This window comes from Vombatus ursinus, unplaced genomic scaffold (assembly GCF_900497805.2).
Source record: "Vombatus ursinus unplaced genomic scaffold, bare-nosed wombat genome assembly UNPS02014779.1, whole genome shotgun sequence".
NCBI lineage: Eukaryota > Metazoa > Chordata > Mammalia > Diprotodontia > Vombatidae > Vombatus > Vombatus ursinus.
In genome coordinates, this window is record NW_020954557.1 from 12,738,696 (window position 1) to 12,882,874 (window position 144,179).

Below are 144,179 nucleotides of genomic sequence, written 5' to 3' on the forward strand. Positions count from 1 at the left end.
CAGAGAACAATTTATACAATTACCACGATAATGTAAGGGAAAATAACATTTAATAATATCAGAATTCTGATCATGACAGTGATCCACATGGGTGGAGAATAAAGCTTCTATAATTAAATATGGTCTATGTGTGTATTTGTTTTGCTTACTGTAATTATTTGTTATAAAGAAGAGTCTTATTGGAGAGAGGGAGGTAGGAATCATTGGGAAATAACAGCAAAATTTTTAAAAGAGCTTTAATAAAACAATTTTTAGGAGTAAGACATGAAGGGATGCCCATCACTTCAGGAATGGCTGAACAAATTGTTTTATATGATTGTGATAGAATACAATTGTGCTATAAGAAATGATGAGCAGAATGCTCTCAGAAAAATCTGAAAAGACTTACATGAACTGATGCAAAGTGAAATGAGTAAATCCAGGAGAACATTGTACACACTAACAGCAATATTGTAAAATGATCAAATGTGAATAACTTAGCTATTCTCAACAATACAATGATCCAAGATAATTCTGAAGGACTTATGATGAAAAATGATATCTATCCCCAGAGAAAGAACTGATAGAGTTTGAATACAGATTGAAGCATACTTTTAAATTTTATTTTTCTTGGGGTTTTTTTTTTGGTCTATATTTTCTTTTACAACTTGACTAATATGGAAATATGTTTTGCATGACCACATGTATAACCTATATCAAATTGCTTGCCTTCTCAATGAGGGGAGTGGGGAAGGTGGGAGCGAATTTGGAACTAAAAAATTTTTAAATGAATGCTAAAAAATGTTTTACATGTAATTGGGAAAAAATTAAATACTAAATAAACCACAAAAAAATTTTTAAAAGAAGTAAGACATGATTTCAAGGCCATTTGCCATCTTTGATGAGTTCCTCTGGATTCTCTCCAACTTATAATATCCTTCATAAAATATGGTACCCATAACAGGATACAATACTCCAGATGTCATATGACCAGGGAAGAAAACAGCAGAACTCTCACCTCCCTAGTCATGGACATCAATCATGCTTCTTCTTCTTCTTTTTTTTTTTAAGGCAATTGGGGTTAAGTGACTTGCCCAGGGTCACACAGCTAGTAAATGTCAAGTGTTTGGTCTGAGATGGTATTTGAGCTCAGGTCCTCCTGACTTTAGGGCTGGTGCTTTATCCACTACGCCACCTAGCTGCCCCTTTTTTTTCACTCGTGCTTCTTTTAACAAAGCCTAAGATTACGTTGGGTTTTTTTGAATGCCATATCACACTGTTGACTCCTCACAGTGCACTTGCAGTCCAATAAAACACTGAGATCTTTACAGGTAAACTGCTCTCTAACTGTACCTTCTCAATCATATACTTGAGGTTGATTTTTTTAAACTCTAGTTTAAGGCTGTACAATTTCCCTATTAAATTTCATCTAATAGACTTCTGGGTCAAATGATCAAGATGAAAGACTAAACATTTTCTCTGGTCACCCCTTTCCAAAAAAAAAAAAAAGAATTATGCAGTGTAGATAGAATAATTACAACTGTGGCAGGTGAAAGATGAAATGATGGAGGAAAACAACAACTTCTGAGCACATTAATTTATTAAACAATGCATGCCAATTGCTTAACAAACTGGAATCAGGCCCTTTCCTCAGCTTAGACCTGGATCTCAAATACAGGGGGAGACAGACTGCTATATATTAAAAACAATTCCTCAAATAAGGCCAATTAATTAAAAGGAAACAATACAACATTAGGTAATCTGATTTCTAATTGGAGGAAAGATTAGCTACTTTCAAAGGTAAGAGGGGAGAGTGAACAGGTGAAATTCCCTAAAATCAGAAAAGGAGTGTCCTATTCCCCAAAGTGTTTACAAACAATCAAAGATCATGGGAACAATAACTGATTGATGAGTAGGGGGCCAATTTTCAGATAAGACATATGGGTTGCTTGAGATATACAATTGTGAAAAACTCCTTGCATCAATATTTAGATTTGACTAAGTTTCTGGTCAGCAAAACCAAGGTCTTTGGTTAAGGGTCTTTAAACAGCAGGTAGAGGCGACCCAGTTTCCCAGCCATGCAGGGATAGGTTCAAACAATGTAATAAGATTTCTCCCAAATCCCACAATTGAATAAAGTTTTCTCACAAGACAGAATTTTGATTAAACTCATGATTTAATAGAAAGGAAACTGAGCTAGCTCCAGAATTGAATCACAAGATGGAGTCAGTGTGGTTCACTCAATTCCCACAATTGATGACTTTCTGTCCTAATACCCTCAATTCCCTCACTCCACAAGCCAAGAAATAAAAAGGGCTAATGAGGTAACCACTTTTTGAATTGACAATGGAGAAACATAATCCCTAGCACTCACTCAGCACCCCTATCCTACCATCCTCCACATCCAGCAGAGAGCACCACCCTACCCCACTATCTTATGCTCTGAGACCTACTCAGCAAAGACCTACTGCAGCTGTAGGCACATGCTGCTTCTCCCAACATTAGTTGCAGCAAGCAGTAAACTTCAGTTCTACCTAGCCATCTGTGGAAGAGAGAGAGATATAGAAGAGCAGTCCTGTGCTCTTCTTGGAGTGGCCAACCTCAGCCTAGAGCAGTCCTAGTTCAGGAAACTCGAAGGTGGAAGAAATTCTATCCAGGATACCTTCCCCCAACCCTGCAAAAAGTGGAAGACACTACTAACTCAGTCCAGGCAGAAAACTAAAGAATGAAGGGTACTAGGGCAGGAAGCTAGCATAAGGCTGCATCAGAGTGGAAGGAAAGGGGACTGGCATACATCTGAGGCCAGGGTTGTCCCCCTAGAAGTTTCCTATAGTGGGAGCCAAGGCCAGTGAAAAGTAAATTCCCCAATGTGGGAAGAGGCTGAGACAATTATATCCAGTCTGGGAGAAAACACACCATCAAAGAGGAAGGAGTATGAAAGTAAATGATGAGAGACTACAAGGGGAAGAAAAAAAAAACAAAGCCACCAAAGATTGCATAAAGAAGAAAACTTCATTAAAAACCTAGAGAACAGAGATAAATATATAGGAGAGATACTGAAATCTGAAGGGAAGATGAATACCAACATATCTAAAAGACCAAAAATATTTCTAAATAGATATTTCAATACAAAGGCAAATAAACCAAACACTGGATGAAACACAGAACCCTGTAGATTCACAAGAGAGAATGGAACCATAGCACAATGTTCAAGAAAAAAATCAGAACCTTAAGAGAAAAATTTAGACTAGAACAAGTCTACCCAGGGCAGATCCTGGCAGGAAACCTATACACTGAAAAATGTTTCCCATAACACTTTAGCAATAGTAGATGCTTTCTGGTTTCTGGTTGAGTGTGTTTGTACATACCTGGTAAAACATTAGGTCACCACTAAGATATAACATATTTTTGCTAATTCTTTCCAGAAATAGATAGTCAGTACAAATAAATTTCAAGGACTTGCTGGTACTTATATTCTCAAGTTGGTAATCATTTTCTTAAAATACCGTTGGCACAAATTTCATACTTCTTGGTAACATCTCCAGCCATTTTGGGCCCATGAAATCTATTACTTACCAGATCTAGGGTCCTTTCTTGACCCATATGTCCTAAGTCATTATGTAAGCTGTAATTATGTAAACTCAGATAGAAATGGATCCCAGGGGCACATATTGATTTAGAAAACCACAAATTGACATTATCTATGTTGTACTGTGCTTTTGTTTATTCTGTTAAATGTTTCCCAATTACATTTTAATCTTATTTGGGCTGCACTTGGGAATTCTGCTGGGTATGGGCTTAAAATCTGACACTCTTGATATAAAGTATTCACAGCTGTTGGGGCAGCGTACTCTGGATAACATTAGCTGGGCAAATCACTTAACCTCTTCTCTATCCTTCCCTCTGCCTACTGACCTCCCTGACTTCCTTTAAGTCCCAGCTAAAACCTTATCTTTAATAGGAAGTTTTTCCTCCATCCCTCTTAATTCTAGTGCCTTCCTTCTGTTAATTATTTTCTATTTACCTTTTCTATAGCTTGCTTTGTATATATGTGTTTGCATGTTGTCTCCTGCATTAGAATGTAAGGTTCTTGAGGGTAGGGACTGTCTTTTGCTTCTTTTTGTATCCCCAGTGCTTAGCACAGTGCTTGGCAAATAGTAGGCACTTAATAAATATTTACTGATTGACTAATTGTCTGAGTTTCTTCAACTGTAAAATGGGGATAATATAATAAGGATTCAGTTAGTAGAAAGTGGCTGGTGTCCTTGAAATGCCTTGGGAGCATACACTCAAGATGGAGAGATCAGAGTAGTTTTTCCTTGTTTTCCTCAGACATTGGAATCTGGTATCCACTAAGCAAGTCCAAGACTAAAAACCACAAGCTAAATAACAGATAATACAGAGTATCTTAAACTCGTGGCATAGTATACTGGTCCATGTTAGTTCTTTTGTTCAAAGTTCAGTAATCTACACACATCCATGTCTTTCCATTCTTTTTAGATCCACCAAAGAGGTTGCTGGATTCTATGAAGATGCCTTTAACCAGCATTTCTTTGAGATGGTTTCTCACACCTTCCCTTATATACAGAGAAATGTTCCTAGATCTTTCTTTGAATGGTTAGTAATCATTGAATTAGATTCTGTGAGTTAAACCCCAAGCACATCCCATAATCCATTCGTTCAGTGAAAACATGCCTATGCTCTTTCTGAGCTTCAACTACAGCTTACCCTTTCACTCTTCTGATACTAGGCAATTCCCAAAATCCAAAGGTTGACTAGTCAGTGATTCTGTGGTGTTCACTTGCCTGTCTTATCTCGTGTCTCTTATGGATAGAGTCTCGAGTTTGTATGGATAGTCAAAGTGTGCAGATACTGAGGGAGAACCAGCTTGTAGCAGGAACCGTAATTATGACAGATGACAACTGCTATTCTGGTGATAATTCAATGAGGTTGTTCTTATGTTTGGTCTTTATCCCTTCCATTCCTTGATCCTCTGCTTCTCCAAGAGAATAGTTTTATACTGTTCCCTCTCTCATCTGACTGCCTCTGGGCTTATGACTCTGCACTGGTGTTGTTTCCTTGTTTTGCTTGTTTTCCACATGCAAGAAAGAGACTTGGAGCCTGCCGAGACTTTGGAGGTAGATTGACCTTTTAAGTTCAGGAGTACCTGTCTCACCTATGGTATTGTTGGCAATGGTTCCTATGTCTGTATAACTACCACAACATTGGATACATGAGACTATGCCCTGGCTTAATTGTTGTCATTCATTTTTATCTGTACAGGTTCTCAGGATCCACTGGACCTATTTGTATCAGTCTCTGCAAACATTGTTACACCCTAAAGAAGAACTCAGCAAGCTTTTTTTTTTTAGGCTACACAGTATTAAAGACAAAATTAGCATAAACTTCAGGTGATCCACCTTCCTCAAGCATATAATCATGCAGGTGACATCTGGTCATGCTCCATGATGGTTATTCATGATCACTGAGGTTGTCTTTCTTAGAATTCATCAGCCTCATCACTTTGGGACTCAAATGCTTTCCAGTGTCTAATGCTCACTGTTGTCTGTCCAACCCAACCTTCCCAGCTCTACCTTCCATGTACAGTGATCCCTCTTCCCTTTTTCCTCTATGTCACACTCTTCTACCTTCTAACATCTTCACATAGATCGGTTTCCCTCTCCCTCTTTAGATTCTTTTGATTATTTTTTCTCATATTGAAGCCATTCCTTTTTGTTCTTGGTTTGTTTGGGGTTTTTTGTTTGTTTGTTTTTATTTTTTGAACAACATAATTTTCCACAATAGAGAGAGTAAAAAGTTGCTCCATTAACCCATTAACCTTCTCTCCTAGGAGGAAGACCCCTCTGAACTTTGAACATAGATAACAGTCATTTGGTCTTGGTGGAAATACAAACATCACACACTCTATGCAGATTGCCCTGCAAGAATTATCCTGCTTTCTATGCTTGCTACTGATGAGGTTTTCAATCCTCTGTTATTCTTTCTAGTGGCTCCCCTGTAAGATGAAACTTGTAAGTTTTTAACTCTGTCACTAGCATCTTCTCACCTTAGTTAGCAATAGATCTTTATTAGCACAGTCACAGAATACCCAACTCCTTTCTCTGGTCTCCCTTATCCTGTATTACTTTCTTCTCTCCAATCCCTTTTCTTCCTTATGTAGTCCTTTTTCCTCTTCCTGGAGTAATCCTCTTCTGCCTCCTCATTCTTATTATTCTTATTCTGCTCCTCCTTCTCCTGTCCTTCTGCTTGATTTCTTTTCTTCAAATTCTTTTTCTTCAAAGCCCTTTGTAACCTGACCCCTTCTATACTTCCAGTGTCCCCACCACATACCCTACAATCCAGTGAAAGTAGCCTCCTGACTATTCTTCACACGAGACATTCCATCTTCTGACTCAGTGCTTTTCCACTGGTGGTCCTCTATGCCTAAAATTTTTTTTTCTTTTTTTAGGCAATTGGGGTTAAGTGACTTGCCCACAGTCACACAGCTAGTAAGTGTTAAGTGTTTGGTCTGAAGCCAGATTTGAACTCAGGTCATCCTTACTTCAGAGCTGGTACTCCATCCACTGCGCTACCTAGCTGCCCCCCTAAAAACTCTTTTTGTCCTCTTCTCTACCTCCTCATTTTGCTGGCTTCCTTCAAGTCTTAACTAAAACATTACCTTATGAAAGAAGCTTTTCCCAGTCTTGCTTAATGCTAGTCCCTTTTCTCAGAAATTACCTCTAGTTTATCTTGTATGTATAATGCTTGTACATAATTGTTTGCATTTTGTCTCCCCCATTAGAATGTTTGGGGCAGGGACTTTTTTTGCCTTTCTTTGTATCCTCAACACACAGCACAATACCTGACACATAGTGGGCCCTTAATAAATGCTTGTTGATTGAGAGACTTTCTTTCATTTTTAGTAATTTTCCTTTTTTTACACTTTATTTTTAAAACCTCCATAATTAATCTGTGGTCTTCTTCACAACTTCCAAACTTTCCAAATCTTCACAATTCCTTCTTCTTCAGTTTGAGTCCTTCTTCCATTATGTTCTTCCATTCAACTTTCTTGTGCTATTTTGGAAACTACATCATGGAATACTGCCCTAACCTGGAAAGACTCAACGAGTCAGCTCTCAGTTAGCTAAGTTGGGGTCTACTCTCTGTTGAACTACTATTTATATCCATATCTTTTCCCTTCCATTCTTCTAGATATGAATGCTGATTCATCTATATTCGAATGTCTAAAAGAGGAAGCAGGGTCACTCTCACACAGTAAGAAAGTGCTAACGATATTACAACATCAGGGAATCAAAACATTCTGATATAATTTTATCTGTGTTTACATCACTGAGTAATAAGTCTTCTCTTATGCATGCTCATGGCATAGATGTGACCCTGGCTTATTGAAGGCTATGCTAATGAAGGGCAAATTTTGGCAGGTCCTTCTTTGCTGAAAAGGCTTCAATTTTTGAGTATCAATTGTCTGAATGGATGTCTGTTTTCTAAAGTCCAACCTAGCAGGGGCAGCTAGGTGGCACAGTGGCCAACCTCAGACCAAATACTAGACACTTACTAGCTGTGTGACCCTGGGCAAATCACTTAATCCCAACCACCTAAAAATAAAAAAATAAAAATAAAAAAAATAAAGACCAACCTAGCCACATGCAGAGAGGCTCATCACTAAAAGATTGGCCAACAGGGGATTTTTTATTTTTTTTTTGGTCCAGAGTAGCTCATAAAGACCATCTACCAAAGTGAAGAACATTTTCAAACTGTGTGGATGATGCTAGAACCCAAACCTATGAAGTAATAAATCCATAATAACCATTATAAGAGGTACTGTAGCATAGTAGGAATTGGCCTCTGAATCAAGGAAACCTAGATTCCTGACTGAGATCTCATACATAATAATTGAGAGGCTCTGGGCAATCACTTAACCTCTCAGTGCTCTAAACATCTCCTTAAAACTGTAAGTCACAGAGAAAATGTTGACCTCCACTGGTAGAGGGCATTTCCTTCCTCAAGAGTTCTTTACATATTGGGGCAGCTAGGTGGTGCAGTGGATAGAGCACCAGCCCTGAAGTCAGGAGGACCTGAGTTCAACTCCAGCCTCAGACACTTGACACTTACTAACTGTGTGACCCTGGGCAAGTCACTTAACCCTAAAAGAAAAAATTGCCTAAAAGAAAAAAATTAAAAAAGAGTTTTTTATATATCAAAGAAATCACTGGTTCAAACTCTACCTTATTACTACACATGTGCCCTTTGTAACATCCCAAATTTAAATACTAAATAGAATCATTGGTTTTGGGGGTGAGAGTGTGCTTATTTAAACTTAATATATGTGATATTTAGGATAAAAATCTCATGTTTGTCTATCCAGCATAATGCAAACATTGATCTATTGTATGTTTCAGATGAAGTCTAGAATTGGTTTCATGACAGTTCCTATTAACTTGTACCCGTAGTTAAAACAAATCAGAGTGAAGATAATGGAAACGATAAACTCATAAAAACTCAGAATTGGAAAGCCATTTAGTCCAACTCTTATCAGAAATACAAATCTTTTCTACAACATACAAATAGTGGTTAGACAATGGCAATCAAAGAAATTTAATAAAATCTTATCTCTTTAATGATTTTTATATAAATTTGTTAAAAGTAGGCTTGTTTAGGGGGCAGCTAGGTGGCGCAGTGGATAAAGCACCAGCCCTGAAGTCAGGAGGACCTGAGTTCAAATTTGACCTCAGACCAAACACTTGACACTTACTAGCTGTATGACCCTAGGCAAGTCACTTAACTCCAATTGCCTTACCAAAAACAAAAAAAAAGTAGGCTTGTTTACTCTGAGCTTACCAAATTTAAATAAGGATGATACACACAACATTGATAATTTATTTTTGCAACCCTAAATATTTTTAATTTATTTGCAAGATTTCCATAAATACTTTTTAATTAAATTTTATTTTTCGAATAACAAGCATTAATTTTTCTCTCCCCTTCTACTCTCCTCCTCCATTGAAATAGAAAAAAGAAAAACAAAAGCTTTATGATTAATATGCATAGTAAGCAAAACAAATTCTCACATTGTTCATGTCGAAAAGTGTGTGTCTCATGTCTACCTATTTAGTCTATCACTTAATCTCTCTATCAGGAATTAGATAGCATTTTTCATCATTAGTCCCCTAGAATCATAGTTGATTATTGACTTCATCAGAGCTCTTAAGCCTTTCAAAGTTATTAGTCCAAATTGTTCTCCTGGTTATGCTCATTTCACTCTGCATTAGTTTGTAAAAGTCTTCCCAGGTTTCTCTGAAACCATCCTCTTCATCATTACTTATGGTGAGACAATATTTCATTACATTCATATATAATAATTTGTTTTGATAGATAGAGTCATTCATCTAAATGATGGATGCTCCCATAGTTTCAAGTTCTTTGCTGCTACAAAAATCAATCAATAAAATTTATCAAGTGCCTACTATGTGCCAGTCACTGTGCTAAGTGTTGGAAAGAATTGTTACAAATATTTTTTTTACATATTTGTCCTTTTCCTCTTTCTTTGATCTCTTTGAGGTACAGGCCTAGTAGCAGAATCATTGAATCCAAAGATATGGAAAATTTAGTAACTTTTGGGGCACAGTTCCAAATTGCTTTCCAAAACGATTATACTGATTGAAAACTCCACCAACAATGTGTTCTTGTGCTTGTTTTCCTGCAGCTCTTCTAATGTTTGTCATTTTTCTTTTTTGTCAACTTTACCAATCTGATAGGTTTGAGGCTGAATGTCAGAATTGCTTTAATTTGCATTTTTCAAATTATTAGTGACTTGGAGCATTATTTTATATGGCTACTGATAGCTTCATAATTACTCAAAAACAGCTTTCAAAGGTAATGACCCACCCACCTATTGATTAAAGACTTTTTTCCTTTAAACTCCTCATGAAGTTGTGATCTCACCCTACTGGACCATCTGTCAGAGACACCATAGAGGAGGTTCCTGTATTGTTGGAGTGCTTAGATCTTTAAGATCCTTTCTGATCCTAAGAGTCCATGAGTCTAAGATTCTAAATAAATTTTCTCATTATTTTGAATTCTAGTCATGCTAGTGCTCCTCCAATTACACCAAACTAATTCTCTTGTTGAAGGATGGGGAAAAAATAAGATTAATTAAGCTAAAGGAACTAGAATTCTTTGCCAAAGGGAAAAGAAGGCTACATGATTAACACTTTAAAGTTCATTAATTAAATTAAATTAAACAACCATTTATTAAGTACCTACTAAGTACATTGCTATGAACTTTCCTATAAATCTAGATAAAAAGACAAAAATGAAACAATCCCTCCCCTCAAGGAGGGTAATTTATATTTGACTGGAAGAAAATAACATGAATATATAAATATAAGTAAACAGAAAACACGCATGAAATAAATACAAAGTGATTTTGGTGGGGACACTAATAATTGAAGAAATCAAGAAAGACCTCTCATAGGAGTTGAGGAAAGAAAACATTTCAAGAATGGGGAACAGCCTGAACAAAGGCTTTGGTTTGGGGATATATTAAGTTTGAGGTGCCTATGAGCAAGAATATGCTGGTAACTAACTTTCTGGAAAACACACATACACACTGACCTTTGGCACACTTTTAAATTTAATCTGCATTATTAATATTTTCCCACCACTTTCTAAAGTACAGACAATCAGCACAACAAAAATCAAGTCCTGATTTATAGTATTTGCTCACACTAAAAATTTAACAATTTCTAGAGGTGGTCCAGTGCATCTCTGTCCCTGAAACATCTACGTGGAGAGATCCAACAGACAACTGGAAATATATGACTAGAGTTCAAGAGACAGATATGGTTTGGCTATGTCCAAAAAGGCAAAACATAGATAAGAGACCAACATTTAATCCCTACCATGTATTGTTGATAAGTGGTGACCTTGGTATAATTCCCTGTGTCATCAATTTAGCCTCTTCAAACAACCCATCACATCTCCCTCAGAGTAACAGGACTTGAGAGATCCCTGAGATAGCTGGTCCTTTTAATAATTTCCTGTGACATTTCATGTCAAGGCTGGGACTGAAAGCCCTGTAATTTATAGGTGCCTGCCCAGTCCTTGCAAATAAGTGGAACCATCCCTAGAGCTGTTGGGTAACTTGGTCCCTTTTGGGGGGACCCTTAATGAAGAAGATGGTGTTTACTTACCTATCTTCTTTAAGGAAAGCAAATGAGGGAATTTCAGTTGGATAAAAAAAATGATTATTCTATAAAAAACAATTTCTTTGTAGCTCTTTAATTACAAATAAATGTCCAGCTATTTGAAATGTTTTAGGTATGATGTTACCTGAATGCAAAGTGATAGAATAGGTGACCTTAAGGTCCCTTTTAGGTTTCTTATTCTATGGAGTTATTGTTTCAATGTATTTAAGAATTTGAAAAAATTCTTACAACTTGAGTGTTCCTTATAACCCAAGCATGCCCTTGACTAATTTTTGAGTATAAGGGAGAAAAGCAGTTTGAGTTTTTGTGGTGGTGGAAAGGTCCAGAAGAAAGACTATAGTATTTGAAGTCAAAAGATCAAAGTTCCTGCTTTGTAGCTCTGCTACTTACCAGCTGGGCAGACTTGGTAATCCTGACACAAAGACAGCTGATTGATTTGACTAGATTAATTACATTGGGTTAATAATGGTTAATATTTAAATTAATGGTAGACCAAACAAATGTTGTAGGAGTTACGTTGAACTAATTTGAATTTAATTAATATCTGGGGAGGGAAGGATTGCAATTCATCAGAGTGATCCCAGAAAGCTTCATAGAAAAGAAAGGATTTGAGGTCATTCCTTGAAGGCATCTAAGGGATGTTGTTGAAGAAAGATCATAGGGCTGTCTTAATCACTAAAGCCCAGCCAGATTCAACCTCTTAGGTTGCTGTCCAGTTGTTTAGTTGTGTCTGACTCTTCCTGACCCCAGGGACTTTTGGCAGAAATGCTGGAGTGGTTTGCCATTTCCTTTTCCTGTGTGTCCCTATTTTACAGATGAGGAACTGAAGCAAATGGGAGTTAAGTGACTTGCCCAGAGTCACAAAGTTAGCAAGGTCACATTTGAACTCAGATCTTCCTGACTCCTGTAAATAAAGTATTTTGCAAGCCTTGAAGGGATTCTGCAGAATTATATTACAAGTTTTGTTTTTTTAACTTTCTGATAGGATTTTGGTATAATAAAGCAATGATATTATTAGGAAGGTAGGGAGCATGGGGACATAGATAGAGTCCTGACCTTAGACTCAAGATGGGTCTCACCTTTAACACATACTGAGTGTATCACCTTGGGCAAATAATTTAACATCTCAGTGCCCCCAAATAAATTTCCAACGCTATAAATCACAGAGCAGTCAAGGCTGTATTGGTAGATGGACTTTTCTCATCTGAGCTTTCCTTATACTAATAAAATCACAAGTCCAGTCCCTATCCTATGGGGAAAAACAAACTCCATTAATACAACTTAAGGTTGTAAGCAAATGATTAGACTTAAATGAATCATTCATTTGACAAATATTTATGTACACAGAGTTGTCCTAGATACTGGAAAATAAAAATAAGACACATAGTCTCAGTTCAGAAGGAACTCACATGCATAAAAAGTTAAATAATACCTGATGAACAATACAAAGAATATTATGAGAGGCAGTGTGGTATATTGAAAATGGAAGAAAACAAGTATTTATTAAGCACCTAAGTACTTAATTAAGTGCCAGGCACTGTGCTAAGTGCTTTACAAACATTTTCTCATTTGATCCTCACAGTAACCCTATGAAGTAGGTGCTAATATGATCCCCCATGTTATTTATAGCTAAAGAACCTGAGGCAGAGTTATTAGTGACTTGCCCAGGGTCACACATCTAATAAGAGTCTGAAGCCTCATTTGGATTCAGGTCTTCCTGATTCCAGGCCCAGTGTTCCACCTAGCTGTACCAAAATGCTATCAGAGGATCCAGATTCAAATCTCATCTCTATATGCCTGTTTGATTTTAGGCAAGTATATCACCACTATGGGTCCCAGTTCCCCTAATTTGTAAAAGAAGGGGGCTAAATCAGATGGGCAGCTAAGTGATGAAGTAGATAGAGCGCCAGGCCTGGAGTCAGGAAACTCATCTTCCTGAGTTCAAATCTCAGCTTTAGACACTTACTAGCTGTATGACCCTGGGCAAGTGGCTTAGCCCTGTTTACCTCAGTTTCCTCATCTGTAAAATGAGCTGGAGAAGGAAATAGTAAACTACTCTAATATCTTTGCCAAAAAAAAAAACCCAAATGGAGTCACAAAGAGTCAAACACAACTGAAACAACTGAACAACTAACCAGATGATGTCAGAGGTCCCTTCCAGTTCTAACTCCTATGAGCCTATGATTAAATATACAAACAATAAGCCCAACAGTTCAGGGGAAAGGAAGATCACTGTAGACTGAAAAGTGCTGTACAAGAAGATTCACAGAATAGCTGAGCCTAGAGAGTGGGTGAGATTTAGATGGGCAAGGGAAGGCATGAAGGTGGGGGAATACAAGTAGCAAAGATTTGAGGAGGAAAATGAATGCAATGAATACAGTCTTGATGAAACAAAGGATTAGCCATTCATAGAATGTTAGAGCTAAGTGGAATGTTGGGAATTATGTAGTCCATCTCCAATTATAGAAGAAATTGAGAACCATAAAGGTTCAGTTTATGCTATAAACTTTAGAGGGTAACAGGATTTGGAGCTAAAAAGGGAGCTTAGAAAGTGATTAGTCCAATCCCCTTTTTTTCCATATAACTGAGGCCCATATAAGTAAAGTGACTCATCCAGGTATGCAAAGCAAATTAGTGGTAGAATTTGGGCAAATTCAGGTCTCTTGACCAGCAATCCAAGTTGTGTTAGGGAATGGTAGAAGGTAAAGTTATTAAGCTAGGATGGGGTCAGAAAATCACCCCAAGGTCTTGAATTCCAGGCCAAGGAATCTGGCCTTAATTCTCTAGTTAACATCATGCCATTGAAGGCTTTCCGACAAGGGAGAAACAGGATAAAAACAGATGAGAGTTGAATACAGGCACTGAACTAATTCAAGATCATTTCCTAATTTTTCCTCTGAGGGGGCTGGATAATTACATTGATATAGGAAGCTCCTGTGAAGAAATTCCCTCCATCATTGAAGAATAGCAATTTATATAACTTGGGACATTGGGAAGTTAAGTGACTTGCCCAAGACCCCATAAGTATCAGAGTTGCCCAAGACCCCATCAGTGTCAGAGTTGAGATTTGAACACAATTCTTCCTGATTCTAAGGCTAGCTCTCTATCCACTACTCATGCTCCCTCTCTTTCCGATAATACCCTTACCATATTATACTGAAATCCTACTACAAAGTCATAAAACCCGGTTATATTTAGATCATGATCACCCATTTATAATGTTGTTCCAGTGGAATTAACTATCTCCTTTGGTATTATTTTGCCCTAGCATTTCAGAAATTAATGACATTAGGTGAGATGTGCTTGTACTCGTAAACAGTTTAGTGTTTATTTTAGGAAAGCTAAAATAGATATCTAAAGAACAGTGATGGATATAAAGGTCGAAGGAATTGGAATTATTCACCTGTAAGAGAGGGAGTATAGGAGTAGATGATAACAAGAATGTAAAGCTACAATCGGTGAATTTGATTGCACATAATGCATTTCTAATACGCTCGTGTCCTCCATCTCTCTGCCAGGCATGGCATCATCTGTTCTTTGCCAGGCACTGTATTTCTGACTAACTTTGGTGAGAGTAGTCTTGTGAATATGTGTGCTTAGTGGAAAGTGTGAACAAGGCAAGAAAGATTTGGTAATTCAATACAAGTTCATCACCTCTCCTGGATAAACAATTAAAAGTACAGTAGAGATACTGGAAGTCTGAAACAGAATTACTCAATTCTAGAATGTGGCTTTTAAGATTAAAAGAATAACATTCTCCTTTAGAGCAAAGACAAAACAAGAAAATTTGGGTTTAAAAAGAGGGAAATCTAGAAAAGATGTTAATACATCAGAAGGATAAAATGCATGCTTCCCATTATATTTATAATTAATAACATTAAGATTACCTTAATGGTAATCTTTGAATGGGTTAAAATTAATATAGGCACTTTCATTGGTTTTATTTTAATCCTCTGCCTTAGAAGTAAAACCCATTTTAGTAGTGGTCATCTGGCAAGGCTATGGAGAAAAATACTTTTTCTCTATTCCTGTTCCTGGTTGAAAGCTGCTTCTTCTTGATTTGTGATTTTTTTTTTAATTTTTAAAAATTTTTCTCTAAGTATGAGCCTCAGCCTACCTCTTGAACAAACTACACAAAGTTTTCCTTCCCAATGAGACCTCGAGTAATGTTTCCTAGGGAAAGAACTCTCTCCAAAAACATGAAATAATGCTTATTATAGGGAATAGATTAATAGGGATACTATTCCTGGAGGTTTGTGTCTAAGCCAGGCTAGGATCAGCAGAGTTATGGGCTTGCCGGTGAACTGATACCACAGTACAGTAGTAGAGAGAAGGATTGTCAGGACCTGGGCACAGCAGAGGCTCAGAGGGGAGATCGGAGCCCTGAGGTCCAGAGGCCAAGAACTTGGAGACCGTCCTTTCTAGGAAGGTGGAGTTTGCAATAACCTCCCCCTGCTAAAGTGGTCATTTCGGGACTCTTCCCGAGACAAACGGTGAGTGACCCAAAACCTCCTTTCTTCTGAGTGGCTCCTATGCCACGTCTGGGGGTGAGCAGCGGGGCATGCAGGGCTCTCTGTTCCCAGAGCCTGCCCTCTGCTCTCCTTCCCAGGGATGAGTGACAGCGACAACAGGCGGAGGGTGGGGTGGGGGAGCTGTCCATGGAGTCTCAGGAATCCCCACTCTTCACCTTCCACCGGTCTCTCCCCAATTGGTCCTGTTTTAAAGAGTCCTCCCTTTAAAAAAAAAAATCCTTGAAACAGCGAGGAAGCAATATTTCTGAACTAATGAGAGACCTTCCTTTAAACCTCTAAAAAGAGGGAGAAAGGAAAGGGAAGAAAGTCACCAGCGGAGAGTCAAAGTCTCCTAATTCGCTCCCTTTGCTCCCAACCCTCTGAAACAAGGATAAAGTAAGCGGCTACGGCCCTAGGCTAGACGCCCGGGACCCCACCCCCGACCCCCGCCCCGAAAATTTCAGCCGCTTTAGCCACTTCTAAACAAAAGAGTAGTAACAACGGGTATTTACATATCGCTTTAAAGTTTGCCGTGTCCTTTACATATACTGTTTCACCTCAGCTTTAAAGTGGGGCCCCCTCCCTCTTCCTCGCCACCTTCCTCACCCTTCCACCTGACCCCCTTCGGATTACTGGTAATTTGCCCGCCCGCGCCTGCCGCGCAGCACCGCACCTCGGAGAGGTCCCAGGAGTCGCCCGCAGCGCCCCCTCCCTCGGTTAAAGGGCCCGCCCGCACCACCTCCCCCTCCCCCGGCAGCGAGAGGGGACTTGGGCTTGTTCCTGTGTGTGGCAGGTTCACGCCCCCGCGTCGGAGCCGCCGCCGCGAGCGGGGCGGGGGTGGGGGGGTGGGAAGGAGAGGAGAAAGTTCCTCTCGTCGGGAAACGTGGTTCTGCTTCATTTATTTGAAGGTTTCGAGGTCCGGTATTTTTTTAGTTGTTGTTTTTTTTTTACACTTTAAAACTTTTTTTTTCCCCCCGAAGGGAACCCAGGGAAGATGGAGACGGATTCGGGAGCGGTGAGTAAGGGGGACGAGGGATGGGATCCCAGGGCGGGCCGGGCAGCCTCAGACGCCGCCTTCCCCCTCTACCCTTCTTGGGTGCGCGGAGGGCTGGGGCTTCCGTTTTGGGGTTGGGGAGCCGGGCTGGGTTAACAGCTCCCCCGAGGAAGGGGCCCCCGCCCCGCCCGGCCCTCCGGACGCCCGGCTACGGCCTCTAACGCCGCCACCACGGGCCAGTCGTCGGGGCGCGGATGGGAAGCCCTGAGAGCCCGGCTTGGGCGGGGAAAGAGGGCGGCCCGGCGTAGGTGGCGCCTGCGGAAGGGGCCGAGCGGCGGCCCCGGCCATGTGCCTCGGGAGGGAGATGGGAAGGCGACTGAGGCTAGACGATGACGACACCGCTTCTCGCAAGCCGGGGGCCGTGAGCTCTCCTTTCCCGCCGAAATCACGGCCTCGAAGACCACGCACCCTCCCGGCGCCCACCCAGCCTCCCAGGAAAGGGGAATTTTTCTGGCTCAGTCGTGGCCAATTCAGGCCTCGAGGAAGCCCCTCGTGAGGCTGCGGAGTCGCCCCCGCCCCTGCAGAAAATGACGGGCGGTGCCCCGGGGCTGGGGTCAGGGCCTGTCTGAGGCTTGGCTCCGCTTCCCTGGTGGAGCCAGGAGACCGGCGGGGGGAGGGGAGGGGCCGGCCTACAGCCCTGAGGCAACGTGTCCGGCCGGTTCTGCCCCGCCCCCTCGCCTGCGGGAGGGCCAATGAGCGCGTCCGTGCGCCGAAGGGAGGCCAGGGCCAGCACGCGCGCTTGGAGGGCCAGCGCGAGGCGGGAACGAGGCCGTTGCGGTTTCCTCTGGCTGGGTACGGGTTTCGTGCAGCAGTGGGGCGCGTTGAGCCTGGAGGCTGGGCCAAACTTTATTGGCCGTAATTTCCCGCTGGGAAATTTTGGTTTGCCTTCATTTCCCTCCCGCGCCCAGCTGGGGTGCCGGGGTGGCCCCTCGAGACCCTGCCGGCCCTGGTGATGCTCCCAGGCTCCCGGAGGCAGTGCTTGCCGCGCCCGTCTCCCCGCTTGCCGGCCCCGGAGGGGACCCGGCTCGGAGGTGGGGACCGCGACGGTTAGCGCGCCCTCTTTCTTCCAGCCCCGTCTGCAAACCTTGTCCCGTTTTACAGTTAAACTGAGCCGTGGCATTTAATTCTTAAAGAAAAAAGTCACTAAATGGCCATTACTGTGGGAAAGAATTTTACTGATAGGAGTATTTTTGCCGAACTGCTTCTACTTAATAAGGTGTGCAGTATGGAATGGAGTTTTCGTCTTTAGTAAGTGATGGATCCATTTTTCTGAATGCTGCTGTAATGCTACTTAGGATGCTGTCATGGAAGCACAAAGTTACCCACAGAATTAAATGATGGAAATATATTTTTGTTGTTCGGTTGTGGCCAACTCTTCCTTAACCTCTTTGGAGTTTTCTTGGCAAAGACACTGGAAGTGGCTTGACATTTTCTTCTCCAGCTCATTTTACAAATGGGAACCTGAGGCAAACAGTTAAATGACTTGCCCAGCTAGTGGGTGTCTGAGCCTAGATTTGAACGTAGGAAGATAGTCTTCCTGACTGCAGGCCCAGCACTTTCTCCATTGTGCCACCTAGCTGCCTTTTCTTCTTTTTTTAATCGCCAGATTGCCTCAGTGATAACTTCTACAGTGGAAATAAGAGAATCTCTGTCTTGACATTAATTACAGAGACAGATTCATAGGTTTTGTTTTACAAATGGACGTTTTCTTTCAGTCCCAAACACATCCTTTGTGATCTAATCATCATTTTACAAACTGTATGACACAATTTCTATTTTCCTTTTCACAAATAATAAAGCCTCCCTTCTTAACTTTCCCTCCACTCAGGAATAGGAATTGAATGATCAAACACCATTTCCATTACTTTTTTCCCTTCTCTCAAAAAGCATTACCTTTTTCTCCATTCTCAAACTTGGGGGAAAATCGTTGGCTGTATTCTAAACCATTAATGTCAGTAATATCTTTTTTAAGGCAGACAGATGTACTGGGGAGTGTATTAGAAATCAAGAACCTTGGGTTTTACTCCAGGTGAGACATTTACTAGATGTGTTACCTTTGGCAAGTTAGATAACTTCACTGAGCCTCAGTTTCTTCATCTGTAAAATGGACATAAAGGCACTGTCTCCTTCAGAATTGTGAAGAAAACCTTTGTGGAACTATACAGTACTATACAAAGGTTAGTCATTTTCAGTTTTCAGTTATCTTTGTTAGAAGAAAATCTTAGCCAGCAATGGAGTTTTTGTTGTACAGATAGCCACCTATGTGGACCATACATGCATATTGTTCTCTGCAGTTCTTCGTATTATTTTTTTTTAATTCTGTGTGCATAACTTTTGCATTGAATTAATTATTTTAGTTGGAAGTCAATAAGTTTCCTGTTTTTATGGGAAGTGATCTAGAGTATGCCATTTAAAGTTTGTTATATATCTGAGAAATATTTGATAATTATAACATTTCTTGTAAAAGGAATGAGTAGTTAAATAATATTGAAAAGGGGTTTATTCTATTCAAGCCTCTCTTCCCTTTAAAAAAAAAAGTCTAGCCAGAGACAAGTTTGCCATAGGTAATCCATGCAGATAATTCAGAGTTGACTTAAGTACAGTAAAATCTCAATAAATCAAATCCCTACATACATTTCAACCAGGTACATGAATGTTAGTCAAAAGGTTAAATTTCTGCCAGATTACAAGGAGAAAAATTTCTGTATAAACAAAAGTTAGTGTTTAACCACCTTGATAAAAATGGATTCTCAAAACAAACTTTCTGCAATTCTTTTCATATACATACAGTTTTAAACTTTTCATTAATGTTATCTCCTAAAAGAATCCTGATAAAGCTGGGGTGATGAAAAAGCATTCCTTGTAAAATATTGTATATAGACCTTTCTAATTCAGGTTGGTCTTCCTCTCAGTTTGAAGTGGTGAGATTTTAATGTACTACATACAGATTCTATAGATATTCTAGATAGGAAGGTGTTAAAGCTTAGCCCAGAAATTTAGTTGATATCAAGGAAGATAATTACTAAATTATCTCTTTAAAGCTTTTTGTTCTTCAGCAGTTAAGAATTAACCTTGACATCAATACTTCAAATTCCTCCTTCCCCCAAAATGTGCTACATAGTACTTGCTCTGTTCTTGCTTTTTAAGGTCTTAGTCTTTTTCTTCCAAATTTCAGCAGCATATGAAATAAAATAAGTTTTCTTGTGCTTTATTCAGTGTGTTAAAAATGTCATTTAGGACAGTTATCAGGTTCTCTACATTTCTTTTACCCTAATGTAAATTTGGCTACAGGGCCAACTAAGTGACACAATGTAGAGTCAGGAAGACCTGAGTTCAAATTCAACCTCAGACACTTACTAGCTCTGTGACCCAGGGCAAATCACTTAACCCTGTTTGCCTCAGTTTCCTCATCTGTAAAATGAGCTGGAGAAGAAAATAGCCAACCACTCCAGTATCTTTGCCACGAAAAACCCAAATGGGGTCATAGAGTCAGACATGACTGAAAACAACCAAACAAAAAATTTGGCTATAGGTATTCAATTTATTTTTTCATGATTTTGTTAATGAATTTTCTTCAGATTGGTCCAGTTTTTGAAAGTAGTTCAAACAATCTACTACTGAATTTCTTTGAATGTTTTAATGAAAGTTTACTTTATTTATTCTTTAGAATGGCTTTTGTGAAATGGTTATTGCCATTTTGAGATTTTCACATCATTATTAAATTTTAGAAGGCAGTTTAGAAGTAATCTAGAAAAAAATTAATCTAGTTCAGCTTTTCTCCCTGAATAAGAAAGAATATTGTCTATAATATTCCTACTAAACCACCATCCAGCCTCTGTTTTAAACATTTCCAATAACAATATAGTGTTTGCTACTCTTTGGTTACTGACCACCTCTAATTGTTAGGAAATTCTTTGTATTGAACCCAGAGTAGCCTCCCTAATTACTTTTACTTGTTGGTCTTCCTTGAGCTCTTGTAAAACAAATTAAAATAAATCTGCTTCTTCCATAAGGAATTTTCTCCAAATACTTAAAAACAGCCATTTGTACGTACCTGTATTTCCATTTTGGGCCTCTTTCAGAACAAAACTTTCCAGTTCCCCCAATAATTCCTTATATGACATTGTTTCAAGATTTCACATCACGATAGGCATAATAGTTTTGTTAGGCACCATACATAATTTGTTGATATTAAAATGTTATTAAACCAGACAAAATATAGCGACCAGACAACATTTGTAATCTGTAATAGAATACTGTTGTGAGATTATTAACCTTCTTTGGTATGGCCACTATACTTCTGTAATTGTAGCCTAAAATTTTATTTATGTGGGTAGCAAATCTGTCCCTTTTTTACTCATATTCAGCTGAAAGTCAACTAAGCCCTAAGGTTCTCAGGGGATTTTTTTATTTACCAAGCCATCTATATCTTATATTATCTTACTTTATATTTCTGCAGTTGATTTTGTTTTGTTTTTTAATCTTAAATTCAGGTCTTTAGCTACTGCTGAAATTTAATCCTGTTGATTTCAGACCTTATGCAACCACTTACTAGCCATGTGCTTTTGGGCAAATCATTTTATTTTTCTGAGTCAGTTTCCTAATCTGCAAAGTGAGATAATACCTGCCATGCCTAACACATAGTTGGTATGAGAACCAAGTGAAATTTTATGTATAAGCATAAAATACAATTTTATGTGTAAGACTAAAACACTATTATTAAAATTCATTAAATTAAGCACAAGTATGACATGGTAGACTGCTAAATACTTTGAAATCAGTATCATTGTACCTATAGCAATTAGCACAATATTATCTGCAAAATAGCACCTCTGGATCACTTTGCCTTCTATATAATCAATCACCTTGCACAAGACCACCTCCATGATAATGGTGAACACTTTTGTCAAGCATATATTCTTCCTTTTTTTTAAAGGCTACCAGGGTTGAGTTGCCCAATGTCACACACTTAGTAAGTGTCTGAGGTCTGTATTTGAACTCAAGTCCTCCTAACTCCAGGGCCAGTGCTCAATCCACTGTACCACCTAGCTCACCCTATTTTCCTCTTAGCAAAGAGTCTTTCTGAGCGTAATACAGACTTGAAAGACTACTTATTTGAGGAGAGCCATTAATGCAGTGTTTTCTTCCACATAGTGAAATGGGTTAGGATTTGGGGTGTGGAGAAGAGAAAAAAAGTGGATAATCAACAAAATAAGATTTTAGGTTCTTGGTACCTTTCAGTCAAACAGCAAGCATTTATGAGGTGCAATGGTGCTGGGCAATGTGTTAGGTGCTGGAGACACAAATATAAATTATAACAATCCTTACTCTAAATGACCTTACATTAATTATGTAAATGTGGGGTCTGCTGTAGAAAATGGTTTGCCAAAAATCTCCCCAGACCCATCTGAAGTTTTCATCAGCTATCCTAGATATGTTTGTAACATAAAATATAGTATAAAATCTCATTAATTTTTTTAAACTGAGAAAATGACATATGGTTTAGTAGTTACTAATATCTTCTCAAGTTGTCTATTAAAATTACCCATGATTTTTACCATTCTCTTGACTCATCCTCATTGAAATACCTTTGTAGATTAATCCTTCAATGATTTCAAGACTGTTTTGTTTCTAGCATGTATTTCCTTGGTGGGTACTTGATTTAGTCCAGGTGTCCTTCCTGAATTTCATTTTCTCTTAAGTAGTATTTCAGACATATTTGGGAATATGGCATTGTAGTCCAAATGTGGTTCTGTTGTCATTGATTGTAAAACTGATTTATAGAGATGTAGGTATATCTGTTCCATTTTTCATCAGTTTGTTGTTCTGTTAGTTTCATCTTGGGTTAATAATGGCTTAGTTGAGTCCAAGTTCTGTATAGACATATTTTCATTGCCTTTCTCTGTTTTATGAGAGAATGTTTCTAATTTTCCCCAGTCACGTAATTATTATTACAAATGTTTACGTTCTCAATTAGTGTTGCTCCTAGTTCTTTTAGGAGTTCAGTTATTTGTTGGTTAAGTTACTTGCTCTTTTGACCTCCATATTGTGATTATTTTACTTATAATATGTAAGTTTTTACAGCAAATGGTGATCATCAAGATCAATATAATTGACTCTTTCCATTGCTAATTTTGGGGGCATTAGTATTTGAATAGATTGGGTTGAAATTATTGCATTGTACATACTGTCTTATCTGTGTCCTTTGTTCTTATAACTTTGATTTTGACTTTTGCTCCAATGAGTCAACTGCCTGAATACACTAATTCTGATATGACTCCATCATCAATCAGTCACTTAATTCTTTTAAGATAGTCATTTTCAGGGGGGCGGAGCCAAGATGGCAGAGTAAAAGCAGTGACTTGCTTGAGCTCTCCCCCAAACCCCTCCAAATACCTATGCAAAATGACTCTAAACAAGCTCTAAAGCAGCAGAACCCACAAAAAGATAGAGGGAAACAAATTTCCAGCCCAAGACAACCTGGATGGTTGATCGGAAAGGTCTGTGGCGCACTGGGCTGGGAGAGGAGCGCAGTTCGGCATGGGCGTGCAGGCCGCAGCGAACCTGGAGCAGGCCTCAAAGGACTGAATCACGGGCAGCTATGGCAGATTCCAGACTTCTCAACCCATGTACACCAAAGACAACTTAGAAGATCAGTAGGAAAATTTCTGCGGTGGTAAGAAAGAAGCACAGTGGGGTTCCAGCCCCAGTCTCCAAGCGCAACCCTGGGGCGGCTGCCTCCAGAACTTCTGGACCACAGACGGAGGGGGAATCAAGTGACTGATCAGAGGGGGATTGCAGGGATCTCTTTGCCAGTGCTGAGGCAGGAATCTCTTGCTTTGCCTGTGCTTGGATCTGGGTCACAGTTCTGGGTGGTGGTCCTGGGGTGTGGAGGAGTGCTGGCATGGTGGAGTTTGTAGTAGTGGTGGAGAGGAAATCCTCCTTACAGTTCCAAGACAAAAAAAGAGTGCTTATAGACCAGAGCACAGGCCAGGAAAGGAGTAAATACCTCGCCTTTGATCATACCACCTTAGAAGAACTGAAAATTTTCAGGTCACTAGAAGTATCTCTGAGAACAGCTGCACAAAACCCCTGAAGCTTGGGACAGATCATACTCCACAGTGGAAGCAGACTCCTACCTTAACAAAGAGTTTATAAACTCAAGTAATTTGCTGGGATCATGAGCAAGCAGCGCAAAAAGAGTCAGACTATAGAATCTTACTTTGGTGACAAAGAAGATCAAAACATACAACCAGAAGAAGACAACAAAGCCAAAGCTCCTACATCCAAAGCCTCCACGAAAAATATGAATTGGTCCCAGACCATGGAAGAGCTCAAAAAGGATTTTGAGAAGCAAGTAAGAGAAGCAGAGGAAAAACTGAGAGTGATGCTAAAGGTGACCCAAAAAAATACTGAAGAAAATAACACCTTAAAAAATAACCTAACCCAAATGGCAAAAGAGGTCCAAAAAGCCAATGAGGAGAAGGATGCCTTAAAAAGCAAAATTGGCCAAATGGAAAAGGAAGTCCAAAAGCTGACTGAAGAAAATACTTCCTTAAAAATTAGAGTAGAGCAATTGGAAGCTAGTGATAATTTGAGAAATCAAGGCACTGTAAAACTAATCCAAAAGAATGAAAAAAATAGAAGAGAATGTGAAATATCTCATTGGAAAAACAACTGACCTGGAAAATAGATCCAGGAGAGAGAACTTAAAAATTATTGTACTATCTGAAAGCCATAATCAAAAAAAGAACCTAGACATCATCTTTCAAGAAATTATCAGCTCTGATTCTTAAAATCAGGCTACTGCTGATATTCTTACAATCTAGCCACTGGTCAGATTCTTATAATCTAGCCAATAGCTTACTAATGTTCAGACCCCTTAAGAGTCTGCCCAGTATGACTAATAAGGTTCTAATAAACCTTGTCTTTGGCTGAAAGAAGGCTTGGGTCGAATTCTTTTGGGCAGGACCCGTGTGTTGTGATTTTGGGGTCCCAGCACCCCTGAATCCCTAAACTGTGTCATTTTGGTGGCCCGTACGGGGAAACTGCCTAACCCCAAGTTCTTCTCCAGCCAAGACTGGAAGTTATGTAAGCCTCCTCCCTCCCCTCCTTTCTTACTGTACAGCTGGGGTCACTCTCCAAGCACCAAGGCTTGGAGGTGCTTTTCTGGCAGACAGTTATGAGGTTGTCTAACACTGGGCCTGACACTCTCAGGCTCTCGGTCCACTGGGTCAGTTCAAGGCCGTGGACCTGGGTATACCTTCCCCAGCATAGAGGGCAAGGATGGACACCCTATCCGGAAGTGTATCTGTTAATTCCCTTGGCGCTAGGGAATTGGGTTAAACTGCAATTGCTTTTTGGTTCCCTGAGGCTTACTTACTCCCTTCCCTCTGCACCTCTGAATTCTCCTTCATGGAGGTTACAGGGAAAGTTAGAACAGCTAAAAATATCTTGGCATACTCTGGAGGTTTTGTGATTGATCATTAGGGAGTTTTGAAACACCTTTGATTTCATCCTCCCCCACCTGGGAAAGGAAGGAGGGGGGAGGGGCAGCAGCTACAGCATGGGCCTCACTGGCAAAGGCCATGTGTTCTGGGGCAACCTTTGCCTGGAAACATCACCCAGGTTCAGCACATCCTGCTCAAGGTAAAGAAGCTGGCCTCTGAACTTGGGTAAGCAAGCTCTTTTAAATTTGTAGTTTTAACTGTTAACGATGAGATGTTGATTCTCTGTGTAAAGTAATTTGGAAGTGCATTTAACAAAACTAAAGTCACCTGATTGGTAATGGGTTTGCTTCAAGTTTCAAATTGGTGAACTTTCTGTATCAGTTATGTCAAGTAATTTTTTGTAATTTGGCTACCACTAAATTAATTTAGCTATTGTTGGTTATTGTTTTAATGTGTGAACTAGCCATAAAGTTTGTTTGGGTTATGTATGGCTTGCTGAGAATTTGCAAGTATATAGAAATCTCTAATGATTGACTTTTTGTACCAGGACAAATTTAAGTTTGAGATATAAATCTTGGGAAAGTTTTTCCTAAGCTGTGATTAGTAAAACTTGTTGTTTGAGGTAAAAACTCATAGGGTTTTATTTTGAGTTGTCTGATGGGTCATAATCCATCGATAATCAATAATCTACCATCTGAGAGAAATGCCACAAGCTACTCAGAGAAGGTGATACTGGTGGGAAGTCAGCATCGGGGAAAAGCTGAGAGGATAATTTTAGCCTCAGTCTAAGATGGGATCCTCCTGGCTCAGTTTCCCCATTATATTCCTTTGAAAGGGAATGTTACCCACCTGGCTATTCCTGAGTCTGGTTATGAGGTGAATTTGATACTTCATGGTTGGAAAACTGAATTATCTGAATCCAAATAGAGCTAAGGATGTTTTATTCTCTCATTTGGGCCCTAAATTTAGTCCCTGTTTTATATCTGGGACCTGCAGTCTTTTTTGTTAGATTTGTGTCTCCCAGACTACAGGCCAATTCACCTACAATTGGTAGCAAACAGCGAGTACCAGCCAATGTCCCCCATTGTTCCCTGGGTGCCGCCTGTACTTGGTTCTAGTCAACCTCCTCTTTGGGACCCCCTGGAGGCAGGGACAGCTCTACGCCCCTTGCCAGCAGGAAACAGTTTCAGAAGCCAAGACCTTTGCCCCTTACTCCAAAAGAATTTGGGTCCCATTGTTTGAGGGGGGGATGATGGGGTTGGGATCTGGGCCCCAGAAAGGAAAAACCCTGGACTTTCCTACATGGCCAAAACTCTGCCATTTTCCTGAGGCTATAATCCCATCAACTGGCCTTTCATTGTGGACCTCCCTATGGCCCCAAGCCATTTCTCCATTCTCCCTTGGCCATGTAGTCTAGGTCCCTGAAATTCTATTACCTCATAGACTACTTGACTACTCCTAGGTCCCTCCCACAGTCTTTCTGTATATAAGGTCCATCTTGTCTCCATTAAGATGCTCTGATTCTTAAAATCAGGCCACTGCTGAGATTCTTATAATCTAGCCACTGGTCAGATTCTTATAATCTAGCCAATAGCTTACTAATGTTCAGACCCCTTAAGAGTCTGCCCAGTATGACAGATGTTCTAATAAACCTTGTCTTTGGCTGGAAAAAAAAAAGAAATTATCAAGGAAAACTTCCCTGATATTTTAGAACCAGAGGGCAAAATAAAAATGGAAAGAATCCACCGAACACCTCCTGAAAGAGATCCCCAGAGGAAAGCTCCTAGGAATATTGTAGCCAAATTCTAGAGTTCCCAGGTCAAGGAGAAAATACGGCAAGCAGCCAGAAAGAAACAATTCAAGTATTGTGGAAACACAATCAGGATAACACAAGATTTAGCAGCTTCTACATTAAGGGACCACAGGACTTGGAATATAATATTCCAGAGGGCAAAAGAGCTAGGATTACAGCCAAGAATCACCTAGCCAGCAAAACTGAGTATGATCCTTCAGGGGGAACAATGGATATTCAATGAAATAGAGGACCTTCAAGCATTCTTGATGAAAAGACCAGAGCTGAATAGAAAATTTGACTTTCAAATACAAGACTCGAGGGGAACATGAAGAGGTAAACAGGAAAGAGAAATCATAAGAGACTTATTAAGGTTGAACTGTTTACATTCCTTCATGGAAAGATGATATTTGTAACTCATGAGACCTTTGTCAGTATTAGGGTAGTTGGAGGGGGAAAAAATTATATGTGTAGATAGATAGATAGATAGATAGATAGAGGGCACAAGGTGAATTGAAGATGAAGGGGTGATATGTAGAGAATAAAATTAAGGGGTGAGAGAATTATACTGGAAGAAGGAGAAAGGGAGAGGAAGAATGGGGTAAATTATCTGACATAAACAAGAAAAGGCTTTTACAGTGGAGGGGAAATGGGGGGAAGGTGAGAGGGAATGAGTGAATCTTATTCTCATTGGATTTGGCTTAAGGAGAGAATAACATTCAAACTCAATTGTATATGGAAATCTTTCTTACTCTATAGAAAATGGGGTGGGGAGAACAAGGGAGCAGGAGGATAGAGGGGAGGGCAGATTGGGGGAGGGGGTAATCAGAAGCAAACACTTTTAGAGAGGGACAGGGTCAAAAGAGAGAATAGTATAAATCAGGGGCGGGATAGGATGAGGGGAAATATACTTAGTTTTTCACAACGTGACTGCTGTAGAAGTGTTTTGCATGACTACACATGTGTAACCTGTATCAAGTTGCTTGCCTTCTCTATGAGGGTGCGTGGGGAGGAAGGAAGGAAGAAAATTTGGAGCCCAACATTTTAAAAACAAAAGATAAAAAAAAATTTGTTTTCACAAGCAACTGGGAAATAAGATATACAGGAAATGGGGTATAGAAATCTATCCTACCCTACAGGAAAATTGAAGGGGAAGGGGATAAAAGAAGGGGGGGAGAGATAGAAGGGAGGGCAGATTAGGGGTATTCAGAATGCATGCCATTTTGGAATGGGCAGAGGGACGAGATGGGGAGAAGATTTGGAACTCAAAATCTTGTGGAAGTGAATGTTGAAAACTAAAAATAAATAAATTTAAAAAAAAAAGATAGTCATTTTCATTTTGAGGGTGCTGGGCCAGCACTTTCTGAGTATTAAACTTATGGAAGAACATTTTGATAAACTTGAGACTTCTGAGGAGTATACAAGTCTTTGAAATGTGCATTTCTGAAATCTAATGCGTACTTTAAAATTCCTCCATTTTGCTCCATGCCCACCTTCACATGAAGTAACTGAATATCAAAGTATAAGTTGAATTGGTTTGGAGGTTCTTGATAGATTTGCTCCACCTACTCATCCCATGCAACTTACATTAGTACTTGAACTGCAATTATCTTCATGACAATCCTTCTGGTTATGCTCATCATGAGCACTTCAAGAGATGATCTAGTGTCCCTTGAAATATTTTTTGTTACCTCTGGGAACCTGATGAAAGCAATTTCGCCTTGCTGTTGCCTTTCTTCCCAATACTGTACCACTCTTGCTATAGAAAGAGGTTGTACAGAACTGAAGTCAATTTTATTTTTATTTCTTTAATAAATTGCCATGGTCTTGAAAGTTTTTTAAGAGTTATTAAGTTAGTATGTAACCCATCAGGAAAGGAAAATAAGTTTAGTTGGGCTTGATTTGTTTTTCCTCATTCCAGGTTGGCTTTTAGGGATTATTGAATTCTTTTAAAAATGCTTATCCATCTTTTCTTGAGTTCTTCTTCCCAAATCCTACCTCCCCAAAATGGGAAGGATATTTGATCCTCATTTTCTTAGACTGGTCTAACACCAACAATCTGCTGCTATTGATTTACCCTTTTGACTGAAAATATTTTAGAAAAAAGGGCTTGAATTTCCAAATAGACTTTAAGAGTGACATTAGTTGAGGCCTATTGCCTGTCTCTAAAAACTGTTAACAGTTGTTCTCTGATAATAAAAATCCACAGTTTGAGAATCAAAACTAATGCTGCTTCATTTCTATTAGTGGGCAGTGTAATGGTGTTTGTGTTTGAGTGAAATATCGTTAGTGTTTCTAAATAATTTATAGATGAACTTCTTCAAACCTTATAACATGAAAATCCTGTGTGTGTATGTGTGTTTGTACCTGTTCTTTCCAGCATTAAAACATAAGGTCCTTGAGAATAGTTGTATTTGCACATATTAGGTGCTTAATAGATTCATTCTGATATTATTTGTGACCTGATATGACTTATTTACAAAATTTTTCTGCTGTTTCATGAATACATTGTTTTAAATATGGTATAATTAGCCAAGGAACTCTAACATGGTGACTTGTACTTGTGTAAGTTACTTTTTTTCTTTGTATATCTTAATCACAGAAGGAAGAAAAACCCATCTTTCCCTCCTCCCTTATGTATTGCTGTTCATTTTCCTATACTTGACCTTGGGAGCTTTAGCTTGTGACCCTTTATATGACTGACTTAGCTGCTTTTCTGTAGCATAAATATAACAAGAATGAGGAGGGACTGTTGCTGTGTATCCCCCTAAAAGTATAAGACTTCAACAAATGTGCAACCAACTTTGCATTTACCTCCTAAGAGAATGAAAATCTCTTCCTTTTCTTTATCCATATGAATGAATGAATGTAGCAAGCTGAATGATTTCTATAAAGCCTATTTTTCTAACCAGGAAAAATAATTTGGCTTCAGAAGACTTTTAGTCTTGACATATTGATAGAGTAATAAATTCTAGTCACCAGGAATGTGAAGGCAACAAGAGGACAGTCATAGTGGAATAGGAGTGGAGGGAAGCCTCATAGAGAATCTCACCTGTGGTGCTAGGATTTCCACGTTGATGACTTAAGTAGAGTCCTATCCCTCTGCAGGGTGGTTAGGAGCCACACTCACACTGCCACTGATCAAATTAACAAACATTATCTTTGCTGTCCCTGATATCAGCACCATCTCCTTCCTTCTACTCTTCTCCCCACCCATTCCTGATGAACACTAGATTAGTTGGCTCTTGCCAATGCTTCTTCTCCAGGAGGAGGCTAAAAGTTGTCTGGTGTATCAGTGATTAATCAGTGCATTAAAATTTTCTTTTTTTTTTTGTCTGTAGTTATTTTATTTTTATTAATTTATTTTATCAAAAATCACTTCCATAAGCATTTGAGTTTTAAATTTTTCCCCCCTCCTTCCCCACCTCCCTGCCCAAGACAGCACACAATCTGATATAGGCTCTACATATACATTCCTATTAAATATATTTTCACATTAGTGATGTTGTAAGGAAGAATTAGAACCAATAGGAGGAACCACAAGAAAGAGAAAACAAAACAAAATAAAAGAAAAAGAGAGCATATAGTAAGCTTTGATCTGTATTCAAACTCCATAGTTCTTTCTTTGGATATGGATAGCATTTTCCATCATGAGACCTTTGGAGATGTCTTAGATCCTTGCATTGCTGAGAAGGGCTAACTCTGTCAAAGATAGTCATCACACAATGTGTCTATTACCGGGCACAAAGTTCTCCTGGTTCTGCTCACTTTACTCGGCATCAATCCATACAAGTCTTTCCAGGTTTTTCTGAAGTCACCCTGCTCATCATTTCTTATAGCACAGTAGTATTCCATTACATTCATATACCCCAACTTGTTTAGCCATTCCCGAATTGATAGGCATTCCCTCAGTTTCCAATTCTTTGCCACCACAAAAAGAGCTGCTATAAATATTTTTGTACATGTGAGTCCTTTTCCCATTTGTCTGATCTCTTTGGGATACAGCCCTATATTGCTGGGTCAAAGGGTGTGCACATTTTTATAGCCCTTTGGGCTATAGTTCCAAATTGCTCTCCAAAATGGTTGGGTCATTTCATAACTCCACCAACAATCCATTAGTGTTCCAGTTTTCCCACATCTTCTCCAAGATTTATAGAATTTTCTAACAAGCCTTTTGTTTGCATCTTCTTGACCTACCAGTATTCCACAAAACATGATTTTGGAATCATTCCTTTAATTTACAGGGCAGAAATTATTAGGCTGGTAAACTTAAATTTTTGTCCTTATTTAAGAAAATTAGGCTGTTTACATATAGAACTTCAACTAATATAGAAAAGTAGAAAGTTAAAAAGTAGAAAAAACCCAGCAAGTTCTTGAATTGTGCTTCTATTTGGACTTCTATTCTGAAAGTTATTTAAATAATATCCTTTTGTCTTTGTTAAAGCTATATGCACACATAAATGTTTTCTGAAAATAGGCCCTTGGTATAACAAATTCAAGACTACAATATTATTTATTAAAACATCAGTTACACAACTTTCAGTTATTTCTCAAATCTTATCTGCAATTTGGCAAGTACAGAGACTTTTTTTGTGTAGCTTTGTTTTGTTTTAAATACATATTGAGTTAATAATGTCATAAAGTTACTTTATTAACCTATGTGGGGCTGTTTTAAGCTCAGTAAAGGATTGCTTTAATCTCCCTTTGATTTTTTTACTCTATTCCCACCTAACAATTTGTGCACATACATTTCCCTGATTTTTTTCTACCTACCCTACCAAAAAAGGTGTTAATAGTTTTGATATTGTGAACTCATCTGATTTAGGCCCTCCCTGTATTATTGCAATAGGGATTACTTTTATAAGGCTAGCTAAAAGAAACCTTAAAACATAATGACATATTAAGGGTGAGTTTTTTTCCCTTGTCATTCCCTTTTAATATCATCTTTATAAGATAGTTATCTATCCTGTGTCAGGATATCATAAAAGATATTAAAAATAAATCCTAAAAGTATTTTTTATTTTATAGCAAACCACAAATCAGATGCAAACAGATTCTTTATCTCCATCCCCCAATCCTGTGTCACCTGTGCCTTTGAATAACCCAACAAGTGCCCCAAGATTTGGAACAGTGATTCCTAATCGTATCTTCGTTGGAGGAATCGACTTTAAGGTATTTAAAAAATAAGTTTTTCTGTAGTGGGGCTTTTTTTTTTTTTTTTGGTCTTAGAACTTTTGTTTGGCACTTTGTGATTCTGGTTTACTACAGCAATGATACTTATAAACAAATTTGTTAGTCCTTTAATTTCTGCATTTCACTTAATGATCTCCATAATCCTATGAGGTAAATAGGGCAAATGCCTTCACCCCCAATTTACAGAGAAAGAAATTGAGAATTTACCAGTATAGAAAATCATTTTGAGAGGTATGGTAAATTATTTTCAGTGATACAGGTAAAAATATTTCACTACAATGTGAGCTTTCAGAATCTACTATACCAGCTATACCTTTAATATTTGCAATGAAGAGTTATCATGAGGTTTCCCGACATCTTTGAGGGAGCCTCTATGGAAGGATCTAAGTGAAGTCCATATCCTTATATGGCCATTTTCTGAGGCTAATATGGGTTTCAGGCAAAGAGTAGGTAGCAGTAATGACAAAGGTTCTTTTAAACTTCCTTTTCTTAGAAACCTAAAACTTTTCTGTTTCTCCTTTATCTAAATACCTTGTGCATGTTCACCTCATGCTTTTCATTTCTGCCTCTCACTTTTGGTCTGATAGATAGAACTGCATGCTTATTGAAATAAATCATAGGGTCATAAATTTAGAGTTGGAATTGGACCTTAGAGGTCATTTGGTTAAGCCTCTCCCTCCTCATGTTATAGGTAAGGAAATTGAGGTCCAGAAAGTTAAGTGCTTTCCTCAAGGTGACACAGGTGACAGAGGCAGGATTTGAACTCAGGTCTACTGACTTTTAAATTTAGCTTTTTTTCGTACTGTATCACAGCTTGCCAGAGAGTATTGTTTAGGTTATTTTCTTTATTCTAAATTAACTTTGTTCCTGCTGATTTCTGACTGAAGTCAAGGGGGGAGACTAAGATCATCTTTAAGATCTTAGCAATAGTATGCAAAGTTTGATTTCCCCAGCAACTAACATATTGCTTTGTATATACTAGGTACCCCATAAATGTGTTGGTACTTATGAATTGAATAAGTAGAACCTGACTAAAAATAACAACCAGGCTACTTTAGATAGTAGTGGAACAGTGACATCAGAAATTGTCTTGCCACTAACTTTTAGTGCTCAAATTTTCATATATTTATTAAGTAGATAGAGGCCTGTTCCATACGTTATGGAAGCATTTTGAGCTGGGAGAAAAAGAAAGTAATCAGTGCCTATACCTGAAAGTGTTTTACTGGATCTGTTTTTATTTTAAAAATTAAATTGCAGTGGATTCACTTACTGGAATTATTTTGAAGTAATATGACCTGCTCTCTTTAACTGGCTGTTTTGATTTAAAGGAAGTACATGAAAAACCATCATCCTTGGAAATTTAATCAGCAAAAGTTTACAGAGATTGCAAATTTTTGTTCTGAGTTTCAGAATAACTTTATTATTTAACTAAACAAATGTTGATTTAATTATAAAGGTTCCTGGTAGTTTTCTATAACTTTTTTATTAAATTAGCAAAAATAAAACATACTAAATAATTAATCACCTTTTATTAAGTGCTTCAATATACTAGGCACCATGCTAGGTAAGCATTGGGAATACAGAGATAAAAATGAAACAGTCCCTACCCTCAAGAAGCTTATGTTCTGACAAATACAATTATATTGAATTCTGTTGAAACCAAGTCTAGTAATTTATGAGGCCAAGAGAGTGCATTGCTTTGACTTTAAGTTTTAGAATTAAATTGGATATATTCTATATATGTAAATGTAGTATTTCACTGTGACTTAAAACCTTCAAAAGTGAATGAATGAAGTGTTTTCTAGACAACAAAGACAACAAAAAAGAGGTAAACCCTCTAAGAGAGAAACCAACAATTCTAATACCTACTCTGGGGCAAACCCACTGATTGTTTTTACTCAAAGAGATAAGTGTAGAAACTATACGACAATCAGTTATTAAGTGCCTATTATTTTCAAACTGTTAGACACCAGTAATACTAACACAAAATTATATACAGTCCCTCCTCTCAAGGAGCTTACTACTTAGTAGGGGAGATAAAGCAGGCATGCCTATGTAACCATGGTATATATTAGAATGCAAGCACATAGGAAGTATTCAAAGTGCTATGATATGTGTATCTTATGCCTTGCTCCTTCATCCTTTCTGGGCAAAGGGACTGTGTCTCACTTCATTTCTATCACCAGAGGCTACCATGGTGCTTTTGTACATAGTAGAAACTTAATATCTATTTAACTGAAGGAAAGTAGTAAAAAGCAGCATGATTTTGGTGTCAGAGGATTCAATGCAAATCCCACCTCTCAAATTTTATTAGTTCACAATAATTCAATGTCTTACCTTCCTATTAAGGTATATTTTAATTAGTTTAAATAAATAACTGGTTTTATTAACTAGTGATTCTCTAATCCAGGATCCTTTGTACAGACTAAAAATTGGCAGCTAATTTTATAAACATTTTCCTTTTGCTAAAATGTTTTTCTCCAAATAATTTCATCTACTGTTTATGTAACAGAGGTGGGAATGGTGTCATTTATATTGTATCCAAAATAGTCATAAGATTGTTCTGTTAATTTATTTGTTTGAAAAGACTTTCACTTTGTTTTTTGTTTATTTGCTTTTACCCCCATTAGACTAATGAAAATGACTTAAGGAAATTTTTTGCCCAGTATGGGTCTGTGAAAGAAGTGAAGATTGTAAATGACAGAGCTGGAGTGTCAAAAGGGTTAGTATGGTTGTAATTAGTACATGTTCTAAAAATTGACATTAAATTCATATTCTATTCTAAGACTTAAAGCTAAGATTAAAAAGTGTAATGTCTTATTCTTCTGTGTTGGCACCTCCCATTACCATCTGCTTTCTAATTTCATATAGAAATATGATAGGATAATAATATTCCTTATCACGGAAGCCATCCCTAGGTTAGGTCAAGAGAACTAATGGACATTTAAATCCTAGAGTAAACAACTAAGAGTTAGAGATAGTGGCAGAAGTATAAGATATGTAAGTGAAATAATGAAATTTCCACGGGTAAGAATTATTCTTTATTGTCATATTTAATCTTCTTGTCAAAGTTTACTAGTTATCCTGCCTATATCTTCAAGAGACAACTATCTTAATTTTTAGGCATTCATGCTGATTAAATGAATCTGTTTGATTCTCCGCTAAATTACCTGCTACCCAGTCTTCTGTGAATCAGAATTTTATATAATTCACACTTCCATGCATCTAAGGCACAATAGCATCTGATGTTCATAAGAATGACCCTAAGGCACTATAAAGGCACTTTGACTCAGAAGGAATTTAAAAAATTTTACAATGCCTCAAGTTCATTTAAGAAATAGTAAAAAGTGTTCACAGTAATTTTAATATTAAGTACATTTTATACTAATTTATCAAGAGTTAGTGACCAAAGTATAATAATTGTTACCAGAATGTGATTAACTAGGAGACATCAGTATTAAGTACTCGCCCCTGTATGAAATGTTAAGACATTGTCTCTGTCCTTAAGAAGCCTAAATTTAGTAGAGTCAAGACATACAGGGTGTCCCAAAAGTCTTGGTGTGGTTAATATGTTTATTAAGCTTAAAATTGCACCAAGTTTTTGGGACATCCTGTATATGATGCGATTAGAAAAAATTATAATGGATTACATATACAGTCAGTTCAAAGGAATGACTACATATTAAAGGAATTTAGAGAAGGGAAATATTTTAAGCTGGGGTATTTCAGAAAGCTTTGTAAAGAAAAGTGGATCTCCACCGTAGATTTCAAAGGGTAGAATTTAAGTTGACAAAGAATAAGGTGGAGAAAAAATAAGGAAGAGAAAGCAGGATAATTAAAGATATAGAAAACAATAATATTGGACCGTGTGGATGACAGTAACGAGACTGATTTGTCAAGATTCATGTATGTGAGTAGCAAAAAATTTGTTGTTGTTTTTCAGTCATGTCCAATACTTTGTGACCCCATTTAAGGTTTTCTTGGCAAAGATACTGGAGTGGTTTGCCATTGCCTTCTCCAGCTACAGATGAGGAGACTGAGTCAAACAGGGTTAAATGACTTGCCTAGTGTTACACAGCTAGTAAGTGTTTGAGGCTAGATTTGAACTCAGAGCTTCCTAACTAAAGGCCCAGTGCTCCATCCACTATGTCACTAACTGGCCAGAAGGACTTTAGGTTTGCTAAATATGATGGAGACAGATGTTGAAAAGCCTTAAATTATATTTTGAGGAGTTGGGGTTTGATCCATTTTGCATTGGGAAGCTGCCATTTTATATTGAAAACAGGAGTGAAATGAGGTCAGGTGCAATCAACTTACATCATCCTCTTTTTTTCTTCTTGTCATTTACAGTTTATTCATTCTCCCGATATCTTCAGTGACTTTAATACTTGATACAGGATACTGTATTTCTTTTGATAGCATCACTGACCTAGCAGTTACCCAATCAATCAGTCAATAAACATTAAGCTTACTGTGTGCTAGGCATTGTGCTAAGCACTGTAGATACAAAAAGAGGCAAAAGACAATCTTTGCCCTCAAGGATCTTATAACCTATGGGGGAAGACAACATGCAAATATATATTATACACAAAGCAAGCTATATACTGGATAAATAGGAAAAAATTAATTGAGGAAAGGCACCTAGCTGCCTAGGTCACACATTCAAACCCAAGTCCTCTTCAAATCCAGTGTTCTTTCTACTTCACTGGACTATTGTAACAGCTTTCTAATTGGTCTCCTTGACTTCACTCTCTCCTTCACAAAGCTGCCAAAATAATCTTCCTAGTCCATACATCTGACTGTTACTTCCCTACTCAAAAAAACTTAAGTGGTTCCCTGTTGTTTATATAATAAAATATAGGCATATTATGTTAACATTTAAGATCCTCCATAATTCAGCATGCTGTCTCTGTTTCCATGCATTCAGGCAGGCCCATCCCTTCATCTTTACATTTCAGATCCTTTTATTCCTTCAGGGTTTAGTTCAAGTGTTGCTTTCTCTCTGCTACTACTACTAGCTGAAAATTGTCTCTCCCTTGTCAAACTTTTCTAGATCTTTTCTCTATAGTTATCATATTTAACTTATATTATGCTTAACTCAAGTTCCTGCCATATCTCTCCTTCAGCATACTGGCTTTTTGACCAGGACTATATATCATTTTTTCCTTTTTATTTTCAATGCTTAGCACTGTAACTTATGCATAGTAGATAATTAATAAGTTTTTAAATTTTATTTGAATCCAACAACTTAATTACATGATTCTTGACTCTAGTAAATATCATTTATTTTAACTACTTTATCCATTTATCAACTCCAATAATATCTCCAACATACAATAAGTAATGTGAAATTGCATTCTCTGGTCGCAATCTCCTAGCCTACCTCTCCACACTCTTATTTGTTAACACTCTAGGCTTTTATGCTAGCTTTCAGTTCCTTGACATTACTATTCATCCAGTCCATCTCCTCCCATTCACTTGGTTCCATATATAACTTTGATTTCACTACTAACCTGGAATCCCCTGCCTTTTAACACTCCATTACCAGCCTACACATCTTCATCCTTGAGTACTCCCCAGAATCTGATAGCTCTACCTCTGCTCAAGGGAAGGATGGATGGATGGATAGATTTGTTAAACACTTAGTATGTATCAGGCACTGTGCTAAGCACTAAAGATATCAGTGCAAAAGTGAGACAGTTTTAAACCTGAAGATTATATTCAGATAAGAAAAAGTAACTGCTAGCTATCACTGGGAAAAGTCATAAAATCAAACTGATTTCATACATCATAATTTTACATTCAAATGTTCATCGCACACAATATATCATCTAGCTCTGTGACTTTTTCTCGCCTGGAAACCACTCCCAACTCTACTCAGAATCTTTTATTTCCTTCAAAATTAAGAGTGAAGCACCACCTTTAATATATGTTTCCCCCAGCTGTTGGTTCCTTCCCTTCAAAATTCCCTTCTGTCTATTTTGTAATTGCTCATCAATGTACCTACTGTCTTCCCCAGTAGGATGTAAGCTTCTTCAAGGCAAGGACTGTTTGCTTTTTGTGTTTCTATCCTCACTGCTTAACACAGTGCTTGGTTCATAGATCCACTCACGTTACTTTTTTCTAAAAACTCTTCAATGGCTCCCTATTTCTCCCTAAATAAAATTCACATTCCACTGTTTGATACTATCCTACTTCATCTCCTATTACTCCTTCACACCCTATACTCCTGACAAATCAGATAATTCTTTTCCCCCTAAATGTACATTGGGCTCTCATGCCTCTCTTTTGCCAAAGCCACTCTCTATGCCTAGAATGTCTACTCTTATCATTTGTTGAATTCCTACTCATCATTTAAAACCCAACTCAGATGCCACCTCATTGTTTATAAAAAGCTGTCCCTGATTCCCACCCCCCACTCCTGAGTTGCTGATAACTTTCACCCAGACTTCATGTAGCACCTTGTTTTATAATTACCTAATGCACTAAGTTCTAATACACAATATTACATGTTACGTGTTGATATGTTACTTTTCTTTACTTTATAAGTTCCGTGAAAGCAGGAACTGTGTCTTGTCTCAACTTCTCTTCACAGTGGGTACTCAGGAAATGTTATATTTTATTCCTCAACTATATTGAATAGCAGAGCGCTTATTAAACATTTTATATAATTTTAAAACACATGGAATTATAAATCCTTTTTCTATCTGATATACATTTTATATTCAAAATATCAGACTAAAGAAATTTGATGGATCTACTAGAATAAAAAAAGATAAAAGCCTTTATCTAAAAATAACCACCATATGAGAGACAGGTCTTGAAACTAGGTCTTCCTGACTCCAAGGCCAGTTCTTTATCCTCTATGCCACTCTTATGTGTCTTGAAATAGCTTAATGTGATCCATGTTCTCTGAAGAATCATAATTAAAATGAGAATTATGTACTACAAGTGCACATAAAATTTTTATTTGATTTATGCTTCATCAGTAGTTTCCTGGGAAAACACATTATGCTTAATTGCCCCACTAATGCGTTTACTTATTACCGGCATAAATGCTATACTCTAGTTTTTTTAATAAAAAATGTTTAAGATTTAAGATTGCTATTTTGAGTCCATATTCAGATAAGTTGTTGTTGTGGTTCAGTCATTTTTCAGTTGTATCCAACTCTTCATGACCCCATTTAGGGTTTTCCTGGCAAAGATACTGAAGTAGTTTACCATTTCTTTCTCCAGCTCATTTTACAGATGAGGAAACTGAGGCAAACAGGATTAAGTGACTTGCCCAGATTCATATATCTACTAAGTGGCCAGATTTGAACTCAGAAAGATGAGTCTTCCTGATTTTTGGACCAGCACTCTATCCACTGTACCACCCTGCTGCTTCAAATTACTTTGAATAGGCCCCTAAGTGGGATAAATAACAGTGGTGCACTGCAGTGTGTTGTTATCTATATTGACATGATGTGAAAATAGCAGAATGGTCTACATCAGTTTTAAAGGGAGCTTATTTTCTTGGACCCAAAATCCAGCAACTCAACGAAATAGCAATTTATGTAACAGAAAGTAGTTCTGTAAGGCTGTCCTGACTGGTATCCCAGACTTACGCTGATAATATCTCAGGGTCTTTGAAGGAGCTACCACTTTAACCCATAGCTCCAGAAATTTATCGAGGAAGAACATGAAGGTTAGAATACTAAGCTGCCAATAATTGATCCAGCTTCTCTCTCAGCATGATGCAGTGGTTTTGGTTTTGGGGTTTTTTTAATCATGCCAATCTCTATTTTATTCTTTAAAAAAAATTTTGACCTCAAATACGCCAGAAAAGAAAATAATTAATGTATTTTATTTAGGTATGGTTTCATCACTTTTGAAACACAAGAAGATGCACAAAAGATTTTGCAAGAGGTAAGGCATTTCTATCTATGTAACATATTTTATATATTTATATATTCATTTAATTTTATATTATTTTTCAGTTAATTGAAAATCTGCTTTCTCTCCCTTTCACCTTGCCTGCATTGAAAAAGAAATAAAAACAAAATCTTTGTAACATATCTGTAGAGCCAAACAAAACAATTTTTTGCATTGGCCATGTCCCCCCAAAAAAATAGGTGTCTTCAATATACACTCAATATATACTCAATATACACATCCATCACCTCTCTGTCAGGAGGTGAGTAACATATTTCATCATGTGTGCTCTGGAATTTTGGTTGACCACTGTATTTATTGATCAGGGATCTTGAATTTTTGAAAGTTATTGGTCTTTCCAATATCATTGTTATTGTATAAATTTTTCTCCTGATTCTGCTCACTTTGTATCATTTCATACAAGTCTTCCCTGTTGTATCTAGAACCTTCCCTTTACCATTTCTTACAGCACAATATTCCCTCATATTCACATACTATATAACTTATTCAGACATCCTGCAATTGATGGGCACCCCCTCAATTTCCAGTTCTTTGACATAAAAAAGAGCTATATATTTATTTTTGTACATGACTTCTCTATCTTTGCTTTTTTGGGGATATAGATCTAGTAGTGGTATTGCTGGCCGAAAGGTATGATAATAAATTAGGCAACTAGGTGTGTAGGAAGATAGGGTGTTGGACTTGGAGTTAAGAAGACTTGAGTTCAGATTCCACCTCAGACACTTAATAGCTCTGTGACCCTGGACAAGTAACTTAATATCTCTGAGCCTCAATTGCCTTACCTATAAAACAGGATGGGATAATAGTACCTACCTCATAAAGTTGTCATGAGAATCAAATGAGACAACACTTTGCAAACCTTAAACCACTATATAACTGCTGGCTATTATTACTGTTAACATTATTACAATTATTATTACTTTTATTGTTAGTTGGACCAATTATTACAATTATTTTTACTATTATTATTAGTTGGATCAGTTCATAGCTTCACAAGCAATGCATTAATGTACTTGTTTTCCCACAGCCTCTCTAACATTTATCATTTTCTGTTTTTAATTTGCATTTCTCCAATTATTAGTAACTTAGAGCATTTTTTCATGTGACTATTGAGAGTTTGGATTTCTTCCTCTGAAAACTGCCTGTTCATATCCTTTGATCATTTATCAATTGGGGAGTGGCTCTTATTCTTTAGAAATGAAACCTTAGAGAAACTGGCTGCAATGATTTTTTTAAGCTTCTTTCATAATTTTAAATATATTGGTTTTGTTTGTTCAAAAACTTTATAATTTTGTGTGATCAAAGTTGTCCATTTTACCTTCAATGACTCTCTTTTCCTTGTTTGGTCATGAACTCTTCATTTAACTTTATTTTTGAAACTCTGTGAATTGATATTATGTAAAGCACTCCTTTTAATATAGTTCAGTATAATTGATATTATAATTTATTCTTAAGTGTAAAGTGTTCTCATCTTCAATAGTAATTTTTCTGTTTACAAAAAATTTGAAACAAAAACATTCCAATTAAATAAAAATTTTTTATTTGCAAGAGCTCCAAAAATTTAGTTTGTACGGATTTTTAGCAATTCTTCATAGATAATTTTTCCCTTAATTTAGGTTAACAGAAGAAGAATTTGGGGTCTTCATGTCTTTTAGCGTTAATGATATATTTGATTCCTACAAAACAGAACAAGCATAGGATCCCAAAATTAGAAGGTACCTCACTGTCAGTCATCTTGTGTGTCCTGCTGCGTCCAAGCAGGACTTTATTTAAACCCTACTGCTGACATTATTCTTTAAAAGACTTAGAGGGACTTTGAACCTGCAGTCTGGTGTTTTAACTTTGTTTTAGTAAATATATTATTTACCTTAAAATACTAAATGCCCTGTTATCAACACAAAAACATTTCTTTTTGCCACTATGAGTGTTCCTGAAGATCAGAATCATTTTCAGAGTGGCTCAGAAAGTACACTTTAAAAAATCTTTAGTTTATGGAATTGTGCTATCGTTACTTCTGACCCTGATTATATTTTTCCAGAATTATATACCATAAAATAAAAAGATTGACTATTTAAACTGTGTAAGTGGAGCCTAACTCCAATCTTTCTTTAGGTTAGTATTTGGGGGAAAGCTATAATTTTAACCATTGGAGATTATTATATGGCAACTTGTAAAAGATCCCATGAAAAATTTAATTCCCAGCATCCTTGTATTAGGAAAGGAAAAAAACAAACAACTTTAATGCTAAAAAATAACTTCGTTTTTAACCAAGCTTGTGATATAGTTTTTCAGCGTATTGATAATAGACATAATGTTCTGTAGTGTTTTGAAGAAGTTTTCTTTTTTTCTTTTATCAGTGTGTGTGTTTGGTTTTTTCATTACTTAACAAGTATAGGGTTTTTTCCACGTGCTGATTATGAGGGACTTTTAAAAAAAAAAAAGTTTTTTAGTGTTCAGGAAGATTTCACATAGCTTATGAAGGATATCACAAACTAAAAGTTTGTATTAGTTTTATAGATGACTGGCAAAAGGAAGGGAAATTGAAGTGCTTTTTTTCCCCTTTATTTTAGGCAGAGAAACTTAATTATAAGGATAAGAAACTGAATATCGGTCCAGCAATAAGAAAACAACAAGTAGGGATCCCTCGTATGTATTATTATAAATTTTTTTACTATCTTGATACTGCTATTTTAAAATTGAGTATTCTATTGAAATTTGTTAAAATGCCAGATATCTTTCACTTCATAAAAATTCATCTAACTGCAAATTTTAAGTGAACATCTTTTCCTATTTATAACATTGAAATTTTTTCTAGGGGCAGCAGTTCATAATAAGATGTAATAAAAATTATGCTTGAGCATACAATAAACTTTATATGTTTACAAATAAAATAACAAGTTTTATAATACTCTGTATATTTTTAAATGACCTGCTACACACTCAGTCAGAATACCATGTGATGTCAAACAGTGCCAAAGCTTCATAAATTTGCCTAAGTTATTCATGAAAATCAGAGAATTGGTTGGATGGGATTTTAAAGGCAGGTTTCTAATCTAATCACTTCATTTTACAAATGTCAGAACTAGGGTCCAGAAAAGCTAATTTACTCATTGCCACACAGCCAATTATGGGCTCAGCTGGACTAGAATCAGTATCTCCTAACCTCCTGTTCATTCTAGTACACCACAATATTTGTCATGATAATGCTTTAGTATATGAAAAAAAAATAGAAACTGACCAGCCTCAAACTTCTATAACACTTTCAACTTGACATCAAGTGTTATTTTTACTTTTTAAAAACTTTCCTTATCCCTTAAGTTTTATTTTTTTACAAATGCCTTTATCCTGTAATACCCATATTATTTGTTATGGTATCTTTAGATAGGATGAAAAATATTATATAAAGTAAAAGATTGAAATGTTTAATTATTACTTAGTAATGGAGGCTTACTGTGATATATCATAACTTGCTAATCATCTGACAGAATATTAGATTGTTTATACCATTCCATTTTTAGTTTGCTGAATTTAATTGATAACCAGCCTTATTAGCCAGTCTTTAACACATTACAATGTCATGTGTTGTTTGACAAAATGCTAACTCTTGTCACGAAATAACCAGTTGTTGGAGTTTAATTGTAAAACAATACTATATAAAACCATACTATACAAAAATCATATATATATAGTATGATCACATTTCACCTGATAATAGCAATACAAACTAGATGGTATGAAGGGGACTTCTTTCTTCTCTCCTACCTCTTTCTCCCTCTCCCCCTGCTGCCCACCCACCAAAAAAAAATTCTGTAAGCCGGGGTTGGGAGAGTGGGGTGGGGAAAAGAGGCATTGTTTACTGTGTAACTTAATTGGACTGAAAGTAATTAATTGAATATCTCTTACATGAGAGATACAGATTACAATATTCCTGGACCATTTTAATAGTATTTCAAGTGTTGAGTATGAAGTGGTTTCAAGAGGAAACCTAATATTAGACTTAACTGGAGCATAAATAATAACTATCATATTTTCTGGCTTAAAAATTTAAAGACAACCATACTAGTAAACTCTATGTCTTTGATTAGCCCTTTTTTTCCTATTAACTTCTTCTGAACTGAGTTCTCTTCTTTTCTGCTGTTGCAGTTCACTCTCATGGGGAGGTAGGCTTCTGGTTTTAGCAACCATTTGTTAACATATGACATCTAGATCAAGATATCTTAACCTCTCTAATATTAAGCCTTCTCTAATGTCCTGATGAGATCAGAACAAAGGACATTACCTTTTCTCCTAATACACTTTTCTACAGTAGCCTTTATTTTTTGATGCTTAGTATTTAGCCTTACTATAAACCAACAACTTAGGGAAAATACTAAGATTATGTTGTATGATTATCTTTATTCATCATAGAATAAGATTTTTTTCTTTATATTTTTAAAAAATTGATCCTAGAAAAGAAAATTTTTTTCTTTGCACTATTTTCAAGACATGAAATTACATAATTTCTTATCACCCAGGCATCCACCAGAGTAAACCACTGGTGAATGGTTAGGTGCCTTCCAGATTTAGCACTCATGGATGGTTGAATGTTACATTCTGTTTTGGAGTCTCATTGGGATAAAAAAATCAGTTGGAAGGAGTTCCATTCTGGGGCAGCTTCCAGGACAGACAATCCCTGATGAGCCTAGTGAACTGGTTTTGAGGGCCTGCAGCTATTCTGGTTGTCTTGAACATATTAATATGGCCCAGGTATTCGAGATTTCTTTTAAACATAATAGAACCCCTGAAGTCATGGGTTAAGTAAGGCGAAAAATGTAAAAATGCCTTACCTTTCTGTTAATTCTTTAGAAATTTTAGAGAAGTTAGAAAGCTTGCCATGTATAATCTCAATAAAGCTAAAAATCCTGATTTTCAATATGGTTATCAAAGAATGATGTAAAGCTTATTTTTAAAGGTATTCTTGGAATCTTATTTCTGTCCCTTAAGGCAAGTAAAATTATTTGCCTAATTGCCCTTAGTAGTGAATGTCAGTTTATAAAAATTGGGCCATGATAACTTCTTAAAGTCTAAGCAGAGTTTTTTTTAAAGGTGTATTAAGTCTAACATGGCTTCCAAAAGTTGCAGTTTGGGTAAACAAAACAATAACTTTGGTTTTAATGTAGGAGGTATATATTTTATAATATAATATATTTATATTTTTGTATTTTATATTATTCATATTTATTACATTTTTGTATGTTTGTATATTTATAGTTTATGTTCATATTTATTTTATATTATATAAATTTTAAAATTACATTTAATATATTATACATTTATATTATATATAATGTATTATAATATATAATAGCCAATACTGTATATAATATTATGATAATATATATTATCATATAAGTAATACATTATATATTTATATAATATATATTTATTTATATTTAACGTAATGATATAATACTGTTTGCTTTAGGTTCCAGTATAATGCCAGCAGCTGGAACAATGTATCTGACTACTTCAACTGGCTATCCTTACACCTACCATAATGGTGTTGCATATTTTCATACTCCTGAGGTAGCTTCTGTTCCACCACCTTGGCCTGTAAGTAATTTAAGTTCAGGAAAGTTTATTTTCAATACATTTTTAAATCTTTCTTGAAAATAGAGCAACTTTATTTCGCCTTTATATGGAAATCTTTCCCCTGCTCAAAACCTAGCAGTAACTACTACCTAGTACTTCTTTAAGGGGGGGGGACCGAGGAGGGGTGGGGGACTTCTTAGCTTAGCACAGTGTTATTTCATACTATTTCCTCCATGTACTCAATAATATATTATTCACTGTTCTCTTACCTACTTCTGTGTTCACACTATTCCCCAAACCTGGAACACCCCAACCTCCATTTTTCAAACTCATGCACACATATCTGCCTCTATTGGAGATAATTTTCTAACTTTAAGACCCAGTTCAGGTGCTACTTGATTTACAAAGTTGTCACCGATCCCATCCCCCAGGTAGAAGTGATCCTTCCCTTCCTGGATCTCTATTGTCATGCTGTTTGACCTCTCATATCATAGTCTGACTTGTATCAGAGTTATTCATGTTATGTGTCATCTCCCAATTAGATCCCAGGCTCATGGAGGGCAAGGATGGTATCTTTTTTCATCTTTGTATCCCTAGTACCTAGAATAATGCTATCTAGTACTTGTCATTCAGTTTAATAGACACTTACCTTGTATTAATTTGTATTAAGGAGAAAGGACTCAGGAATAGCATTATACCCTATAGGTTTGATACTGATTATTACCAAATTTCCATAATTTATGGTAACAATCTAGACTCTTAGTTGGATGTAGTACCTGCTTTAATGTGTCACAGGCTCTTCTTTTGAAGTAGTATCATATTAGATACTATTCAAAATACATTTGAAGTGTATATAATACACTTTTGAACAGAACTTCTAGAAAAGCGATGGGGAACTGCTCTTCTATAAAGAACCACACCCCCCTATAAAGGATTGAGGGCCACACCCATTTTTTTTTTAAATTTAGTAAGTTTATAGGTTTGAGATGTTTGTGGGATTTTTTGTTTGTTTTTAAAAGGGACAGTGTAATTTAGTTTTAAATTAAGAACTAAGAAACAAAAAAAATGTTCAACAGATGTTTAAGAATATATTTTATTTATATGTTATGGTGAGTTAAGGTCCAGGGGAGTTATAAAGGGAACATGGGCAGGAAGAATTAAGGAGGGATGGAAATGTAACTGACAGAAGCTGGTGAGAATGTATTTTTCTGGTGTCTTGTAAATCTACTCAAAAGGACCTTAAAAAGGAAAGGGGAGGAAGAAAATTGCCTTTGTATATCCACCAAGCTAAATATCATAAAGATTAACTATAATGTAGGAAGGCTACTTATTGAAATACCCAAAAGTTCGTAAGAAATAAAATTAAAGAAAAGCTTCATGAGTAAAAGCACATGGCCTAAAATGACTGTATGCAAAAAGTTTAGGCAACAGGCAAGATGAACTGAGTAGCCCAATGTAAGGAAGTCAGTTCAGTCTCAAAAGTATTACTGAGACTTGGTGAAATGAGACCTAAGACTGGAATATGGGTTTTGGTGGCATATCTTATTAAAAAGAAACAGGATTGGAGGTGAACTATAGAACAGATTACCTAGACAGAGAGAAGAAATAGATTACAAGTCTGACTCAAAAGTAGTGGTAGGTGACTTAAGTTATCTAGATACTTGCTATAGCAACTTCTTGATGTGCCATAATGATAATTTCATTCTTCAAAAAGTGGGGGGGACCAACAAGGTAGCTTCTGTTCTTAATTTGATTCTTAATAATAGGAAGGAGCCGGTTGCTGAGGTAAAAATGCTGGGAGCTTTGGAGGAAATTAACTACTACTTCTTAGTGCTTGTGTTCAATAAGGAAAAAAAAAGCTGGACATAGTATGACATGTAGCCTATTGAGAGGTCGGATTTCAAAGAGTTCATATGAAAGATATGTAAAATCCAGTTGACTGAGATGCAATGGGAGAGGTCTCAGGAGGGGTAATAAGCTCTTAAAAATGAAACTCCAAAAACACAAAGCAAAACAATTCCAATGAAGAACAGAAATAGAAATTGTCAGGAGATCAGTGTGGTTGCACAGAAGACTCACCAACCAACTTAAGTTACTAAATTGTAAAGGTATAAAAGGTGGAAGCAAGGATAGATAATAATATGAATACAAAAGCATAGCATGGTGCTTTGAAAATAACATCAGAGATCAAGTTCTAAATGAGCTTGGTTGACAATAGGGTTTTGGAGTTTGGGGGTTTTTTTTAGCTATTTGTGGGGAAAAGTGGAGACTCGAAGCAAGAGTATGATAACTATTTGAGGCAAATGGGACAATGGTAGAAAAGTAGAACAGTCATTAATGGTTTGGCAGCTTGGTAGGAGGTCTTAAGTGTCATGCCCCAGGGATCTGTTTTTTGCCCTTGCTAGTTAGCATTGTCATTGACTTGCATAAAGGCATAGATGACATATTTGCTACATCTGCAGATGAGCCAAAGCTAGACAGGCTAGCTAAGGTCTTGACAGTCTAGAACAGGAGTTGATAATCTACAGGGGAGAGCCAAAGATAGCCAACTGGGACTGCCTGCAAACGAAAAATTGTGTTTAGTAGTATTTATGAGTTTTAAATAAATGAAACTTTATTTTAAAATGTAAACAACATTCTTAGCTCAGTTACAGGTGGGCATTTGGCCCTTGGACTCTATTTGCTAATTCCTGGGTTTAAAAACATTGGTCCAAATCCAGTAAGATGAAATATGATAAGGACAAATGTGTACAGTGTTACATTTGGGTTCAATAAATCTACTTTGCTGTAATTCACACTAATCAGAACCTAGCTGTAGAAGGTAAAAGAGGCCTGTTTAGACAGCATTTTATCTTTTTAAAAAATAGATAGAGATTTTGGGGGGAGGAGGGTGGTAGAGGGTAATGGACTCCAAGCTTAATAGAAGTGAACAGGTTGCTATAGCTATCAAATTCTTCATAACCTTCAGGAATTAGGAGATGATAGTCCCACTGTTCTCTGACCTAATTAAACTACATCTCATCTTGAGTGTTGTATTACATCTTAGACATCACATTTTAGGAAGGACATAGTTAAACTCAAAAGGATCCAGAGTAGAGCAACCTAGATGGAAAAGGGCCTCAAGTCCATTACATATGAGAATCAGTTGGCAGAACTGGGATCGTTCAGTTTGGAGAAAGAAGACTCAAGGGGAGCCTGATAACTGTTACCAAGTTTTGAAAAAGCTGCAGTATACAAGGAAGGATTAGATTTGTTCTGTTTGGCCCCAGATGGCAGAACCAGGATCAATGGTAGAAGGTGCAAAGAGGCAAATTTAGGCTTAATGACAGGGGAAAAAATACTAAGTTAAAACTTTACCCTAAAAGGAATGGTTTTCCTTGAAATATTGCTGGTTCCTGCTCATTAGAATTCTTCAAAACACTTGACACTTACTAGCTGTGTGACCCTGGGCAAGTCACTTAACCCCAATTGCCTTTAAAAAAAAAAAAAAAGAATTCTTCAAGCAAAGGCTAGATGAGTGTTATCAAGTATGTTGTAGCAGGGATTCATTTTTCAAGAATGATTTGGACTGGGGCAGCTAGGTGCCACAGTGGATAGAGCACTGATCCTGGAATCAGGAGGGCCTGAGTTCAAATGCGGCCTCAGACACATAATGCTTTCTAGTTGTATGACTCAGGGCAAGTCACTTAACTCCAATTGCCTCAGCAAAAATACATCATCATAATAATAATAAAAAGAATGAATTGGACTCCATGGCTCCTGGAGTCCTTTTGAAGGCTGAAATTTTGTGACTCTCTGGTAAGGCAAAAATTGACTAGAATAAGATCGACATCTTTATCATGTTTCATTTTGGGATGATTTTGCCTGAGATGTTTTTCTCAAATTTTATGTTTTTCTTCTCTTTTAGTCACGTTCTATATCTAGTTCCCCTGTGATGGTAGCTCAACCTGTTTATCAGCAACCTGCATATCATTATCAGGTAAAAATTAATAGAGGATTGTGTTACTGCTAAAATATTATTTTGTAATTGATTCCTGTTTTCGGTTTTATTTAACACCTTCTTGTGAACCATTCTGAGAAAAAATGGCTCAGACTTCCCTCAGAACATAATCAGAATGGCTATTTTTGTTCCTTTTATTACACAGATCTTATACTAGATTCTTCCTTTTTGAGAGAATGTGGTAGTGTTAATCAGAAAGCAGAAAATTAATTCTTCCCCTGTTATTAAAAATGTAAAAATTAAGCTAAGAAGTCTTATTTTAGTAATTCCAGGAGCTAATAATGATCTTCCTAATAATAACCAGGATTTGAGTACCAGTTTTGACATAGGTTGTCTGTATAACTAGGGTTAAGTCACTTACGCTCCCTGAACATCAGCTTCCTTGCCTGTGAAAGGGGAATAATAATACTTACCTTGAAAGGTGGTTCTGAGAAAAGCATAAGTACTTTAAAATTTACTGTGTGAGTTGCTGTTATTATTACAGAGTATAGTCTAAAAAGTTGCCTATAAATTGAATTTCTTTATCAAGACATTTTTCTTTTGTCTTTAATTTCAAAAATAGAGATGTATTCCTTTGGGGGAAAAATTTGCCCTCCAGAAATAACTCAACATTTCAGAATGCTGGAAGCCTTTTAAAATAACATATTTAAAGAAAAATATACATTTTTATGACTGTATTTACTGGCAACTCCTTCAAATTGTCACTGTTTAGAATTTTCCTTTGCTACTTCAAAGAGCAAGGTTGAAACTGCTCTTCAGTGGTGTGGTTGAAAGGCATAGAATAGAAGATAGCTAATGGATTTGATCAGCATTTCCTAGTTGATAATCAGAGTAGTGCCTCATTTATCTTTCAAATCTTATACATGTCATGTTTTTTGTCTTTTAACCATTTGTTACAGAAAATCTTTCTAAACTATGTCATCTGCCACTTTGCCTTCTAAACCACAGTAGGCTGAATATAGTTTAATCTGCTTTCGTTATAATCCAGAGGTTGATATTTTGAATAATATTTATTGTATTGTAATATAAAGATGTTGTAGTCACCAAGTCACTGGCAACTAGGTATAGAGCACTGGGCCTGGAGTCAGGAAAATAAGTTCATATCTGGCCTCCAACACTTACTAGCTGTGTGACCCTGGGCGCAAATCAGCTTCAATTCTGTTTCCCTCAGTTTCTTCATCTGTAAAATGGGAATAATAATAGCACCTACACCTACCTCACAGGGTTGTTGTAAGGTTCAAATGAAATAATATTTATAAAGTGCTTAGCACAATACCTAGCACATAGAAGGTGATGTTTAAATGTTAGTTGTTGTTATCAGTATCAGAAGTTATTAAGATGCCTATAGGGTTGTTTGCCCCTAATTGCTGTACTTTTCTAGTTCTTGTAGATTACTCTACTTCCCTGACTTAACCATTTTTATTTTTTTCTGGTTCCTTTCTTCCTCCCACTTCCTGAATGTGAGCATTTTTCCAAGAGTTTGTCCCCAGTCCTCTTCTCTTACCACTTTAAATTCTCCCTTACAAGTCTTATCCCATAGGATAGAGGTCAAGGAGGATAAAGACTTAAGAAAGGTTATTAGATTTAGTGGTCAGTAGGTCATTGACTTTTGAGAGAATAGTTTCAGTGGGTTTGTGGGGATGGAAGCCAGATTACAAATGCGTAGGAAGAAAGTAGAATCTTCGAGTATAGGTGAATTTGCCTTGAAAAATTTGCCCAAGATTTGAGTACAGGAGCTTGGAAGAAGGTGAATTGCTCAAGGACTGTGTAAGTTTCTTTTAGGATAGTGGATATCTGAGCATGTTTAAGAATAAAAAAGAAAAAGAAGATAGAACTCAGAGGGGTTAGAAGTTAGTTAGAAGAGTTAAGAGAGTGAAATAATTGATGATTCAAGGTTCTGCAGAAGGTAGAATGGTATATAATCAACTACTCCTGACCTCAACTTCCACCAGATACTTTTCACTAATGTTTCTTTTCTCTAATAGTATCTCCAAAGTAATTTCAGGGTACCTTGCTAACTGATCTTAGGGACTGCTGATTTTCTAAAATAGAAATTTAATAATTCTCATTTCTCCAAGCCCCATTGCATTCATAAATGCCCTTCTTAAATTAAATCTTAAATCATTTCAAAGCCATACTTACTATACCAGGATATAACAGGATGACAGTGAGAGAACATCCATAAAACCTAATCTTGACCTATCCCCTGTAGTTCCTGGTTTTCAACTTCCCTAATAAAGGGAATGCCAGGTGACTCATTATATATACTTATTCTAATACGGAAGGAGGGACCCCAAATTAGGATTTAGGTTTGTTCTGTGAAGTTTGGATTCAGTCAAAGTGACTGACTTGAGGACCTACAGAGCCACATGTGGCCTTGAGGCCACCCCTGTAGAAACCACTAGTTGTATAATAGGTGACATTTTATTAAAAGAATAATATGACACTTATGTCCTTTAAAGGTTCACATCTCTTAAATATGTTTCAAAGTTCACTAGCTGCTTTTTATTATTTTCTTGTTTTCATTCTTTTTCCAACCTTTTGTTTACTTTTTTGTGTTTGAATGATAGTCTTTAAAAAATATATAGCTTTAGTTATGTTTCCAATGACTTCTTCCCCCCGCCCCCGCTTCCCAGCTATCTCTTCCTATTGGCACTTTACCTTATCTGACTTTAACTTTACTTTATCTCCTTGTATAATTTTTCCATCCTTTCAACTTTTCCTTGACTTAAGCCCATAACATATTAATAGTAAACAAATTGTCTAAACAATTCCCTCAAAAATGTGAAACAGAAGTGTAGGCACAGACGCTAAGTAGTAGGAGTAGGAGTAGTAGGAATAGTACTGTTGGTAGTTCTGTAGAGTAGTAGAGTACTGTCAGTACTACTATTCCTACTTCTAATAAGAATGTACATTAACCATAATTCTGACACCAAACCAAGTCCCACTAAGCCACAAAAATTAAAGTAATAGTGTGCTTAGCCATATTAGACCTGAGGACCACTGCCTTCACATATAACTAAAAAAAAAGAAGATATGTGGGCCTCCTGACTAATTGATGTTATGTTTTACCAATCCTTTCCTCTGTTCTTTTGTTCTTCCATTTATTTCCTTCCTCCAATTCTTTTCTTGCCTACTTTATTCCTAGGTACAATTTTCTACCTTTACCAAGTGCTTTAATTTTTAAACATCAGAGATCTTAATTGTAGTTGGGTTTTTATGTTTTATTCTGCTGTCATATAGAAGTTTACTCTCTGTGCCTTTATGCTTAGGAACAACTATTTCATTTTTTTAAATGTATTAGATTCATAAGGGGAAGGAAATTGACATTTATATAGCACCAACTATGTGCTAGGCATTGTCCTAAGATCTTTTTACAAATATCACATTTGATCCTCACAATAACCTTCCAAGGTAGGTAGTTATTCCCATTTTACAGTTGAGGAAACTGAGGCAAAGAGATTACGTGACTTGCCCAGTCACACAGCCAATAAGTATCTGAGGCCTCACTGGAACTCATGTCTTCCTGACTGCAGGCCCAGTGCTTTATCTACTGAGCCACCAGGTGCCTCTTAAGCTTGTAAGTGTATTTCTGATTAAGACAAATATCCTCACCATTGTAAAGTCATGAAATTGGTGGTAGTTTAAAGTGGCACTGATGTTAATGTTCTTTGATTATAAACAACAGCAACTACATAGGACGTTGCTAATATTTTACATTTTAATCTTCTTTAAAAGTCACATCATTACTAAGAAATTTTGACTAAATTTCTGGCTTGAAATTGAAATTTTTAGACAAACACCTTGAAAATATATATATATATATATATATATATATTTTAACCTTGTTTTTAGTATGTTTTTTTTCTTTTTTTATCTTAGGCACCTGCACAATGTCTTCCAGGACAGTGGCAGTGGGGAGTCCCCCAGGTGATAGCAATAACCTTAAGTACTTGATTATGAATTTTTTTTAAAAAAAAAGTGATTACTGCTGAAGAAGGTTAGGCATTAATTCAGCACCTTTTAAAGTTAGATTTTGTCTCTATTTTATTTATATTTAAAAAATCAGTTGCTCCTTGTGGGTAGCATGTATGTACAAAATATAATTAAATTGCTTGTCCACACTTGCTTGGGGAAGCCAGTCATCCACCTAAACACTTAATGTACAATAGATCAAGAGGTGCTCTTGGTATATGTGTTCATCTTAATTCAAATAAAAAGGTTAATAGACCAAGGCACAGGGAAGTTCAGTGTTTTCCCCAGGATCACTGAATTATTTAGTGGGATACCCACATTTAGAATTTTTATTACCTGAATTTTATTACTTTCTAGTCTTTTAATTCTGTAATCTTCTATATTGCTCCAGAAGAACAAGTTGTTAACATGAGTTTCAATTTTCCGTGATGCTCTCATATGTGAAATAAAGACTGCTCTTAGCTGTTTTGCTACAGTCATTCCTGCCTTCCTGCAAACCATAACTTCTTCCAATACAAGGACTTCCCTGATCCATCCAATTATTCTCATTCTCTCTCTTGAAATTTTTTTTTATTTTACTTGTGTATGTGTAATTTCCCATCTTTATTATATCCTCAGCCCTAGTGCCTTACAGATATTAAGAGCTTAACTAGTGTTCGTTGGAATAAATTTCATTGAAATAATTTAATTAGTTTTATTTTCTTCAGTCTCCAGCTTCTTCAGCCCCATTCTTATACCTACAGCCATCTGAGGTTATTTATCAACCAGTAGAAATTGCACAAGATGGTGGGTGTGTTCCACCTCCTCTCTCTCTAATGGAAGCTTCAGTTCCAGAGGTATGTATTGTGGTTGCAAAAGTTATTTGCAAGTGTTTTCTCATACCTCTGTGTGTGTGTGTGTGTGTGTGTGTACACACGTATACATATACATATACATATGTGTGTATATATATATATTCTTTTAAAATGAAATAAAAGCTATTACTAATATGTTGCATGTTGTGTTTTCTAATTTTCTTTTCCTGTCCATTCCTTTTGCTCCAGCTAAGGAAGTTTTTTTGCTATGAGTTTTCATTCACTTTCTCTCATGTCTTATTTTCTCACCTACAAATATCCTAAATTCTGTATCTGTCAGGTTGTTTTTATTCTGTTCTTCTACATACATTTTTATCATCAATTAAAATCTTACCCTCTCTATGAACTTTTCTCTGAATCTACCCAACTCCCCCTATAAAGTAACATAGCTAAAGAGAGAAATTAATTGTCTTTCCTTTCAGGTTTAATTTTCTTCCCCATATTCTACAACACTCTCTTTTGCTTTCTGTCTAAGAAATAAGTAAAAATAATTTTTAAAACTAATATAACACACTTATTTTAAATAAAAATTGTAAAAACCTACCTTATAATGTTAATATTCTGTAATATCTTTTTTGAAACATAGAGAGTAGAAACTTAAAAGAATAAGTTAATGGACTTTAAATGCAAAGTATTATATCTTTTGTCCTATGAACAATAATTATTTTTACTATTGCTATATATTTCTATAAAGGGATAAGGATAGGAATTGGACCTGTGGTATCATTGACAGTAGGGAACTCTTGAATAAAAACAAGTCACTCCCTCTGCCTATGCATGAAGGCATCTTCTGTACACTTATAGTCTTAGAGAGTTGCCTAGAGCAGTGAGAGGCTAAGTGACCTACCCAGAGTCACACAACCAGTCTGTGTCAGAGGCACTTGAACCCAGGTCTTCTGTGTCACACTGTTTTTCATCTTTCTACATAGTAAAAACAAATAGCTTTATAGTCACATTATTAATTTTTTTAATTTCAGGGGCTTTCCCTTCTAGTTATATATATATACTAAGGATATATCAAAATGTTTATTTTCTTAGTGTAATTCTCTAAATTATGCTGATAACATCTTTTATTACTGTGCAAAGAAATGTTTGGATACTTTTATTCATAATACTGTCGCAGAGGAGGAAGGGGTTTCTTTTGGTGGGAGAATAGTTAAATAAGCGAATTAAAGTATTATAGTTTGCATTTGTGAAAATTTTAGCTCATATAGTTGAAAAGAAAAACTACTACTTTGGGATTCACTTTTAGCTATTGAGTCTAAAAGTGAAGTTTTATAAATATTGAGGAATCTTTTTCTGCCTCTTATAGTTGATCCTTTTAACTAAAACATGTACTTTTTCTTATACTAGCCTTATTCTGATCATGGAGTTCAAGCAACATATCATCAGGTTTATGCCCAAAGTGCAATTGCCATGCCTGCACCAGTAATGCAGCCTGAACCAATTAAAGTAAGCTGTTTATTTTAGATTATTTTCCCCCTCGTATCAGACTTTAAGTCTTTCAGTATTTTGTTCTGAAAATAAAGATCTTATGCAGAGTATCTCTCTCATACCATGATTACCAAGGAATTACTATTCTCTCAAATTATAAAATTGGCCTTATTTATTAAAGATTGGTAGATTTTAGGATTACTGATAGGTAATTAGGTTCTAGTTATAGAAAGTTCTATGGAATATACAAGTGGGATATACCAGAAGTAAAATATGATTAAGTTTTTTTTATTATCTTCTTTAAGTTAAATTAAATATTAGTACAGATATCTAGAAACTTAATAATGACTCTTTTCTTGGTGAGCTTAGGAGGGGCTAGGTTTTGATGAACCTGTTGTGTCCAAAAGAGAGCTGTTTAAGAAACTCATGGGGTGGTGGGAGCAGAAAATTTAGTTAATGATTAACAAGTAAAAGAGTGTCAATAAACCCCAGAGAATAGAGCAGACACAATCCCAGAGCCACTTGAGTATCAGAGATCCAACCATTAGTACTATAATTCAAAGATCAAAGCTAGTACTTTACAAAATAGCAGATCCAGGGACCTAGGCATTACAATGTGGTCTGATATTTGGGCAACATGTCCAAAGCCAGGTGGAGAGCCACGCTGAGGTAGGTTAAGAGGACAACACAGAGAAAAGATTTAGTATTGCACCTCAAAAAAAATATGCTTTCACAGAGCATTAGCCCAAGGCAACAGTTTGCTGATGCTTGCTACACTGCTAGTCCTATTCCAACAAAAGAATTAGCTCTGGGAATACCTGTTCTCTCTTGATATTTTTTTACTCAAACTTATTATGCCAGCTTAGAGAGTTAGAACTTACTTCCATGCTTTTGGTGGTGGTACAGAATCTTAAGTTCAGAAGGCCCTGCTGAGGGATACATCCTTTGCAGCATGAGACTAGCTGTCCAGTCTGCTCTAGGCTGTTGATCATTCTATATAATGTTGAATACAAAGCAATACCATTGTAAGAAACCTCTCCATTTTTGTCACTCTTCCCACCTACCATGGTACAGCCACAGGAAGTAAGATCATGGTCCTAATTTAGTTGAAATATGGAAAGGGTACCTCACTTTTCAAATAGTTTGAGGCTACTTTCCAATTCATTTGTCTCCAGAAGTAAGAAATATATACTGTAGGATGCCAACTGTGATCCTAAAGCAGCTTAGCAACATAATGGTTATCTACATTGAAGATAATCATCCTGTGGATGTTCTAAAGGTGACTTGTATATTTAGTTAAAAGGTAAATTATATTCCATTGCCAAGATGGCAGAATGAAAAAAGAACCCTCTGAAACCCTCCCAAATTCCCCTCCAAGCAACTAGAAAACTGCCTGAGAATTGACCTAGGAGCAGGTAGGCAGCTTACCAGCATGGCAGGAAAGGTCTGTCTCACTGGGGTAGGAAGGGAGCAAGGTCTAGGAACAGCAGCAGCCAGCGTCATAGTAGGGGTCCTGTAGTAAGGCTCCAAGCCCAGGGCAATCCACCAATGAGACCCTGCCCTCCTGAAAACCAGCAGCCCCCTATGAGCAGTCTGTACAGCACAAGTCCCCACCCCAACGACCCCACACCCAAAGCAAGTCCTTGACGCCATTGCTGACCAGTAGTGAAGCCCTGCCCTAGGGCTTGCCAACAGTGAGACCCCACCTTTAGGGCCTGCCAGCATAGAGGTCCTATTTCCATAATAACCCTTCAGCAGGACCTGACACCTGGGGCAGACCAGCAGCCAGATTCCCTCCTCTAGGGCCAGCCACCAGAAAGATTCTGTTACAGTAGCAACCCAGCAAAAAGGCCTCACCCCAGGGGCAGACTAGCAGCTAAACCCCACCCCCAGGGGAGGCCAATAGGGAGGCCCCACACATACCCCCCAGTAGAAGCCAGAAGGGTAGCCTACCCTCCAGTGAAAGCAACTAGCTAATTCCTGAAGCCCAGTGAAAGCCAGTAGTAAGACCTTGAGCACCAAGATGAAAAGTATGGGACAGTGCACGACCAGAGCCCAACTCTCACATGAAAACACTAAGTCACCAAAAAAGACAGGAAAAAAAATGAGCAAAAACCAAAAAAAGAATTTGACTATAGAAAGTTGCTATGGTGACAGGGAGGATCAAGGCATAAACTTAGAAGAGGACAGTAGTGTCAAAATGGCTACATGTGAAGCCTCAAAAAAAAAATATAACTCAGGCCCAAAAAGAATTCATGGAAGAGCTCTAAAAGGATTTTTAAAAGCAAATTAGAGAAATAAAAGAAAAATTTGGAAAAGAAATGAGTAATGCAAGAGAATCATGAAAAAAGAGTCAATAATATGGGAAAAGATATACAAAAATTTACCACGGAAAATAACTTCCTGAAAAGTAGAATTGGCTTAATGGAAAAGGAAATGTAAAAGCTCACTGAAGAAAACAATTCCTTAAAAATTAGAATTGAGCAAGTGGAAGCTAATGACTCTATGAGACATCAAGATACAATAAAACAAAATAAAAAATAAAAGTAAAAATAAGATAGAAGAAAATGTGAAATTTCTCATTGGAAAAACAACTGACCTAGAAAGGAGATCAAGGGAAAGATAATATAAGAATTATTGGACTACCTGGAAGTCATGATTTAAAAAAAAAAGCCTGGATAACATCTTCCAAGAAATTATCAAAGAAAACTACTCTGTTATATTAGAAACACTCCCAGGAACATCATGGCCAAATTCTAGAGCTCACAAATCAAGGAGAAAGTACTGCAAGCAGTCAAAAAGAAAAAATTCAACTATCATGGAGCTACAGTCAGGATTACACAGCATTTGGCAGCTCCCACATTAAAGAACCAGAGGGCTTGGAATATGATATACCGAAAGGCAAAGGAGTTAGTATTACAACCAAGAATCATCTATCCAGCAAAGTTGAATATAATCTTTTAGGGGAAAAAAATGGACATTTAACAAATAGGGGACTTTGAAGCATTCCTAATTAAAAACCAGAGCTGCATAAAAAAATTTGACTTCCAAATGTAAGACTCAAGGGAAACATAAAAAGGAAAAAAAGAGAAAACATAAGAAATTCAAAAGGTTAAACTGTTTATATTTTGCTATGACAAGATAATATTTGTAACTCTTGAGAACTTTATTATTATAAGAGCAGTTAGAAGGAGCATATATAGAGAGAGGGTGTGGATATAAGGTGACTTTGATGGGATGATAACAACCCCACCCCCCAAAAAGGAAGGGGGTTGAGAAAGAAAATTGCACTGGAAGAAAAAAGGGGGAGATTGAATGGTGTAAATTATCCCACATAAAAGAGACATGGAATAATTCATATAATGGAGGGAGAAATGGAGAAGGGGGGTGACGGGCAAAGCTTAAATCTCATTCTCATCAAAATTGGCTCAAAGAGGGACACACTCAGGTGGATATAGAAATCTGTCTTACCATATAAGGAAATAAGAAGGGACAGAGATAATAGAAGAGGAAGGGACGACTAATAAAAAGGAGGGTAGATTGGGGAAGGTGGTGATCAGAAGTAAAACACTTGTAAAGAGGGAAAGGGTGAGGAGCAAGGGAGAGAGGGATAAACAAGGGGAAAATAGCATGGAGGGAAATCCACACAATTATCATAACTATAAATGTGAATAGGATGAACTCACCCATTAAACAGAAGCAGAAAGCAGAATGGATTAAAAACCAGAGTCCTACAGTATGTTGTTCACAAGAAACACATCTGAAGCAGAAAAATACGCACAGGGTAAAGGTAAGGAGCTGGAGCAAAATTTATTAAGCTTCAGTTGAATCAAAGAAAGCAGAGGTATACCAGCCCTGGAGTTCGGAGGATCTGAGTTCAAATCTGGCCTCAGACACTTGACACTTACTAGCTATGTGACCCTGGGCAAGTCATTTAACCCCGATTGCCTAAAAAAAGAAAAAAAGCAGAGGTAGCAATCTTGATCTCATCCAAAGCAAAAGCAAAAATAGATCTAAAGAGATAAAAAGAAACTATATCTTGCTGAAAGGTACCATAGACAATGAAGTCATAGCAATACTAAATATATATCACCATAGACAATGAAGTCATAGCAATACTAAATATATATCACCAAATGATATAGCATCTATGTGTTTTAAGAAGTTGAATGAGTTACAGGAGGAAATAGATAATTTCCCTTCTCAGAACTAGATAAATCTAACCAAAAAATGAATAAGAAAGAAGTGAATAAAATTCTGGAAAAGTTAGATATGATAAATCTCTGGAGAAAATTGAATGGGAATAGAAAGGAATATACCCTTTTCTCAGCAGTTTGTGGCATCTGCACAAAAATTGACTATGTATTAGGACATAAAAACCTCACAACCAAATACAGAAAAGCAGGAATCGTAAATGCATCATTTTCAAATCATAATGCAATAACAATTACATTTAATAATAGACGATGGAAAGAGAGATTAAAAATTAATTGGAAATTAAATAATCTAATCCTAAAAAATAAGTGGATCAAAGAACAAATCATATAAACAATTGATAATTTTGTTAAAGAAAATGACAACAGTGAGACAATGTACCAAAATTTATGGGGTGCAGCCAAAGCGGTACTTACGGGAAAATTTATATCTCTTATTGCTTACATCAATAAAATAGAGAAAAAGCAGATCAATGAATTGAGCATGCAACTAAAAAAACTAGAAAAAGAACAGATTAAAAATCCCCAAATAAACACCAAATTGTAAATCCTGAAAATCAAAGGAGAGGTTAATAAAATTGAAAGTAAAAAAACTATTGAACTAATAAAACTAGAAGATGGTTTTATGAAAAAACTAACAAAATAGATAAACCGTTGGTTAATTTGATTTAAAAAGGGGGAAAAAAAAACCAAATTACCAGTTCCAAAATGAATTCACCACCAACGAGGAGGAAATTAAGACAGTTGTTAGGAGGTATTTTGTCCAATTATATGCCAATAAATTTCACGATCTAAATGAAGTGGATAAATATCTACAAAAGTATAAATTACCCAGATTTAACAGAAGAAATGAAATACTTAACCCAATCTTAAAAAAAAACATTGAATGAGCCATCAGTGAACTTCCTAAGAAAAAAGCCCCAGGACCAGATGGACCCACATGTGATTTTTACCAAGCATTTTAAAGAACAATTAATCCCAATACTATATAAATTATTTGGAAAATAGGCGGAGTCCTACCGAATTCCTTTTACAACACAAATGTAGTGCTGATACCTAAACCAGAAAGAGCCAAAACAGAGAAAAAAAAGCATAGGCCAATTTCCCTAATGCATATTGCTCCAAAAATTTTAAAATACTAGCTAAAAGATTACAGCAGTATATCACAAGGATCATGCACTGTGACTATGTGGGATTTATACGTGCAGGGCTGGTTCAATATTAAGGAAAGTATCAGCATAATTGACCACATCAATAACAAAACCTACAGAAATCATATATATGGTTGTCTCAATCGATGGAGAAAGAGCCTTTGACAAAATACAGCACCCATTCCTATTAAAAACACTAGAAGAAAAAATTTTTTTTAAAAATAGGGGCAACTAGGTGGTGTAGTGGATAGAGCACTGGCCTTGGAGGCAGGAGGACTTGAGTTCAAATCAAGCCTCAGACACATAACACTTACTAGCTGTGTGACTCTGGGCAAGTCACTTAACCCAAATTGCCTCGCCCGAAAAATAAAATAATTGTAGACAATATAAAATACTTGGGAGTCTACCTGCCAGGACAAACCCAAGAACTATATATAAACACAACTCTAAAACATTTTTCACACAAAAGTCAAACCTAAACAATTGGGAAAATATTAATTCATCATGGGTAGGCTGAGCCAATATAATAAAAATGACAATTCAACCTAAATTAGTCTATTTATTCAGTACCATACCAATCACACTATCAAAAAATTATTTTATAGAACTAGAAAAAATAATATAATTCATCTGCAAGACCAAAAGTTCAAGGATATCAAGGGAATCAATGAAAAAAATATGTGAAAGAAGGTGGTCTAGCCATACTAGATCTCAGACTGTATTATAAAGCAGTTATTATCAAAACAATCTGGTACTGGCTAAGAAATAGAGGGTGGATCAGTGGAATAGATTAGGTATAAATTACATTATAGAAAATGACCACAGCAATCCAGCATATGATAAACCCAAAGATCCAACCAAGCTTTTGGAACAAAAACTCATTATTTGACAAAAACTGCTGGGAAAACCGGCAGAAACTAGGTATTGATCAACATCTCACACCATATATACTAAGATGAGGTCAAAATGGGTACCTGATTTACACATAAGAGATGATATCATAAGCAAATTAAGAGAGCATGGAATAGTTTATCTGTCAAATTTATGGATAAGGAAAGAATTTAGGACCAAAGAAGATATAGAATGCATTATAAAACAGATAATTTTGATTACATAAAATTAAGTTTTTGCACAAACAAAACCAATGCAACCAAAATTAGAAGGAAAGCAGAGAACGGGGCAAGGGGGGAATTGCAGTAAGTTTATCTGATAAAGGCCTCATTTCTCAAATATATAGAGAACTGAGTCAAATATATAAAAATACAAGTCATTCCCCAATTGATAACGGTCAAAGGATATGAACAGGCAGTTTTCAGAGAAAGAAATCAAAACTATCTATAGTCATGAAAAAAATGTTCTAAATCACTATTGATTAGGGAAATGCAAATTGAAAAAACTCTGAGGTACCACTCCACACCTATCAGATTGGTTAATATGACAGAAAAGGAAAATGTTGGAGGGGATGTGGGAAAACTGGGACACTCATGCACTGTTTGTGGAGTTCTGAACTGATCCAACCATTCTGGAGAGCAGTTTAGAACTATGCCCAAAGGGGTATGAAACTGTGCATATCCTTTGATCCAGCAATACCACTGCTAGGTCTGTATCCCAAAAACATCCAAAAAAAAGGGAAAAGAACCTGTTTGTACAAAAATATTTATAGCAGCTCTTTTTGTGGTGGGTAACAATTGGAAATTGAAGAGATGTCCATCAAGTGGGGAATAGCTAAACGAAAGAATTTGTAATTCAAAACCTTAAATAAAAATGTTTTTAAAATAAATAAATAAAATATTAAAATAAAAAAAAATTGGTAAATTGCAGTAGGTATGGGTAATAACATTTGAGAAAGTTATTAGGGAACCAAAAAGATTTTTACTATGGCAAAGTTTTTGTTTCTCCACTCAGTTTATGAAGTTCTTTTTAAAGTCAATAAAAGCAGAAATTGCTTAAAATGTTCCCTCATTGGGGAGAACACGAAAACAGAGTGAGATTAGTTTATTTTAACTTACTGCAAAGGTTATAATAAAACCAAGCAGTTCATTACCATAATATTTGTCACTAAATAGAATAAAATAAATTTCTTGTTCTAGTTGTTAAAATTTTGTTCCCCTAAGATAAAGGAGTTAATGTCAGTGCCATCTTTTAGGGTACACTATCTGTGACTTTTTACATAACAATTATTTTTACCTTCTGGATTACTTTTATATTAAATACCTTGAAGACTTCCAAGTTATTTTAATTATATTCCAGTAGAGAGGGCCATAGGACAGAAATAAAGAAAATTTGAGGAGTGTTAAACATTAATATATCTAATTTAAATTATAATTTCCCTAGTTAGAAATAGTTCTTTTAAAGGATTTCTCAAACATTCTAATATACTTTTGAGCAGCATACAATTTTCAGGTGTCCTGCAGAATTAAAGAAAATCTCAAAATCCCATTCTTTCATGTAGTTCCACAAATCATTACTGTTTATTCCAAATTATCAGAGAAACATAATTGGGTATGACCCACCTTCATTTGTACAGGTGAATTCTGAACAGAACTAAGTAGAGTGGGCAGTCTCTAGGCCAAAGTTGGATTTCTAAAGAATTCTTCCTCAAAAAACATATAGTTCCTTATTCAAGCTTCTGTACCACTACCATAGAAAACTGGGGTCTAGCTCTACTAGGGTATGGTGTGGATGGGTTTAGAGTCACAGTTTCACCTAGTTATAACTCAAAGAATAGTCCCACAAACACCCTAGTCCTTGTCCCCCAGTTAAACTGTTAGACTGCTGTTATAACATTAAAGGATTCAAGAAGATGGAAAACTGGAAACAGTGGTTTACTAATTATCCTTTAAATGGATAGGTATCCTATTCCTCTAAAATTGTAATTAGTAATTTACCTTAACTAAGACTCCTTCTGAACCTAGTGAGTCTGTTTGCTTCTTAAAGGTGTCTCTTTTTCTTCTGGATTGTACTGTCCCTGGCTTCCAACCCTAATGGTTGTCTTCTTTTCCCTGCCTCATCTCTCCTGCCTCACCCCACCCCTGCCACCATTATTTCCTTCCTTTTGTCTACTTTTCTCTTTATTCTCTCCTTTTCCCAACCCTTTCTTTTTCTCTTATATCTCTCCCTTAAATGTTACTAATAATATAAAGTAAAGTAGAAAGTATGAGGAAGAGTAAGAGCATAGAATTTTAACACCAAAAAAGGTCTTAGAGATCATCTAGACCAACCCTTTCATCTTACAGGATGTGAAAATGAAGACTCAGAGAAGTTAAGTGATTTAGCTAGAATTATACAGTCAGTTAGTAAAAAGAGTTAAGACCATAAATGAATTTTTTAAAATATCACTTGAGTTTAATAGTTTGTTTTTCCAAGAAACAAGGAAATTAGTTTAATTTTCTTTACATACTTTGTTGTACTCCTATTTTTTTTCTGAGTTGTGCCTTTTGATTGAAAAGTGCCCTATCCTGTTATAGAATTTCTCAAAAATGGTGTCCTTACTTTTTCTATTACAATTGTCAAACAGTGTTGGTGCTATTAACATGCAATTATATTTTGCAGCAGATGTATCCCTTTTGTACCTGGGTGGTATATCTCACAGAAATGGGGGAAACTTGTAAAAATGGATGATATTGTTTCCATGGTTTCAGTATTTTAATAGGATTGTGCTGTAACAAGAAACTTTTTTTTTTACCAAATCCCTTTAAAATAGTCTATTCAGGTCAGTGACCAGCACTTAAAAAATTTTATAATTTTGTATAAATTTCTGTGATGTTCATAAAACTTCAGTGACTTTAAAGAGAGGTCTGCACAGAAAGGTAGAAATTTATTTTGAGAAAATTTGTTCTCATTGGGTTTTTTTTCCTTCGTGTAAGCATTAAAAAAACTACTAAAGTATTAACAAATAGTTGTCTTTGATTTATAATAAAAATCATATTTACAAATATCAAAAATATTTGTGAATAATCAGTCTAAACCCTTGACTCAGGATTGCTAAATGTGTTTGAAGACACAAATTTAAAAAGTATTGAAAAATAAAATTTTGAAATCCCTCCTCAATGCCCATAAACTAGATATTTCAGTAATCATTTGCTGTTACAGAGGAAGCATAAAGTACTGAGAAAAGGGCTAGCTTCAGAGCCAAGAACCTGGGTTCAAGTCCATGCTCTGACACAGTCTCTGTGTGACCCTGGGCAAGCCATTTAACACCCAGCACTCTGGGCAACTTAAAAGTATGAGCTGCAGGGAAGGTGATGACCTGCCTTGGAAGAGTCTCCTTATCTGGGAGTTCTCTCTGCCAGTCACATCACAGGTTCAGTTTCTACCCCTCCACTCTTTCTAATAACATTAACTGTTTGGCCAATCAGAATGCAGTATAGGGAAAAATAATATTTTAATATTTACGTGACCAAAAAAACCCATAAAGGACAGAGGGCCGTAAAGCAACATTCATCAGCCTCGAGCAATTTTGGTTTTGCTTTATAGAATTTCATTCATTCACAGACAAGCAGATATAATTTTTTATCATACTGCATTTTCATTAAATAGATAAACTGGTCCTTCTTCGTAAAGTTCCTTAACAATAATTAGTTTTCTCTCATCAGTTAATAGTGGGACAGTGACCATGGCCATAATACATACATATACACACACACATTAAGCTTCCAACTAGTAATATTGTAGAGGTTTGGGAGGAAGAATGCTATGAAGTATGATCATCTCCAGGAGCCTGAAAAAAGATGAAAACATGTTTACTGAAGGTGTGCTGATACACAGCCTATTTGTGTAAAGGGTGTAAGTTGAGGGAGGCTTATATAGCACTTTTGTTTTCTCATCAGTTCTCGTTCTTCTTCCTTTCAGGAAATCTTTTTTTAAAGAGATGAAATTTCTTTTCAAAACAACATTAGATATTACAGAAGCATTTTCTTCCTGTCTATGATGGTTTTGAGTAACATTAATTGCTTTCACAGCCAAACACTTGGGAAAAACTGTCTACTATCATTGCTTCCATTTCCTCTCCTCTTACTCCTCAACCCTTTACAATCTGGCTTCCAACCTCATCACTCCACTGAGACTATTCTTTCCAAAGTTACTGATGAGCTCTTACTTCCCAAATCCAGTGGCTTTTTTCAGTCCTCATATTTCTTGGTTTATCTACAGCATTTGACAGTGTTGGCCACCCTCTCTTCAAGAATTTTCTGTCTTCTCTCTTTTTGTGACACTGTTATCTTGGTTCTTCTACCTATCTGACCTTCTTTTCATTCTCCTTTTCTAGATCATCACCCAGATCCCCCTTAGGAGTGAATTTACCCAAAAACTCTGTCCTGAGCCCTCTTCACTTTCTTGATGATGTCATCAACTCATATAGGTTTAGTTGTCATCTCTATGTAGATGACTCCCAGAATAATATATCCAACCCTAGTTTTCTTCCTAAGCTTTAGTACCATATCACCAACTGTTTATTGGGCTTTTCCAAATGGATGTCCCATAGGCATCTGAAATTAAATACAGTATGTCCAAGAACTCAACTTCATCCCAAAACCTGCCCTTCTTTTGTACTTACCCATTTCTGTCAAGGGCATTACAATCTTTCATATTTGAAACTTTGGAATTATCTTCAATTCCTCATCCACTCAACTCCTTACCCACCCCAACCTTTTCCTTCACCACATAACCCTTCAGGTGCTTATTCTTGTCATTTCTATCTCTAGCACCTGTCCCCATCTCCCATTTTCCACCCTGTTTCAGGTCTTCGCCACTTCTCACCTATCTGACCTGTCTCACCTCTGTTGTTGTAACCTCTTAATTGGTCTTCCCACCTCAAGTCTCTCTTCCCTCTCCAGTCATCCACAGAATTCCCAGAAGGATTCCTAAAGCATGAGTCATGTCACTCCCCTACTCAATAAATTCCACTCCTCTCTTATTACTCCCACTTCCCCTTCAGATCAAATGCAAAGTCCTGTGTGACATTTAAAGCCCTTTACAACATGGCTCCATCCTACCCTTGTAGACTTATTTTTCCACATTCTTTGGTCCAGCCAGATTGTCTTCCTTACTAACATCTCCCTTCTCTGTGCCTTTGCAATTTGGGCTGTCCGCCATGCCTAGAATGTACTCCTTCCTTACCACAGCCTTTTAAAATCCATAGTTTCCTTCAAAACTTACTTCCTCGAAGTGTCATTTTCTACAGGAAGCCTTTCCTGACCCTTCCACTACTAGTCCCCAACTACTAGTGCCTTCCCAACAAAATTATTTTGTATGCATTTTTATATACTTATGTGTGTACGTGTTGTGTCCCTTTTTAGAATGTAAGATTTTTTCATTTATTTATTTGCATCCCTAGCACTTAGCATAGTTCTTGGTACTTAGTGTGTACTTAATAAATGTTAATTGATCAGTTGATCAGTCATATTAAATCATGTTCTAAACATGATCGATCATGCTTTAGTACATGGTCAATCATGTGTTAAATACTGAAATCGTATTCTATTGAATAAGCAAATAATCTTTTAAAAGCACTTTTCTTTTTTCAGTACTTTTATATGCATGCTTTATATTCACATCATCCCATTGAGGTAGGTAGATAGGTCATCCAGATATTGTAATCTAGATTTGTCATATAGGCATACTAAATCTAACTTTTGCCATTATAGACAGAGGTACATAGCTTTTTGACCAAGGCCATGTAGTTAGTTTAGCAGAGTCAAAATTCTAACTCCTATAGGTGTAACCTGCTGCCTTTTCCTCTAAGTCACATTACCTGTGCTAATAGAAGAGTGAAGTGAATAATCTATTAAAATGAGTAAAAATGGTGAAAAAATGATTCTGCAGCGACAGAAGTGGCCATCTGTGACCCACATGGTTTTTGAAGTTTCTAGAGAGCAAAGAGCCTCACTAAGATCATGACTCTGATCTTGTAGACAATAGAAAATACATCATTTTACTGTAATGATAAATACGTATAGTGACAGAGAACTTCTGCCTGTTACTCAGAAGCCAAGGCTCCAAATGTTTCAGTCATTCCACTTTGTTGGAACCATGTCTTTACTTCCAGCTTAAGGTAATATTTTCTCCGTTATATACAGATAATTAGTAATTGTGTATTAAGCCCTTACATTGATTTATAGTCTGGTACTTAAAATATTCAACTGGGCTAGATAGCCTACACTTTTAAAAAAAATGATAATTTACTATACAAGTCTTCATTGTCCTGAAGCACCTTATATGTGTTTGAATGAAATGTATACAGATTTTAACAACTCATACATTTTATTTGTAATTAAAATTATGTTGTTAGCAAAGGAAAAATGTTCTTCAGCTTCTATGCATTTTTGAGACCAGTAAACTATTGACATGCATCAGTGTCTACATTTTTTATTCATCGTGTCCATTGTCTAGACAAGTGACCATACAACCTTTGTATCAGACTTATCATGTAATCATGAAATAGTTATTGTTCAGTTGGGAATTCACATCTTCAGTGTTTCCACCTCAGTAATGCTTTCTGATAACACATTTCATTGCTTAGAGTCATATTTAATTCCACTATTTAAATTTCTGCTTTTTAAAACCATAGTAAAATTGTCAGATGCATCATTAATGCCATCTACTGGACATATCACATAGTAGTACACGTGGTCATATTTTTCTTAATTTTTGTAAATGTCCAGCATCCAAATGACAGAATGCTTTATTAGAACATTCTTTATTTTTGCTCTGTACATATCAAAAAAAAATTGAGTTGTTTTAAGATGTGTTTTCTAGGCCATTGTTAAACAGTAATATTCTCTTCATGTAGTTTGGAAACCACCAAAGAATCATAATAGATAAAATGTTGGGTTTTTTTTCCCAAAAAGGGAAAACATGTTACTCAATCCTGCCCCCCCCCCAGAAAATTGTTAATGAAAAGTTATGCCTACTGGAAAGTCCCTTTTCCAGTTGGTTTGAATTTCCTCAAAAATTGACTACAAATATGACTAGGGAGTAAATTCTTTTTTTAAATTTATTTATTTTTAGTTTTCAACAATCCCTTCCATAAGCTTTTGAGTTTTAAATTTTTCTCCCCCTCCCTCACCGCCTCCCTCCCAAAGACAGTATGCAATCTAATGTAGGCTCTAAATATACATTCCCATTAAACATATTTTCACATTAGTCATGTTGTAAAGAACAATTAGAACCAATAGGAGGAACCACAAGAAAGAAGAAACATAACAAAACAAGAAAAAAAAGCAAATAGTATGCTTCAGTCTGCATTTATGGAATGAATTCTTAGCCAAACAAGAGATAAAGTTGATTACAAAAGCTAAAGTAGACTGTTTCAGTTACATGACATTGAAAGGCTTTTACACTAACAAAATGAATGCAGATAGTACAAGCAGGGAATGGCCAACTGGGAAAAAAATCTTTATATGAAGTATCTCTAAGAAGAGTCAGATTTCCAAGATTCTTAGACTGTACCAGAAGCTATTCCCCAGTAGAGACGTGGTAAAAGCATTTGAACAAATAGTTCTCAAAAGGCAAATTGCAAACTAAGCACCATGTAAATGTTAGCTATCATCATCAACCATGATTTGATATTCCAACATTCCACATTGGTAATGTGAGTTCCTTAAGAGAAGGGATTGCTTTGTTTTTTATATTTGTGCCTCCAACAGTTCCTAGCACATAGTAGGTGCTTAAAGAATGCTTATTGATTGATTTATTAATAAGAGAAATGCACATTAAAGAAACTCAGATTTCATCTCACAGCCAGTAGTTTGGGAAAGATGACAAGAAAGGAATAGTCAGTGTTGGAGGATTTGTGGAAAGATAGGCACACAGATAGATTGTTCATAGAGCTGTGAATTGGTCCAACTATTTTACATAGCAGTTTGGAATTATATAAAGAGAGTGACTAAACTGTCCCTATCTTTTTATCTACCAAACATATACCAAGAAGATTAATGATAATTTTAAAAAAAAAGAAAGAAAGAAAGGTAGGTCCCCATAGACACGGCTATTTATAGCAGCCCTTTCTGGAAACAGAGTAGACGCCCTATATTCCCATCAGTTAGGAAATGGCTAAACAAATTTTGGTACATTAATATAATGGAAGATTACTGAACTATAAGAAAAGATGAATATGATGAATACAGAGAAGCATGGGAAGACTCATGAACTGATGAGAATGAAATGAGCAGAACTGGAAAAACAATATAGACAGTGACTACCAAAATGTAAACAGAACAGCATCAAAATGATAAAAACTGAATGCTGTGAAATAACTATGACCAAGCTCAGCTCCAACAAAGAGCTATGAGAAGGTGCTTCTTTCTCCCCCACCCCTCCCTTTATCCCTGCACTTTATAGAGGCAAAATGGGTAGAAAATACTATATATAATAACTTTTTTAATTTATGTTTTACTGATCTTTTAAAAAAGCATTTGTTTTAAGAAGAACAAGATGGGCACAGTGGATAGAGCACCGGCCCTGAGGATCTGAGTTCAAATCCGGCCTCAGACCAAACACTTGACATTTACTAGCTGTGTGACCCTGGGCAAGTCACTTAACCCCAATTGCCTAAAAAAAAAAGAAGAAGAAGAAGAAGAAGATGGGAGGGATACATTGAGAAATGTACATAATATTTTTAAAAATACAAATAAAAATTCCTAAGAATGGATACTTGCTACCCTAATTAGAAGGACATATACACTTTTTATTGCCAATTCTATAATAATGTATTGATTATCTTATCTGGACCCTTTTCCATTTCTGTCACAGCTTAAGGAGCTTCCTTCCTAGGTAGCCCATCAGAGGAAATACAGGATAATAAATAAAAAATCAAACCATTTCCTTTCTATGTTATTCTGGTAAAGAGTAAGTTTAGTAAAAGAGTAGACTAAATGGCGTCTAAACCATTTTTCAGCCCTAAGTCTATGATCCTTGAAAGGGGTTAAATTACTAAAATAAATTTTAGAATTATTTTTCAATTTAAGTGATCCATGCTATTGCTGTTTCATATTACAAATTATCAGAAGTGGTCTTTAGAACCAAAGTGATCTGTCAGTTTCACAATTTGACCTATTTTTGTAGAATAACTATTAAGTAACTCCTTATATCAGTGTAATATGTTGGGCTAAACATGAGTTACAGACCTTGGGGAAAAAATCATTTTCTCCAGTTCATATGCTGGGTCTATAATCTCCTCACTTTAACTATGCAATGCTTTGGGATTTTATATAACTTTTCCTAATCCAATGTGTCAGAGACATGATTACTTTTCAGTGAAACTGGCGTAGCAAATATGATTATTTTTTCTTTTGATTGCTTTAGGGAAGTAAAACACATGCAGAAAAGTTTTATCTCTTCCTTCACCAATCTCTTAGTGAATAAATTTTCTCCACAATGTCAGTCATATTTTTATTGTTATATAAACAAATTTAAAGTAGCATTTCCCTATTATAAAGTAATAAAATAAACATTATTAAGATACTACTAGATATATTTTGGTTTGGTCAAGATCTATCAACTCATTTCTTAATGATATTTATTGGTATATATATTTTGGTATATGGCCCCAGTTTGAGGTGACTGTATGAAAAAAAAGTCCATAATTCTGGATTATTCTTTATGCCTACTATCATGCCATACTCTTATTTTCTTGGAACTCTCTTTATTCCTTTATAGAAAGTGAACACAATAAATTGTCAAACTTTCAGAAGTGGAAGGGGGGAAATATAGAAGGGAGGGCAGATTAGGGGCAAAGGTATTCAGAATGCATGCTCTCTTGGAGTAGGGGGAAGGATGAGATGGGGAAAAAATTTGGAACAAAATCTTGTGGAAGTGAATGCTGAAAACTAAAAATTAATCTAAAAAAATTGTCAAATTTTCTCTTCACCCTTATGTGTAAATTACAAATACAGTATTAATAGAAATAATAGTTTCATATAACTCATTTTAATGGCTACTTCCCAACAGAACTAGATTGACCAGAAAGGTCAGAGAATTGTAATTTTTTAAAACAAATCCCTTACAGAGTTTGGAACTCAGTTTTTGGAACTGAAATAAAGACATAGCTGCCATCTGGTCTGGATTAAATTGTTCTTCCTTTAATTATGTTAGTATTATTGAGTTGAATATTTTATATGTTAAAATTTAGGTTTCCTTATTATGATAGTATACAAATTTGAAACTCCCTATTAGTGCTTCAGTTATTTTGGCAGAAAAAAAAACAGTACTTAACTATCTACAGTAATTGTATTAGTAAGTACCATTATAGCTCCAATTATAATAATTTTCAGCCTGCCAATTTTTGTCATAAATATGCTTGCTAAGAATCCTTCTTTTTAAAAAATTATTTTATTTTCAGTTCCAAATTTTCTCCTTCCTCCTACCCCCTCCCCAACCCATTGAGAAACCAAGAAATAGAATACTCACTACATATATGAAGTCATACAAAACATTCCCACATTAGCTATGTTCAAGAGAGAGAAAGAGATGCACTTCAATCTGCACTCAATCTATCAGTTCTCTTTCTGGAGGTAGGTGGCATTTTTCATCATGAGTCTTTTGGAATCATTGTGGATCATTGTATTGATCAGAGTTACTAAGTTTAGCATAGTTGACTTTTGACAATATTGACTATGATATTGTTACCATATATATTGTTCTCCTGGTTCTGCTCTCTTCATTTTATATCACTTCATATAAGTCTTCCCAGGTTTCTCTGAAACCTTTCTCTTCATCATTTCTTAAAGCACAATGATATTCCATCATATTCATATACCATAACGTGTTCAGCATCACCCTAGTTGGTGGGCATCCCCTCAGTGTCCAATTCTTTGCCACCACAAAAAGAGTTGCTGTAAATATTTTTTACGTGTGAGTCCTCTTCCTTTTTCTTTTATCTCCTTCAGATATATTAGACCTAGTAGTGGCATTGCTGGGTCAAAGAGTATGCACTGTTTAATAGCTTTTGGGGGATAGCTCCAAATTACTCTCCAGAATGCTCAGAGTAAAATACTTCATATTTGAATATTAAAATTGTAGTTATCTTTGGAATTTTTTAGCTATACTGTATAGAGCAAGCACTTTGGGGGAGGGTTTTATACTCAAGTTGTATTTTTAGATCTGTCTTGTAAAGTTATCTTTCAAATATTTTTATAAGCTCTCAGCTTGAGAAATTTTGACAGGGTTTCAGACCTTTGCCATGTTATAATGATGATTCAGGAAAAGTGGTGTTAAAGATACCATCAGAGAAATGTATGACTGAAAAAAATGGACCAGTCACATAATGAGAGTGATAATAATAAGTTGATAGTTTACATGCTCTGATACCCACACAATGTCAAAGAGAATATGAAGACTCTCCCAGTACATTGGGTCCCCCATTTCTCCCAATGAGTGAATGTCATGGACAAGTGTTGTGCAAGTTGGCAGGCATGATTAGGTTGCAATTTGCATCATTGGAGGAAATGCCTGCATTGACAAGATTTCACATCTGTTGGAGTATTGGATGAAGCCAATCACACTATTGATAATCTAAATTTATGTGGTCATATCAGCAGTTTAATTTTTGTTTTTGTTTTGGTTGGGCAGTGGGGGTTAAGTGACTTGCCCAGGGTCACACAGCTAGTAAGTGTTATGTGTCTGAGGTCAGATTTGAACTCAGGTCCTCCTGAATCCAGAGCTGGTGCTGTATCCACTGTGCCACCTAGCTGCCCCCAGCAATTTAATTTAATTTTGTGTTTTTATAGTCCTGGTCTTATATGTTAGGCTCTGAATGTTTGGATTCTTCTTATTTTGGTAATTTGCATTTATTGTATGGAATTGATGATTGACAGGGAAATTACTTTAAAACTTTCAGTGGGGCAAAGATTGCTTCTAAATAGCATGGAAATAAATGTATCAGTTAAAGTATTATAAAATTTAAAAATATTATCTTATTATTTACACTTATGTGAGTAGTTAGTTGTCAGTAAAGTAAAGCCTCATCTTTCATACCCCAATCCCTAAAAAACATTCAGAAAATTAGGCTGAAAGACAATTTATTTTAGGCCTGGCATGATTTGTCACATAATCAGTCTCTGAGGTTTGTGTGTGTCTATCTCGTGTCTCTTTCCTCCTCTTTCTTTGTCTTTTTGTCTTCACAGTCCAGAAATTTGGGGTCTAACAAAAGATTAAAATAATCTGCCATCATTTTCTAGGTTTTTTTAGGGAAGTGGAAGAAGCTTTAACTGACTACTAACAATTACTTGCATAAGGATAAATAATAGCAAATTAAACATTCTGAATAAATTTTATAGTACTTTCATTGATAAGTTTTATAGGGGAATATGGAAGCCCACTTACATTGCAATCATTTCATTTTCTATTTTTTAACATTTACTTGCATTTGATTTAGGAGAGTCTTTCCTTCAACCTCCCAGTTCTTAAGCTGTTATTCTAATCATCCATTCCCAATAGTTCCTGCTGTTTCTTTCTCCTCTCCTAACATCTAAGTTCCTAGAACTTTATCATATATTCTTGCTGCCCATCTTATGCCAGTTCTTTTGTTGACCCATTAGAGCGGAAGCTCCTAAATTCATTTAATAGCCCTGTCCCACTTTGCAGAAGCACAGAGAGAAGAGGCTTTTGGCAATCTTCTGATTTAAGATAGCGGCTGATTCCTTTTAAATTTAAATTTTCTTTGCTATGGGAAGAGACATTTTTAGTATCATATTGTAGAATTACTATTCTATGTAGGCACTACTGCTCTTCAGTCTGATTTCCATACATACCATTTAACCAAGATATCCTCACCAAGAATTCTGATCAGATTTTGCCTAAGCTAAGTCCCGAAGGCCTTCTCTTAACTCGTCCTGCATCTCTTTACTTCATTCATCAAGCAGCATCAGCCACCTCATTTTCAAAATCATCTGTTTTGGACATGAGGATTTAATTTTCTTCCTTTTTCTTTTACTTGCCATGTTTCTCCTTGATCTTCAGATATAATATCTTCCTCTTCATTTTTTGCTGATCATAGGAGTCACATATGACCCTCATGCTTTGATCTTTTGTCTCTTTCCAATCTCAGTACATCCATCCAGAGATTTTGCTGCCTCTTCAAAATAAGAATGGTAAAATCAAAACTTTTTTAACGTTACCCTTGACATCTTCACTTCTCCTCAGTTTTTCCATCTCTTTTGGCATTATCCCCATCTTGCCTTTCTTCTGAGAGCAAAACATACACAAAAGATTCTGTAAAATTCTTGTGTATAATTATATAATGAACAATGCAAAGTTTAATGTAGTTTTGGCTCAGAAATCTTAGGTCCGCCTAATCTTTTCTATGTTCCTCTACCAAATCAATCTTCTAGGCCTTAGATATTTTCTCCAAAGATTAGTGTAATCTCTTCATTGAATTTTTCACCTCTTCCCACTCTTTTCTCCATAAAATATGCAGCTAAAGTTTACTTCCTCTCATCACTTATATGCCTTCCTCGTCAGTTAAATTCTCAGATTCCACTTTCTGACCAAATTCCTTACTTTGACCTTTAATACTAATTTATCTATCCTCCCTGATGCCAGCTTAAGACGTCTCATTTTCAAATACTCGCTTTCTTCCTTTCTGTGGTGTATTAAAACCACTCATTTCCCTTTGTACCTGTCAGGCCTTCAACCTGTTCAGTGCTCTTGGGAAACTGAATCTATCATTTTTCCCTGGGAATAGGGTACCAAAGGTATATATCCAATAAGTCACATACTTCTGAAATGGCTAAGGCCATGTTTGTAGATTGTGTTCCTCTGTCCCACAGGATGGATTTTTAGAGCCTTAGGACAACTTTAATAGTTTGGAGAACTAAACAGACCCCCCCCAAAAAAAGACCCATTCTAATTTATAAATACCCTACAGGTCTGTTCTGGATTCAGGATAATCCCAAGGGTCCAAGGAAGAACTAGATTGTGATCATTTTCAAAATGACAACCAGATTGAAGCCCTAAACCTCTCAGAACCCTTATAGAAGTCATAAAATAGTTCCTTGAACTCTGAGCTGACCTAGTCCCACAATTTAAATAAGGATATAGATATATACTTCTTTGATTCCTTCTACTTTTAACCAGAATTCCCGGGATATCCTGAAGATTCCAGAACTACCCTAACTTGCTCATCTTGATTGCCTGTATGCTTGAATATCCTACAGCAAAATGTACTTAATACCTTGGAGTGATGAGAAAGGTAGAGATAGAAATATATAAATGCTTTTTGGCAACCCCCAACTTTTTTTTTCCTATATAAAATCTTTTTCCAAATGGAAAGGAACTCATTCTAATTCACACCTAATCTTAGCAGACTAGCATTCCTCTCCACAATGACTATTCAATAATGTGTATTTGTACTTTGACTCTGCTATAGCTTGCCAAATCTAGATTGTCAAACTTTGTGAGCAATGGCCTTTCTTTTTTTTCTTGTAAGGCAGTCAGGGTTAAGTGACTTGCCCAGGGTCACCCAGCTAGTAAGTGTCTGAGTCCGGATTTGAACTCAGGTCCTCCTAACTGTGCCACCTACCTGCCCCAAAGGCCTTTCTTTTACTCTCTCCCTATCTCTGTTTATCTCAGAGTCTTAGTAGTACAGTAGTCTCAGAATTGTGCCAATTATGTTAACTGAGCTCAACTGGACCTCTACTGCTGGATGGAAATCCTTTATTTTCTGTTTGACTCATTATGTTCTCCAAAGTGACTGTTCAAAATTCTCTCCTTTCCTTAAGCACCCTCCCCTTATCTTTCTCAACAAAAGATTTCAAAATTAAAGCCATCCATGATTAGTTTCCTCTTTTCTCATATTCCACACCTCAAAACCTTTCTTATATAATTTCTTCTCACATTTTTTTGCTTGTTTGATGAAAAAGTGCCCTTTTTCTTTGCCGAGTGTCCTTCAGAAACTTGATTTCCTAGGTCATTCCTTCTCTGGCTCACATTTTCGGTTTCCTCCATCCTTTAAAGAGAAAACAAACTAAAAAACCTTGACCCAGCCATCCCCTCAAGTTATCATTGTATATTTCTTTGCCTATTCATAGTCCAACTCCTAGAAAGAGTCATCTACGCTTGTTGCCCCTATCTCTTCCCATACACTGTTCATCCCCTTGCAAATGCCACTCAAATAAAACTATACTCTCCAAAGTTAATACAGAACTCTTATCTGCCAAATGATCTTTTCTTAGTCTTTATTCTATTTAGCTTATATATAGCTTTGGAGACTATCTACTATCACCATCTTTCTGCATAGTCTTCTCATAGTTTTGTTGATAATTGCTTTCTTGGTTTTTCTGCTGCCCATCTGACCACTCCTCAGTCTCTTAGGGGATCATCATGCTTTTCTTCTAAGTGTGGGTATCCTTCTCTAGTTTCTCTCTCTTCATTTTCTCCCTTGGTGATCTCAACTCCCAAGCTTAATTTTCATCATCATGCAGATGAATCCCTAATCTATATCAGTCTATCTCTCTCTACATCTATTGATCATCTCCACCTGGATGCCTCATAGGAAATCGCAAACTCACCATGTGTAAAACAGAATTCCTTTAACCCAAAACCCATCTCTAAATTTCCCTTTTATCTTAAGAGCATGCACATCCTTCTAGCTATCCAGTGTCACAACTTTGGAGTGATACTTGACTTTTTTTCTCTTCCATTTCCCCTATCTAATCAATTACCATATATTATCAATTCTACTTCTACAAAATCTCTCACATCTGACCCTTTCTCTCCAGTCACACAGACTCTGCCTGAGTTCAGGTCTTCATTACCACTTGGCTGTATGACTGCAATAATCTCCTAATTGGTGTCCATGCTTTGAGACTCTTCATTCACCAGTTTATCTTTCACATAGTTGCCAAATAGGTTATTTCTAAAACATAGATGTGACTATAACTGTCCCCTACTCAGAAATCTTCAGTGGCTTGCTACTGTCAGGAAAATAAAATACAAAATCCTTAGCCTGTCACTTAAAGCCCTCCATAATCTGTCTCCCAACTTGCCTTTCCAGTTATTTTATATTACTCTTTCATATGCTTTTTTTTAGCCAAATGAGACTTAAAGCACTTCCATATATATGACATTCCATCTCTTGCCTTTGCACAGATGGACCCTGTGCAACTAGAATGCACTCTCCTTCATTTTCATCTTTTTAGATTACCTACCTTCCTTGAAAACACAGTTATGTGCCATTTCCTATATAAGGCCTTTTCTTATCTATCACATTCCCTAGTTCTCTCTCTGTGTCTGTTTCTCTGTCTCTGTCTCTTTTTGTCTCTATCTCCCTATCTCTCTCTATCTCTCTATCTCTCTATATCTTTGTCTCTCTCTTTCTTTCTGCCTCCTCTCTTGATATTACCTTGTATTACTTAGTATAGACTTTGCATTTATTCATCTATGTTTATGTTGTGTATCTCCAACTAAATGTAAGCTCCTTGAGGAGCAGGGACTGCTTCATTTTTCTTGGTATTCTAGTGCCTAAAACAGTGCCTTGCATGTAGTAGGTACTTAATAAATGTTTGTTGAATGAATACAGTGCCACACACATGTTCAATAGTATTGATTGATGTTCTTGACTCTTTTCTCCTAACTTATTCTTGTTCTTTCTGTTCAGTTTCTCTGATCTGTATTTTCTTTCTCTTTACTTAACAGACAGTGTGGAGCATTCATTATTAAGACAATGGGGCAGCTCTAGTCCAGCTCAACTGATTTCTTGTCCAATGATCCTTGTGTGGCCGAGATCCAGCTTCAACGAACCGGCTAGAAGCTGCCCGTTGTGAAACTTAGGGTTAGTTGATACCTTGCCATACTTGTTTTTCCAACTATAAGCTATTAGATATTATGAAGTTCTCCTTTTCACCTATTCCACAAAATTTAGTAGTTGGCTGTGGCATGTTGGGTTTTGTTTTGTATTAATCCAACTGTTGTGACATTTTCTGTAGTAGTTGTTTTGTTCATTCCATAACAGCCATGCTGGGAATAGTGAATCATCTTTCATTTTCACTACTTTGTGATAGTTTTTTTTCATCATGGAATTTTAGATTTTGAATGTTGTAATTTATATCCTTTTATTTTTGCTTTAATACTTTGGACGGATGATAACTTCTAATTTAAATTGAATTTTCAAATATATTTTTATGCCTTTTAGAATGTAGGGTTATTACTTTAAACTTAGGCAGTCTTGGGTCAATATTCCTATCACTTTACTTTGAATTTTTTTTTATTATGCTTTATCTTTATTTTTTTGTTTATTTTTTTAATTAATTTATTTTGAATTATCAACAATCACTTCCATAAGCTTTTGAGTTTTAAATTTTTCTTCCCCTCCCTTCCCTAGACGGCATTCAATCTGACATAGGTTATACATATACATTCCTATTAAACATATTTTCACATTAGTGATGTTGTAAGTAAGAATTAGAACTAATAGGAGGAATCACCAGAAAAGAGGAAACAAAACACAACAGAAGAAAAAAAAATAGCAAATAGTATGCTTCGATCTGCATTCAAACTCCATAGTTCTTTCTTCTTTGTGGATAGCATTTTCCATCACAAGGCCTTTGGAGTATGCTTTATCTTTATTAGCCACTGCTTGTTTACTAATCTTTGACTTTCTTCATTTATATTTTTGTGCTTCTATCATGATTTTCAGCAAAATTCTTACTTTTATAACTCCTTTTGTGGCACTTTTCCAAGCATTCAAAAAATTAGTGTATCTTTTTATTATGGTTTTATTCATTTTTTTCTGATACTACTAATATTTGTAATAAGTACCATAGCCTTGCCATACTATAACCCTACTAGATGTTTAAATTTAATCATTTTAGACCCTCCTCCAAGAAGAATTTAGTTGACAGAATTTATTCAGCAAAACTATATTATGTACACCTACTGTATGGAGAATACCATACTAGGCACTGGATAAGACATAAATTTTAAAAAGATATGCCCTTATACAAGTTTAGTCAGATCGGGGGGAAATGATAACTCATAACATATTGATGGAGTTCTTGAAGGTTTGAAGAACTTTCTTCATAACCCATTGATGGAGTTCTTGAAGGTTTTAAAAGCTTTCTTCCTTTGAGATAAATGGTATAAGTATCTCTTGGTAAATGAGGAAAGTGAACTTAGAATGTCAGTGTTCCACAACACAGACCCAAAAGGTGGTAGTTTAATGAAGCTCTAGGGTGAAAGTGAGATATCTTTGTGGATAAAAAGTATCATAGATGTAGATCTGGAAGGGCTCTTAGAAATCATCTGGTCCAAATCCCTCATTTTACATATGAAGAAACTAAATCCCAGAGAGGTGACTTGACTTGCCCAGGGTCACACAAGTAGTAAATCGGCAGAGTCAGGGTTTGAACTTAGATCTTGTACCTCCAAGTTCAGCATTTTGTCCACTGAACCAGTTGTTTTATAAAAAGATGAACACTTTGTAAATCTTAGGAGAACTTTAGATTCTGATTCTAGAGACAACTTGATTTATTAATATGAGGAAGTAAGGTTTTGCTTTAAAAAAAGCATTCATTTTCTAGAAGTTGTAGAACAAATCAGAAGTCAGTAAGCTCAAACATCTAGTTCTTGACATTGTGATTTATATAAGTCATATAAAATTCCCCTTAACCCTCTTCATCTCAGGAAATTAATGAGGGGGGGGGGAAGAAAGAAAAAGGTTGATGCTAACCCCCTAAAAATCATTCCTCCTCATGTTTTACCCCCAAATATATTTCATTCTCAGGAGAAATAACAGCAGTCATGGGGATATATGCCAGAAGCAGGATTTAAACCCATGGCTCTCCAAACCCAACTTTTTCCACTATACCATGCTGTCTTTAATTAATATGTTTGCCAGCAAAAATTGTTTCACAAGAGACAATAGGATCTATGAATGTTTATCCCCCCCCCAAAAAAAAGTGAAATAGTGTTATTTCACTTTCCCTGTTATTCTGAAATTTCAGAAGTCATGTTCTTTTTGCTTTGTTCCACATTTTACATATCAATATCAGGTAAGAAGGTTATCTTTTTTCATTTTAAATATTTGGCTGCAAGACACTTAAAGGTTTTTTTGGTCTTTATTTTTACTTCCATTTATTTATGCCATGGATATTTCTCTCTCATACCTCTGGTCTTTAGAATAAAAATTAAGAGAACTTTAATATTGAAAACATTAGGTGGGCATGATGCCGTATATCACTTGGACAAAAATTCATTGATGTTGTGGATCAAGGATCTTGTTATAGTTAATACATATGTGAGTGCCCTCCTTGGATACATTCATAGAATTTAGAAGCTATCTTTAATTTGAGAAGCCGACCAAGACTTCAACATTTGTGTACAGCACCTGCAAATATTGGAGCATGTCAGCCTACCTTCTCCATCCCTTAGCTTGCCAGCCCAGAACCATATTACCTCAGAAGACAGATGGATTGGAGGGAGGGTGAGTGTGAATCTGTGGAGGAGACAAATTTGGAGAATTCCTCATTACAGATACTGTAAGAAACTCATTTTATTTTTTCATTTATTTAGTATATTTTCTGTAGAAGTTTTTGAAAAGTAGAAAAAAGTACTCATTGTGAAAAACAGAAAACAAATGTGTTAAGATAGCTGACAATTTCTAAATTTACATTGTTTTGTATTTAGATGATCATGACTCAGTCACTGAGTCAGTAAATATTTATTGAATGCCTATGGGCAAATTTCCAAAACCACTTCATGAATGTTTTCTAAAAATAATTATATGTGCATCACAGTGGTAATAATTGTACTACATGGACCAAAATCATAAACTTATGAAGAGAGTATTCCCTTTTCTTTGGCAGAACATTCAGATAGAACCTGACTTAAATATCTTGAAATTTTCAAAAATATTAAATTATAATTCTTAATAGTTAATGTTGCTATAATGTTTAGTTTGTTTGATAGGCTTATTTTATGTTTTGGAATACCCTCAAGACCTTTGCCCTTTTGATGGCTTTGGTAGATTAAGTATGGGTGAGTCAAAATGAGATATGAAACATATACATAGTATAATTTATACAATGAATTAGTAGTGGAATGTATCCAGACTATAAGTGAGGATATTGGTCAAAATGAAATTATTCTCCCATGGTAGGACTGTGCATCTTATTCTTATAGGGTAGTCTTAACTCTATAGTAATGAAACTAATTTCAGTGCCCACACTAGAAATAAGTCTCTTGCTTTATACTATTCTCAGTTCTTTATGACTATATGTTTATATGCTTATAGATCATATCTATGAAATGTTCCCTAACCAGAGAAAAAAAAGTCCCTTTATGGAGATGTTGGTATTTACACATTTTCTTCCCTCACTTTTGAATTTATTTCTTTCCTCACAAATCTCTTGGATTATCCATCCACAAAAGTGAAAAGAGTAGTGATTAGGTAACAGGAAAATGAATTGAAACGGCTGGCCCTACCTGCCTTCAGCATTGCCTGTTCTGTTTGTAAAAGCATCTCCAATGTTTGCCAAAGGTGACTACTTATGTAATCTTCTTGAAATTGTGATTTCCCTTTTTGCTTCTCTGTCTGAAAAAAGCAAAACCCAGATATAGTGAGTCCTTTTTTTAAAGGTTCCCAGTTCTCTTTGCATTGGAATTGTGATGTCTTCCTGAAGAAAGATTTTTTATGACATTTTTAGTTTTGGCTCATTCTGCCCTTAAAAAAATATACACACATGTAAAATTTTTCTATTTGAATGCTACTCATTTAATAGGTTTGCTGTCCATATGCACAAGTGCCTAAAAAGACAGCTTGCATCCCTTTCATACTACTGTCTAATTAGAAGCTGTGGTATCAGTCATTTATTGAAACTTTCTTACGCTACACACTTTGTTTTTGCCTCATAAGCGATACAATATTTGTTCGAATTGAACTAGCCCCATTTTAAATTTCATCATCCTTTTATTCTACCTATTGTTTTCTCTACCAGCAACCAATAGCAATTTCAGATTACTTCTAAATATGTTCGGTGGTGTTCTCATTTTGTTTCTTTTCTCCACAAAATAGTTTTTGTTTAGTTTTTCATATGTCAGTTACATATTTTTATGTAGTTCTCTTATACAGCAGAACTTAACAGAAGCAAGCATAGATTGTGTTCTATTCAATAAACATTTATTAGGCACCTGTTTTGTGCAAAGCTCTGTGCTGGTAGAGATACAAAATTTAGATTAGATAGGAGCCCTGTTCTTGGGATGTTTACAGTATACTATTTTATACCAGTCAAATAACTATATTTTAGGACCTCAGTGTTAGTGACATTTTTTTTAACTTTGATGCTTGAACCATTGATAATGAAACTAATGCTAAATCTGAATTTTCTGAAGGACATTTTACGTGTATAATAGGTTGAATAGTTCTTTGGATATTGGGGTTAGATAAATTTCTGTTATACTATATTGACCCTTGACTATCTGCTAGTCTTCCAAAAACATACTGGTTTTCTTATGTTGTCCAGCTCCTAGTTGTATCAGTCTTTCATTTGATAGACAGTGTACTTCTGATGTAGCAAAATTCAGTGATCATGTATTATTTTATTATATATTATTTACTTATTACAGTATAGTACTGATCTCAATTTTGTGTTTCTTCTCATGTGCCCATGAGGATACAACTGTTAGAATTGAGTAGTTTTCTAAAGATGATCAAGGTCACCAGTTATCACTTTGGTAATTTTCTTCTCATCTTTTGGAACATGGGAGGCTATGAGGTCTGAGGGGTCAGAGAGCCAAAATAGAACAGACCCTTGGGTTATCCCATGTGTTACTTAATGGCTTAAGTCCTAACCTCCCACCATCACTACCACCCTACCCTGCTCGCAATGCACACACACTATGTATCTTCTGCCATTTATTATAGATTTTGGAGGCCTTGTCACAATCTTTTCGATTTTCTGTCTACTGGATTTCTTTCAGCCTACAGAAAAAAAAAGAACAAAAAAAATTAGCATTTAGTTCTCATATGAATTTCATTTTTACTTCATGCTTCTCCATTTCTTCTATTTAAGTAAAATTCTTTAGTTTAGCACCCAAGGTCCTTCACAGCCTGACAGTAGCCTACTTGACAGTCTTATTTCACATTGTTCCTTTTTACACACACACACACAATTTTCTGACTAAAATAACCAATTGTTCCCCATACTTCCAATTGCTTAGGCCATCCCCCACACTTAGAATGTACTCATTCTTCATCTTCACCTTTCAGAATCCACCTCATCCTTTAAAGCTCTTCCTTGAAGATTTCTCAGACCCCTCCTTCCCCACAGATGAATGTTCTGTCCTCAAATTTTTCTGGAGCATTTTGTCTAGGTATATTCTTTGTTCCTATCATGATATGCCTTTTATTACATTTAACTGTATGTCATTTATACACATACACACATACTCAATAGAATGTAAATTCTTAGAGGGCAAGGACTAATTTTTTTATGTTTTTATCCCTAGTGCCTAGCATGGTGCTTATATATAGTTAATTACTTAACAAATCTTTGTTCATTTGAGTTAACTTATCCTTTTTCTCTTGGACCAGGTATTGCTACCCCTAGACACTTTCACCTCTAAGATTTCCTGGATGAAATTTTTAAAATACATATTTTTGAGACAAGGCTAATCTTTAGCCTTTAGGACCCTGAGCCAACCTATGTTGAATGACTTAACAATCATCTTTGTTTTTTTTTCCTTTTTTCCCTCCCAACCAGTGTTTGTGACATTGTCTGTACATTCTCATTTCACTGATAGAGATTTAGGAAATGATCTCCCGCCCCGCCCCCACTTCAGAATATCCTCTTGGTGGGATTCAAACTTATCTTAAGTTAGGATATTGGTGTCTCTACTGTCCATTTGTGGGGAGGTGGGGGTTAACTTAATAACTATCCTCTGTTTTAAAAATACAAGTGGTTCCCTATCTTTTAAAATGTAGGTTTCACCTTCTGTCACCCTCACTTGTTTCTAGGACCTACATCCCAGGGACCAGAGTCAACCCTGCCCAAGAACAGAGATTTACCTGGTATCTCAGGAGAGTTCCTACCTGTTATCCCTCTTCTTGGCCTTTCAGAAGCCATTGTTTCATCTTGACTGCTATTTTGGATAGCTCCTACAAGTTAATGGCTGGAGTGGTATTTTTTTCTTCATATATTTAGGTATCACTTCTCCCACATACCTCTTCATTTTCATGCACCAAGCTCAGAAGGACAATTCAATGGTGGTTTTATTCAATATCATACTGCTCTGGTGGTACCCCTTCTTCCATCTCATTCTTAAATTCATGAAAGAGAGGAGAGCAGTAGATACTATCAAGCATATTCATTATTCAAGATGATATTAGAAAACAAAAACAGTGTTTCTTTTTTTTGACTTAAAGACTTTCTCCACAGTATACATGTTTTCTAACCTTTTATTCTCCTGCATGATGGTATAGAAATGCTTCCTAGTTGATTGTCTATCCATCATTACTCACTGTGAGTATTACAAGTAGTCACAAGTTTATAGATGGATATTGTTTTCTAAAAATGTTAGTATTAATTGGTTGTTCAAAACTTAAAAAGCATTTTCCCATAGAACCAGTTATAAATGATGGATAAGGTCCCATACAAATCCACAGAAACCTATTTAACCCATAGTGTACCTTAATTTATAGTACTAGCAGCACTTTTGAGATCAACAAGGCCATGTGGTCCAAGAGGGGGAAAGGGAGATGGAAAAATTCACACACATCCTTTCCCGGATACTAAGGTAACTGGGCAAAATTTCTTTGACATTTTTCCACTTCCTTTTTCTGTACCCCACTTATACTAGTGTTCTACATTCCAGGTGATTGATGCCTTCTTGTCTTTCAAAACAAGACTTTTTTAAGCAGTGTTGTTACTGTGTAAACTATTCTAGTTCTGTCCACTTTACATAATTCCATACAAACTTTCCCAATTTCTTTGGAGCTATTCTTTTTATTAAGACTTCAATTCTTGAGACCAGTTTTAAACAGGAGTTATATAACATACTCTTGAATCACATTATTTTTGCTCCATTTTTCATACTGGTATTCTGTGATTATTATTCAGAATCCTATCCTAGATGCTGACCTCTTCTTGCCCAGACCTTTTCTTCTGGGTTCCTCACCTATTCAGAATCTTTGGGTCTTCTGATATTTTCTTCATAAGTGTCCCAGCTTAATTTAAGTACCTGCTGCTTGACCTCCCTGATCTTTGTCCCTATTTACCTGCCTTCTAAATCCTTGTCTCTCTAGTCTTGAGGATCTCTTGACTCCCTAGATTCACCAGTTTCCCTCTTGTCCAGCCAAACACCTAGGTTTAATATCCATAGTTTATGGTCCCCTAATGGAAGTCCATTGCATATAAGAAATAATAGCTGTATGTTATGTCATACATCAATCAATCAGTCAAGCATTTATTAAGTACCTTCTATATGCCAGGCACTATGCTTGAGGTACAGAGACAAAAATTAAACAAGTCTATCTATTTCCAGATAAAAATAGCCCAAAAGATGCAATTAGGTAATACAGCTTTAATGTTTTAGAGAAGCACCTATAAAGAAGCTTTCTATGATAGTAAATGTAAGTCTGAAGAGAAGTCCTGAAGTTAGACTATAAAAAACTTTTAAGTCAGTCAAGTTCCTGTTCAGAATGTTTCAGTAGAAAACTGAAATCCGCAGAAGTAATCAACGTTTCAGAATTTAATAGGTTTCCAATGTTTGTAAGGTGAACTTCAAAAATCCTTCTTATGCTTCAATTCCTGTTCTGGGCAGTTATTTCAATAAAAGTTTAAGGGACTGGAATAAGTTCTTCCCATGTAAATCTGTCTTATTAGGGATCTATAAGGCACTACGCAGGGTTTTTTCTCATTCTAATGTACCAATATAAAAGTGGTTCCAAACCTTAATAAAAATAGCACTAGGGAATTGGATAAAGTTTCCACAGGACTCCTATATCATGTAATCAGTGAAGAGAATCTGAAATCTTACTTCCTCAGCCTGGCACTGGAAATGGTATAGAACTATTTCATCATTATGTCTATAAGAAGATCCTACTATAACCTGCTGCCTCCTTATGTATGATTCATGCCTGTGTAAGAGTTTCCTGAAGCCACATCAAATCTTCATAATTTCCCTTCTCACAAGTCAGGAAATCCCTTCAAAACTGGAAATGTATTTACTTGTGGTATTCCGATTTCTGCTTTATGATTTGATATATCACACATGAAATGCAGCATCAAAATTAAATCGAGTGCTGGAGTACAGAGAAGAGTTCTAGGAATATAGCAGTTAAGTCACAAGGGCCTCTAGAACAGTTGTACTGACTTTTATCTGTTTATTCATTCAATAAATGCCTGTTGAGTACCTGTTAGTTCCAAGGAGTTATGCTAGGTACCAGTGGGGAAATGAAGTGCAAAAATGAATCTAGGTGGTTCATTAAATCATTTGTATTTAACCAGGCATAAAATCTACTTGTTGGTATTAGGAAAGAGATACAAATATCAATTAAACTAATGTAAATTAATTTCAAGATCTTGGTAAATTTTTCTATGCACTTGCCCAAATTTCCACTATTTTTCTGGTCAGCCTCAAAACTTGGAGACATCTTTATCTTTTCCCCATCTTCATCCCAGCATATATAATCACCAAGTCCCATCAGTCCTACCTAACAATACTTCTTACTTATCTGCCTTCTTTTTGATTCCAGCTACTACCACTGTACTCCAGATTCTCATTTCTTACCTGGACTAATTCAGTAGTTTCCTAACCTTTCTCCCTGGTCCCATCAAATCATGTGATTTAGAACTGGACTTAGAAATCATCTAACCCAATACCCTCATCTTACACATGAGTAAACTGAGGCCCAGAAAAGTAAAATGAGCCAATATCCAAATCTTAAGTCCTTTGACTTCAAATTTAGGACTCTTTTAAAAATGTTTATGTAGTACTTTAAGATTTGAAAAGCATCTTATCTCATTTCATCTTACCTGGTGAGGTAGGTGCTATCATCATCCTCATGTTACAAATGAGGAAACTTAAGCTCAGTAAGGGGAGGTCACTGGGAAGGAAGTGTAGGATTTTAACCCACTTCTTCCTGAATCCAAACGTAGTACACCACTTTGTTTTCAGATTAATCCTCCTTATATACAAAATACACTGGACTTGGAAATTTCCTGTTGCCCAGTGAATAAAATCTAAATTCCTTAATTTGGCTTTCTAGACTCTCCACAATTGGTTTGGTTCCCACCTACTTGATGTTACGATATCTTACTCTTCACATACCTTGTGCTCCAGCCAAATCACTTTTCTTGCCTCTGTCCATGCCATTACCTGTACTTGGAATGTCCCTCCTTCTACCTCTTCATCTCCACCTGTTGAAATTTTACGTGTCCTTGAAGGTCCAAGTAAAATACCACCTTCTCTGGGAAACTTTCCTTGGTTTCTTCCACCCCCCAGGCAGAAATAATCAGTCTTCAACTCTTCTAAAACTTTGTTTGCTATTTCTGCATTAATCACATTCAATTTTTTTTGTCCTGTTCATGTGTAACGGGTTGGATTGGAAACATGTTCCATAGAGTACTGAGCTCTATCCCTAAAAGTGACCAAGATATAGACTCAGCATTCCATGATGTACTACAGCTATCATTATACATGTATTTATTTATATTATCTCCCCTAAGCTTCTTGTGGATAAGGAGGGTGCATATTAAAGGTTTGATTTTCTTTGGCCTTTTCAGCACAGTCAAGCACTTGAGGTTTTTTATAAATGTTTGTTGAATGACCGCAATTAAATTTGGTGTATAAGTGTCCAAAATTCTCCTTATGATAAAAGTATTAAGAAAAGACTTTAACAGTCTTAATGTTATTTACTTTAACTTTATGCTTTCAAAACTGTGACTGCTCTATCATAGTATGGCCTACTATATTATTCCAGTTCAGGATAACAGTGTTTCTTGCATACCATTTTAGTTTAGAATACCTTCATATACATTAGTTGTTTGGGTTTTTTGAGATAGGTAGTATAGCAATCCCGAGACATTTAATATAGATGAGAAATACAGGTTTCAAAGAGGTTAAGTGATTTGCTTAACATATCTGTTATGTATTAAACTCAGAACCAATGCCCAGGTCTAAGGAAGCAAAGAAACAGTCATTTATTAAGCTTCTGCTATGTGTCAGGCACTGTGCTAAGTGTTTTACAATTATTATCTCATTTGATCTTCACAACAACTCTGGGAGGTAGCTGTTATTATCCCCATTTTACAGTTGAGGGAACAGAGGCATGCAAAGGTTAAGAGATTTGTTCAGAGTCACATGTCTAAATCACTGTCTGAGGCCACATCTGAACTCAGGTCTTCCTGACTCTAAGCCCAGCACTCTATCCACTGGACCACCCACCTGCCTCATAATCTGGGTTATTATGACTCCATAATCCAGTGTTCTTTCTACTATTCTATATCTTTTTAAAAACTAGACCAATGTTTTGATTGGTATAGGAAACACCTGATAAGGAAACTCCCTCTATCAATGCAGATTTGAACCCACTTTTCAACTTTTAAAAGAGTTGCCTAGGGGCCTTTAGAGTCTAAGAGGCTTGCCAAAGATCACCTCCCTAGTACATATCCGAAGCAGGACTTGAACCTAGGTCTTCTGCTTGCATCATAATAAATATAATCATAAATGTCTAGAATTGGGAGGAAACCTCAGCAGCCATCTGATTCAACTCATCCCCAAAAAAGAATCCCCACTAGAGAACACCCACCAAGTAATTTTCCACTCTGTACAAAAGACCTCTGATAAGGGAGAACCTGAAGCAGCCCAATCCACTTTTGGATACCACTCACTGTTAGAAAGGTTTTTCTATCATCAGGCCTAAATTTGCCTTGTTTTTGTTTTGGGGGGTTTTTTTTGTTTGTTTGTTTTTTAGTGAGGCAATTGGGGTTAAGTGACTTGCCCAGAGTCAGACAGCTAGTGAGTGTTATGTGTCTGAGGCCATATTTGAACTCAGGTCCTCCTGATTTCAGGGCTGGTGCTCTATCCACCTCGCCACCTAGCTGCCTCCCTAAATTTGCCTTCTACCTATTGCTCCTGGTTCCAATCTCTGAGGTCAGACAGAGCAAGTGTTAATCCTAATTGTACATGACAACCCTTCATATACTTAAAGTTAACGTTCCATCTGAATCCTGTCTTCTTCAGACTAAACATCCAAAATTCTTTTAAGCAATCCCAATATGACATGAGCTCAAGGCCATTCATCATCCTTTTTGCCCCACTGTAGAAACTCTCCAGTTTATCATTGTGCTTCCTAAAGTGAATACAATACTTCATATTTAGCCTAACCAAGAAAGAGCACAAAGGGCTATCAGCTTATTCTGGAAGATAAGCTTTTCCTAATGAAGACCAAGGTCATACTGCTGACATATTGACTCAGCTGTAGTGTGAGGCCCTTTCAAGGTGGTTAAAAAATCCTAAGAAATGTAATATCTTAAGAAATAATTTTTGGTATCACCAAGTGCTACTTCACCAAGTTACTAGAATATTTTGCTCTCAAGTATTAGAAAATGTTACCAGTATCAGAACATTTGAAAATTTCCTATCTAAAGGGATATTATTGAAACAATAATTAAAAGATTAAAAATATGTTTAAAAATGGAGAAAATTGAATTAATGTAATTATCAAGTAATCATTGCCTTTAATTATGGATACTAGTATCCATGGTTAGAGTAGTGGTGATAGAATTGTTTCCAGGGTTGGCCATTAAGTTGTTTATATTTACAGTATATGTACTTGGGTACTTGTAGGATTTCCCTTTCCTTTTTTTTTTTTTTTCTATTCCCAGTGCTCAGTAAATGGTTAATAAGTGTTGAATTAAAATGAATTTACAAAAGAATTCTGCTGAAATTATACTCATATCAGTCTTCTAATACAAAATATGTATAAGGGACAACTGGATATGAAAAAAAAAAGGACTTCAGATGTCCTTTTATTTCTCCAGAAATACTCATATTTTATCTTTCTCCAAGAAATGAAAAGGCTCTTTTAGGCTGTGTCTACCTTTTAATTCTTTTTTTTTCTTTTCATGTTTTGGAGATGTGTCACAATTACATATATCCCTTATGTTTCTGAAGGAACATGGTATACACACACACACACACACACACACACACACACACACACATCACCCCTTAAATGACTTTTTTTCCATTTCCTGCTTTTCTTGTCTCCTTATTGAGACACGAAAATCATTGTTGTTTATCAGACTTTTGAAGTCCACAGCATTTGAAATTATAAAAGAGGATTATTTGTTCTTTATTTTCTTTTTTGTTGCTGTTCAGTTGTTTTCCGTCATATCTGACTCTTCATGACCCCATTTGGAGTCTTCTTGGCAGAGATGCTAGAGTGGTTTGCCATTTCCTTCTCCAGCTTATTTTACAGATGAGCAAACTGAGGCAAATAGGGTTAAATGACTTGCCCAAGGTCATTCAGCTAGGAAATATGTAAGGTAGGATTTCAGCTCGGGTCTTCCTGATTCCAGGCCCTGCACTCTATCCACTATACCACCTTTTAAGCTGTAATAATTGCTGCTTTATAATATGATATTAATAACAATTATAATTGTAGTTCCTCATCACCACACTGATAAGTTATTCTTTTTAATACTGTTGAATCTAATAGCTTGAAATTTTTGTTTTAGAAGACTTTGGCATAGCATTGAGAATAAATGGATAACTATAATAATATTTATTATAAACAGATCAAATCATAATACATTCCTCACAATTCTGTGAAGTACCTGGCTGAAAATTATCGTAGTGTTCATTTTTATGGAACTATGGCAGTTTTTAGTGGAAATTTTTAAAATTTTAAGAGACAAGGTACTTCATTTAATATGCAAAACTTATTTTGATTAGAAAAAATAAATGTAATGTAAAATATATCTTTAAATGTGTTTTTTTTTTCTGGTTAAAAACTACCATATAGTCCTGAAATTATATGAATGAATTTTCCAGAAAGCTACACAAATTGCAAATCTTTTTAGGCAGAAAGTTATCTGTGTCTGACAGGTACTCCAGAATAAAGTAATTAGTTGCCTTTGTGGCCTTTTCGTGAAGCCTTCTTAAAGTTGAAAATGGTTAACACCTGACAATTTTAGCAATGTTCATACAGTGGTTCACTTGCAAAAATGCTAGAAATTATATTAAGTTTTGCAATCAACCAGTGTCTTTTTTTAAAGATATAAATTACTGTGCTTTACAAATTAAACAAAAAAGTCTATGTATTCCACTACATCAGTTGTTCCTTAAGCATAAATGGAGCACTTTTATAATTATTTCAATTTTGTGGGGTTTTTTTTTTTTTTAAGGTAATTGGAGTTAAGTGACTTGCCCAGGGTCACACAGCTAGTAAGTGTCAAGTGTTTGGTCTGAGGCCGCATTTGAACTCAGGTCCTCTTGACTTAAGGGCTGGTGCTCCATCCATTGTGCCACCTAGCTGCCCCTTATTTCAACTTTTAAAAGACTTTAGAAATATCATTTGATAAATTACTGTTGTGTATTCATTCAGGGTTAGGAAGTTGTTTTACTGGACCACGACTTAAATAGTTTTCCCAACCTTTAAATATAGAATGTATTAGATCCCATTGCTACAGTATACCTTTTGGGACCCAAAAATACCTGATCTCAGAAAAGTAATAATAGCCTGAGCAAATTATTGGATTTCAGAGTGTCTATTTTTATTTCTAAACATATACATTCCTTTTTGTTCTGTTTATCATCTGTTTTGTACATAGTGAGTCACTATCCAAAGCTTGCCTTTCTTCTGGGTTTCTGAGCAAAGAATTATCAATGCCAACCCTCAGTAGGGTCAAATTAAGCACCACTCATTTAGATTACATGTTACATATCACTGTGCTAAGTTATTACTCAGATGACCAGAAATAGTTGATAGTTTTTTCTCTATGTAATGTGACTCTATCCGTATCTATGACATAAAATGATAGGTAGGATGCTATAGTGGATGAAGGGTCCTGGAAGAAGGAAGCCTGGGTTCAAGTTCTGACTCTGACACATACTAGCTATATGATCATGGACAAATCACTTAACCTCTTAATGCCCTGAGCAACATTCTAAGACTATAATTGGGGAATGAGTTGTTGATCTATGTTGGTGAAGGTAATTTCCACAGCAAGTTAAGATCACACCAATAAAGTCAAAGGACCATCCACTCTCTTCCCTCCCCTCCCCAAAATAGTATATAAAATAAAATGTTCAGTTTTTTATTTTTGAGTTCACTAAGTGAAAATTATGTTGTTCTAACCTGCATAGACTGGAAAAAATCCTTATTTTTTTTTTTTATATTATGATAGGAACCAAGGTTACATCCTGTGAGAAGAAGCTTTTCTCAGCCTTCATCTGTGGGACTGAAACCTCGATATACCCGAAGCCCTCACTTTCATCCTAGGAAAGAATTCAGAGCAGAAGATTCAATTCTTACTCCACCTTCTTCTACTGACTCTGTTAAGTAAAATCTTGGCTAACTATTATACCAAACACTAAATAGCTACTAGCTCCATATGTGGTTTGGTACTGAGTTTAATGAATATGCTTAAGTTAAAAGTGTCTTTGCTTTTTGTAAAGGGAATAAAAGGAATCTTGCAATTCATTGCTCAGAACATTAGAGGTGCAGGATAAAATCATGGTTTCTTTTATTAATTTATACACATTTATGGTAACATAGACTTATCTCTGATAACTAGGACAGAGGCTACAGGTACAAGACAGTATGTGTCTAGATTAAAAACTGAAAATTCAGTCAGTCATCTGGATATTTTGTCTACGTGATTCCTAACATCCAGATACTTTACAAACCTCTAAGTGATTACATTTCTCAGTTTTCATCCAGATGTTTTACATTGTATAGATTCAACCACAGTGTATTAAAGCAGTTAAGATAAACTGTTTTTAAGATAGGCTGGGCTCAAAAAGGCCATATCTTGATATAGAATATGTTTAGATATTTATTCATTCTCATTATTTCAGTTTCACAGTGTTTAGTTTTTATGTATGTTTTGTCATATATTTTAAATTTTTTTGCTAAAATATCTAATACTTTTCATTTATAATTTGAATTCTTATCAAATATATCTTTTAAATAATTTATATTGAGAATTTTAGAAGTCTGTCAGATAAGGACCATTTGTTTCATACTATATTCCATGGCCAACGCTGACATTAAAATACAATTAATAATACATGTATATTTATTACTGATCCTCTTTTGTCATTGATATATGAAGTTAAGTGTTTTCTCGCATCTCAGCAGGTTTAAACATTCACTATATATATATATCATTTCTTGAGAGAACATAAGATATTTATTGAAAGTAAATCAGCCACCTGTCTATGCTTTCATGTCTTAGCTTATAAGGCTTCTAGTTTACAAATAAATTAGCCTTGAATTTTAAAAAAAACACTGAATTCTTTATTTAACCTTTTAAAATATTAGTTAGGATCATCTGTTAATATGGTATGGAAGACTTAATTTTTTTTAATATTGACCTGTCTTTTAAAAAAAATTTACATCAGTTTATAGGTACATCTCAGCTGTTCTTAGAGAAATTATCTTCCTCTCAAAACAAAATTAGGTTTTTGTAGAGTGGGCATTATAGCAAAAGTGTTTACATAAATTAGTAATATTGAAATTGTTGTATTTAAAATCTAATCTAGCACCTAATGGAATTATATTATACTATGTGTTAGGAGTCAGATATTCTTGACTATATTATAATTTTGTGTCCACTCTAATACCCAAAGCTTTTTTGTACTCTTGTTGAACAGGAATAAAGATTACCTACAAAAATTATTTGTTAAATTTTTATAAAAAAAAAAATTCCAAAAGGTAATCGCCCAATTGTTTGTAACTTAGGACAGTTTTTTATCCTCTTTCTTTTATTATCCCCTCTGTCATATAGAACTATAAACTGTCTGTTGATGTATATAATTTGTTGGGGATGTCAACTTAATATTTTGGGATTAATATACTTCAGTTGAACACTAAAATTTAGCAGCATAGGAACATTAGAGCATATTTTGGCACATCCTAAAGCCACTCCATCTATATGTACATGTTTTCCTTTACTGTAATTATTTGTGAGAACAATATCCTGTGTAGAAAGTCTTGTGTTCTGATATTAGAGCCTTATTCAAAATATCATGAAACAGTATATTTATTCCATTTGTCTGGTATTTACAGGATAAGTTTTAGTACTTTTTCACAATTCAAGCTTATTCAGTATATACCAAGGCATGTATGTTCTGAAAATGTTGTAAATTATAGAGGTCCGAGAGTAATTGTATTCCAAAAACAATTTACATTTGAAGTATTTTCTAATTTCTTGAACAATTGTGCTATTATTTGAAATGTATATCAGGGAAAGTATTATCTGGAAAAACCCAAATATTTCCATGGATTCATTATTATTTTCATTCAGTTTTATGAGGGTAATATACTTTTTTTCTCCAACTATATAAGTAAAAAAAGGACTGAGAAACTTTGAAAATTCATTAATGCACACAAAAAAGGTAACAAAACCAATCTTAAAAGAAGGCAGTAGAGTATCTGTTAGAAAATTGTCATGCTTAATTTCTGTAATTTTGCATTTTAACAAATGATGTACCATATCCCAGTGTATCAGAAAGAGACTTTAACTATTTTACAGATCAGTGTGTTAGCTTTGTTTTTAAGTGGCAGTGCCTTTTTCATTACAAGTCATGATATAAATGGCTATATATGTAGAATCTTAAGTTAGAGGGACTAACTACTATTCCTTGTTCTGGGTCCTCATATGATTCAGAAACTATGAATTGTATATGAAGGGAAGGTTGAATTAATATAAAAAATATTGCTACAAATTATTTTTTGTGCTTCAGAGAAACTCAGTTAAAAGAACAAAAAATAATTTAAAATACATTCATTAGAACTTGAAGGAACTTTTCAAGGTATTTGGAAGATATTTCAACATTTGTAACAAATCAAAGAAATTAATCATAAGTAAAGAGGGCTAGATAAAATCCTTGTGAATAGGAAGTATTGAATTGAACATTAAGGATTCAGAATTTTTAAATATTAGATTTGCTTACTGAGAGCTCTACAATTCAATAATATTTTCTGCTTCATAAAATTACATTAATATCAAAAAAGTAAATTTGGTCACTCTATTTCCATTTAGAAGATAAAGTTTTATTTTATTAGAACTAAGTCTTCATTCTAATTCTTAAAATCCTGAGAATGTCATTGCACTGAAAAGCCACACTTAAACTTTCTACACTTTCTAATGTGTGTAGCTATATCTTTCCTTAAATATAATATGTATTTTTCTGCTCGTCAACCTAATGTGTCCCTCTCTTTGGAAAATGCCTATTAAAAGTCTTGGTTATTAATACCTGGACTTTATATCTACCTCGGTAAACTTGTGCTGAATTAGAATTATTGCTACCCTTAATATAAAGCAATGTTTTCAATATATATATTCCACTTCTGCCTAAGATCTAGAAGAAAATTTTTATTTATTAATTTATCTATTAGCTATACAGGGATTGTTTTGCCCCAGAGCTGATTCAGGTAAAATCAATGTTGGCTCTATAAGATAGTCTCTGTGAGCCATAGAAAAAGATAAAAATATTATGCACCCTTTTGAGCTAACAGACTTAATTTTAAGGGCATCATTTACATCTGAAAATAAGACAATTGATTTTGAAGACAGTGAACTTACTAGATACTTTTATGGGAGAAAAAATGCTACTTTGAATTTTAGTTATTAAGTACCAACTATTTTTATGTACTAGGTCAAGCAATGTCATAATGATCACTAAAATAATATTTTTTACATTTAAACAGGAATTTATTTTTTCAAATGTTTAGAAAGTGTCATGAAAACCCAACCATTAAACTCCATTCAATTAACCAGTATTCATGTATTTTCTGTAATTTGGTATACCCTTTATTTTTCTCTGTACTTAATGACTCTGAATACCAAAATAGGCTTTCTAAATATGGTAACTTTTGCTATCATAATTTGATTTCAGCACATTTCAGTAAAATTAAATTAATAAAAATCAACAAGAACACATAGTTTAAAAATTTTCAGTATTTTAGATGAAAATATTTAGGGAGTTAAAAAATAGTTTCATAGACATTTAAGTATTAAAGTAAGTTAATGCAGTAATGTCAGCTCACCTGGATTGAAGCTTTCTTCACTTTATGACAGCTTCTATTTAAGTGAAGGAAAAAACATTTAACAAGTCATTTTTAAAATAAATTCAAAGTATGATATATAGGTCATTTTTGTAATGCATTAGTTTGATGATCCTGTCAGCAAGCTATAACCTACTGTGCAAAAAAATGTCGAAATATGATAAGCACCCATCATGCCTAGCTAGCTGTAAGAATGTGTTGCTCACATTTTAAACAGAGTTCTAAATAATTTATTTAAGACACAATATAAAGGTACAGGTCTTTTTGGCCTTCCAAGTTAACATGAACTTAGTGAACTTTTGATATTATAATACATTTTTTTAAAATATATTTAAAATAGTAGCTTAAAAGAATGTCATAGACTTAGGTTTTCATCATACTTTTTTATAATGTAGCCTATGTCCATCAAAATGGCTACATTTCATGATAAATGGATCAATTAAATATAACAATGAGTGCCCTTCATGTGATTCATAATAAAGTTTCTAAATATTTAATTTTGTGAAGTTAGAACATGACTAAACTGTCGTATGACATAAAATTTATCAAGTATTGTCCAGTATGCAACATTTTAGCTAATGGGGTAGATGTTTTGCTTCGTTAATAAATGGGGGGACATTTAATGTGGTTACTGCAGGCTTGTTAGAAAAAATATCATAAGTATATAGCAATAAATGTTTAATAAATTTATAGAATTTAAGTTGTTAGTAAATATATGATTCTTTAGCATAATTGACTATATAGCTTATTTGTATTAAAACTGGAAAAACCAGTTTCTATAGTTTGTAACTTCTAATAAAATTCTGTTTTTGTAACTAAAAAGTTAATTCCAATAAAAAATTTTAATACTGATTGCATGTTCTTATGGGATAAATGTGAATTTTAAATATTAATAAGTTTTCATTATTTTAATAGTTAAGCTCTTCCTTTTATTATCATTTATGTTTGAAATAACTAAAAACATACCAAGGTACCCAAATTTAACATAAAAATTTAATATAAATTTAACATAAAAGAGAAATGGTAAATTCTAAAGTTTGAAACAACTTCACAGATAGTAATAATCCAAAAAAATGTCCAAACAACTTTCCCTACCTGTTTCCCTCAGCCCTACAAAAATTAAATATTATTGAACATCTAAATCACTTAGCCAGCAGCATGTAGGGAGTTCACTGAAGAAAAAGTCTGAGCCAAAAGACAAATATATTCAACATTTTTCTGAAAGTTTTTTCTCCTTTTTTGCATTTAGTAAGCTCTTCAGATTTTGAGAGGGCAGGCTTCAAATTCTACAGTCATCAACAGAGTTCATTTTCTTCTGTTCATGTTATCTTGATTGTGGAAACATAATTTTGTGTTACCTGTTTGTATATTCCATTTGAGTTCTTAATAGGCTCATTTGGCCAAAACTATCATCAGGTGTAAGAGAGAAGTTCAAACAGTGACCAAAGCTGGCACCAGAATTAGGAATTTATAGAGAAGCTGGATCCATTAGGCATAGACAGATTCAGGGGGCAGGGACAAAAGAACTTCTCTTAAGATCAGGAGACAGTCTGAAAGAGAATAATAGAAATACACTATGGCATAATGAAAAGAGTACTAGATTAGTTGGAATGTTATTAGTTTTATAGAATGTAATTCCATTTTAATATTCATTACAGTAGGGATTGTTTCATTCTTTGTGATCCCACTGCCTAGCATGATTCAGCCTGGCACGTAGGCACTTAGTAGTAAGTGATTATAGATTGAGTCAGAAATTGGCCTCATATCTTATCTTACCCCTTACTGGTTATGTGATCTTGGACAGACAACCAAACTTCTCTGGACTTCTACTTTCTCATCTATCAATTGAGGAGAGTTCTCTAAAGCCCCTTTCAGCTTCAAATATGAATTTAGTCCCTAACCATTTTTACATGCCTAAAAAATTTTCACTAGGTTTCAATACATTTGCCAGTGTCTCTGTAAAAATATATTTGTCACTGAGCATCATCACAAAGCAGTAAGAACACTGATTTTAAAATTAGAAAATACAAGTCCTACTTCTGACACTAGCTGTGTGAACCTAGATAAGTCATATAACTCTTTATCCAATTCTTCATCTGTAATAATAGAAATAACATTACATTACACACCTGAACAGCATTCTTGTGAAAATGCTTTCTAATCTTTAAAGTGGTATATAAATTTGAGGTACTAATAGCAATAACCTGAATTTAAATATAATTTTACTTATGGAAATTAGAGTGTAGTTTCTTTCAAGCCCTAGAACTGGCTGATCTTTTTGGACTGTACCTATATTTCCTTGGTGAGAACACCCAGCCAGTATATGAGTCCAAGGCCAGCCTTTGACTAACTTTCATAGTTTTTTATTCATCAAAAGCCTAGCTGAGAATCACTATGCAGAAAAAGAGAAACATATTGCTGAGACTCTAAATTTAATGTATGCCAAACTGGTACAGTGTTCAAGATCAACCACAACAACAACAACAACAACAACAAAAGCCTCATCTATCCAAATAAAATAGCCATCATTTATATAGCATTTTAAAGTTTGCGAAGAACTTTACATACATCATGATGTCTTTGGATCATTAACCTGTGAGGTGAGTTCTACAGGTATTATCTCTGTTTTGCAGATAAGGAAACTGAAGCATAGAAAGATAATAACTTGTCAGTTGCCACACAACTAGTGAATATCAGAGGTGAGATCTGAACCCAGGTCTTTCCTGTTGCACTAATGATTATCATAGTTTTCTAGAGTCCAATGCCTTAAAAAAAAATAGTAGAATGAAGAGTCAGTGTGTGGCAGTATCTGCCACAGGCTATCTTTTGAAGACCATCTATAAAGTGTGGATAATAATAAATGTACTGACCTCAAAAGGTAAGGCTCAAATGAAATAGTTTATATAAAGTTCCTTATAAACCTTAAAGGGCCATATAAATATCAGCTCTTGGTATATTTGGACAGAAAATAGTCACTGATGTTGAAGGTCATGCTAGTTTTGTACATATTCAATATTATAGGATTTCAGCAATTTCCTTGGTGCTTTTATCAGGACACCTTGGCAGTACTGTTATATATAAACTGCCCATCTTTTTTGTAATACATTCTTGAAAACCAGGTATCTCTTTTTTTTCATAAGAATCATGTTATAATTAGGTTGTTTCCTAACAAAATCCTTTAATCAAATAAATGATAAATATAACCAACATTTTTGTCACAAAAGAAAATGTACAATAACTAATACAGATCAAATATGGGGGATGAGAGAATGAAGATGACACAACGAGGTTGCAATCCTAGGGAACTGGGAGGACAGTGGTGCCCTTGACTGTAATACGGGAATTTGAAAGGAGAATTTGTCCATTCCATTAAACTTAAGATTCTTGCTTAAATTTAAAAACCTTCCAAAAAAAACAAAAACAGATAAGCCATTGCCAGTATCTAAATATTTGAGGGAATCACTAAGTACTTCAATTGTGAGTTTTGGAAAGGCGTCCCTTGATCTTTTATCGATGACTTGAATCTGGGCTTGTTCATTTTTTGCTTTGTTTTCATCAAAAGGTTTGGAGTAAAAAAGACCTTTTTCAAGTACCTGTTCTGTTGCTTTCTATATGACTAGACACATCACCTAACCTTGTTGGGCCTACTACCTCTTCAATCAGTCAACACACATAATGCCTGGAGATAGAAATACAAAAATTGAAATAATCCCTGCTTTAAAGGAATTTATCTTCTAAAAGATGAGACAAGAACATATGTAAGTATAAGGATAGTGATATGAACTAGACCTGTGATTTCACTGGTATTGGGAACTACCAATATAAGTTGGCACCTTCTCTGCAACTTATAGTCTTAGTTGTCTAAAAATCACTGAGAGTTAAGTGACTTGCCCAGGGGGTTACACAGGCAGTAAATGTCAGAGCTGAGACTTGAACCCAGGTCCACTACATAATACAGCCCCCTAAGTAGACAGGCTACATATAAAGAGAAATAAATATGCTACTTAAGGGGGAAATTAGTATCAAGAAAGGCTTCATGTGGAAAATAGTATTTGAGCTACACCTTGGAAAAAGAGAAGGATTCTAAGAGGCACAAGTGAAGAGGAAGTGCATTTTAGGCATGGGGAAATGAGTGTAAGGGCATCTAGACAGATGGTGACGTATTACATCTCAGGAACAGAATGCCAGTTTATATCACAAAGTACTGGAATTGGATTAATGTACAGTAAGGCTAGAAAAAAGTTAGGGCCAGTTTATAATAGGCTTTATAGAGAAGTTTATATTTTATCTTGGAGGCAACAGGGAACCTCTATTTTTCTGAGTAGAGAAGTGACCTGGCCAGACCTGCAATTAAGGAAAATCATTTTGGCAGCTGCGTGGAGGATGAAGTAGTATAGGGAGAAATTTGAGGCAAAGAAACCAAATAGGAGGCAAGAGTTGTTGGCTTATCTAAGTAAAAGAGATGTTAGGGAGGTAGAACATAAGCTCAAGAATAGGAATTGTTTTATTCTTTGTATTTGTTTCCACAGTGTTTAGCACAAAGTGGATTGCTTTAATAAATGTCGATGAAGATAAAACAAGATTTGGCAACTGTTTAGAGGTATGAGAGAGTAAGGAGTTGAAGACAGTGCTGAGGCTGCAAACCTGAAATACTGGAAGAATGGTGGTACCTTTAACTGTTAAAGGGAAATTTGAAAGTTCTTTTTTGGATATGTTAAGTTTGAGATGTCTAGACATCCAGTTTGAAATGTCCACTAAGCAGCTGTTGATGCAGGATTGTGGTAAAGGTAAGGGGAAAAGACTAATTTGCTATATAGGACCCAGTTATTTGCATAAGGATAATAACTGAACCCATGGCAATTGATAAGATCAACAAAAGAAAGTATAGAGAGAGAATAGAGAACATATAATAGAATCTGGAATACTTTCACACTATGATAATGCATGATAAGCCAGCAAGGTAACTGAGGAGGCAGATAGGAAAAGGAGAGACTAAGGTCATGAAAACTCGAAAAGCAGAGATTTACTGTATTAACCCCACAGGTTTGTATAGCAATTTCAGCTTTAAAAAAGGCTTTCACATCTACTTTCTCCCTATGTTTTCACAGTAGTCCTGGGAGCATGGTATTATCTGTTTTACAAGGTCAGGCTACTTAACTAAGCTTATATTAGCCAGTCAGTGATGGAGCCAGGACTAGAATATAGAATGAATTGCCATCACCTAAATTTAGTTAGTTAAAACCAAATTTGTTTAGACCTGTAAGAAACAGGCCTGGATTTTTAGTGTATTGTGTTAAATAAAGTGGTATATGATTGCTTCATTATGTTTTTATCAAATTTTTGGGAGATCTCCATACCCAAAGTTTATAGCTAATTAAAGGAAATGCTAAATTATAGGTTAGCAAAAATAAAGATGTAACTTTTTTTATCCAAATTCACAGACCCCTTGAACTCTCTTAAGAAGTCTGGATTCCAGGGTTAAGAACCTCTGATTTATATCATTAGAGGTGGAAAGAACTTCAGAAATCATATAGTTCAATGCCCTCATCTTAAAGAAGGTGAAATAGAGGTTCAAAGTGGAAAAGTGATACAGCCAAGAATCAGACATAGTTATTTGGCTTTCCACTACATCAGGTTGCCTATTTAGTAACTGTGAGACAGAGTAGTGGTTTGGTTGCATCTAACCTTAGTGGTAATATGAAAAAGAAGTGATTGGCTAATAGGGAATTGAGCAGAACAAATGCATTTGTGGTGACAATGTGGCTGGAGGCCCTAGGCCTTAGACAATGTGGAGAGGAGAAAGGAGAAAGAACCCAACCATAGATAGCTACTATGGGGATACAGAAGACCTGGGTTCATACTCAGAAGAAGATAATGACATTTAAAAAGCCACACCTACTTCAAAGAAAAATGTCAAGTGGGCACAAGCCCAAAAAGACTTCTTGGAAGAGCTTAAAAATGATGTCAAAAATCAGAGAGGGGGGAAAAAATGAGAGCAATCCAAGAAAATCAAGAGGATTATGAAAAGAAAGTCAGGCAACTGGAGAAAGATCCAAAGACTTAAGGAAGAAAATAACTCCTTATAAACTAGAATTGGGCAAGAGGAAGTTAATAACTTTATAAGATACCAAGAAATAATAAAATCAATTGAATGAAAAAGTAGAAGAGAATGTGAAACATCTGATTAGAAAAACAATTGATCTGGAGAACAGATCTAGGAGAGATAACATAAGAATTGTTATACTGCCTGAAAGTTATGATTTTTAAGAGTCTAGGTATGATATTACAAGAAATTATTGAGGAAAGATGCCCTGAAGTTCTACAATAAGAAGATAAAATAGAAATTTTTAAAATCCATCAATCACCACCTGAAAGAGATCACAAGATGAAAATACACAGAAACATTATAGCCAAGTTTAAGGAGAAAAGACTAAGCAACCAGAAAAATAAAAAAATTAAATACTTTGGAGCTACAGTCAGGATAACACAAGATCTAGCAGATTCTACATTAAAATACTGAAGGGCTTGGAACATTATATTTTGAAGAGCAAAGGAGCTGGATTTGCAACCAAGAATAATTTATCCAGATAAACTGAGTATAATCCTGAATGGGAAAAAAAAAGACATTTAATAAATTGAAAGACTTTCAGGTATTTGTGACAAAAAGACCATAACTCAATGAAGTTAAACATTAAAGACATTAAAGTATAAGGGACTCAATAAAATCAAACTGTATACTTCTTATTTAGAAAAATGTTATCTGTACTCTTAAGAGTGTTATCATTACTTGAGTAGTTTGAAAGAGTGTACATAGATCTGTAAGGCTTGAGGTTGAGTTGAGTATGATGAGATGATTCTAAAAAAATTGGCTAAGGAGAGGTTAAATGAAACAATTATTTCATTCAAACGAGGCATGAATGGAAGAACTGTTACAGTAGAAACAGGTGGGGGTGGAGGGCTGGTAGTGGTGAAACTTTATTTTCATTGGAACAGGGTAAAAGAGGGAATAACATACATCTAGAAGGGTATAAAAGTTTTCTAAATTTATAAAGAAATAGAGTCAAGGGGATAGGATAAAGGAGGCATTTTTAGAAGGGTGTGTAGATCAAGAAGGATGGGGAGAGAGGATAAGGGAGAGATGCTTAGAGGGGTGGGTAGATTAAGGGAGAGGATAAAGGAGGTATTCTTAAGGGTGTGGAGGTAGTGGCGAAAAGTAAATAAGATTTGTGAGAAAGATAATAATGAGGAAAAATAGGATGAAGAGAAATACACAACTAGTAATTACAGTTATCCCTTCCACATTGCAACTTTCCCCATTGTGGCTTTGATATAAGAAATTAAATGGGAATTTGGGGGGAATTTTAATTTTGCAGAAACCACAGACAACATGTGAAGGCCAGCAGACAACACAGAAGAAGTTTAGAAACTCAGAAATGCATAAAATATATGTATAGTATTGTATAATACCAACATGTTTTATCTTTTAATACCATAAATTTACCCAAATCTTACAATAAGGTACTATAAACACCCCATAAAAAAAAAAAAGAAAAAATTCAGACTTCTTCTGCGGTACAGAGGGCCATGGTACATGGATTTCCAGATCACAGGGGCTCCATGCCCCTAGCCCAGCAATGTGAAAGGAATAACTGTATAATTTTGAATGGGAATGGGATGAACTCACCCATAAAACAGAAACAGAGCAGAATGGATTAAAAATCGGAATGGGACAATATGTTTTTTATAAGAAACATTTAAAAATGAGAGATACAGAGTTAAAGGGCTGGAGTGAAACCGATTATGCTTCAGCTAAGGTTAAAAAAAAAGGGGGGTAGCAATCATGATCTCAGACAAAGTTAAAGATAAAATAGATTTAATTAAAAGAGATAAACAGGGAAATTATATTGTAATAATATGTACCGTAGACCATGAAACTATATCAATACTAAACCTCGATGCACCAAATGCTATAGCATCTAAATTTTTAAAGGAAAAGTTAAATAAATTACAGGTGGACATAGATAGTAATACTGTAATAGTGGGGGACTATACCCTTCCCCTCTCAGAATTAGATAAATCTAACTAAAATAAATAAGTTAAGGAGGTGAATAGAATCTTAGATAAGCTATATATTGTAGCTATCTGGAGAAATCTGAATGGGAATAGAAAAGAATACGGCTTTTTTTCTCAACAGTCATGGTACCTTTATAAAAACTGACCTTATATTAGCATAAAAACTTTATAGTTAAATTCAGAAAAGCAGAAATATTAAATGCATCCTTTTCAGATCACAATGCAATAAAAATTATGTTCAATAAGGGACCATGGAAGCACATTAAAAATTAATTGGAAACTAAACAATCTAATCTTAAAGAATGAGTGGATTAAAAAACAAATCATAGAAACAGTGATTTCATTAATGAAAATTACAATAATGAAACAAGATGCAACAAAAGCAGTAATCAGAGGAAATTTTATATCTTTTAAATGCTTCTATCAATAAAATAGTGTAAGAGCAGATCAATGAATTGGGTATGCAATTTTAAAAATTAGAAAAAGAACAAATTAAAAATCCCTAATTAAAGACCAAATTGGAAATCCTAAAACTTAAAGGTGAGATTAATGAAATTGAGTGTAAGAAAACCACTTAATAAATAAAACTAGGAGTTTTAAGGGAAAAAAATAAATAAACAATTGGTTAATATGATTTTAAAAGTTTGCTCTATTATTTATTATTTTTATTATTAATCAAATCACTAGTATTAAAAATGAAAAGGGTGAGTATGCAACTAATGAAAATAAAATCAAAGCAATTATAAGTAGTAATTTTACTCAATTATAGGCCAATAAATTTAACAATTTAAGTGAAATGGAAGAATATTTACCAAAAAAAAAAAAATAAATTGCCTAGATTAACAGAAGAGGAGATAGAATATCTAAATAAACCTGTTTTAGAAAAAATTCAATAGGTCATAAATGAGCTTCCTACAAAAAAAGCATTAGGACCAGATGTGTTTACAAGTGAATTCTACCAAACATTTAAAGATCAACAAATTCCAAATTATAAAGCATTTGGAATAATATGCATAGCAAAATCAGTGTCACTCTAGCCCTTTAACTCTTTATCTCTCATTATTAAATGTTTCTTATAAAAAACATATTGTCCTTTTATGAAACAAGTATGTATTGATACATAAACAGGAAGAGCAAAAACAGAGAAAGATAATTACAGACCTATTTCATGAATGAATGCGGATGCAAAAATCCTAAATAAAATACTAGCTAGGAGACTATAACAATATATTACAAAGATTGTATGTTGTGAAAAAGTAAGATTTATACCAGGAATGCAGAGATGGCATAATATATGGAAGACTATTAACATAATTTATAATATCAATAACAAAAGTAACAAAAATCATGATCATATTAATAGATGAAGAATATTCTTATTTAAAACACTTGAAAGCATAAGTATAAATGGATTTTTCCTTAAAATGATAGGAAGCATCTACTTAAAATCATCAGCAAGCATTATTTGTAATGGGGAGAAGCTAGAAGACTTCCCAGTAAGATCAGGAGTGAAACAAAGATTCCCATTGTTAACAATATTATTCAGTATTGTATTAGAAATTCTAGCAATAGCAATAAAAGAAGAAAAGAAATTGAAGGAATCAGAATGGGCAGTGAGGTAATAAAACAATCTCTTTTTGCAGACAATATGATGAAATACTTAGAAAATCCTAGAGTCAACTGAAAAGTTAATTGAAACAATAATTTTAGCAAAGTAGCAGGATATAAAATAAACCCACATAAATCATCAGTATTACTATATATCACAAACAAAACCCTGCAAGAAGAGATAGTAAGAGATACCCCATTTAAAATAACTGTGGACAGTATAAAACACCTAGGAAGATACCTACCAAAACAAACCCAAGAACTACATGAACATAATTATAAAACACTTTTTATACAAATAAAGTCAGATTTAAATAATTGGAGAAATATTAACTATTCCTGGGTAGGAAGAACCAATATAATAAAAATGACAATTTTACCTAACTAATCTATTTAATGCCATCTCAGTTAAATTGCCCAAAAAATTATTTTACTGAGCTAGGAAAAATAATAAAATTCATTTGGAAAAACAAAAGGTCAAGAATATCAAAGGACTTAATGAAAAAAATGTAAAGGAATTAGGTACCAGATCTTAAACTATACTATAAAGCAATAATTATCAAAACTACCTGGTACTGGTAGATAAGTAGATCAGTATATAAGTAGATCAGTGGAACAGAGGAGACATATAATTGCCGCAGAAAATGAGTAAAGTAACCTTGTGTTTGACAAATTTAAAGATTTAAGCTTTTGGGATAAGAATTCATTGGTTAAAAATTGTTGGGAAAGTTGCAAAGCAGTCTGGCAGAAATTGGGCATAGACCAATATCTTACACCATTTACCAGTATAAAGTCAAAATGGATACATGACCTGCATATAAAGGGAGATATCATAAGAAAACTAGAACATGGAACATATTACCATCAGATTTATGGATAGGAAAACAATTTATGAATAAACAAAAGACAGAACATTGTGAGGCGTTAAATGGATAATTTTGATTACATTAAATTAAAAAGTACAGTAGCCACAGATTAGAAGGAAAACAAAATTGGGAGAAAAATTTTAAACACAGTTTTTCAGATAAAGGCCTCATATCTCAAATATATAAAGAAACTTTGTCAAATTTATAAGAATACAAGTCGTTTCCCAATTGATAAATGGTCAAAGGATACAAACAGGCAGTTTTTGGATGAAGAAATCAAAACTATATAGTCATGTGAAAGAATGCTCTAAATCACTTCGATTAGAAAAATGCAAATTAAAACAACTTTGAGATATCATCTTACACCTGTCAGATTAGCTAAAATGACAGAAAGGGAAAGCAACAAAGGTTGAAGGGAATGTGGAAAAATTGGGACACTAATTCACTGCTAGTGGAACTGTGAACTGATCTAACCATTTTGGAGAGCAATTTGGAATTATGCCCAAAGAGTTATTAAACTGTGCATATTCTTTGACCCAGTAATACCACTATTAGGTCTGTTTCCCAAGGTGAATAGGTGAAAAGGAAAAGAACTTATATGTTCTCAAATATTTATAACAGTTCTCTTTGTGATGACAAAAAACTGGAAATTGAGGGGATACCCATCAACTGAGGAATGGCTATTGTGGTATATGATTGTGATGGAATACTAACAATGAGCAGGATGGTTTCAGAAAAACCTGGAAAGATTTAACCAGGAGAACACTGTACACAGCAACAGCAATATTATAAACAATCTACTGTAAAAGACTTAGCTACTCCAATCAATCTAGTCAATATGATGATCCAAGGCAATTTCAAAAGACCCATGATGACAAATGCTAACCCTCTCCAGAGAGAAAACTGATAAAATCTGAGTTCAGATTGAAGCATACTTTTTTCATTTTATTTTTCTTTCCTTTCTATTTTTTTTGTAACATGGCTAATTTGGAAACATATTTTGCATGATTTTACATGTAAAAAAATAAGCTTTTTCCAACCCCTCTTAATTCTAGTGCCTTCTGTATCCTATTGTATATATTTGTTTGCATGGTGTCTTCGCCATTAGATTATGAGGTTCTTTGCCACCACAAAACAAGCTTATATAAATATTTTTAACATAAGTCTTTTTCCTTTTTTTTTTTAACCTCTTTGGGATACAGACCTAGTAGTGGTATTGCTGGGTCAAAGGGTTTACATAGTTTTATAGCCCTTGGGGCATAGTTCCAAATTGTTCTCCAGGGGGTAGCTAGGTGATGCAGTGGATAGAGCACCAGCCCTGAAGTCAGGAGGACCTGAGTTCAAATCCAGCCTTAGACCAAACACTTAACACTTACTAGCTGTGTGACTCTGGGCAAGTCACTTAACCCCAATTGCCTAAAAACAAAAATGAAAACAAAAAAAACAAATTGTTCTCCAGATGATTGGCAGAGTTCATAACCCCACCAATAGTGTATTAGTGTCCTTATCTTCCTCCATCCCCTCCAGCATCTGTCCTTTTCCTTTTCTGTCATGTTAGCCAATCTGATAGTTGAGAAATGGTACCTCAGAGTTGTTTTAATTTGCATTTCTCTAATCAGTAGTGATTTAAAGCATTTTTTATGTGACTATTGATAGCATTGATTTCTTCTTCTGAAAACTCCTGTTCATATCCTTTAACTGTTTATCAATTGAGGAATGTTTCTCATTTTTATAAATTTGGCTCAGTTCCCAATATATTTGAGAAATGAAGTGAAAGGCTTAAGGTAAAAGATGGGATTTTATTTGGGACTTAAATCAGGAAAGTCAGTAGGCGGGCTCAAGGAGGGACAGCATTCCAGGCCTAGAGAACAGCCAGAGTTTTCTCTTTCTAGCTGCCCAGAGCGAATACAGGCATTATCTTGTTAGTGGAACAGCCAGGACTGGATGGAAGACACAAGAAGTAAAGTGTAAGAAGAATGGAAGGGTAGGAAGGACTGACTAGGTTATGAAGGGCTTTAAATGCCGAACAGTATTTTGTATTTGATCCTGGAGGTGACAGGGAGCCACTGGAGTTTACTAAGTGGGGGGGGGGGGGGGGGTCACATGGTTGAACTTCTGTTTGGGAAAATCATTTTAGTGACTGAATGGAGAATGGATTGGAATGGGAAGACACTTGAGGCAGGCTGACCCACTAGCAAGCTATTGCAGTAGTCCAAGCATGAGGTGAGGCAGGGTCAGAGGAGAGAAGGAGGTGTATATTTGAAAGATTTTGGAAAGGTGAAACCTATAGGCTTTAGCAACAGATTCAATCTGGGGAGAGGGGAGAGTAAGGATTTGAAGATACTTCCTAGATTTTAAGCCTGAGGAATTCAGAGGAAGGTGCTGCCCTCCACAGTAATAGGGAAGTTTGGAGGTGGGGGAGTTGGGTCAGGGGGAGAGCAGGGAGGCAAGGTAAAGGGAAAAGTAATGAATTCTGCTTTGGATATGTTTGGTTTAAGATGTCTATTGGGTATCAAGTTTTAGATGTAAAAAGGCAATTGAAGATAGAAAATTGGGGCTCAAAAGAGAGGCTAGAGCAGGATAGGTAGATTTGGCAATCTACCTATCAGCTTAGGGATGATCATTAAATCCATGGGAGCTGATGAGACCACCAAGTGAAGTAATACAAAGGGAAAAGAGGACCCAGGACAGAACCCTGAGGACACTAACGATTAAAGGATGATCTGGATGAGAATATCAGTCAGATAGGCTTTTGTTGTTCAGTCGTTTTTCAGTCGTGTCCAAGTCTTTGTGACCCCATTTGTAGTTTTCTTGGTAGAGATACTGGAGTGGTTTGCCATTCCTTCTCCAGCTCATTTTACAGAAGAGGAAACTGAGGCAAACAGGATGAAGTGACTTACCCAGGATCATACAGCTAGTAAGTATCTGAGGCCAGATTTGAACTCAAGAAGATGAGTCTTCCTGACTCCAGGCTTGGCACTCTATCCACTGCACCATCTAGCTGCTTAGTCAGATAGTTAGGGGTAAACTGAAAATCTAGAAGAGAATAACATGGAGAGTGTTATCAAAGTGTCAGAGGTTGCAGAGAGGTCAAGAAGAATAAGGATTGAGAAAACGCCATTAAATTTGGCAACTAAGAGATCATTGGTAACTGGAGAAAGCATTTTCAGTGGGATTTTATAAAATTGGAAACTGGATTGTAAGGGGTTAAAAAGAGTGAGAGAAGAGAAAGTGGATGCACCTATTGTAGATGACCTTTTTGAGAAGTTTAGCTGCAAAGGGCAGTAAAGACAAAAGATGATATCAGGGATGGAAAAATCAAGTGAAGTATTTTTCAAGATGGGGGAACATGGGTATGTTTGTAGGCAGTAGGACCAGTAGACAGGGAGAGATAGTGAAAGTAAATAAGTTAAAGAGTAGTAATGACAGAGGGGGCAGTCTGCTGGAGGAGACAAGATAGAATGAACAAGCAGAGGGGTTTACCTTGTTAAGGACTAAAGCCACTTCATCATGTGAGACTGGAGCGAAGGAGGAGATTGTAGCAAAAGGTAGATGACAAAGAAGGGAGAAGAGGGAGCTCATGGTGAATGGCCTCAATTTTTTCTGTAAAATATGAAGTAAGGTTTTCAGCTAACAGGGTGGGGGGGGTGGGATATGACACTTTAGGGGGGATGAAAAGGTTTGGAAGAGATGCTATGGAAAGTGTGATAATAGTTGATAATGAAGGATAAGGATTGCCTAGCGTCAGCGTGGGCCCATTTGAGGTTGTATCTGTAGTTGACCCAGACTGAAGAGTTGTGTGATTTTCTCCACCTTTGTTCATCAGTAAGTGTGTAGGAGCAAAAGTAGAAAATGGTAGAAGTGATCCAAGGCTGAAGTGTGGCAGGGCATACTTGGTGATATAAAAGGATTTGTTGAGTTTTGTTGTTTGTCCTTCATTACGAAGAGGACCAGTGACATCACACATGAATTGGATTTAAAGTGAAGCAGAGTTGCACAAAATCATCATCTTCTCTCTTCCTGAGTCATTGAAGTCCAGTCAAGACAAAAGTCAGGACAAGTGGTGATAGATGATTTTGGTGTCTTCATGTCTGACTGAGCTCTCAGCACTCCACAGCACCTGCTTCAGCAGCCTTCACAGCCATTGGAACAAATTGTTTTCATCCACCCATTCTGTCAAGGAAAGTCTTCACATGTTTGGGGTAAACATTCCCCTGACTCACCAATGGGTTTGAAGGAACTAAAGATTCAAGAGAGGAGGATAGTGTAAAGTTGATTTAGTTCACATGGGGAAAAGAGAAGAGTTGGCTAGCATATGGGAGATGGCCTAGGAGAGAATGAAGGGGCCAAGAAACTGGAATTCATGGTGTGGATGAAGAGTAAGGTTTTCTAAGAGAAGGCAGAGAGAGAGGTGAAAGCCAATAGGTTATGGTCAGATAAGGGGATTTCCAAACTCCTGAACATGTATCTGTTACATTTGTGGGTGATGGCATGATCCAAGGCATGGCCATCTTTGTGTGTGGCTGACACGGGGTAGAGGAGTAGCTCACAGGAGGTGAGTAGGTTGAGGAACTGAATCATTAGAGTATTTGAGGGAGAGTCATTATGAATGTTGAAATCTCCTAGTATGGGGGCAGGAGTTGGGGAGGAGAGAAAATTGTAAGCCATATATCAAACTCATTGAGGAAAGAAGGGGAGTGACCTAAGGGTCTGTAGACAACAGCTACCAGGATTTGATTGAGTGGTAGATATGAATAGCATGGATCTCAAAGGAAGAAAGGTTACTGAGTGATGGAGGTAGCAGAAAAACTTGGAAATAGCAACAGGAAATAACTGCCTCGCTTCAGCCAATGAGCAGAGAAGAATGATTGAAGGTAAAGGCAGGTCTGGAAAAGGTGGCTAGGAAGTCTGTGTCATCTGAGGGGAGTCAGTAGACAGTAGTAGATGGAAGGAGTGGGAGAGGAAAAGATTTAGGATGAAGGGAAGTTTGTTCCCTATAGCATTCCAGAGAGCACAGTGATGGGTGGTGTTTGGTTGAAACTTTGGGGTGGGAGGGTTGAGGGGGATGGAAATAAATAAGGTGGTAAGGGATGGGGGGAACAGTCTTTGGATGTTGATCTACAGGAGTTCAGAATCACTGAGATGAGAAAGATACAAGAGGTACCTATACATGGTACCTTTATACAAGAGGTATAGAATATTCATCTTTGAATGGAGGGTGTTATTCCTCTTCCCAGCAGAGCTTGGATATCTGGCTGGAGGCAAATACAGCATGAGATGGGAAGTCCTGCTTCACTACTCCTCGTCCCTCTGAAGGGTGGAGATTAGGGAGGAAAAGGGCTTGGCAGGAGAAGGAAATCCTCCCCACCAACTTTCCTCTTCCTCTTCCCTCAAGGTACAGGCACAGCAGAAGAAAGGCCTAAGATCAAAGGATACATACTCCTCTTTGCACTATTGGTTCTCCACATCCCATTTGGGAGATTGGAATGGTAGCAGAAGGCGGGAGTTGCTTTTGCTGGCATGGATGGAAGTGGTTGCTTTGGGACAAATGCAAGACAACCAGCCTGACCCATTGCCATCTTCCCTCAGGACAAGCTTCGCCCAGCAGGAGACAGAAGCACCAGGCAAGGTCAGAGGAACACTTGGCGTATCTTTTTTGTAGTTTTACAGCTTGAAGGGACCAGAAAGGTCATCTAGTCCAACCCTTCCTCATTTTATAAATGAGTAAACTGAGGCCCAGAGAGGTAAGTGAAATAATAGTGTTCATGGAAAACATGGAAACAAGCACTGCACTTGCTCATACAAGCTAGTTACTAACTCATTATTAGTACCTCTCAAATAATTCCCCAGACACCATAATTTTGTACATACTAATGGCATACCATCTTCACACTGGTGGAAGCCCTTCCTGTGATTGGCTGGGGTGGGGGGTTGGGGGGAAAGCAGGAAGAGCATGGTTAGAAAATACCTTTCCGAGAGGAAATATACAAAGGAAAGGAGAGATGATGGCGTTTGGGACCAGTTTGCTTGGTCTAATTTATGTAAACTGTCTCTTGGGTGATTTATCCATGCCAGGATTCCAACAAACTATCTTTATTCCTTTAAGTTTCCATCAATGTATTGTCCCTTCTGAGTCCCAGTAATTGCATGCAACTATAGTTTTTTAAGTAAGTCTATCACAGTGGTTTTTCACAGTCATAAGGCAGCCACATGGAGGTGTACTCAGCTCTGCCTGGTAGGTGACCAAGGCTTCAAATGGAATCACAAGGGCCTGAATTAGTCAGACAGTGAGTCTAAAAATATTCAGATGTACTATTTGTTGGTTTTTTTCTTTATAACATCCTCTTCTGTTAAATGGTAGAAGCAAAATCTAATTGGCAGGAAATTTGAAATGTGAAGGGACCCAAAAGATCTCCTATTCCAGCCACCTTATTTTACAAATAAGAAAACTGAGGCCCAGCAAGACCAAGTGACTTATTCAGTATCTCAAGGGGGAGGAGGGAGAGAGGGCATAGTTTGGGTCTGTTGGGTAGGGGTCTTTTTTAAGTAGAGCTGGCACTAACACCTAGGTCTCCTGGGTCCATCCATTGTCTTGTTCCACCATACTACATGATTTGTACAGCAGAGGTGTCAAATTCCAGCCAGCAAAATTTCCTAGTGCTACAGCAGGAACCAGATTAAAATGTAATGGGGAAATGTTTAACAAAATATACAGTACAACATAGATAATGCTAATTTGTGATTTTCTAAGTCAATACGAACCTTGCAGCGATCTTTGACATCACTATTCCACAGAATGTTAGGGTGCCAGATTCCTTGAGTGCAGCAACCATTTCATTTTTGTCTTTGTAGCCTCCTAAAGCAGGATGGTGGTACACAGAGAATTGGCCTCAGAGCTAGGAAGACCTGAATTCAAGTCCTACCCCAATCCACACCATCACCCTAGACAATTAATTTAACCCCTCGGTGGCCTAGGCAACTAAGTCTACAAGGTATCACAAAAGTGCTGACCTGCATTGGCAGACGGTTTCCTCATCTGTAAGTTCCCAATATCAATAAAATCACAGGACCAGCCCCAATCTCTTTGTAGCTCCAGTGCCTTGCACACAGTAGTCACTTAGTAAATGCTTGTTAGATTGAATTGGAACTGCAGTAACTACCTATCACTGATAGATTTACATGTCTTGAAATTCACAACTGTATCCAATGAGCACCAATACAGCATGCCCTGAACCCATCCAGGCCCCTTCTAACATAACTACATCAACCCTCCCATTTTACATGAAGGAACTGACACCTGGAGAGATTGCCAAAGGTCACAAATGTATTGACTGAGCAAGGATTCAAATTCAGGTGATTTCAACACTTTCTAATCCACTAACATGCCTCAAGAGTTCTGATAACACCAAATTCTTCTCAGATTTCTTAAGCAGTATCTCAACATCTCTCATCAAGTACCTCAGGACCCTCTGCCAAAGGATCCCCCGTGCCAGCTATTCTCTAGTGCAGGCCTATTTCATTTGACAGATGGATTATAATACCAATTGACTGCAAAAATAATGAGAGCTTACATTTGCACAATGTTACCTCAGTATATTTAAGCAGTTATGTCAATGAAGTTAATTAGGTAACTTCAATTAATAAAGGTTTCACTCAACCCACTGCCTAAAATGAAACATCTGGTGGTCACTGTCAAGGTCCCAGACAGGCCAAGCAAAGCACAGGACTGGGAGAGAAGTGACCTGCCCAAGGTCCCACAACTGCACTTGCTCATATCAATTAGTGCCCAGACACCAGTTTTGTACATCCTATTGGGAAATTATCTTTAAACTAGTGGACGCCATTCTTACAGCTCAGTGAGAAAAAAAAAGTTGGGGGACCAGGAATACACAAGATTTGCAATTAGGTCTTCCTGACTCCAAGTTCAACACTACCCACTGTACCTGCCTAATCAGTACCTCAGGTGCACTAATCAATGGAGTTGTATGAGAAGGGTCCTACCAAGATGGCTAGATGGGTAGTGCCCCTGGTATTTCAGTCAGGAATGGAGTCCAACATAGTTCAGCTATTCAACCCTCCCTTCACTATCCTCTCCAACAGACCCAGGTATCTATGCACTTTGTGGGCAAGACAAATATATAAACCAACCATTTGAAAGTAAATTTATTCAAGGGACTATATTACACAAATGTAAACAAGAGACCTTTATTTTGGATCTTATCACCAAAAAATGGTTACCACAGTTTAGAACATAAACCATATCTTATAAGTTGCTCAGAAAATGAACTGGGGAAGAAAAGATGCTGGGTAAAGAAAGAGTATTAGGGAATGAGAAAAGATCAGAGTGAGGAATCTGAGAAGAAAGGTTAAGTCATTTTGAGACTACTAGAGGAGCCAAAGGATGGAAAAGCAGAGAAAAGCAAAAAAAAAGTCAAAATGGTTAGTTCATAATAACTCACTTTTGTTTGGAAGAACAAGTAAGGTTGTTTAAATCTTGAATGTCTACCTTAGAAGTCATTCAGCTATTTTGCCTGACAGAACAGAAGTCTTAGGGAATGGAAAATAAATGAGGTAGCCTGAGCAAATAATAACCTGATAATTTCAATTTATTTGGCCAGAAAAGTTGGTGGTGGCTCAGGTAGCACAATTAGGGGGAAAAGTACCAGCAGCTCTGTCTTTTATCTTCCCCATCCTTCCCACCCTACATACTCAAGTTACCAATACTAAATAAAGTAGTTAAGGGTTCAAGGGATTAAAGAGTATAGGAACTAGGTACCTGGACTCATATAAACCCTTTTTCCCAGGTACTAGGTTCACATCATACCTCCTCCCCATACCCCCCTGGAGGAGTCATATGAGAAACTATCCACCCAGCTTTCTGGAACACAACAAAGACATTTTCCTGACTTTTAAAACACAGTTCTTAAAAACTGTCATCTAAGTGCTATGAACTTTTGCCAGCCGTGCCCTAGATTTATCCAGTCTTGGAAACAAGAGTCCAGTGTCAGGTCCTAGTCTTCTCCCTTCAAAGGGACAAGGTTGCCCATAGTATCGAGGAAGGAAGCAGATGTCCCGAAGGCCCCTCTCAGTCTCAAAGATACCTAGCCGGGAAAGAAGCTTGTCAGCTAGTGCTGGGGTAACTGGCTGAAGCAATATCCCAAAGACTCGAAGGCACTCTAGTGTTACATGTAGTATTGTGTCCTGCCATTGAGCATCAGCCAAGTTTTCCCTGTTAAGCTTCCAAGGTGCATTCCGCTGCACAAAGCTGTTAGTCTGCCGGACACAAATGGACACTGCTTCCAAGGCCTTATAGATTTGAAAATTCTCGTAGTAGTTCTCCACATGTAGGGGCAAAGCTGACACTGACCTCACCAAAGCATAGTCCTCTGGCTGGGCCTTTGCTGGAGCCACGGTTACACCCTCCACAGAAGGGAAACAGGAGGGGCAGAATTCTGGGAAGATCCCAGTAGGATTCAGGCTAGTGGCGGTACATCGATTCAGGAGCCCCCCCAGTGCATCTGCCAGCTCAGCATCAAGCAACTTGACTACTTTCTTTTCATGGTAGTCACAGTCCCAGTTAGGGACACCTTGCCTTAGGAGGAAGTATCGAAAGCCATCCACAGAAAACCTATCCAAACAAGTCCAAGGATCAACCACATTGCCCAGACTCTTGGACATCTTCTGGCCATGTACTGTCCAGTGGGAGTGTACATATATGCGATGAGGGGGGGTCATCCCGGCTCCCAGGAGCAAAGCAGGCCAATAGACGGCATGAAACTTGAGGATGTCTTTGCCTATGATGTGGTGGGTAGTGGGCCACCAGACCTTCTGTTCCGAGTCAGGGTAACCTATGACAGTGAGGTAGTTGACCAGGGCATCGACCCACACGTAGATGGTCTGCACTGGATCACCAGGAACGGGGAAGCCCCAGTACAAATGGCTATTCCCCCGAGACACCGAGAGGTCTGGCAGGTCCTCCTCCAGCCACTGGAGGACAATGTGGCGGAAAGGTTCAGGAGTGATGGCCTGAGGGTCGTCCTGGAGCCACTGCCTGAGAGGCTCCCTGAACTGGGAGAGTCTGAAGATGTAGTTTTCCTCTTTCATCCAACAGACTGGATGCCCGCTCTCCAGGGCCACGGGGCGCCTTTCCCCGTCGGGGCCTGGGCGCCAGGTGACTTTGGCCTCGGGCAGGAAGCACTCGTCGGAGGCGCAGTACCAGCCCTCGTAGAGCCCCTTGTAGAGCAGCCCCCGGGCGCGCAGGACCCCCCAGAAGTGGTGCACGGCGCGCTGGTGCCGGGCCTCCGTGGTGCGGATGAAGTCGGTAACGGAAACGCCGGCCTCCTGGAAGAGCGCCCGGAACTGCCCGGACACCCGGTCACAGAGCTCCGACGGGGTCAAGCCCGCCGCGGCGGCCGCCTGCTGGATCTTCAGCCCGTGCTCGTCGGTGCCTGTGGAGAAGCGGACCAGGGGGGCGGCGGGGCCCGGGCCCGGCGGGGGCTTGGCCCAGAGGCGCCGGTAGCGGGCCAGCGCATCGGCCAGCAGCGCCGAGTACAGGTGTCCGATGTGCGGCGCCGCGTTCACGTAAAAGATAGGGGTCGTGAAGTAGGCGCGGCCGTCCCGGGCACGCCGGGGGCCGGAGCGCCCTTCGCCATCGCCGCCGCCGTTACACCAGCCGCGGCTCCCCAAGGCAGAGACCCGCTGCAGGGGCCTCCGCAGGACTGAGTGCCCAAGACCCCGCAGCACGGCCCGAAGCATGGGCAGAGCCAAGGGCGCGCCCGCTAAACAAGTCTGAGCTGACACCGGCATGGAACAAGCCGGAGTAAAAACACGGCGCATGCGCTCACTCCGCCCACCCAGGACCAGCCAATCGCAGACCAGCGCGAGCCCAGCGCGCGAATACGCTGACGTCGTCCCGCCCCTACCGGAAGAGCCGTCCCGATGCTGTAGCGGCAAAAAGCGGAGGGCATGCGGAGGGATTGGTCCTGGCCGCCGTCAGGGTGCCGGCAGCCGGGTCAGATTTGCCCGAGCGGGGCATAGAGCCGTGTGAGCCGAGGCTTAGAGCCGCAGGGGAGCTCCGCGTTCTCTCTGACAGATGAGGTGAAGGGAAAGTCGGGGGAAAGGTTTTTCGTCTTTCCACCAGACGCCTTGGGTGAGCGAGTGAGCTTGGGTTTTTAATAAGAAGAATGACCTGGAGGTGGAGGCGCCCACGGTGCTCGGCCGCGGTGCAGCGGCGCGCTTCCGCGTAACGCCCCTTCACACAGCCCTCTGGCCCTCGTGACCACCCCTGCGAGGTCCCTGCAGTTATCCCATCTTACCGATGAAGGAACCGAGGCGCAGTAAGATTAAGAGATTTGCCCCGAGTGTTCCTGTTAATATCATCCCCGTTTTATAGAAGAAGAAACCGAGGTCCGGAAGAGATCATGTGACTTGCCCGGTCACCCAGCTGGCTAGTGTTTAAAGCGGAATTAGAACCGAACTCCCAAATCCAGCACTTTTTCCACTTGCATTGCTGCCATAAATACTAGAGAATACTGGTGGGCGGATTTTTTTTAAATTTTCTTTTCAATTATCATGTACTGGACAAACATGAACATTTTTCTTATACAAAAAAAAGGACTGCATATCAATAACAGCCGATATTTGTATAGCACCTTCACATTTATTTTTATTTGTTTATCGATTGATTTATCTCCAAGAGGCAGCTAAGCGGCTAAGTGAACAGAGCCCTGGGCTTGGAGTCAGGAAGACCAGAGATCAAATTCAGCCGCAGATGCATTCTAGCTGTGTGACCCTAGGCAAATCATTTAACCCTCTGTTTGCCTCGGTTTCCTCAGCTGTAAAAAAGGATAAATAATAGAACGTACCTTCTTACACAACAGCCCTGTGTTGTGAGGATCAAATGAGGTAATGATTGTAAAGCTGGCACATAAGCTATATAAATGTTATCTATTATTATTTAACAGAAGAGAGGGGTTAAGTGACTTGCCCAGGGTCAAACAGATAAAAATCTGAGGTACAGTTTTTAACTCAAGGCTTGCCGACTCCAGGTCTAGCACTGTCTCTATCCACCTAAATGCCTCAAGCTCCAAATCTTCTACTTGAGGCTTTTTGTTTGTCTTTATTTTTCAAATTTGACATCATTCTTCAAAATATCACTCTCATGTTCTGTTTCCATTCTGAACTTTCATCTGTTTTTTTTAAATGATTTATCTCTGTTCTTTTCTTTTTGTTTTCCCACCTTTTTAAAGCAGCACTCACTAATCTCTTATTCCCCTTAATACGGCTTCCTGATTACAATCCAGAGTGTCAGCCCTCAGGGGCAGCTAGGTGGCACAGTGAATAGAGTACCGGCCCTGGAGTCAGAAGCACCTGAGTTCATATGTGGCCTCAGGCACAACACTTAACTAGCTGTGTGACCCTGGGCAAGTCACTTAACCCCACTGCCTAGCAAAAAAAAGAAAAGTGTCAGTCCAAAATATATATACTGATCAACTCAAAAAGCTGCTCATCAAGCTGCATGTGATGTCATTGAAATACTGGATTATAATAGCTCACATTTAAATATCACTTAAAGATTTACAAAGTGCTTTCCTTATAATAACTCTGTGAGGTAAATAGTGTTATTGTTCTCCATTTCAATGTAACCCAACTTTAGACATTAGTCAGCTGGGTGACTGGGCAAGTCACATGATCTCTTCCGGACCTTGGTTTCTTCCTCTATAAAATGGGGATGATATTAACAGGAACACTGGGGGCAAATCTCTTAATCTAACTGCACCTCGGTTCCTTCATCTGTAAAATGGGATAACTGCAGGGACCTCATTGGTATGAGACTCTCTCCTCTTTGGGGGAAATCAGTGTCCTGCACTGTTTAAGGACCCAGTGGGGTTGGGTAGGAGCCAGACAGAGGAAAGCTCCAGGCTTCTAGTTTCTTTCTGTAGGAAAGACTATCCTTTGTTATATTCTTCCCTGACCCGTATCAGTTTCTGGAAGCTGCATGTGGAGGGATCTCACCAAAGGGGAAGTTCCTCTGAGGCACTAGTATAGCAAACTGGGGTTGGTGACATGATGGAGACTACCAGCTCCTCTCACAGCAGCTTCTTCCCAGAGTCTTTTCCTTAAGCAAACTCAATCACACGGGGTTGGGAAAGGCCATCATTTCTTTCAAAGCTGGAAACTAGAAGTGCCCAAAGTGATTGTAGAGGCCAAAGAGAGTTGAAGCAAGTTCAAAGACTTGAAAAGACTTTGAGCTCAGGAGACCAAACCTCTCCTCTCCTATTCTGGATGACTGTGCCCAGCCCCTCACATAGACAGGTGCAGGGCATTAATCTCCACCAATGAGGAGAGAGTCCAAGACCAATGAGCTCTGGGATTCAAGTTATACACATTAAGTGAGAAAAGATGGAGACCAAGACAAGTGAAGTGATTTCCCTATGCTCACAACTAAAAAGCACTGAAACTGTTATTTGAGCCCAAAGCTCCTGGCCCCAAATCCCAGACAACTTTTTTTACACTATACTACCTGATTAAAATATATAAGCAGAATTTTCATATATTGCTAAATTTCATGTGTTGCTCCCTAAATAATTTCTGAAAATTGAAACCAGAAGAGTTTTGTTCAAGTATTTAATACAACTCTCAAAGGCCAAAGCAATATTCGTTTTTACCACTGCCAGTTATTAGTGAAGGAACAGACACACAGAATCACAATTTCATTTGGGAGGGATCTAATAAGCCATTTAATCCAGTCAATACTCAAAAATTCCTCTCTAGTACCACCCACAAGTGATCTTTAGGCCTCTGAAAACCTGTATTTGAGGCAGCTGGGGGTGAAATGGAGGGAACCCACTACCTCAATAAATGCAAATTTAGTCTAAATTGAAATCGAAGATCCTATCTTTTCACTGTCCAATTCAAGTCTGACCTGTTCAGTGAGATATTCTCTAACTCTACCAGCCCACAATAATCTCTTACTGGATAGCACATGTCTATGCCATCCATTTAGCAATTATCTAGCATATGTAGTTATTTTTCTTTATATAATAGTTCCTGTATCACCAAATCAACTATACAGGCCTCTAGGGTAGGAACTAAGTCTTAGACAATTCAACAGATACACATTAAATATTAAACCTGTTAAGTTCCCTAATTTCACAGAGAATTTTCAACATTGAATTTCACAATTCCGTGAAAAGGACCTTATAAATCAACCTTTTCATTTTATACTTTAGGAAACAAGCTCAGAGGTGTCAAGTAATTTGCCCAAAGTCCCAAGGCTAGTTTGCTGGTAGAACCAGCACTAAAAATGATGCCTTCTTGACATTTTATCTAGAAATTAGTGGATATTGTACCTGTCCTGACTAGGATTTAAAAGAGAGGCAGCATGATATGCAAAGTGATTTCCCAGCTTTTTGGAATAAATTCTTTTTTAACCTCTGGTTTTTTGTTTTGTTTTTTAATGTGGTCACCTCCCATAGACATAGCGATTGTCATGTTAATATCTGTGTATTGAGAAAATACAGGATGACTATGATGGCTTAGCAGAGTGCTGGACTTTGAGTTAAAAAGACCTAAATTCAAATCCACACATACTAGTTCTGTGATTTTGAGGAAATCATTTAACTTTTCTCAACCTCAGTTTCTTCATCTCTAAAATAGAGATAATAGGATCCTGTAGCACCTACCATATAGTGCTGTTGTGGGGATAAAATAAGATAATGCATACAAAGCAAAACACTAAAGTACTAGACTGGATGAACCAGAAGTGTAATTTTAAGCTATTAGAGTTTTTAAAATGCACTAAGACTTTTGGGATATCCTCTATAATGGCAGTTAATACTAATAATAATAGTATCTGCATATTTTGAAAAACAGTAATACATATGTCATGAGTTTTAATCATTCTAGAAAAAGCATATTTGCTTATTAAACAAAATTAAACAAAATTATCAAACTTAATATTTTAGAGCTAATTAAATATTAACATGACAGTGTACTTATGGATTTGTAGATGCCTCGAAAATAACTCTGAGACCTCCCAGGTATCTACATGTTCAGAACCACTGGTATAGTAGAAAAAAAAATTGAATCTGAAGTCAGAGGACCTGGGTTCAAATCCCAGTTCTGCTACTTTCTTCCTGCATAACCTAGCTTGAATGATTTAATTTCTCTGCATTCCAGTTTTCTCACCTCCTAAATGAAGAGGTTGGACTGAATTATCTCTAAGTAAGATCCTTTCTAGCTCTAAACTTGTTACTAGAAGTAAAGTGGACACTAGTAGTAACATTCCTTTATTACTGTAATAATAAATGACATATAGAAAGCCTTAAAATTTGCAGAGTGCTTCACACACGTTACCTCACAACTCTGTGAGGTAGATACTATAGGTATTATTATTATTGCCATTTTACAGATGAGAAAACCAAGGCTCAGGACAGTTAAGCAACTCCCCCATGGTCACATAATTAAGTAAATGTCAGAGGCAGAATTCAAATCCAGGTTGAGAGATTTTATTGATACTATTTATATTTTAAAACACTGTCATTTTCTGGTAATCCCTCCCACCCTAGAATCATCTCTTAATAATAATGAAAAACATTAAGCAAAACAAACTGGCAAATCAGCTATATCTGAGAGATGTTCAGCAATATTCCCACCCCACCCTCCCAACTCCTGACCCACACTAGTCCACCATCTCTCTACTGAGAGGAAAATGTGTTTCATCATCAGCTCTCTGGAACTGATTAGACATTGTATATAGTCTGAATTCTGATGTACATTGTTTTTTAAATTTATATTACTGTAACCATTGTGTTCATTGTCTTGTTTCTGCTTTCTTCTGGTTCTGCTACAAGTTTCTGTTTCTCTGAATTTCTTCTATTCATCATTTTATACACCTTGTTCAATTTTTCCCCAATTGATGGGCACCTACTTTGTCTCCAACTTGTTGCTATCACAGAATCCTGCTATGAAGTTTCTGGTACAGGGGGCCTTTCTCAATGTCATTCACCTCCTGGGGGCAAATTCCCAGTAGTGAGATTGCTAGGTTAAAGCATACAAACAGCCCAACCTTCCTGTTGACATCCAGAACAACTGGACCAATCCTTAGCTCTTTCAGCAGGGCATGATGTACATAAGCCTCTGAATACTATCTCTATGCCACTTTTGACAGGTGGGAGGTAAAAACCCAAGGATTGATTCAACTCTTGTTTCTCCTTCCATATCCTTTTGATTCGAAGTCCAGTACACCACCCGCTCTGAAGAGATTAGAAACAAAGGGCTTGTTGTCCTTCTTACTTAGAAGGCTTAGATTAAAGAAGTAATAAAAATTATTTAGGTTATAATAGTTCTTCATTATGCAGAAAGCCAGTTGCATCCTAGCTTTTTCTGTGATTCTTACCTTGAGATCCAGGGATCAGGAGGATCCCAGATCCCATGACAGAAATATCAGTGGTAATCATACTGTTACCGCATTTTACTCGATCACAAAATAAACAATACCCAAATGATACAGGACATATTTAGAAATTTGGTCCAAGAACTCAGCCACTTTGTAGAAAGGTCTTTGGGTAATACGATTTCTCATGACCCTTCCATTTCATTTGTTTCAAATTACTCAACTCAAATGGTACCTGCTACTGAGAAGTGGGTAGGTTATACAAGTGAATAAGTATTAGACGTATACTCCTATACTTGAACAACTTGTAGTCTTATTGGGGAGATAAAAGACACACACATGAAAAAGTCAATGCTTCAAGACTTCAGGGATCTGTGGGTATTATCTCCATGCACACACACAAATCATGCCCCTCCATGCTTTAGTAGATGGTCTCCATAAGTTGTTGTGGCCAAAAAATTAAACACTTAGAAGCCAACCTAGCAATTAGACAAATAACAGTTTTTTAAATGTCATTGATAGTTGAAAAATAGATGAGATAGCACAAGACAGGACAAGATTAATTATATTAAAACAAATTGTATAGACAATAAACTAATTATAGAGAATTGCCACTGCTATGTGCCTATAACTCAAACTATCTCGTAGTCCTGGAGGCAACCCTTCTATGTCAAGGATTCAGTCTTACCACTGTAGCTCCAGAGCCTTTAATGATGTGATTGTCTTTCACACAAAATCAGTCAGTCAGTCAATAAGCATTAAGTACTTACTGTGCCAGGCCCTTTGCTAAGCACTAGAGATACAAAAAGAGTACCTGCCCTCATTGATCTCACAACCTAATGAGAGAGACAACAAGGAAACAAAATGTAGAAAGAAGTGATATGTAGGATAATTAGGAAATAACAAACAGAGGGAAGGCACTAGAAATAAGAAGGGTTAAGAAAGGCTTACTATAGTAGAAGGCAGGATTTTGGTTGGGACTTAGAGGAAGCCAGGGAAGCTTCAGTCGTGAAATGAGTCACCATGACACCATCAGCTTTTAAACATAAAACATATACTTAATGTTATGGTTACAAAAAATAATAATAATCACATCAAAACTCTCAGTATCAGGCAAGTAAAATAATCAAAGCATTACAGCTCAACCATAAACATGGTTACACTCTCCCATTGTTGCACACAATGTCAATGGAGAAAGTGGACATACATTTAAAGACACCTGACAAGGAGACGCATGAGTAGAGAAATTCATGTTTCCCCAGTAGTAGCTAGAGGTACAGTGGTTAGAGAACTGGGTCTGGAGTCAGGAAAACAAGTTCAAATCCCATCTCAGATCTTTACTATGTGCCCTTGGACAAGTCACAAGTTTTCCTCAGTTTTCTCAACTGTAAAATTGGGATAATATGCTTAGCACAATGCCTAGCACATAGTAGACACTATGTAAATGTGTATTACCTTTTCCTCAAGTGTTCAGGCCTGCTCACAACTACAAAGTCAGCCTTATAGTCTCAGTCCCTTCAGGAATTATCTGCATCAAGTGAAACCCCTTCTCTGCTAACCATTTCCATTCAGTTCCTTACCAGCTTCCTGTAGGGCAAGTCCTTTCCTCTCATGCTAATGAAAAAGTGACAAGCTGTTTTAACTAACAATTACCCTTAGGGCACTAAGCAAGTGATAGGTCATTGTATTAATAAACCATTACTTCAATCCAGAGATCTGCAAAACTCCTCAGATTGGTGTTTGGCAATAGAAAGAAACAGCCAGCCCTTCCCTCAGTAAAAGTCTGTATAGTCCAATCACTTTCAAATCCCTTCTTACAGCAAAGAAGCTTCACAGTGTCTCTGCCCTTGTGTTTCTACTTCTCCCAACTAGAGAAGTCAGTAAGGAACCAACTAGGATCTTTGAGAGGTTTCCCCTTTCTCAAACAGTAGGTGGCACTGGAGAGCAATATCTCAAACTGCTTGAGTTCTGCCCCCTTTCATTGAGTACTCCTGCTTTTTCTTCAATCTCGTAAGTAAATTCCTCTCCTCCAAACAACACTCTGTGTTCCTGACACAACAGCTGGAACCTTCTGGTCAGCTTACTCTCCTCCTAGCTTAACTACACACTTGTTGGCTTCTTTACTGCTAGCATTTCCTCAAATCACAGCCTCCTGGTGGTCAGTGACTCACCTTTCTATTATGAAACTGACCATCCTTATTTAATCTTCTCATAGTCTCCAAATAGTTATTTGATTTACCAGTTTGTGACTTACAACCTTCAAAACTGTAAAGACTTGTCATATTATTATCTGGGAGACCACAATGCCCTGAAGCCTCAATCATTTCTCTACCCTCCAACAAGTCCTCTCAGTGCATTCATCTGGGGGGCAGTTGTCAATCCAGTCCTCCTATCCGTCTTTGTCAGTCAATCTCTCCACATTTTTTCTGAAAACTTTCTTCCCACTTGGGTTTTATTCGTTTTTCATACACAAAAGCTCTTTTGTCCCTTTTAAGAGTCTCACTGTTCATGTATGAAAGAGCTATTACCTTACAAAATGAAAAAACTGGCTTGCAAGTGGTCACTAGCCCAAGCTCCCACAGCCAGAAAGTGGCACAACTGGATTCAAACTCAGGTCTTCTTCAGTACAATGCTCTTTCTTTTTTTTTTTTTTAAGGACTTTTTATTTACTGGACGTGGATCAATGTTCTTTCCAACACACAACCTGACTCATACATACCTATTCACATGAAAATCTTACTTGCCTAAAACCACATTTTGCTGCTACTTCCTGGCCATTTCCACACAATTCTGCCTACACTCTGGCCATCATTTTTAACCACCTAACCCTAGAACCTTGGAACCTGCCCCTGGGATGCCGGACTCTTATAGGTGAGTTTTCCCCTGTGCCTCAACTACTAATGAGACATGAAGACTTTGTGTAGTCCAAAACCAGATCTCGCAGTCATGTCCAAACCATGTCCTTATGCATTGTCTTCCCCCATTAGAATATAAGCTCTTTGAGGGTAGGAACTGTCTTGCCTGCATCTATTTTTCACTTTCATTGCTTAGCACAGTTCTGTTAGTCATTCAATAAATAATGTTAGGCATAAAGTAAGCCATTAACAGAGTTTTTATCATCATTCTTTAAAAATACAAGACCTTAAACCAAGTGTTCAAAGATAAATGCTTCAAATGGATACTCTGCCACAGGGGTAGCCTGTGTTCACAAATACTGAAATAGATACCATGCATGACAATTTTACATGATCTAGAGTTGGGATCTTAGAAATCGTCTAGTTCAACCTTATTTTACAGCTGAAGAAACTGAGGCCCTGGAAAGGGGAAATGGCTTTGTCCAAGGTGACATGGGCAATAAGTGTCAGAGCCAGAATTTAAACTCAGCTCTTCCAATTCCAAATCAGTCATTTAGTCTATAAACATTTATTAAGTGCTGACTATATGCCAGGTGGTATGCTAAGAGCTAGAGATACAAATGGTAAAAAGAAAGTCCCTGCCCATAAGGAGATTACAATCAAATGGAAGAAAACACACAGATGAAAAGCAAAGAGGGGAAGAAGGTAACCAGTGCGCAAGCATGATGAAGTCTAGAGTGTGGCCCCAATTGAAATGCAGAGATGGCTGGTCTGGGTCGCTTTCCTTAAAGGGAGGTTTGGGAGGACATGACTATCCTCCAATCAGAGGGGAAGAGAGCACTGATAAGGTATGAGTATTAAGGCTGATTGGATTTCACAGGATGATGAGATTTCCCAGTGATGAAGTTTCTGGGGATGTGATGGAGAAACCCAAAGAACCCCAGAGGAATGCAGCCATGTAGGAAATGAAGAAATTCAGGGCTCCTTCCATTACATGTTTCAGATATGTATGCATTTCAGACATGTACGCTTTGCTAAGTTATGCTCTAGAAACCAAAACTTGATTATGACTGTTAAACTTAAGCTAGTTAGAATAATGTAGGTATAGTTATAATCAGGTAAGACCTGCTATCAAATTCAGAATCTGACACACTGATCTTACCAGCTATGTGACCCTTGATAAATCACTTAAACTCCCTGAGCCTCAGTTTTCTTATCTGTAAAAAGGGGTCACTATATTTGCACTACTAATTTCACAGGGTTATTTTAAGAAAAGGGCTTGTAAATTTTAAATGCTCTATTGATGTATGTTATTATTGTTATTATTTAAAATAGTTTTCTTCTAAATTTTCATTTCATTCACCTACATAAAAATATATCAATCCTCTCTCTGCTCCATAGATGATAAAGTGAAATCAACAGTCATTACTGCTGAGCTAACACAAATTGTGCCTAGCCAAAATTAAACATCTGGCTGTAATATCATCAGTGTTCATTAATAATGATATTTCTGGTGCTACAGAGACATTGTGATTAATTAGTATTCTAAGGTTTCTGGCATATTTTGAGGACTTGGGGGAGATGAGGGGGAAAAAATCCAAAAAACTGTCACTCCTTTGGAATTAAGTTGTTGTAATGTTCACACTTCCATTATGTTTGAGGTTTTCATCATTCTGTTTCTGTGCTGTGATAACAGTATAATCTGTACCTTTCTAGCAAAAAGGAAATTCAATTGGAAAGAAAACAGAAAACAAATCCTCCGATTTCAAACAGGGACTAAAATATTTTTCTTTTCTCTCCTTTGCAAGGCAAGAAACTGTTTCCTCTCAAAGCCAACTTCCTTTCTGGAAATGATCTTCATTTCCAACCATGTTGAAAATCTGCTTTTTCATTCCTTCACTCCGACTAGCCTTCTAATTTTTTTTTTCTCCCTTGCCTTCTTGGTGGTAGGGGAAAAGGGAGGAGGGGTAGAATTGGGAGGAAGAGAGGAAGGCAAAGGAGAATTGTTTGCTACTGTATGAGTACATCTTCTAATTGTAGGTAATTACACACAAGTCTCACTCTTGCCTCTTTATTTCAGTTCTCCAGCACCTCCTTATGATTCCGCCAACAGGGACGGACAAAGCACTCTTAGTGCCCTGTGCAACGGAGCCCTCACTGTTAGGGGGCTGGCTATAAATTGACGTGGCATGGAAAATCTCGGCTAAGTTGTTGCAGCTTGTGTGTTTCTCCAAGATCAAGCCCGCTCTCCTGAAGCTGTCGCTTGATCATGGGTTCGATGCTTCTGCGTAAAAATGGATAGAAAATCTCTTCAGCTTTTTACTGGGAACCCAAAAGTTTTCTCCTTGGGGGTTTATGGCTTAGCTGTAAACAAAATCCAGGCAGTTAAGTTGGTGACTTTCTTTTTGCAGCTTGAACAACACAATTTGCAGCGCTTCCCCCCTTTTCCTGCAATTTAATTCTTTGCAGATCTTGCCATGGGGTGCGGACTTAGAAAACTAGAAGACCCAGATGATAGCAGCCCGGGAAAAATATTTTCGACACTGAAGAGACCACAAGTGGAAACAAAGACAGACTTTGCTTATGAATATGTATTGCTGGATTTTACTTTAGAAGGTATTTTTATCTTCTTTTTGTCTCCCAAATTGTTTCAAAGAGAAGCCGCTACTGATTTTTAAATGTTGGTTTATGCCTTTTTTAAAGAGATGGTCAAATTCAGATTGGTCATTCAAGCCTTATGCTTTAAATTTAATGTTGTAAGTAAACATGTTCAATTTCTTAGTTATCTTCTAAATGTTTTCTTTAAACCTAGTTTATCTGTACTTTCGGGAAGTTGAGCAAAAGTGCTTGGAAAATGTTCCTTGCTGACCGAATCAAGTAACTGTTTCAGGAGAATCCATGATATATGTTCAGTTTTCAGAGGAATTAGCCATAACCATAGTGACAGTATAAGAAAGAAGGAAAAGTATGGGGACAAACACAAGATGTATTTGAGTCCTGTAGGCTTGCTAGAAATGGTCTTTCAGGTTTTAAAATTTATTTGTTTTTCTAAGTGTATTATCATTGTAAGTGATCATTTCATATTTTGACTGAAATAAGTTTGTATGGATGGCTTAGCGGTAGCCAGCTCAGTGCAGGACACTTCCTTTTGCTGGGTGTCCTGTCTGGAACAGAGAAACTCCCTGTTCCAGAAAGTTGAAAACACAAATAAACAACCCCAGATGGCAGCCCTCTGGGAACGAGGCAGCTCTGCTCCATAGATACTTTGGCCTCACATTTTACAATTAACTATTTCTTTAGTGGCTTTATAATACTGGATGACTGTGCTGATAAATTGACCATTGCAGGATTAACAGAAACACCCCTTTAATCTACAACTTTTAAAAGATAAAACTGCAATCCTCTGGGGATGTTAGAATTTTCAAATAGCAATTTTAAAACTTTTATACCAGAAGTTTCTATTGTTAAATTTTAATGAACTACACAATTATTGATGCATGAAGCTTAGTACTAAGCTAAATTATCACACTAGACAGAAAATTATGTTTATTTTTCTCAATATAAGAGCACATTATTAATTTGTTTGATTTGCTCAGGAAACAACATGCCTTTGTGCAAGAGTAGCTAATACTACTACTAATAATAATAACAACAATTATAGAGTATCCTATGTTTCTTTATCAAAAATTTGATTGGCTAGCATATAAATTCCATTATGGTGTTTTGCTATAAATAATGGTTAAATACATGTAGATCCCTATATGTATACAGGATTTTCAAAAAATCTTACTGTATTTTGAAAGCTGCACTAAAACTTTTGGAGCACCTTGTATTTTTTAAGGTATACTTAAAAGTGACTGTTTTTCTTAAGCTACTTATATTCTTTAAAATTACCATATTTTTATTTTTACTGTAAATCAGTTGTGATGATTGTAGTCAACTGTAAATGAGAGATCTGGGTACTAAAATCAAGCAAATTTTTTCTTCTAAAATAATACATGAATTTTCCTTAATACTTTTTTCCAGAAATGTCACATATGAAAAAAAATAATGTTGTTTATATTCCAAATAGCTGCTTTCTTTGAGATTTAAGACTAGTTTTCCTAAATCCATAGTACGTGTGTTCACACTCAGTAACCCTACAGAACTTTAAGCTATTGATAAAAATGGGGACTAGAGCCATTTTGAAATGGCGTTTTAAAACTTGCTATTTGCTCTTTTCTTTATGAAATCTACCATATAACTCAAAATATCCTGCAAAGGCCTCAAACTTGTCCCTCCCAGATACAGCATACAGTCTTAAACAAGTTTGTGTTAATATGAGTTATCCCAGAATCAAAAAGATGAGTGTAGCATCAGAATTCAGTCTAGTTCTATCAATCTAAACCATCCTTCCTGGAAACTGTCACTCCTGCCTACTGTTTGAACTACCTTTGGAGATTAATAGAGTATTTAAATGAAAATGATGTTCTTTATCATTAAGGGAAAGAATGCAGATGCATACATGTACACATACATTCATGCATTCATCTGCTGACCTTTAATATATGCACTCACATGTACACCTGGTTCCCATTTGGTGTAGGCGCCTAACTCTCCTCATGCTGCATTCCTCATGCTACCTCTCCTAAATGTGATCTTTTTTCATTCGGCCCATGCCTGTGAATTGGAAATCATCTTCTAGCTCCCACAACTTTGCCACTCTATTGATTTTCTGAGCCTTTGCTGTCCTGTAGCATTTCCATCTGCCCAATCTCACCTCCATGTTCAAAGGAGAAATGGAGAGGTGTATTCAAAAATCTCTGCTTCCCATTCATCCCTGAGCAGAGAGGTCCATATGGTACATTTGATTCTTTGATTTGTCCTCATTATACAGAATGGATTGTACTGACATCTCCTGCTATCTATCAGAGGCTGATTTTAGAGCAACGTTTTGGGAAACAAAAGAGACAGCTTACACCTATGAGTGCTCACACTGAGCCTACTTTCCACCTCATTCAATTTCATCATCCTTATCAGCCTGGGCTATATTTTTCCTTCTCTACTCTTCATCTCAAAGGGCGAGGCTGGGACTGGGCTTCTAGGGAAGGCAAGGTGCCTTCTGAAGCTCATATCATCACATGTTGTTTTGATTATAATTTTAATGAACTATTTATTTTCTAATCTGTTCTATGGCCTTTGTCTGGCTGAGTCAACTGTGTTACAGGTTAAATTGCAGATAAGATTACATGAAGTTTCCACTGTGCTATTTTGGCTAAAATGAATGAAACGTTTCATCATTTTTATCACGTCACTTCTTATAGACTTTAAAGTTTAAGGCTCACAACTGCCTTAAAAAAAAATCAAACCTAAACTCCTTAAACATTTATTTTTGGGCACATACACATACATACACAGAGAGAGCACTTGTTACTCATGCTACACCCTTTCCCAATTCTTCCCCCTAATTCTCAGTATATGTCTGTTTATATTCTGCTGCAATCAGAAAACCTCCTTACAAAGTAAGAGACTTAAACTGCAGGCTACTGGTTTCTTCTGCCCTTAAGCTATTAAATGCAATATTCTTCCTGTTGGAATATTCTTCTGACTTCCTGTCTGCCTTCAAAACTCAGGTCTTCCCTGAGATCATTTCAGATGAATCTTTTAAAGTTAAAGACACCAAGTTACTAGTACTTTTATTCTCTATTCAGCTAAAATTCTTTATTTATATATCTCTATTTAAAGTATGCCTTTTGTTGGAGACACTATATTTCCTTTACTCAACATTCACTTACCAGACATTTGTTGAGTGTTTCTTAGAGGGGACAAAGTTATTCTAGGTGCTGGTGGGTTCATACAGATGTTTGAAGGAGCTCAGAGAAGAATCGCTGTAGATCTGTTTTGTCTTAAGCTATGTGCTAGGTGATGCCATACTCAGTCTGCTCATTTGGTTACTGGAATGCATTGGTTTTCAAAATGCAAATTCTTGGTTCTTTACTTATTACTGCCTTTTCTGACAATATACTTACAAGATGACAGAATGCAGTGATAGCTTTTAAATTCTCATTTATTAAAGGAAATGGCAAGTTGTCTGTTTTCCAAATGTTGGGATATGATCTTGGAATATCATTTGGTAACACTGCAAAGTATTTGCACATGTGTTATTTTTCTTCTTCAAACTGGACTTCCAGAATGCAGTCAGTCATAGCAAAATTAGGTATATGTATGCTTGTCTTTAGAATTTTTATAAATATTCATTGACTGCTAACACAGATAAATTTGTCATAGAACATAATAAAAGATCAGATTATGGGTTCCTTCTTCTGCCTTCTAGGAAACATAAAATCTTCTAAATAAAATGTTGTTAAACTTCTAGCTTCTTCCATTGGAAGTAAAACAAGAGATTCTTATCATCAAGAAGAACAGCAACAAAAAAAAAACAAAACAGAAAAGTCAGTTACAGACAAGGCATTGTGCTAAGTGCAAGAGAATACAAAAAGGTTAAAACACATGCCTGCCTTCAAGAACCTTAGATTACATAGCAGAAGAGACAAAACCTATAGGTGAAAAAGATAAATTATAATACAAGGTAGCATATAAGTGCCAAATGGATGTACATAAAATGCTCCAGGAATTCAGGAAATGAAGATATCATTGTGGGCTCAGGTAATTAAGGAAGACTTGATGAAGGAATTGGGACTTGAACTGGCCTTTTTAAGAACAGTAGCACATAGACAAGCAGAAAAGAGGGGAAGACAGTCCTCATAGATGGCATGTCATGAGCCAAGGCACAGAGACAGGAATGTGCAATGGCATTTTCATGAACAAATGAGTGAAGTTGTTTGACAAGACCAGAATTGTCTTAAGGGAGTAGTGAGAAGTAAGGTTAGTTAAATAGGTTGAATCAGATTGTGGAAGGTTTGAATTTGGACTTTCTTTTTTAAGCAGTGGGAAACCACTGAAAGTTTTAAACAATATTTCTAGAAGTCATAGTTATAAAATTAATAGCAACCTGCAACATCATTTGTTTCTCTTCTTAAAGAAGTATGAAAAGATGGGTGGCCGTTGTTGAGTTAACAAGGGCAAAGGAACTCAGAGGTATAATCATCACATTCCAGCCAAAACAACTTACCTTAGTTTCCACTGTTTGAAAGAAGAGCCATTCACCCATGTTACTGGCACAGAATTTAAGACTATCAAGTAAAAGGCTCAGACTTTAAATGTTGATGCTTTTATAAAGAAGTGAACATTTTGATATACTTTGGTGTGTACTTTTTAACCTTCATCAAACCCTGCCACTGTCTTGTATCCTTCCCCTCCTGGTGATCCTTCATTCCCACTAAATCTATTCTTTGCTCTTATTGTACCTGTACTCAGTCCCTTAATATTCTTTTTATTTATTTATTTATTTATTTTGGAGGCAATGGGGGTTAAGTGGCTTACCCCGGATCATATAGCTAGCTAGTAAGTGTCTGAGGTCAAATTTGAACTCAGGTCCTCCTGACTCGAGGCCAGTGTTCTATCTACTGCGCCACCTAGCTGCCCCCCAACTTAATATTCTTAATATTCTGTCAGGCTGTTTACCCCACTCTGGCTTTCCTTGGCTTCAGATCCAGTCTTGACCCCATGATTAGTCATTGTAATGTTTCACTAGCCACCACTGTAGAATCCCTGCCCCATCCCTGCCATTCCAAATCCTCATCCATGGTAATGCTTGCTATCCAATTTCTCTGCTCCTGCTAAAAGAACTACACATGGGGACTGCTGTAGAAAATTAGGAAATCAGCTGGACCCACTACAAAAGTCTGGTCTTTCAATTCAGGAAGATCTAGATACAAGTCCTGCTTGTAACATACTAGCTGTGTGACTCTCAATACCTCCTGGCAACTCTTAATACAGTGAGTTATAGACGAGTTGCAGACCTGTGTCAGTGGAGGGAGTTTCCACACTGGGAGTGCTCCACAATGATGAGATCATAGGTTCTGACTTCCCATCCCCACACACACACACACACATCTCAATCACATTCTTTCTACTGCTTGATAATCTTTCCATGATTATCATTGACTTCCTGTCTCATTCCACATAGGAATTGTTCCAACCTTTGCTTTTTTTTTCTCAACTCTAATATACCCTGCACCCAAACACTCAGAGTACATGACCTAGGCTCCTACTTTTCTGAAAAGATTGAGGCCATCTAAAGTGAACTTCAGCTACCTTCCTCTATTCCTCACAACTTCTCAGCATCAACATATTGACATATCCTTTGTTCTCCTTACCTCTAGATAGAATCCCTATTCTTCACTAAATTTAATTGCTCTACCTGTACCCTTGATTCTATTCCTTCCTACCTGATCCAGGTCCTCTGTCCTAGGGACAGCAGTCATTCTCTCTATGTATATCTTTCTCTGTCATTGTCTGTCTCTCCTCCCCCCCTTCTCCTTCCCTTCCCTCTTTCCCCCTTTCTTTTTATTTATCCTTTGTATCTTCAGTCTCGACTTATCACTGGCTTCTTGCTTGTGAATATGTTCAAGTCTCCCCAATCTTAAAAAAAAGTCTCTCTTTGATACTTCTACCCTATCAATATACTATCCTCTCCTGTGTGAAATTTTTTATGCCCAATCCTTCCACTTCCCTGAGTTTTTACTGAAATTATTTTCTCAAAAGTCAATGATAACCTCCAAATCCTTGATTTCTGCAGCTTTTGACACTATCAATCACTCCTTTCTTCTGGGTACTTTCTCCTCTCTTGGCTTCAAAGATATACCTCACTCTCCTGCTTCTCCTCTTACCTCTTTCACTACTTACTCTGTCCTTCCCTGGGGAAGGGCTCCTCATCCTCCCAGCAAGCCTTTAACTTCAGACTTTGTTCCTGGGCTTCCCTCTTTATGTTCTTCCTTGGAAATGTTATTCACTTCAACAACTACCTCTATGTCTGTAACTCTCAAAATTTAAATCTCCAGACCTGACCTCTTTTACTAACTTTGGACCTGCATCTCCAATTGCTTGTGAAAAATCCTTTCTGTCTATCTCACTAAGAGCTCAAATTCAACAGATCTAAAACAAAACTTACAAATTTCACCTCAAAACTTGTTCCTTCTCTGAATCTATTTTTGTCTATGACAACATCATTAACCATTCCTCCTATGTTCAGAATCTTGGAATTATTATTGACTTCCTTCTCCCTTGTCTCTCATATCCAACAAATTATCATGTCCTATAAATTCTGCCTCCAAAATGTCTCTCACATTTATCCCATCCTCTCTATTATGCCTTCCAGTACCCTAGTACAAATCCAAATTATCAACCATCTGAGTCATTCCAAGAATCTCCTAATAAAACAGATGGGTTTTTGTGATTTTAAGGTTTGGAATTAAGGAAACATTAGTAGGGATATTTGCTCCATGTCATTCAGTTCTTTGTCAGATCTTGTTTTATAAATTGGTGATACAAGCTTTATCTTCAAACTAAATATTTTTCATTTGTTCATTTGTCTGATAAGTATTTACAGAATGCCTATTATGTACATTGTACTATACCAGAATCAAATAAGTTAACATGTGAAGCACTATATAAATGGAAGCTATCATTACTATTACTTGCAGAGATCAGAAGAGGGCTGTAATAAGAAAAAGACAGCCCTCCAGAGCTTATAACATAGTTGGGGAAATAAATCAGTACACAGATGAAACATTTTAGTAATCATGTAAAACTATTTGTGGCTAAGAACTAGTTTGTGGTTAATTTCTTTGCATTGTGTTAAATATATGGTATTGGTATTTTCTGGCATGAATAACATTTTTTCATTCAGGTGCTCATAAAAATCCTTTTAGTTTATTAGGAACCACAAGAGATGTGAACTCAACAAAAAGAGATGAAGTTATCACCATTGCAATTCCCAAGAACCTTAGCACAGTGCCTGGCATGTAATAAGTGTTTAAAAAATGCTTATTGACTGACTTGTTTTACTGACTTTATCAGAATTACTGAGGAATAAGGGACTCCACCTGAGTGAATTTTCCACATAACTGATGTTTATTCTTTAAAAACCATTTTACATTGACTTTACTAAAATATATTACACACTCCTAGGCCTCTTCAATGGAGAATGTTGAACATAACAGTGAGGGAATAGTACATATTAGGTGGGTTCCAAAATGTGTCAGTAACAGAGTCCAAACACTAGTTATTAATGGGTGGATGTCAACCTGGAGCATGTTAATTACTGGACTAGGGCAAGAGATCTGTCCTTGGTTCTTTGTTATTCAACATTTTTATCAAGAAAGCATAGATAACGTGCTTATCCAATTTGCAGGTGTCCCAAAGCTGGAAGGCAAAGCAAACATGAAGGGTGACAGAATAAGGATCCAAAAAAATAATCTTGACAGTTTGGAACGATGGGCAGAACCTAATAAGATGCAATCTGATAGGGATAAAAGGGACTTTAAAAATCAACTGCCCAAATATGAGATGGCAAAAATGTGGTTAGATAATAGTCTGTGAGGAAAAATCTGGTTCTCTGCATGCTCGGTATGACAGTATGATATGGCAGCCAAAAAAGCTAACAAATTCTTTGATTATTTTCAGAAGTAAAGTGTCCAAAACAAGGGTGGTGATAGCTTTACTGTAGTCTTCTCAGGTCAAAGCCTGTTTGGAATATCACGTTTGGTTCTAAGTATGACATATTAGAAATGATATTAACAAGCTGGAGCTTGTCCAAAAGAAGGCACCCATGATGATGAGGGTACTAGAACCCATGCCATATGGAGATCAGTGAAAGGAATTAGTGATATTTAGTCTGAAGAAAGGAAAACATTATATCTAAACATATTAAAAGTATTACATAGAAGAGGAATTAAGCTTGTTCTACTTGGCACCAGAAGACAGAACTAGGAGCAGTGGGGTTGGAATTTCACAGGCAGAATTAAAATATTAACATGATGAAAAATTTTTCTCTTACCTTACTTGTCCTAATTATTCCTACTACCTACCCCCCAATTCTCTGCTGCCTCTTTTACTCCCTTTCCTCACTTTCTGTATACTGGAAGTACCCTTGGGCTCTTTGGCCCTTCCCAGTATTTCCAAATGAGTAAGACTAAATTAGTCAGGCATGTCTTTAGCATCACAGTTGCCCACTCTTTCTGACTATTCTTCCCCAGTGTTTGGCATGGTAGCACAAGATGCAGACGGGTAAATGCATTCATACAATAGCAGAAACTTGGAATTGAGACCTTAGAGATCAAAAAAGCTTATACAAATATATGAAGTAAATACGGAGATCTTGTTATAATTTAATTCAGCCTACCACTACCTGCAAAATCCCTGATAGATCATCATATTCTAGCCTCTGTTAGAAATATACCAGTGATGGGGAACTCGCTGCTTTGCAAAACATCCCATTTCTTTGTTAGATAACTCTAATTATTAGAAAACTCTTCCCCATATTGAGCCAAATCTACCTTCCCATAAATTCCAACCACTGAGTCCAGGTCTGTCCTCCAGAACAATATACAAAAAGTCTTTTTCCATATAACCCTTCAAATATTTGATTACTCTTTTGTTACATCATTTTCAATATTGTCCAACTCTTTGTGACCCCATTTTTGGGGTTTTCTGGGCAGAAATACTGGAGTGGTTTGTCATTTACAACTCTTTTTACAGATGAGAGAACTGAGGCAAACAGGGTTAAGTGACTTGCCCAGGGTCACACAGCTAGTAAGTGTCTGAGGCCAGATTTGAATTCAGGAAGATGAGTCTTCCTGACCACAGGCTCAGTTTTATATCCACTGTGCCACCTAACTGCCCCATCTTATCTTTACCATGCCGAATATCACCATTTTCCTTAACTAGTCTTCACGTGACTTGATATTCAAGCTACTCATCATCCTAGTTGCCCTCCTTCAGAGTTACTCCAGTATATCAGTACCCATCTTAAAATGTGGCTTTCAGAACACTGATCACAATAACCTGAATGTGATCTGAAGCAGTACAGAGTGTTGTGGGAATATTCTCTCTGAATGCTTACTTTGAAGGTGCTGTGATTTCATCAGTGTGGACACTTCCTCTGTCAACAAAGAGGAGACATTTCTATGTTTTTTTCCATGTCTCATTCATGTCTATACTTTCCCATAAAGCTTTCATTTTTGCAAGTTTCCGGAGACTCTTTTTTATTATTTTTGTATCTCAAGCATACCAATGTACCAATACAAATTTTCATTAATATTTTCTCTTCCCTTGGCTTCCACAACATTGTGCTCTCCTGGTTTTTCTCCAGTTCTCACGGGTTCTTCTCCATCTTCTTGGCTAGTACTCCTTTTCATCCTGCCTGCAAAGTATGGACATTACTAAAAGCTCTGTCTTTGACTTTCATTTCTTCCTCCCTCTTTTCTTTTCTCCCTGCATTCTTTCCATTGGTAATTTTGTCCCCTCACTTGGTTTCAGTTATCACCTCTCTGCAGATGAAGCCCAGTTCTCTTTGAGGTAGGTAAGTGGTACAGTGCAGAGCATGCTGGGCCTGAAATCAGGAAGGCCTGAGTTTAAATCTGACCCTAGACACTTAATAGCTGTGTGACTCTTGGCAAATCATTTAACCTCTGTTTGCCTTAATCTCCTCAGCTGTGAAGAGGTGATAATAACAACACCTACCTCACTCGAGTTGTTTTGAGGACCTAATGAGATAACATTTGTAAAATATGCTTAGAACAGTACTTGGCACATAGTAGGCATTATATAAATGCTTACTCCCTTCCTTTGCCTTTCCCTTCTCTATCAGCCTTCTTTGATATCTCTCAAAAGCAATTATTCTTCCCTCTTTGAATCTCTTAGGCCATTCTATTTGATTTTTCCTATGAATTTAAACATTTACCAACTTGTATCAGTTATTTGTATTTATTCCTCATTCCCCTCCACAATTCCCACTGGACGGTAAGCTCCTTAAGGGCATAAACTGTGCCATTTCCATTACAGTAACAAGGAGAAATTGGTGTGTTCTATAACTAATCTCTGAGAGAGAACAACACTCAAATTTATAGTGCATTTTTTCTCTCCTGTCAATAGTATTACATCACAAATTCTAGCATAATTGTTTTCATTTTAAGGATCCAAGCATTTGATAAGACTAAGATTTTTCAAGTGTATTTGTTTCCCCCACTTTACATATAGAAGGTTGGTGGACTCCCAACTAGGATATATGCCAAGGCTAAGAGGGGCTTCAAAAGCCCTAAGAGATCAAAATACAGAAAAGGAGCAAAATAACTAGGCTGACATCCAGGAGGGATTCTGAGCCCAAGCTAATGAACAATTATAGCAAAGCACACCCACTTATATAACCAGCTTAGTACAAATGGCCAGCAACAAGGGTGGTATTTCTGTGGGCCATAAGACATATAGTAATTGTAAGCAGCTTTTTCAAAAGTAATTTTAACTGTCTTTTTTACTTTTTCCCAATTTTTAGATATATTTTACAATCTCAGCTGCCTAGGAACCTAAAATAACAAATATTTTTTAAAAGAATCAAATTTCTTAGAAATTCCTCATCTTTTTAAGAAAAGACAGCATATACTCTTTTTTTTTTAACTTAAAATGAAGTTGGTTATTTCAGTACTTCAGAGATCCATGATTTAATCAATGTAGGTCTTTCTTCCACCAACAAAGCTCACAACTCCTAGGCTTTAGCAGACAGTCTTTGTGAGTTGCTGTGGCCAAAAGGAATTATCACCCTGTGGCCATTTGGGTAATGAGTGTCCCAGTTTAGCTAGGCTGGTTCTCAGTCATCAGACACACACCCCATTCTAGGCTTACACTTGATATTTTTCCACATTGGTAGGGACTGCTAGACTTGTGCTTTGTTGGCATAGTCTAAGAACCCAAGGCATGGATCGTCCATGCCTTGGTGAATTACTGAAGTAGAGCTTTAGGCGCCATTGTGCATTTTAAAATAAATCCATTATGTAACAGCTTTAATTGAGTCATAAAAATCATGAGATAGGTGTATAGTAATTGAAATACAGTTCTAATTGTTGGAGAAAATGATAAAAATATGTCATACTTGAAAACATTTTTTAAAAGGCCTGTATTTGCTAAGATCCTATGGTGCTTTCTTCGGATATCATATGTTCTTAAAATCGGCTTATTTAATTTTCTCCCTTAATCAACCAAGACTATGCTTTAGTTCTTCTTTTAGTTTTAAATGTTTTTATTTATAAATCAGGGCTAGTACTCAAAATACTACCCAAAGTAAAAACAAATGGGATTTTTTAAAAGATGTAACTACAACCAAACAGGGCTGCATTATTTAAAATGAAGCCCAGCTGTTTCTTAAAAGTCCAACATTATTCTCTTTGTTTTCATTCCTGCTGTTAATGATGAAGAGGAAATACTTAAATAGATGATTACTTTAAAGCAAAAAGAGAGATGAGAAGTTGTGGGAAATGGAGTGGCCTGGGTTGTTATGGCTTTCTGTTTTGAATGTTTATAAAGGTTCAGGAGAAGTTGGTATATACTCCAATTGGTGGCGGATTTCTACTTCAATTGCATGGGTCAGAACCCGTGGGTGTTGGATGGCGGGTAATAGGGGGTGGAGTATTTCCTTTGATCCTTTTTCCTCATCTGTTTCTTAACATCCTTCCTGTGCTAATGCACTCAACAGCATTTCTTTGCTATAAGAGGCAGTGCTTCATCAGGCCAATGTCTTAGAAGACTGTACCTGGAAATTATTTCATGTTTTATTATTCAAAGAGATCATTAAATTACAAGTCTATTTCTAAATATTGGTTCTTGATTGTTTTCCAGGAAAATGAAAAACTCGGAGCTTTTTTTAAAAAGTTGTTTTTGTAGTTGTATTACTGGCACAACATTCAGAACATTTAATTTTATATCCCTTCTGTTTTGTATTATATAGACAGTGCTAACTATAGCCTACTTAAAGATTTTAGTTAAATTGTATATTTTATACATTCAAGTTCCTTAATATTTAGAGTTTTGACTTATTGAAAAGTATTTAATGTGATTTTTGCTGAAAAATATTTAGGCAGTTTTTAGATTTTCTATAACAAACTATCATGTAGAATATGGATGTTTTTATTATAACCTAACTTGAAATTAAGTTGCATCTGTGGCAGTCATATGTCACAGATTTGCCAGTACTATCTACAGTTCAAGGGTGGTTAAGTGCACCTTTAAGAAGAAAACATTTGTTAGACTATGTGTCCTGATTTTTGGTTCAAAAAATATGATCACCATAGCCATGTTGATATTTCTTTTTTGTTATTATAAAAAGACATAGGCAGTACTGTGTGAGGAGATTTTATGACCTACTACATTGCAGGTTCCTAGGAAGTAGAAACGCTGTCCTATTTATCTTTGCATCCCATCAGGAACTAGCACAATACCTTATACATTTAGATTGCTCAATAAATATTTGTTGAATTGAATTGAATTGATCTATGATGCTTTCCTTTTTCTTTGCACATTTCAGCCTCCTCAAATCCAGAAGTTATCAAGATCAGCTCAATTCTGGATATAGCACCAAAAGTTGAAGAATATTATGTTAAAGGCTATATTGTAGGAGCTGTTCACCCTGTTATATTATCTGTTGGAAGAAGAAGACACTTGCCAGCAAGCCATCTGTATAGAGTTGTATTGTCTCGTTTAAAATTAAGGTATGTTATGCCAGAAAGAAGGATGTCATTACTTATTTTTAGTTGAATAAATTAATTTTTACAAATCCATTTCACAATACAAAGATTGTTTTATAGATCTTGTCTTCTCTTGACGCAGTGAAAAGCTATTTCAGTGATGCTCAGTGTTCTACCATTGAATATCATTAATTTACCTCATCCCCATCCCTTGGTCATCCATTATTCCTACCCTGCTGACACCCACCATCTTCCATCTCCACTCCTACTCTAGATCAGTCAAGTGCTCCAAGAGGGAATGAAGAAACTATGAGTAAGTCTTTCACAAATCTGTGCTGTCTGACCTCAAAAGGTTCTCCATTACTCTATGACAATTCTTATATTCATTTTTTATTTTTTTGATTGCTGCCATATAATCCATAGGAACTATTCCTCTTTCCTCAAGTGCACAAATAGATTCTTTTTCTCCTCATTCTTAGTAGATGACTTCTTCTGCTTCTCTAAGGTCAAAGCTGTCTGAAGTGAGTTTCCTCAGATCACCTCCTGACTTGCTGAGTATCGAGGAGGAGGAATGAATGTCCCCACCACTGGTCAGTATAGGGAATTAAACTGTGTAATGAAGTTACTTTAGTAATAAGATACTTGACTGAGAAGCCAAATCTTTAGAATGTAATCATCATCTCTTGATTCCCTTCATATATCGTGACCCTCCTCCTAATTTCCATTTTTAATGGCACTACTCTTCTCCCAAGAACTTCAAAAATAAGACCTCAAAGTATTATTTAACTCTTCCCTTTTTCTCATTGTCCTCTTACATCCAACTAGTTGTCATGTAGTATTGTACTTCCACAGTATCTTTTATCTGTACCCTGCTGTGCACCCTAAATTCTGGTCTTTATCTCCTCTTACCTAGACAATTGTAATAACTTGCTAACTGGTCTCTTGGTCACTAGTATCTCTAACCTTATTCACACTGCTACCAGAATAATCTTCCAGATGCACAGCTCTGGTCACTTCCTTTATTAAAATAGCCTTCAGTGGCTCCTAATTGTCTACACAATAAATTACAAACTCCTTAACCTGCATCCAACAACCCCTCCTACTTCAACCTACTTTTCCAGCATTAGTTTATACTGCTGTATCTCACACACTCTACATTACAATCAAAGTAGACTATTCCCTATTCTCTTCTCT

General features: G+C 36.6%; 3 protein-coding genes across 9 annotated transcripts in view; 2 read left to right on the forward strand and 1 right to left on the reverse strand.

Annotated features, from left to right (window-relative positions):
• The first annotated feature begins 23,358 nt into the window (after window positions 1-23,358).
• On the forward strand, window positions 23,359-93,845 carry BOLL (boule homolog, RNA binding protein). Of its 2 annotated transcripts, XM_027866143.1 has the most exons (11): window positions 25,059-25,079; window positions 32,043-32,186; window positions 34,838-34,929; window positions 40,061-40,115; window positions 42,713-42,788; window positions 45,607-45,734; window positions 49,621-49,692; window positions 53,596-53,643; window positions 54,396-54,524; window positions 55,896-55,994; window positions 93,687-93,845. In XM_027866143.1, exons 1-11 carry the CDS (start codon window positions 25,059-25,061, stop codon window positions 93,843-93,845), a joined length of 1,023 nt encoding a protein of 340 aa, XP_027721944.1. The 2 variants fall into 2 exon arrangements, with proteins under 2 accessions (XP_027721945.1, XP_027721944.1); XM_027866144.1 differs by lacking the exons at window positions 25,059-25,079; window positions 93,687-93,845 and adding an exon at window positions 23,359-23,370 and having other exon boundaries at window positions 55,896-56,012.
• Window positions 93,846-116,708: 22,863 nt separating this feature from the next.
• On the reverse strand, window positions 116,709-118,926 carry MARS2 (methionyl-tRNA synthetase 2, mitochondrial). The gene has a single exon (XM_027866033.1). It carries the CDS (start codon window positions 118,924-118,926, stop codon window positions 117,058-117,060), a length of 1,869 nt encoding a protein of 622 aa, XP_027721834.1. The 3' UTR covers window positions 116,709-117,057.
• Window positions 118,927-129,437: 10,511 nt separating this feature from the next.
• RFTN2 (raftlin family member 2) overlaps window positions 129,438-144,179 on the forward strand; it is an 82,649-nt gene continuing 67,907 nt past the window's right edge. For 3 of the 6 annotated variants that reach the window (XM_027865667.1, XM_027865665.1, XM_027865666.1), the window contains exons 1-2: window positions 129,438-129,987; window positions 142,826-143,009. In XM_027865667.1, the coding sequence (XP_027721468.1) occupies window positions 129,849-129,987; window positions 142,826-143,009 (323 nt within the window). In that variant the 5' untranslated portion in view covers window positions 129,438-129,848. The remainder of the gene's footprint in view (window positions 129,988-142,825; window positions 143,010-144,179) is intronic. The other 3 variants (XM_027865662.1, XM_027865663.1, XM_027865664.1) reach the window with 2 other exon arrangements.

Coding starts and splice junctions, on each gene's coding strand:
- MARS2 (XM_027866033.1), bottom strand. CDS start 118,926: ATGCCGGTGTCAGCTCAGACTTGTTTAGCGGGCGCGCCCTTGGCTCTG.
- BOLL (XM_027866143.1), top strand. CDS start 25,059: ATGGACACCCTATCCGGAAGT. Junction 45,735..49,620: donor CTGTTCCACCACCTTGGCCT/GTAAGTAATTTA, acceptor CTTCTCTTTTAG/TCACGTTCTATATCTAGTTC. Junction 54,525..55,895: donor TGGAAGCTTCAGTTCCAGAG/GTATGTATTGTG, acceptor TTCTTATACTAG/CCTTATTCTGATCATGGAGT.